The following is a 144,179-nucleotide window of genomic DNA, read 5'->3' as shown; positions in this document are numbered from 1 at the left end:
AAAAATGCCTTAATCATATAGATGGTCAGGTCTACCACTGCTGTCTGTGATTTGTATTAAGGCAATGTTTGAATGATCAGAATACAGGGATGCTAAGCACCTGCCATTCACTGGTTAGCAGGCCAGGTTGCCAAAGGAGTATGAACATTCAGGTAAAATCTTTGTTTTCTTTTGTGGACTGTACTAGGTAAATTAAGTTTATCTAATACAGCTGCCAGATAACATACAAGCCACCCCATTAATTTGAATTTCAGATAAGCACCAAATAATTGGTATAAGTATGCCCCAAATATTATATATTGGAAGTATACACCCTCCAAAATACTCTATATAATGAGTATGTAGACTTATAACTATAACAAAATCTTAGTTATGTAATGATAATTTATAATAAATATTTACATATGAAATATTTTACATTTTATATACAAAACAATGCTAGGGCCAGTGATTTAGCTCAGTGGTTCTGCCACCTGCCTTGCAAGCACAAGGTCCCGAGTTCGATCCCCAGTACCAAAGAAAAAGAAATGTATACTATATAGTAAGTCCCAAGTATTGCATAAAATATATTTATACTAAAAGATTATTATTTGAAGTTCAAAGTTAACTGAGCATTAAGGGTGTTGTTGTTGTTGTTGTTGTTAAATCTAGCAACTCTAAGAAGGAAAAAAGGATTCCCAGTAACTGAGCTACCTGTGAGCCTAGGACAAGTGCCCTTGGCTGGCCTCAGGACATCAGGCACAGACAATGTTCCTAGGCCACTAGCTAACAAAGCAAAGCGAAAGAGTGGAGGTAACAGATCTTCTCCCTCAAGTCTGCAGCAGATGGATCTAAATTTTCAGCCTTGGCTTCTCCACAAAGACGCCTTCTCCCACATGCAGGCTGGCCCAGGGCCTCTTGACTCGTCAACCATGTATAAACGGAGAAAGTGAGTCTAGTGAGAACCAGCCTCCTTTGGGTCTGAACCCTCACACTTACAAACCTTACCAACAAATCTCCACCACTAGGTTCTGCAGTCCCACAAATGACCTTAGACACGGCTCATGGATATTAACGTCCTTCTTCCACAGTGTGGAACTGACAGCTTCCGCTGAAGCACAGGACAGCAGAGTCTTTCATTATGATGAACTGCAGGTTGACAAGAACTTTATAGAACACAGTATAGTATTTTTATTTTTTACTTTTGCAGTGAATGCATATGGCATCTGAACCACAAAAGAAGTAAGGTCAAGTTCTTACTTTTCCTGTGTTCAATCTGGCACTTGCAGTTGATCACATCTGCTGAATTGTTATCTGGCTGAGCCTCAGAGATGCTTCTGCCTCTGAGTTTTATTTCTTCATGATTATACTTGTAAAGGGCTTCTGCTCTTTTAATAATGTTCACGCTACTATGTACATGGCAGTTGCTTCCACATTTGCACTCAGGCTTTCCAATTCCGCTGGTCTTGGGTGAACCTTGAGGATTTGTGCTTGGAATATGAATCCAACTGACACTCCTGCTGGTCCAGAGACCACAGTTTGAGAATCTCTGAGCTCTAGTCATCCTTATTGCAGCTAAATGTGTCCTTTTACAGACAGAGGACACCAGTGTCCTATTAAAGTGATCATTAGAGACACTCAAGTCAGTTTTAGAAGACATACATACCCGGGTGTGCACTTGTACATATACTATTATATATCAATTATTTTGAAAGAGAGTTAAACTGTACCTAGCTAGTGTTACATTAAATATGGATCACTGTGATCTTCACAGATCTTTGTTCTTGGCTGAACATAGAAATTACTTTCAATACCTGAGAATACATTTTCCTTCCAAACCTCAGGCCACCATATATATATATTAATGCTTAAAGAAATAGAACACTTGAAAATAAATTAACTTATAAACTGATAATTTAAAAATAGAAGTGTTATCCTTATGTAAATAAGTAATGCATCTCTTAATAGAAAATTTAAAATAAAGATTAAAATTTAAAAATCATGAAGAAAAATGTTCAACATAAAATACAAAAGTTATCACTAATCCCACTGCCTGAACAACTTCTAAGAATGTTCTATTATATATTTTTCCCATCCTTTTTTCTTTCCTTTTTATGTTGTTTATGAAATTGGAACCACAGTGTACATACTGTTGTGTATTTTTTTTAACTAAATGATAAATTGTGGGCATTTCTCTATGCCATTAAATATGCTTCGACAATATGATTTCTAATGACTAGAAAGTATTCTTTCAGAAAGATATGTCATAATTTATTTTGCTTATCTTCTACTGTTGGGCATTTAAAATATTTTCTTTTTTGCTAATATAAATAATACCATAAGAGAGTTCCAAGTTAAAATGCCACCCTGGCTGGTTGCCACAATTTCATTTAATTTCCAACTAAAACAGCTATAAAGACCAGAATACAATGAAATCTCACAGAAATTCCAAAATATTTGATTTATGAAGAACTTAATGTTAGACTCTGGAAGGACTAACTACTAACTAAAAAGGAATAAAACGGAGCAAAAAATATTTAAATTTACCTCATAAAGGCTCAGTCATCACCATCTGTGAAATAGAAACTGTCAGAACCTGAAAAATAAAAGGAAAATAAGAAGATTCTGTATGTACTCCAAATGACTGTCCCCTGCTCAGGATTCTAGTTGTTACTAAGCAGAAAGTTAAAAGCTGTTCTTTGCTCTACAACTGTGATTTTTTAAAGAGTGGCACTCTTTCTTTTCAATACCTCTTTCCTGTACAACTCCACAGAAACATCTATACTCAGAGTATAACTGATAAACCAAATGCAGTGCTGCTGATAATAACTCCCATCCTCGTAGATGCAGCCCCATAAATCTGTATGTCGGAGCAGAGATTGGCAGAATGCTGGGAAGTATGTGTCAAAAAGCACCATGCTCCAGGTACTCTACCCGTTCACAGATTCACAGGAGAGGCTATCTCAATAAAGCAGAAGAGCAATAGAGAAATGTCTCCTAGAAGTACTAAACTTGGAATGAACCTATCAGTCTACCTTTTAATGTTGTGATGAATAAAGAATTTTAGCATCATACAAGTGGATAGAAGCAAAGGAAGCTACACATCTTGTTTACTGGCATATTTCAAGGTTATTCTACAGATGAAAAGAAAACATAAGTGAGCCTATGTGAAAATAATGCCAATCTGGAAAGGAGTGTAACTATAAAAATTACTAATTTTTATTTCAAAGAAAAAAATCATGATACTCTTTGGCATCTTCAGTTGATTCAAGGAAAACTTACTTTGATGAAGAAGAGCTGAAATGTGCATGACGAGAATAACCCAGGAGAAAACAATCAAGTTGATATAAAATAGCAATTATACAAACAGATGTGGATGAGATGTGGAAGTATTACAGATAAATTAAAATGTAACAGAATTTAAAATGATATTAGAGATCAATAATAAAGGAGCTGATGTAAAGCACTGTTTTAGTTTGGGTCCTACATGTTCCTCAAAGGCAATAAGCTAAAAGCTTGGTTACCAGCCTGTGGCACTATCGGAGGTAGTAGAATTTTCAAGGTGTGGGGTCTAGTGGAAAGAAGATACGTCACTGGGAACATGTCCTCAAAGGGTATATTGGGACCCTCATCCTCTTCCTCTCTCTTTGCTTCCCTGCAACCTTAATCGAAGAATCTTCTGCATGCACTTTTGCTGCCATGATGCACAGCACCACCACAGGCCCAAAGCAACCAGGCCACATAATCATGGACTGAACCTCCTGAAATCATGTGCCAACCTTTCCTCCTTATAAGACATTTATCTCAGGTATTTTGTCACAGTGACAGAAAACTAACTAAAATAAGTGCAAATTTGGAATCCTTTTTCAGATTAGATAGGAAAAGAACACAAATATTAAAATTACAAAAGAGAAAGGAGATAGAGACTAGAGAGAGCAGAAACATATAATTCACATTGTAGAATCATTGCAATTCATGAAAAATTCTAAAGGAATAAAATATCAAAGATGTTATTGGGAAAAAAATCCCAACTAAAGAAAGGTAAGGTTTTATGAGCTAACAATTTGCAGGGAAAAATTAGTGAAAGCATATCCACAGTTGGACTTATTCTGTGTGGTAGTTTTTAAAAAATGATCACAAATTTTTTATATTTCTCCTTCAAGAGATGGAGCTTAATTTTCCTTCTCTTGACTATGGGCCAGATTTGGTCACTGACTTCTGACGGAGTAAGGTGAAAATGATGTAGAACACAAAGAAGACTAGCACATAATGACTTAGACACTAGAATAGGAAACACACTACATTATAGCTTCAGAGAATATTTGTATTGATTATAATTCTGGAAGAATTTCCCCTTAAATTTTTTGAATTGAAATTTCTGTAATTTAAAATTCAACATTCATAGTTTTAATTGTGTATAAAATCAGCAAGGTCAAGAAGATGGGGAGGGAGATAAGAGGGAGGAGAAGAGGAAAGGGAGATAAGGGGGTAAAGGAACTGAAAATAATCAACATGTGTTATATGCATGTGCCAATTCCCCAGAACAAACATCACTACTCTGTATTACAAACATGCACTAATTTTTTAAAATCCAAGAAGAAACATGGGACAGAGTACTCACAACTATCATGTTTTATATAATAAAGAAAACCATCACTTAATAATAATATAAAGAATAACAGCATTCATGATTTACTGAACACTTGACATGTTAAGCATTTCGCATAATTACATTCTCTAATCAACATGACAACCCTATAGTGCGAAAATGATTGTTTACAATTTCAGATGAGGAAACTGAGACTTGGAAAAGTTAGGTAGCTCTCTTCAAATCCTACTCTATCAAGTCGTTGAGGCAGATTTGGACTCAAGTCTGTCTGATTCCCAGACAGTGATTGCAGGGAACTGAGCATCTGAAGTGAATACACTTTATGACTAACAAGGGGAAAACCCAATAGCTTTGTTGTCATTATTTGAAGTAATACAGGACTAGTTTATGTACTTTATCCAAGATGGCTCTAGAAGAAAATATTCAGCATTATAATTCACCCTTATATGAAGTGTTTAATAAGGAGTATAAGTTTTATGAATTAAGATAAATAATATTTATAGTACTCCCCATGATTTGCTAAGTACAAAAACTTAAACATACTTCCCTAAATTCTTTGTCTAGCATTTTTACCACCTGGTGGTACCACAGCTCCTGAGTATTTCGAGTTTTCACATGTGTAAGAATACGTTACAACGTTTGTGCAGTGTTCTTGCTAATCACCCTCCAACCCTCCTGTGCACACTTATCTTCCAGAAATAAACCTGAATAAAAGAGATCGATATTTTTCCCTTCTTTTTATGGTAAGCTGTTTTAGTACAAATATCTCACTTCAAACACATTGCCCAAAATAGATTTCCTCCCAGCTTCCCACTATCCACTAAATTGTGTCTCCATCAACTAGACTTTGCTAACAGGATAAAGTAAATGTCATTCTTGTGCTTTGAGTCCAAAGATACTAAATATGAGTCTCAATTCAGCATTCAGTAAGGAAGAATCTAAATCTTCTTGCATTTTTCTTGTAGTGCTTGAGAAGAGAAAGGAAAGTTTTAATATGCATGTATTAGGTGCAGTTGGTTCAGCTTTTTTACCAGGCTCACCTAAAATGACAGTGGCTTAAATGATATAAGAATTTGTCTTGTAGGGCCGGGGACTTAGCTCGGTGTTTTTGCTGCCTGCTGCATAAGTGCAAGGACCCGAGTTCGATCCCCGATACCAAAAAAAAAAAAGAATTTGTCTTGTTGTTTTAATAATCCGCACTGTCATGGCAGCTCTCTGTCATGAAATTGTCAGGGAATTTTTCAGGCTTGTGTTGCCTTCATTCATAGATATTTGCCCTTCAACAGCATGATCCATGGTTCACATTTCTTTCTACAGGGAGAAAAAGAGTGGTTGCTCTTTCTTTTCAATGGTACGCCCTAAAGGTTGTACAGATCATCTTTTCGCATCTATTAGCTGGACCTAGCAATAAAGAAGGCTGAGAATGTAGACTTATTTGGGTGGCCACCTGCCTCATTCAAAATTGTAGGAGTTACAAGATCCTTTTGCCATAAAAGAGAAGGAGAGAATGAATATTGGGAGAATTTACAAAAATATCTACCCGAGTAGTCTGATGATGAAAACTATCTCAGTTTAAGATGAAAAGAGTTCTACCAGTTGCTGCACAAACACCACTGAACTACACTTCAAAATGGTTAAAATGATAAATTTTAAGATCCTGTACATTTTACCACAATTAAAAGTTTTTGAAGAATACCATAGCAGGAGTTAGACATGTGTTCTAAGCTGTACCATAATTAACTGTGACCTTGAGTTACTTCAATTTTATTGAACCTAAGTTTACTCATCTGTATCATTTTAGGTATAATTTATTTAACTCTATTTTGGCTATCTTAAGTAAAAGTGATTTTGGGGGGAAAAATCATTGGGAAACTGGGTAACCAGGAGGGACAAGGCAGCTTAGGTGACCTGAGTAGCAGAAAGATCACTACATGTGCATACTGGTTCAGCATTGGCATTAAAATTCTAACCTCCTTGCTATTTACATTCAAAATTGAATATCATGGAGAACAGTGATCCCACCTAGATCTGTATTGTCTCAGGAGAGTCCTGGCCTCTTCGGTTTCACCTTAAAATACAGGAGATCGCTCTCAATAGCACTGCTCACAGTGGAGGCAAGATGCACCAAGAACTCGATGCTGGTGTTCAAAACATTATCCACTCTCACCATATGCTCCTAGTTTTTCTCTCACATCTCTAACATTCTTCGTGTTTTCAGGATTTCCTTTCTCTCCCTGAGTTCTTCAAAGCTCCTCTATCAGGCCTCATCTTTTCTGTATCAGTATATTCCAGATGCTTGCTCGATTTTTCAAGTCCTAGTTCTACAGATGGCCCTGGAATCTCTATCTACCTGACTTCTCTTGCAGTCCATATACATAGACATATAATTGCCTATAAAATCTATGAACACATCTTTCATGTTTGATTCCCAGAACCATATTATTCAGCTTTTCCTCACACTATACTCCTTTTAAAAGAAAAAAACCCTACTTTGGTAAGTGGAATTATATAATCTACTATGCCTCCAAAGCAAAATCAAGCAAAGCAAAACAGGAATTATCTTAAACTGATGTCTCTCCGTCATCCACATCCATCATATCACTATGTGTCTGATACATTTCCTAAACACTCGGTTGCTCTTTATTCATAATTGGAAAAGCCCTAGTTTCTTTAATAAGACATTTGCAACCATCACCTTACTTAGCTGTCTACCTTCAGACTAGAGAGAACAGACAGTTCTTCAGTCTGTCCTTCAGTCTGTCCTCTCTAATGTTGCTGGAATGATCTAAATACAAGTTGGTGCCTTCCTTCAGGCCTCTTCTATGATGGTGTGACACATCCAGTCTTCCATGAGCTAGACCCTCTTCCTGACAATCCCATTTGTCAGTCCATACACGTACACATGCCATACACATGACTGCAATCCCCCTCATTCACAATACTCTTTTACACCAATGAGTGCATCATTAAACTTCCTTTACCCTCCTGCCCCAGAGATGCTTTTCTCCCCTTTATCTTCCTGGTGAAATCTACTCACTACTCACAAATCTACTTTGCTGTCAACTCAAGCATTACCTTTTCAGCAAGATTTTTTTGGTGTTTTACCCCTTCAAGTGGAACTCCCTGAATTTGGCGTTAGCATATACCTATTATTGCATCTCATTGTGTTGCACTTGCTTATTTGTAGCTTTTCTATGTCCACCAGATTGTGAGATACTTTAGCATAAAGATCATCTTGTCATTATCTATGTTCATCATATAAAAGGAAAATACAAATATGGGAGAAATAACCACTTATTAAAAGCCTAGGCCCAGGAATGGCTCACATCACTTTTACACACTGTGCTGGCTAGGACTCGATCACATAGCCACACCAGACTACAAAGAAGCTTGCGTGCCCAGGAAGAAAAATGTCAACATTTTGAGGCACACAACTCTGGCCACATAGAATAAGAATATAATGTAGGCACCAAAAATATTTAGCACTTAATGCCACTTATCTTCCCTGTGGATCATGGCAGACATCACTAAATGTGATGAGCTTGTTCACAGTCCCGGAATCCCTCTCAGTGTCCCAGGGAGCTACCACCCAGAAATCCATGGTTATCTGAGTAGAAATCTGCTCTCCATCCCTTACAAAATCATTATTTGAAAATTAAGTCCTTACCCAGATATCAAAATGATGACTTGTTCCTCAACTTTCTTCATTATTGAAGTGACCACTTTTAGCACATGATCTACACAGATCATTCTGGTTGTCCTGGTCCTCTCAAAGATGGTGCAGTGGGAAAACATTAACTTAGGCTTAGAAGCTTTGGGTTCTAATTCTAGTCCTGTGGGTCTAAGTTCCTTATCTTCTCTAACCCTTTACTTTTTTCATCTATGAAATAACAGCTGTCTCATCTTTCTGGAGGTTCAATAATTAGGTGATGAACAATAAACTCTTGGGAGCCATACAACTGTACATCTTCAACCCAAAATCCATCAGAAGTTTTGAGGGAGCATGCTTCAAATTGCGGTACAATTAACAAGCAACTAGGGAGTTAGTGTTTTTAAATCAAACCAGAGAAATTGATAATTACTGCTGCTTATAAAATAATATATTCGGGAACTGTAATCACAATATAAGTTAAAGTGAAGGAAATTCACAATCAAGAATACAATTACTATACTGCATAGCCTTGCTTTAACTTTTTGAGTGTTTCTTTTAGCATGGTAACTTTAAAAACACAGAGCAAAAGTCATATTAGATGCCACGGTTACATTGATACATTGATTTAATCTGTGAATTAGCTCTGGAGTATTTGCATTTTAATATTGGAAATAGTCCAGCTGCTCTGATTGGGATTTCATAACTTATTTGAAAGTCTGATGTTTAAAGAGGCTTTTTGGAAAAGAATCTGACCAATATCATTGAAGTTTTTAACTGATGATGGCTACTCAATCATCAGTATTTCCGTTCCTTTATAGAATTTGTTTTAAAACTGTAAACATCAAAGGTCAGGTGTTTAAATCTAAAGTATATGTCTATAACTTAAATTCCTGTCATTTCAAGTGAAAAAAAAAAAGCACCAAGGTATTTTATTCCGTGTGCAGTTAAGAAGGAAGTCATTGTTCAGTAGAGATAGAAGACTAGGTTGTGAACAGGGAGTGCTTTCAATAAATACCCAAAGAAACACACCAGATGGCTTCCTCCCAGTTTCCCATCCCTTCCCACTTTCCCTTGTTACTTATGCAAGGCTCTTTGTATATACTAAGTGCATATTTTCCCCTCCAAGGGCTGATGCCTTTTAGTAAGTATAAAGGGATATTTTCTGACTTGGGATCCAGGTGGCAATTGGTGGAAACGACACTCACTCTCAAGCCACCACCAGTATCAGGTGGTATTTACTGATATTCATGGGAACAGTTACTTTGTGCCTAGTTGAGAAGGGAATATTTGGTTGAAGGCAGAATGTACAAAACATGAAGAGGAGATGAGTACTTCAAAAGAGGTACTGAACACCTGGCAAGTACGCAGCTTTGAGGGCTGGCTTTGGCTCTGTCTGGAGAGTGCCTGAGAACTAGGGACTTCTTTCACAAGGGACTTTGTTAAGCTCTAGGCAGAAGAAAATTGGCTGCAGCTTCTAGTTGTGCAGTGAGGGCAAGAGTCATTCTCCTTTCCTTTGTGAAATTTATCAGGATGTGACAAAGACTTGGGAGCATGGAAAGCAGACTTTTTTTCTCAGTGAGTGCCACTGGCAATGGAGGGAGCAAAATTTGAGAGTGGCTTTTTGAGAGACAGACTCTCCCATGCTTCTCCTGTGTAGGAGAGGGAACAGGAGCCAAGAGTGTCCACAGCACACAGACTAGTTCATCATCGTGTACCAGAAAATCAACACAGTGCTCAACAACATAATTACACAGTGAAATGCTATGACTGCCAGTTGGTATAGAAGTCCCACAGGCAGTCAGTGAGCACACTACTTAAAGTCAGACCTCTGGGGAGTCTCAGAAACATTCAGAGGAAATTTTCAAAGGGACGAGTGTTCTAGTCTGGGCAGACATGGATTGGAACAAGAGCTATGGATTCTTTTTTTTAAATTAATTTTATTGATACATTTAAGATATACAACACAATGACATTCATCACTGGGAATTTGAACCTTCACATAATTTCTCTTGGTTCTTATTTTTCCCTTCCCCTGCCCTCCCTTCAACCCCTCCATCCCTCCTTATTTACAAAGACTTTGCTTCCATTTTTTCATTTTCTCATATTAATTCCATTCCCTTCTTTCCTTTCCCCTACCCCTCCCACTTCTCCTTCCCCTTTGCCCCTTTTCTTCCTATTTCACATTATCTATTATACCTTTGAGTCCTTATTTACACTTTCAGTTTCTCACACTAGAGAAAGTATTCGGTATTTACACATGTGTGTCCTACTTATTTCACTTAAGTGTATTGCGTCATTGTGCATCCATTTAGCTATAAATGTCTCTAATTTCTCATGTTCATGGCTGAGTAGTACTCCATTTTATAGAAAAACCACATTTTCTTTATCCAGTCTCCAGTTGATGGGCATTTGGGCTGATTCCAAGTTTTATCTACTACAAACTGTGCTGCTATGAACATGGGCACACATATATCACTGTGGTTTGATTCTTTTAATTCTCTGGGGAAGATCCCCCGCAGTGGAATAATGGGGTCAAATGGGACTTCCAGTCCTAGTTCTTTGAGGTATCTCCATACTGATTTCCACAGTGCTTGCACCAGTCTACACTCCCACCAGCAGGGGAGCAGTGTTCCTCTTTCCCCACAGCCCTGCCAGCATTTGTTATTGGTTGATTTCTTGATAGCAGCCATTCTTTCTGGGGTGAGGTGGAATCTCAGTGTCATTTTCATTTGGATCTCTCAAATGACCAGTGATCTTGAACAGTTTTTCGTATGTTTATGTACTATTTCTACTTCTTTGGCTGAGAGGTGTCAGTTCATTTCAGATGTCCATTTTTGGATCGGATCTTTAAATTTGGAAGGTCTGTTTTTTCTTAAGTTCTTTATATATTCTAGATAGTAGACCTTTGTCTGAAGAACTGCTGATGAAAATTGTTTTCCACCCTGTGGGTTGTCTCTTAACACTATTGGTGGTTCCTCTTGATGTACAGAAGCTTTTTAATAGAAAAGATCTCACTTGTTGATTGTTTGTGCTAGTTCACAGGCAACTGAGGTTTTGTTCATAAAATCTTTTTCTAAGTCATTGTCTTCAACATTTCTACCTAAGCTGTCTTCCACCTGGTTTAGTGTTTCTGTTTTAATATTTAGATCTTTAATCCATTTCAATTTTAGTTTAGTGCATGGTGAGAGATATAGGTCTAGTTTTAATCTTTGGCAAGTTGAAACCCAGTGTTTCCAGCACCTTTTATTAAAGAGGCTATCTTTCCTCCAGTGAGCATGCTTGGCTCCTTTGTCAAAAATGAGGTGGCTGAATGTGTCCGGAGTTGTTTCTGCATCTTCTAATCTGTTCCACTAGTCCTCAGGTCTGTTTCTTTGCCAGTACCATGCTGTTTTTATCACAGTAGCTTTGTAGTATAGTTTCAAGTTGGGGGTTGTTATACCCCCTGCCATGTCTCTTTTGCCTAGAATTGCTTTGGCTATTCTAGGTCTCTTCTTGTTCCAAATGAATTTTTTGATTGTTTTCCCAAGGTCCATGAATTATGCTGCTAGAATTTTAATTGGGATGGCATTGAATCTATATAACAGTATTGGAAGTATGGCCATTTTCACTATGTTGGTTCTTCCTTCCCAGGAGCAAGGGATGTCTTTCCATTTTCTGATATCATCTTTGATCTCTTTTTTCAGAGTACTGTAATTTTCAGAGTAGAGGTCTTTGATTTCTTTTGTTAGGTTGATTCCTAAGTATTTCTATTTTTTGGATGCTATTGTAGAAGGAATTATTTGCCCTATTTCTCTCTCAGTGAGTCTGTTGTTCATGTAAAGGAAAGCTATTGATTTTTGTGTGTTGACCTTGTATCCAGCTACTTGATTGAATTTGGTTATTAAGTCTAGAAGACTTTTGGTGGAGTTCTTGGGATCTTCCATATAGAGTATCATGTTGTCTACAAATAATGACAATTTGACTTCTTCATTTCCTATCTTTATTCCTTTTATTTCTTTCTCTTATCTATTTGCCGTGGCTAATGTTTCCAAAACTATATTGAACAGGAGTGGTGATTGTGAACATCCTTGTCGTGTTCCTGATTTTAGTGTGAAGGATTTCAGTTTTTGACTATTTAGTATGATATTGGCTGTTGGTTTTTGATAGATGGCTTTTACCAGACTGAGGTAGAGACAGTCTATTCCAATTTTTTGTAGGGTTTTTATCATAAATGCATGTTGGATTTTATCAAATGCTTTTTCTGCATCTAGTGAGATGATCATATGGTTTTTATCCTTGGCTCTATTGATATAGTGTACTACCTTGATTGATTTGCATGTGTTGAACCATCCCTGCATTACTGGGATGAATCCCACTTGGTCAGGGTGTATGATCTTCTTGATGATCATCTGAATTCTAATTGCCAATATCTATTTTATTAAGGATTTTTGCATCTATGTTCATTAGTGAGATTGGCCTATAGTTCTCTTTTTTGGTTGGGTCTTTCTCTGCTTTGGGGCTCAAGGTAATCCTTGCTTCCAGGAATGAATTTGGGAGTATTGCTTCCCTTTCAATTTCATTGAAGAGTTTAAACAGTCGTGGCAGTAGTTCCTCTCTAAATGTCTCATAGAATTCAGTGGTGAAGCCACCAGGACCTGGGATTTTCTCAGTTGGTAAGTTTTTAGTTATGTTTTCAATTTCATTGATTGATATTGGGTTGCTTAGAATTTTTAGGTCTTCTTAGTTCAACTTTGGTAATTCATACGTATCTAGGAATCTATTTCTTCTGTGTTTTCCATCCTATTGGCATATAGGTTCTTGAAGTAGGTATTCTTGATTCTCTGGATTCCTGCTGGGGCTGTTGTAATTTCAACATTTTGCATTCCTAATTGCATGGATTTGGGCCCTTTCTTTCCTTTTTCTGATAAGATTGGCTAAGGGTTTGTCAATTTGGTTTATTCTTTCGAAGAACCAACTGTTAGCTTCATTGATTTTTTTATATCATTCTCTTAGTCTTCATTGCATTGATTTCTGCTTCTTATCTTTATAATTTTCTCCCTTGTATGAGCTTTAGGTTTGTCCTGCTCTTCTTTTTCTAGAAGCTTGAGGTTCAGCATCAGGTTAATTAATTGAGCTTGCTCTGTTTTCCTAATATGAGTATTCACTGCTATGAATTTCCCTCGTAAGACTGCTTTCAGTCTGTCCCATGGATTCCAATATGTTGTATTGGCATTGTCATTTAATAGTAGAAACTGTCTGATTTCTTCCTCAATTTTCTCTGTGACCCATTGGTTGTTCAGAAGTGTGTTGTTCAATTTCTGCGTGTTTATGAAACTCTTCGGGTTTCTTTTGCTATTGATCTCCAATTTCATCACACTATGGTCTGATAATATGCAGGGGATAACTTCAATTTCTTTGCGCTTACTTAAACATGTTCTGTGAGCTAGCATATGGTCTATTTTGGAGAACAAAGCATGTGAAGCTGGAAAGAATGTGTATTTTGATTTTGTGGTGTGGAAGACTATGTAAACATCTGTTAAGTTCATTTGTTCAAGAGTTTAATTGAGTTCTAGTATTTTGTTGTTTAGTTTTTGTCTAGTTGATCTATTTGGTTTTTTTTTTGTTTTTTTTTTGGTACCGGGGATCAAACTTGGGTCCTTGCACTTGAGCAGCAGGTGGCAAAACCACTGAGCTAAATCCCCAGCCCTAGTTCATCTATTTGTAACAGTGGGGTGTTGAGGTCCCCCACTACAGTTATATTAGTGCTTATTTCATTTTCCATGTCCATTAGTATTTGTTTTATATGGTTGGGTGCACTAGTGTTTGTTGCATATATGTTTATGATTGTCGTCTCTTCCTCTTGGATTGTTCCCTTTACAAGGATGTAGTGTCCTTCTTTGTATCTCTTAATAAGTGTTGGTTTGAAATCCACTTGATCTGCAAAGAGGACAGCTACTTCTGCTTTTTTGGGGATTCCTGTCACATTGAGTATTCAGTCTATGAGTTTCTTTTTGAATTAAGTGTGTTTCTTGTATGCAGCATATTGTTGGATCTTGCTTCTTGACCCATTCTGCCAATCTATTTCTTTTGATTGGTGAATTGAGACCATTAACATTGATGGTTATAAATGATATGTATTGACTTATCCTTGTCGTGACTTTTTTTTGTTGTTGGATTATCCCCCTTTGTGCTTAATTTCTTATTTGCCTGATGGATTCATTCTGCTGGGCTTCCTGGGATTGTGATCCTCATTGTCTTTTCCTAGGATATTGTCTAAAATTTTTTGGAAAGCTGGTTTGGTATTCATGAAGTTCCTAAAGTGCTCTTTGTCATGAAAGTATCTTATTTCTCCATCAATTTTGAAAGATAGTTTTGCAGGGTATGTCAATCTGGGCTGCAGATTGTTTTCTCTTAGGGCTTGAAATACATCACTCCAAACTCTTCTTCCCTTGAGGGTTTGTGCTGAGAAGTCTGCTCTGATCCTGATGGGTTTTCCTTTGTAAGTGATTTGTTCCTTTTCTCTAACTGCTTGTAAAATTTTGTTTTTCTGTTGGGTTTCTGAAATCTTAAGTATTATATACCTATGTGTAGATTTTTTATTTATCATGGCTAGCTGGAGTCCTTTATGTCTCGCTTATCTGTATGGCAAGTTCTCTTCCCCTACTTGGGAAGTTTTCTGCCATTATTTCTGTGAACAGTTTTTTTGTCATCTGCACTCTCTCCTGTTTCTTCATTGACTCTGATCAGTCTTATGTTACACTTCTTTGCATTGTCTGGCAGCTGCTGGATTGATTTCTCATGGTCCCTTATTATTTTTGAGAAATTTTTCTTTTCCTGGTCACTAATTGCAATCTTGTCTTCTTCTATATCTGAAATTCTGTCCTCACATTGGCTCATTCTGCTCTGTAAACTTTCAATGGAGTTTTTACTTTCCTAGGAATCTGTTTGCATCTGTTTTATGGATTCCATTTGTTTCCTATGTTGGGATTCCATCATGTTCCTCAGCTCCTCTATTTTTTTTAATGTATCTGCTCTAGAGTTATTAATCATATCTTTTACTATGGGCACAATCTCTGTTATTATCTTAGAAATTATTTCTGATTTCATTTTTTTTCCAGATCCTCTCTCATTGCCAGTTCAGGGAGTCTAGGTGATTGCATATCAGATTCTTCCATCTCATTTCCCTTTGGGGTTGCCTCAGGTGCTCTGGAAATCTGGTTCTGAGACTTGTTTTCGTGTCTTCTCATTTCAACAGTTGCAGACTGCTGTGCCTTTGTTGAGGCAACTTTTTGCTCACCTGGTGGTCTTCAGTTCTCAGCAACCCACTGATCAACCTTTTCTCTGGTGCTCACCAGTGTACCAATTTGTGCATTCAGAATGGTTGCCTTCCGGGTCCCTGAGCTGACCTGTTGTCTGGGCAGGGTTCTGGCTGGGGCCTGTGCACACTTGGGATGGTATCTAGGCATGTCTCTGACTAGGGTCCCCCTATGTAGCTGTTGTCCAGGAGGGCCTTTGGCTGGGAGCTGTTCACCCCAGACCCTGGTGTCTGAGCAGGCTTCTGGCTAGGGTCTCCATGCACTTACCAATGGTGTGGGGTGGGCCTCTGGCTGATCTTGTGCACCTGTGGTCGTTTCTGGGTGGCCTTTTGGCTTGTGCTTGTGCGGTCTAGGGTGGGGCCCTGGGTGGGGGGTGGGGGTGGGGCCCCGGGTGGAATCTGGGTGTAGCTGTGTGGCTTTGGTCCACACCACTGGTAGCTGGGATCTGCGCATACTTCAAGAGCTATGGATTCTTGGAAACTCGTCTCTATATACAAACCAATGAGGACCCAGTTACTTTAACACATAGATCAAGTCTGTCTGTTGGGTTGTTTATTTTTTCCAGTACTGAGAATCAAACTCAGGACCTTACACTTGCAAGGCAGGCACAGTGCCACTGAGCTACATCCCCAGCCCTCAAGTCTTAACATGAATGAGACAGATTCACCATCCTGGGGCTGAAGGAAAAGATACATTTTTCCCCCTTTAACAAAGAAAACAATGCTTATTTCATATATTTCAGAGAGCAGTGCTCTGACCAAAATATTACCAATGGAATGCTCCTTAAATAACAGTGGTATGTAAGCTAGTAGAATGTTTAATAAAGAATATTATGCACTACCCGAAATGTATTCTTATATAACATGAATTCCATCCACTACTGCTGGCTGGCTACTTCTGATACAGTTTCTCAGTAACAGTCTTTTGCTTTCCCAAGTGTAGGACTTGTTAACAATTTGCATGCATCTACCTTTATTCAGGCATTGATTTTGTTAATACCCTCACTCGGGCTCCCAGAGTCCAGGTGTCAATCAAGAGCCACGCCAAGGTTTGTCATCAGTCTTCACCTCATTTTTTTCTGAGGTCAAAGAGAATTTCCATTTGTACCACTGATATAACAGTATACTGCAATATAGATTATGTTCGTGGAATTTGCAATGGCCAGAATTTTAGCAGCAATCAACAGCGCAACCAACATATTCATTTTGGTAGATATCCTATTACTAGTCATTTAGTTATAAATGCTGGTCTGTAGTCTGTCACAAATTAGCTGTGTAGTGTTGAGTTTTAATTAATTTCCTTGGGTCCCAGTTTTCTGATAAAGAAATTGTTTCAAATAATGTTTTGTGAAGCACAAATTATGTGAAAACAAATTATATGAAATGTAACTTTTCAAAAGAGGCCTACAATCAAACAGGTTTGGAAAATATATGTCCTTTCAACTTCAGTTCATTAACTGTTATCACAAATCAGCTTATTTAATCATGGAATCTTTTTTTTTCTGGTTAATAACTATTAAAATCCACAAAACATGTCTTAAGAATTGCCCAGCACTTTTGAGGCTGAGGCAAGAATATTAAGAAGGTTAAGAGTTCGAGGCCAGCCTGGTCTACATAATAAGACCTTGTCTCAAAAAAAAAAAAAAGGACTTAGTAATGGATATATTATAAGATCTATATGATTATCTTCAGCTATAAAAATTTCTTACATGTAATGTTTTAAGAAAAAACAAAATAAAATTGTAAATAACCTAAGACTCCAATAAACTAAACAAATCTTTATTACAGGCCGATAATGAAGGAATGCACCAGATGATAAAATAATCCTGTTAAGATGATGGCATTAAAGCCTTATCTTTCAAAATAAACTTTTCTGTTAATATCTTGTTTTGATAATTAGAAATAAACTTTATATGGAAATAAAGCTTTTCTTTATATATCTGTCAAATAATATATTTTTTTAGACAGTATCTTGCTTTGTAGTTCAGGCTGGCTCTGAACTCACTATGTACCCCAGGCTGGCCTCAAACTCATGGTGATCGTCCTGCCTCAGCCTCCCAAGTACTGAGATTACAGGTGTGTGCCACCACACCTGGCTAAATAATATCATTTGATGACATAATGCCATGCTGATTTTTAGATCATTTCTTATCAAACTTCTGACTAAGTTTTGGTGGGGTGTAGATAACAAAAGTTAGTGGACATTTCAAAGTCTTAGTGACTGTTGTTCTAAGATGTAGACATTACAGTCTGTGAGCAAGAAACCATTACATACACACACACACACACACACACACGTGTGTGTATCTCTTGTTTGTCTCAACTCCCTTGATATGTTTGGTTAAACCATTCAACCACTGTGAGGCTTTGTCCACTGAGCTAGAAAAGAACACTACTGATTTTATCATCATGACCCATATTCATATTCTGTCCTCTCTGCCATGGCTGAATTGATTTTTGCACCCACATAGATTTGCTGATACAATCTGGTTTTCCTTTCCTTAGCAAACTTCAGACACAGAAATGGGTTTTAGACTGTACCTTCAAATATAATTTGTTGAAAATGAAGAGAGTGTATATCTGCTTAGTTTCTGTTTTAAATGACATCAAGATATTTCTTTGACTAAAATATTAGCTGTTAATGGGTTATCTTTTGGATGCGCTCTGATCTTTATGTTTAAAATAACTACATAAGTGGCATATGCCTATGATGCCAGCTACTTGGAAGGCTGAAATAGGAGGATCACAAGTTCAAGGCCAGCATGGACAACGTAGTGAGAACTTGTCTCAAAGTAAAATTTTAAAAGGGCTGGGGATATCAGTGGTAGAATATTTGTGCAGTACAAATGAGGCCCTGAGTTTGAACACCAGCACTGCCAAAAATCAGTAACAACCAAAACAAAAATCATTCTTTCTAGTGAACCAATCAGAGATTTTCCTCTCTGAAAGAATAATTCTTCATTCTTCCAGATAAAATTCATATTAAGATAGGAATTGGATTGCATACATTGGCCTCCAGAAGATTTCTTTCCCCTACGTTCTTCAACATCTTGAGAGCTTTACCTTCTGCTAGAGGTCCCCCTGCCAGGAGTCTGTCGGCATTTTTAGGCCAAGTTTAAGCATACTTGTGCTGACCTTTCATCACGGCAGATGCGTTCATCACATCTGACCCTAAAGAGTTCCAGTATTCTGTCAAATCACTTCTCATACTCCAGGATGTTCACTGCAGGATATTGATTTTGTTATTATCCCAAGATTAGTGTAACTACCTGCATCTTTATGGACTTTTGAGTTAAAATAATAATAATAAAGGGAAAGAAGGAGGGAAGGAAGGAAGGAAGGAACAAGGAAGGAAGGAGGGAAAGAAGGAAGGAAAGAAGGAAGGAAGGAAGAGGCCGGGAGGAAGGGGGAGGGAGGAAAGAAGAAGGAGGAGGAAGGAGGAAGGAAGGGAAAGGAAAGGAAAATAAGACAACTCTGGGCCATATCGATGGTAGAAGCTACAAGGGATGATCCAAAAATAGGAATGTTTACATTTTTTAAAACTTATTACAGAAAAAATTACATTGTCAAGAATAATGCACTGTGTTGAAAACAAAGGGGGTATTTTGAGGGGGATTAATGGCAATGTGTCATTTACTGTCATAAATTATTTTTAAATTTATAAATTCATCTTATTTTTCCACCACAATTTCTTTTCAGTCAACAATAATAAGATATAATTTACATAAATTAAGATGTACCTATTTTAAATGGAACAATTTTAATTAATTTTGACAAATTCCTACACATACATTCTATAGATTTACATTAATGAAGAGTGAAAACAAAAACTCTAAACAAGAGTACATATTAGTGTTCTGTTTACAGATTTTAAATACTACTAGCAACTCCTGACCTTTCATTTCTGGAAGGTATGATATGAACTAATTCAGTCAGTGATAAAATATTGGAGTTTAATACAAGTTCAGATGCTTTTAACATTTCTAGGTGTTGATGGTGGTGATTTTGGGCAAGTGAGGAGCCAGTTGGTGAAATAATGAAAATCTCACTTCACATGAATGAGGGATATTGACCTTTTCATCTCATTTGGAAACATTTGGTATTAAGTAAAAGTAAATGTAGCTTTTTAGAAGAGTTCCAAGAAGAGTCGTTCACAAATGACCCTGAAATTCCCCAAATGTTGATTTTGGTATTACAAATAAATTTCAGCAAGCAGGTAAATTAGCAAATACAGAATTGGTGAATAGTGAGGGTCAACTGTAAATGGAGCCATACAGAATGTAACCTTTTTGAGACTGGCTTTATTCAGTCAGCATAAGGCTTTTGTGATCATCTAATTTGTTTCACTTACCAAACTTTTTATTATTCAGCAGTAGTCTATGGTATGGACTTACTACATTGTGTTTGGAGCACATCTGGATTGTTTTCAGATTTTGACAACCATGAATACCGCTGCTACAAAAATTTGTGTACAGATCTTTGTGTGAACACAAATTTTCATTTTAGTAGGGTAGATATTCAGTATTGAGGTTATCAAATCATAAGGTATATATATCTTTAAACTTCTAAGAAACTGGCAACCAATTTTCCAGGAGAGCTGTATTGCTTTACATTTGCTCTAGCAGTGTATCAGAGTTCCAGGTGCTCCATGTTCTCTATAACATTTGTTATTTCTAGTATATTTTTATGTGGTATTCTGATGGGTGTGTTGCAATAATTCACTGGGGTCTTAATTAGCATTTACTTAATGGATAATGATGTTAAACATCCTTTCAACATTTTACTTTGCTCTTTGTTGAAATATGTTCAAATCTTGTTTTTAAACTTAGAGTTTGTTTTTTGGATTTTTTTTTTGAGAGTTCATAATCTGAAGACAAATCTCTTTTTGAATATGGGATTCACAAATATTTTCAGCAACTGTAGCTTGTCTTTTCTCAGCAATTTATTCTACAAAGCAAAAATTTCTAAATTTTATTATGCCAAATTTATTTACTTTTTCTTTTACGTCTTATAGTTTTTATGCCATGGTTAACATCTTATTGTAAAACCTGCCAGGCATGTGTGCACACCTGTAATTCCAGCACTCTGGTAAGCTAAGGCAAGAGGAAGTTTGAGCCAAGCCTGGACAATTTGACAACTTAAAAAGACCCTGGCTCAAAATGTAAACAAACAAGCAAACAAATAAATAATAAATAAATAAATAAATGTGGGAATATAGCTCTGTGCAAAGGCCCTAGGTTCAATTCCTAGTACAATTCCCCCCAAAATAACTTACTGCAAAACCCAAAATGACATGGATTTTCAGTTTCTTCTAAAATTTTTATAATTTTACATTTAGATCTGTATTCCACTTTGGGTTAACTTAGAGAAAGTGTGTGGTTTAGGTCAAGGCTATTTGTGTGTGTGTGTGCGTGTGTGTGTTTATTTGGGGTCTATTTTTGCTCTACGGATACCCAATTGTTGCAATACCATTTGTTGAAAAGATGATATTTTATTGAATTGCTTTTGTAATTTTATCAAAAATCACTTGGGCATATTTATGTGACTCTATGGACTTCTATGTTCTGGAACATTTTAAATCTAAGTGTCCATTCCTTTGTCAATATTGTAATGCCTTCATTACTAGAACTTCATAAGTGTGAAAATTGGATAGTATGATTCCACCAGCTTTATTCTTCTTTAGCTATTCCAGTTCCTTTTCATTCCATTTGATTTTAGAATCAAATACAATATATAAAAATAAAATATACAAAAATTCCGTTAGGATTTTGATTGGTATTGAATTCAATATACAGATCAATATGGAAAATTGCTATTTTACCACATTGTGTTTTCCAATCCATAGATGTATTTATGACTTTTTTCTTTCATTTGTGTTTTATAATTTTACTTGTATACATCTTGATAGATATACAAATAAGTATTTAATTTTTGAGCTATTACAAAGAACATCAGTTTCTTAATTTCAGTTTCCAATTTTACATTGCTTATTTGTAGAAATATGATTGTTGTTTTTGACCTTGATTCTTATGACCAGGCTAAATTCACGTTATTTCTAGAAATTTGACTCCTTGTAATTTGCTGCATAAAAAAGCACATTATTTACAAATAGGGAAAGTTTAATATATTCCCTTCCAAATTGCATGCCTTTTATTTCGTTTCCTGGACTATTATAAAAAATAAAGAGTGGTAAGAGGAAACATCCTTGCCTTTCACCTGGTAGGTTTTTTGAGTTTGGGATTTGTTTGTTTGGTTTAGTTATTTTTTGTTGATTATTTGTTTCATAGATAGCTTTTTTCCTTGTTGAAAAAGTGACATTTTATTTCAGTTCTGCCAAAGGTAGAATTTTAAAAAATATTTTTCTGAATTGATATCAGTATATAGAATTAGCAATCTTCTTTTGAATACTAATATGGTAGACTGCATTGATTGATTCCCAAACATTGAACCAGTGGTTCATTCTCTGTATAAATCCCAGTTGTCTGTAGTATGTTATTCTTTTTATATATTGCTGGATTCTATGTTCTCTTCCTTTTGAAGACTTTGTGTCTATGTTCTTCAGAGATATTAGCCCATAGTTTTCTTTTAATATCTCAGGTTTTGTAAGAGGAGAACACCAGTCTCATAAAGTAAGTTGAAAAGTGTTTCCTTCTCTGCCATTTTGTGGAAATGATTGCATAGGATTATTTTCCCTTAAATGTTTGGTAGAACTCACTGTGAAATCATCTGAGCCTGGAGATTCCTTAGAATTTTTAAAATATTGAATAAAGTTCTTTAACAATTATTGTTCATTAATTTTATCTCGGGTGAGTTTTGGTTGGTAGCTTGTGGATTTTGAGTAATTTGTCTACTTCATATTGTTGAATTTGTGGGTAGAGAGTTGAACATGGAACTCCTTTATTAACTATTTAATAATCTACTCGATTGGTAATGACAACCTCTTTTATGTCTTATATGTGTTATTTGAGTCCCTTTTCTTTATTATTCTTGTGAAAAATTTATGAATTGATTGGTATTTTCAAAGAATCAATTTTTGTTTTTATTTATTTTCTGTATTGTTTTTCTGTTTTTCTTTGTTTTTTCCTTCCACTAATTTGGATTTATTTTGCTCTTCTTTTCTTTAGTTTCTAACAATAGTAACTTAAGTTATTGCTTTGAGACTTCTTTTCTAATATAAGCATTTAATGTTATAAATTTACTGTAAGCACTGTTTTAGCTGCAGCATATTTTACTTTTTGTTCACTTCAAAATAGCATTAAAGTTCTTTGAGATTTCCTCATTTATTCATGGATTATTTATTAGTTGTTTAATTTATTTTTGAATATTTTCTATTACTTTTCTGTTACTGATTTCTAGTTGAATTCCGTTATGTCTCGAGATATACTTTGTATAATTTCATTATCTTAAATTTAGCCCTACTTAACTTTTTGATTTGTCAGCTAATCAGCATTCTCTACTCCAGTGAAGCAAGTGTTCTAAATGTGAAAATGTGTCATGGAATAGATTTAAACCAGGTCAATATGATGCCTAAGACCCAGTACGTTTGTAATGAAAGTTAATTTTTTGTATTTTTATATTCAATTGAAAAATTTGAAAGAAGACATTCAAATATCAGAAGCCTAGTGTTTGGGGAGTCTTATGGATGACTTTGGTTTGTGAATAGAATTTCCATTCCACCCCACATTCATCCTATTCATTTTAGACAACAGGAAAAGGACCTTCATGTTTTAAAAGATAATTCAACAACCTTGAAATAGTCTCAGGAATAAAGGCTTGGAGTGGGTGTCCTTGAAAGAGATTTTTTCTCTGTATTTTGGTAGCATTTTCCTCATTGCAGTTTTTTTTTTTTTTAACTCATGACTTGCCGTCAGTGTTAAGACATCCTGGTACGTTCTCCACATTGTCCCCAAATGCCTGGAGTTTTCAGGGAGAGTAGAATAGCATGAAGGACATAATGGTATATTTGGGTGGGATTTTAATTACTAAATTAGTAAACTCTTGTTGGTACTCTTCAAGGGGAAAAAACAACTCCTCCACTGTCCCCTATTTTTCCTACCTACAGAATCTTACTTCAGGCTAGGGCATCCCAATCCTTAACCCTTAAATTTCAGTATGAATTACTTTCCTGACATTTTGTTGATATAAAATTCACCCTCACAGATTTAGAAATCTGCATTTCTAAAAAGCACCAAGGATATTCCTCTCTGGGTCACACTATAAAAGCACGGTTTAATCAATGTGTGGGCCATTAATGCTCCCAGGTAAATGATTGTTTGGAATGTCTTCAGTTAGCCCATTCCAATTTAATCACATTTCTAATATTTCTTGCTACAGTTGGCAATTTTTTGTCAATAAACTTATATTAAGAGTAGCAACCACAGTACTATTTAACAAACCTAGAAGCATCTGTCTTCATCACTTTCTCGTCCCTGGGACACAATACCTGACACCCACAATTTAAGGGAGGAGAGGTTTATGCAGCTCACAGTTACAGCCCACTGTTGGCTGGCTGCAGGGCAGAAATGGCATGGCAGCAGGGCAGAGCAAAAGAAGGCTGCTTCCTTCCTGATCCTCTTTCAGTAATAATTCATGGCTATTCTCCTCCAAGAAATTATCGTCAATTTCACTGGTTTGTGGTTGTGTTTTTAATGAATGTTTTTTGGTGCTGACCTCATTCAAGATAAGATTCATGGTCAGAATTCTTTTAATAAGATTATAATATTGCACATACATTTTCTCTTCCTCCTGTATTAATAACCCTGCTCCTTCATGCTTTCTTTTATTCAGTTGATAAAATTTAGACTCTCCGCCAGTCATTGTCACAGTAATGCTTTGTAATATGCTAACCCAAAACTCAGGAGCTCTTGGGTATCAATAAATTCTCTCACAGCCATGAATCTGCAGTGTAAGTGTGCAGTCAGCTCATCTGGGATGGGATCGATGGAGTTCGGCTTCAATCTAGGTGTTCAGCTGAGCTTGGTTGCTCTCAATGAGTTGGATTAAGGTCCACTCCATGTTTATTTATTTGGAGGCTTTAGGTGACAAGAAATAGATATTTAAAGCTTCGTGTCTCAAGTCTGCCAACATTCCATTGGCTGAAGCAACTCACATGGCCAAGCCCAGAATCGAGGAGTAGGAGAATGTACTTGGCCAATGCAAGATGTAAACACTACCATATGGGTATCAGGGATTGTGACAAATACCTCAGTCTTCCACAAGGACCTGTTCTATTGAGATGATGCCTAATCTTGTTTAGTGGTTTTGAATATGTGATCCGGAAACCTGTGGAGTTCCTCAAGCCCTTTTACAGGTCTACAAAGTCAAAACTATGTTCACAAACTAGTGACATGTTATTTGACTTATTTAGTCTTATGCTCTCATGATGACAGTACAGTTTTCCAGAGTCTACAAAGTATAACACATGACAGCAGATTGAATACAGAATCAGATATGAAAACCCAGCTGTCTTCTGAGGAGGAAGACATTAAAGAGATATGTAGAATTTTAAAGAATACCATCATTCTTAGTAATTATTTTAAAATATATAGTAATTTCCATAAAATATGCCATTTATGTAAACAGGCAATGGCTTTATAATTATTATTTTAAATTTATGAATAAATATTTTTATATTTCTCACTTTGTCAATGTAGTAAATATCAATATATATATCCATGTAAACAAAAATTGCAGTCTTCAGTTATTTTTTCCTGTTCTTCACTGTGACAAAGAAAACATACAATTTACCATCTGAAACATTTTTAAGTATACAATTCAGTAGTATAAATTCATATGGTTGTGAAATATACTTCCAGAACTTTGCCATCTTATAAATTTGAAATTCTAGACAATAACTCCTTTTTCCTCCTTCCTTCAAGGCCCTGATGAACACCAACCTACTTTCTATTTCTATTAATTTGATTAGTTTAGTTACTTCATATAAGTGAAATCACATAGAATTTGCCCTTTTGTAACTGCATTATTTTGTTTACCACACTGTGGTCCAACTTCATCCATATTTGTAACATGTGACAGGATTTTCTTTCTTAAGAGAGATGAAAAAAGTTCCATTGGGTTTACAGACCACATTTAGTTTACCTATTCATCTACCCATGGACATTTTGATTGTTTCCACCTCTTGGCTAACTATAAATAGTGCTGGTGTGAACATAGATGTGCAAATACCTCTTTAAGACCCTGATTTCAATTCTGTTGGATATGTATCTAAAAGTTGAAATTATGGATCATGTGGTAGTTGTATTTTTAATTAAATAATTTATTTTTAACTAAACTTTTATTATGAGATAATTGTGGATTTGCATACAGAGACATACAGAGAGATCTATGTACCTTTACTCAGTTCTCTTCAAGGGAAACATTTTAAAAACTAGCACAATGTCACAAAGAGGACATTGAAATTAATAAAATCAAAATGTAGAATGTTTCCATTGCTGCAGGGAGCCCTCATGGTTCTCTTTTATAACCGGATTCCTTCCCTCGCTAACCCCTCCATAACTTCTGTGCAACAGTTTTTTACTTTGTGTACTTGAAAAATTTTCAAAGTGTTTATTCCTATATGTAAGGTGTTGTTGCTCTCTTGCAGTTTACAGATAATTTCCTAGACTATCCTTTTCAGAAGTTTGACTTGGCATGGATTTCTTCAGGTTTATCATGTTTGGGTTTTGCTCATTTTATGAAATCTGTAGTTTTATGATTTTTGCTAAATTTGAGAAGCTTTCAGCTATTATTTTAGCCTTGTCTTCTTTTTCCTCTTTCTAGTACTCACATGACAAGAATGGTAGATCTTGCAGATCTCTGAATATTTATTTGCTTGTTTGTTTGCTTAGCTTCTTTCTCTCTTTTGTTCAGATTCAGGTTCTATCTTGTTTTACACCTATTTTTTCTTCTGTCTCCTCTAGTCTGCTATTGAAACTGTCCACTCTGTTTTTTCACTTTTCAATTCTAAAATTTTCCTTTGGTTCTTTATAGCTTCTACTCCTTTGCTGAGACTCTTTTTACTTCTTCCAAGCATGTTTGTAATTGCTCATTTTGCCTGTTATGCACATGACCTGGGCTCCATCCACAGAACCACAAAAATAAGTTGGGTAATTCTAATGTGTCTGTAATCTCAATGTTTGTCTATATAACATTTTTTTAGTGCTTAGGGTGGTTTTTAAAATGGTCTTTTATACAGTAACACCCATAAATTCTTCTCCATTTCAATCCTTTTTCTAAAAGTGAGTAAAGCAAACATACCCTGTATTTGTAAAACTCCATTTTGGAATATAGCAATTGTGACAAGTCTACTTTTTTTAAACCCAGAAATTGTTCGTTACTTCTCATCATCATGAGAAACTTCAAAACTTTATTTGCTGGCAACTTATATCAACTCAAACTTAGTTGGGTTTAAAATATCTTTAGACTTTTAGAACAGTTCTGGGGTTCGTAACAAAGTTGAGTGGAAGGTACAGAGGGTTCCTCTCTACATCCTGACCTCCTTATTGCATGTGAACAGCCTCCTCAGCATCAACACCCCCACCAAAGTGGGGCACCTGTTACAGTTGGTGAACCCACATGGACACATTTTAATCTAGGCCCATCATTTGCGTTAGGATTCATGCTAGATGTGCTTTTTGTGACTTGGGACAAGTTTATAATGATACATATCTATCATTATTATATCATGCAGAGTAGTTTCATTGCACTAAGACTCTTCTGTGCTCAATCTATTCCTCCTTTGCTCTTCTCTATCCCTTAATGATTTATTTTTTTACACTGACTTTGAGATTTGGGTTTTTTTGTATAATTAGTTATTTTATTATGATTATGCATGATTATTATATCTGATTACTTTTATGGAACCCTGGATATTTTGGGATTTGAGAACTGTTGGTAAAATTCAAGGGTGTGTAGGGTTTGAATTTCATGAATGTGTAAAACAAAACAAAAACTTTCAGAGGTGGCCTCAGTAAGGTTCTAATTGAACCACATAAAGACAGTAGAAAACAAATGGTCATCTCATAGTTTATCACATCATTTTATAAAAGAAGTATTTTACTACAAAAAAAAATAAGCATCCAAAAAATCTCAACTAGCAATCCTTTCAATTGTACAAATTCAGCATCATAAAAACGTTTACCTCCATCATCTTTGTTATTTTTCTCACTTCTCTCTCGTCTAGTGGAAATTCACCTTCACTTAGGCATCTATGAACAGTCAAGCCTGTGGGAATTGCTGCTGTCCTTTACCAGTCTGGCCATGGTGATTGCATTACCTAGACCCACGTTCTGTAAGTCCAGGGCAGTGATACAGTGTGTGAGGGGGACTGCCATGGCAGACGGTTGTTGCAATTTTTAGGTGAAATTTTATCCTAAATGTTTCTGTGGTTTCCTTTTTCTTCTTTACCCAGAGGATATTGTAATAGGTATAATTTTAGCAATAAATAAATAAATAAATAAAATTCAAATATACACTGGGTGCAATCCAGACAGAATTAGGCTGTGCAGCTGCTTTCCCTTAGACACACTGGCAGTATTCCTCAGTCTGTGCAGGCTTCATGAGCCAGAGTTGAGAGAGGGGAGGGCAGGGCCATTGTCGGTCCTTGGTTCTCCAGCGGTCAGGAGAACATGTTTCCAGGGTATGGCACCCAACCACCGAGCTGAGTCTGCAGAAAAAAAAGCTGTTGTGTAATATAGTGGAGGGTCTCTGTAGAGGAAGGAATGGTTTAAATCCCTGGGGTCTTGGTTTACTTCAACAGAATTCTCTCTTGACTGAATTATTTCCCAAAGGGCCATCAAGCCAAGTGCAGTTTAATCCCGAATCCTCCAAGGAAAAGCTTGCCGTTGTCAGTGGTGCATCCTTCTCAGGATGGAAAGATCGCTCTAGCTTTCTGCTGGGCTGGGAAGCACTGATTGCAGGAGAGCAAATGCTATCACAGCCCTAATCAATCTCGCAGAGCAGATGGATATGGCAATTAGTGCAAAAATAATTTTGCCAAGAATATTAACACTTCTAGAGTTTATCAAGAAGGGGTGAAGTTTCTACTCAATAACTTTCTAAATTTATAGAATATTTACTGTTGAGCAACAGGGTGTAAGATCCCTGGTCTTATGCTCTGCTTTAGGCCAAGGTAATTAGTAGAAATGAGTGAATTAAGTTCTTTATACACATCAAGTGAAATGTAGACTTGAGGATGAAAGAGTTTTCTGGTTAATATATTTTCCAACTCTTTTGAAAAATATTATATAGAGAGAATTTATGTTGTTAAAATGCCAATTCTCCCCAAAATGATCTCTGGAATTCATCAAAATCCAGAGATTTTTTTGTAGAAATTGACAAGATAAATCTAAAATTAAGAAAGAAATGAAAATACTCAGAGACAGCTTTGAAGTAGCAATTTAGAAGACTTAGACTAGTTAACTTTAAAACATTGTAAAGCTATAGTAGTCAGGATAGCATGGTTTGTTGGAAAGGTAAAGTGAGCAACAAAACAAAATAGAGGACTCTGAAAACTCAATAATAAGAAAAAATCTAATAAAAATGGACAAAGCAACAGATACTTCACAGAAGAAGAAATATAGATAGCAAATCAACAAATGAAAATATATTCAATTAAAGAGATGCAATGTATGAGGGAAATGCAAATTAGAATCAGAATGCTATCACTACACACTTAGAAGAATGTTTCAAACAAACAAAAAAAAACCTGACCATATCAAATAAATGTGGTGCCTCAGTTCACGAATGCTTGTGTTTGGCAAAATTTTGTTTTTGTTTGTGAACTTGCCACAGAGTGACAAACATGACTGCAGTCATCTTTCCTGTATGAACACAAATGTGGCCATCTTTTCCAGAATGGTGGAATAAATTAAGTTCGTGAAGCAAGGTATAGCTGTATTGGCAAGATTGTGGAACAATGAGTACTCTCACAAACTGCTGGTGTCAGTGTAAAGCCACTCTGGAAAAGTTTGTCAGTTTCTTAAGAAGTTAAACATGTATCTATGATATCCACAGACAGTTATTTACTCCTAGGAATTTGCCCAAGAGAAATGTAAGCCTATTGTCCATTCAAAGGCATGCATATAAATCTTCATAGCTTTTTTATTTGTAATAGCCCCAGGCTAGAAAAAACTAAAATATCCATCAGGCACTTAATGGATAAACAAAGTGCAATAAATCCATAAATGGGAATATTCCTGTTATGGTTTAGATCTAGATGTCTCCCCAAAGCTCCATGTTATCATAGGTGGGGCTTTGGTGGGTTATGGGATTACGGGGCTATTACAGCTGGCTTGCTGCTTGAAGGTGGGATCTGGTTGGAAGAGACCGGTCACTGGAGGCAGTTTGGTAGGTGTATTCTCCTTTCTCTGCTCCTCTCTTCAGGCTCTGCTTCCCCACCACCATAACATGAGCAGCGTCTCCTCCATGACTCTGCCTTGGAGCCAGCCATCTATGGACTGAAATCTCCACAAAGTGTGTGCCAAAGTAAACCTTTCCTCCCTTAAGTTGGAGAGTGTTTAGTGTTGGTGTCTTTCCTAGGGACAAAGACAGTGGCCAAGACAATTCCTCAACAATAAACAGGAACGAACAAAGGTGAATATTATAATAATTATGCTGAGTGAAAAAAGCCTAAGAAAAGTAAGTACATTCTGAATGATTCTATTAATATACAATTCTACAATATGCAAACTAGAGTGAAAGAGCATAGATTAGCGGTTCTATAGGAATGGTGATAGATGAAGGGATGAAAGGGAGAAATTAGTACAACAGCACACAAGGAAACTACTACCAGGATGATAGATATGTTCCTTACACTTCCAATGCCTGTGTATATACAGATATGTCATATATTTTTGACATATATTTTAAAACATCAAATATACCTCAATAATTTTTTGCTGGTACATTTAATAAATTATATAATTTATTATATAATCTTGTATAGGATCTCATGATACGCATTTCTGTGTGTCAAGCTTACTTTTCAATGTACTATTTTCTATCCAATTTCCGAATTAATTTTTTATCCTATTTTATTTTAGTGTATATGAAAGTCTTAGCAAATTCTTTTTGTAATTAGATGTAGAACAATTTTTTTAACAGATATGATGCTTTAAAGACTACGAGAAACCTCTTCATATTTGTTAATTTAAAATGCACCACTAAGAGAATTGTCTATGGAATGTGGTTCTCATTCCACACTACTATGGCTAACATTTCTGCAAATTGTCAGAACTCATTCATTCACCATATTTCTGTGGCAAGATTTGAGTAATACATGATAGTGAATTTCCTTGAACTTACATGGTTATTATTTGTAGTTTAAGCATTACATGAAAAACTTTATAGACACTAGAAAGTCCTACTGATGATAAGTGTAGATTTTCATCTAACATTATTTTCTTCTTAGATCAGTAGGATAATTTTTTTCAGAATAATCCTGACACCTTCTGACACTTTAGTTTAATTTTATTTGATGTGTTATCCTTTAAAAAATAGGGTTGATGCCAAATGCCTCTGTTAACTTCACCATAGCAAAGGATTATTAATTAATTTCTTCATTTGAAAAATAAGCTTACTACTCTGTACTGGAGTATAAATTAATTTAATATAGTTTGAAATATATGAGTTACCAAACACAGCTAATTTTTATTATGTGATTTCTATTTCTTGAAGCACAAAACTCCATTTAAAAATGTTATTTTTCTCTCTAGGCAAAGATTTCAGCCCTTTTTAATTTAGTTTTCTTAGGCTTGTTGCAGATATTCTCCCTCACAGTGGTTTGCAGATCTAAAGTAGTCAAGCCAATTCTTCATTTTCTCTGCTTCTCACCTGTTTCTATTTATTTGTGTAGAAGATGTCAAAGGAAAATGAGAAGTAACACCTCGAAATACCACCTTGAAAAGGAAAATGCCAACAAATTCTTTTCTGCACCTGAAGCTTTTAATTCTTTAATCCACCATGGAATGTTGCTTAATTACATATTTTATTATGCATAAGTGAAAATTATGTACTTTAGTTTCAACAATGATATGAAAGCACGTATTGTTTATAAATAAAGAGAGCCCAGGCTGGTTTGTCTCTTTTTTATGTGACAAATATTTGTGGAATCCTCACAGGTTCTTCTTCTAAAACTTGGCTTTTCAAAAACTGTGTTCTGAGAAACAACTTCAAGTTTTAATGTTTTCTCTAGAAATCAGAAATCTCATGACTTTGCAAAAACATGATGACGTCATAATATTATTGTGGGCAAAAAGCACTGAACAGTTGAATATTTTTGTATTAGCTTCATCTTAATCTTAAGTTTTATACAGTGTTTATTAACTGAAAAATGTTACAGTTGTTACACTGGGGGATGAATCCATGGGAGTTCATTATCTCTACTTTTTCATGTCCGTTTGAAAATTTTCATAGTAGTTTGTTTTTAAAAAAATATTTGGTGTGTGTATACCTCATACCAGGACAGCAGAATTTTAGGATTAACATTTTATGATGAAGCTTGATTTGAATTACTTTGATAATCAACTTTCCCATATTAGCAAAATCCATTTTACATTTGTTATGGTATAGTTCTGAAAATTTTGAGTTACAATTAGTTCTTTCTGCACTTGAGAAACCTTTTACTAAGGAGAAAATAGAAATTTGAAGATAGGCTGGGTTTGAGAATAATGTGACCATGTAACAGCTGAACAATCAGTTAACCTATTTGAATTTTTCTTCGTCTTTGAAGAATTTCAGTGCCTGCCTTAAGTACCTCATAGTGCAAAGGGGAGCTTTAAACAAGGTAAAATGAAACACTCTACAGATGTTGCTATTATCATTTTAAACATGTTGAGGACAATGCTAGTAAAGGGGCCTCAGAAGACAGAACACCTTTGTACTAGATTGGGCACAACCGATACTGTACTTAGAAATTAAAACTGGAAACAAAGGTGGAATACGTGAAACCTGTTTCCACAGAGATGCTGTTCAACAGGTTTGCACTCTGGACAAATGCTCATTTGTGTCACATTGCTGAATATGTAATGAATTAATGGATATGTATAAATACTCGAACTTTCTCCAACCTTCTCATTAAGCAGATACTATTGGTTCTTTCATGAGTGGAAAATTAGAGCAGCATGTGGGACATCATTCTCTTTTCTGGTAGGTGTAAGGGCATGAATTAAAGACTCAGTCACTGTAATGAAAACTTGTTTGAATATTTTGATTCAACTAACAGTAAAGAAATAATATTCAAACTTTAACTTGGGGCAAAATATATCACTTTAGAGTTGCTCTGCAAATGTTTATTTTGCAAGGCAACAAATATACTGCTCTACTGCATTTCCTCATCAACCACGTCTTCAGCTGTTGTCAGGGAACAGCCCCAAGCCAAGTGCTTCTGATCATGGTTTATGTACATAAGTAGCTGAAAATAACTGATGGTAAAGGATGGCTTCTTAGACAATGTGGGTACAAAGCAAGGAGCTGCAACTGAATTTTGATAGTGTTCATTAGATAAAATTAAGTTTGGGATATATATATTTTTTTCATTCCAGATAAGTACAGTAATATAAGAAAGGCTTAAAAATGCTGATTATCTCTTAAGACATTAATTCCAAACTATTTTTATTTAACATATGGCATTGTTAAACAGGTAGAGTATTCTGAACATTCACCTTCCACATTTCTTTAATAAGGGTACTTTGTATTTTATCAAAATGTGCATAATAGATTGTAGTTCAGCTTTTGTGAAGACATGCAACTATTTAATATTTACATTAAAAGGATTGCCTCTGAACCCTCAATCCAATATTTCCCTTTAGAAAGTAAAAAAAAACACTGTAAGGTAGACTATATTATCAGTATTTTCTGATACTTTAGATGACTAATATCTTGGACTTCTGTTGCTTCCCGCACTGTCATGCACATTTCTGGTGCTGACAAAATAGGACAATAGTCCTATTTTTATCAGCTATCTTATATGGTGTACACATTTTAATTGCTCTCTTCGAAAATATCACCAGGCAGTTTAGAATATCTCATTTATTGAAAATATTATGACAATCAAGGACCTTAATATCAGCCAGATGTTAACAATAGGGAATAGGGCAGGATTTAATCATGGAATGTATGGGATTCTCAATTTTACTGAACCATTTAAATGTTTTCTACTCAAGCTATGTACTTTAGGTAAGCACAGTTAGATATAGTTATCACTACTTAGGGAAAAAAAACTCTTAAGCTCAGAATTCCTTAGGCCTAAATGCTAATCAATACACATCTTATATATAGTATGTACAGACTTTTTTATCAAGTGCCACACAACTAGGGCACGCATATTAGTTACCTTGGTTTCTCAAAGGTTATGTGTCAACTCTGCATATTGTGTGGCAAGAAGATACTATCAACATTATTTTTTGCATAATGTGCAAGTATTATATGGCCACAGAGTGTAATACAAATTAGTGGCAAAGTGCTGAGTGAAGGAATCCATGACAGATTCAGATGCACAAGGTTGAATATTACCCGTAAACTACCTGACTCTGCTAAGGTCTTAACAGCACGAAGCACTAGGTCATATGCCCAGCTTTTAAAAGTCACTGAAATACTTGGGACACAAGGAAGCTTGTTCAAGGAATTTCACCATAGCCACAGGCAACAAACAAGAGCAGGACTGGCAAAGGTGATAAAAGACATTGGGGGAAATGACATGATCACTTAGACAAATCTTTTCTAAGCCTTCCCTGAAAACAACCTTGCTCATTCTATCATGGCCATCATTGTTTATTAACATGTGCCTTACACTAACTAGCAAAACCATGCCAACTTTAAAATGTTAAAAAAAAAAAGTGAGAATTTTTTAAGCAAAACTTTTTAACATATATTCATTTCATTGAAAACATTTCAAAAAGAATTTAGGTTATCAAAAATGTAAAATTGTACTTGCAACCCTATTTCTTCTTCCAAAAATTTATTAAACTTCCTATTTGACGCCTTATGTTAAGTGTTGGACTGGTTTTAAAGAAGACGTCAATTCTCCCTGATGCTAATCTAAGCATTTTCTCTGGAATTTAGGGGAAAGAAGGAAGATAAATTTTTAACTTAATGGCATACTAGTTTCTGTTTTGTTTTAATACATGAAATTTAGTTACTATTTTAATTCTAATTCCTTTGGCTCAAATAATTACTCTTCTGAACTCTAGCAAACAGGAAAGTTTACAGAGTTCTTTTCTCATTTAATCAAAGTAGTTTGCCACAAATCAGCAGCCTTCAGAGTAGTGGAGCTGGGCTTCAAAAGTAAATGGAACTTTAAAGATTTATTGAGAGTTCTCAATGATCCCATTTAAACTGCCCAGTTGCCTACCAATGAGCTCACTGGGGCCTGTGGAGATGGTAGGCAAAAAAAGAAAGGGCAGTTGCAGAACCACATCTCCAGCAATCCAGATACCCCTAACATCTGCTGGGCTGTCAGAGGAGGAAGCAGAAGGTAAAGAGAAAAGAACAAACAAAAAAATACCAGTAACTACAACACTGGCCTGAATCCTTTCTGTGATCATATTTACTAAGGTTTCATGTTGCAGGAATTTTAAAGATTGTGATGAAATTCCAGGTATGTTATTTTCTTCATGTGGTTCTTACAGTTACGACATATGCAGTGAACCGAGCTGAGTTTTTCTCCATTTACAACTGAAAACAATGCTTACTGAAAGGTTTTTTAACACACAATTCCCATTTCCCCCCTATTTATTTATTTTATGAGCTTTAAAAATACACCTTAGCTTAAGGAGAAGTGTTGCCATACTTGAAGGGTTGTGAAATAAAAGCAGGTGAATCAAGTCTAAACTGCTAAGGACTAGATTTATGTTTTTGTTGGAATCTTTTCACTGTCCTGATTATTAAGCAAAATGTTATTACCCCAAAACAGGTTATCATCTTCACTATAAAATTCATACCTATTAAAAATGAGCATGTGTTTGTGATTTAAATTTACAGTGTTTCAAGTGACTTTTCAGTTGTCCTTTTTAAAAATCAGTAAAGTATCTTTAAGAAAGTATTAACATGCACCTAAATGAGGGCCATCCTTTGTTAGTTACTTCACATAAGCAGACAAACCCTACTATGTCATACCATACAAACAATTTTAATTGTGTAGTTACAGTCAATAACCACTCCTATTCAGAACATTTCTGCATAAAGAAAATTGTGATACACTTATAAAAACAGCCAGCTGTAACAAAATAGCTGTTTTCATAGCCATAAACTCATAAAAAAGAAATACACCTTTATACAGAAATTTTATACAGATGTAGCTTTAAAATTGATTGTAAACCAAAGGAAGACACATTGCAAACATCAATTATTTTCACATTAATTGCATAATTTTCTAAGGTGATCTATTAGTTTATTTACCTAAGCTTATTTGCATGATAGTAAAAATTGCATACAACAATAAGAGTGAAGCTTATAGTATGAATTGCTTGGATAACATAGAGCACTTTTTATAGGCAACTGTGTAAAGCACATTTTCTCTATTTAAAACTTTTAAGACACTTTGTTTTACTGCCCATCAAAATACATTTATAAATAGAAAAGAATCAGTATGGTAACAAGAGAAGCAATATTGCATTTAACGGAAACTTTCAAAAAATTAATTACAACATGACACTGCAGGATCTACAAATAAATAATGACTAAATTGTGTTTCACATTTTCTTTTCCTTTTTTTAAAAAAATTATGTAACAATGAGAATGAAAAAAAATTACAGTGAATTTTTATTCCCAAAATAAAAACAAATTTGAATTACGGCAGTGCCATATAATACAAGGCATTTGTTGGCATATGTCATCTTTAAACTGCATTCCACAGTCTATAGTTCTTTTGTAACATACAATAGAGTAACAAACTCTTTTTTCTTTTTTAAAATAAGGGGCGAGTTTTCAAAGATCAGTGTGAAGTGTTACAGAAATAACTGAAGAGGAAATCATAATCACAGAAGTTATAATGCTTGTCTGAGGCTCCAGAATAATAATAATTTTTAAAAAAATCTCTGGTATCATGCTTATGGGGTACACACCGTGGTGCACCCCTTGAACACAAACTTTAATACCAAACAATCCTCGATGCTTCACCTGGGACTGCCAAGCAGTTTATAGAACAGAGTAAAACATTTAGTGCAGTCTGTACTATGCTTTCCCAACTGTCCTGTTTGTGCAAGTTTCTGAAGATTCATTGGCCAAACAATGAACAACAAAGGTTTTCTGAGCAAATACAAGGTGGACTTTTATTTTGTTAGTAAATACCAGTGGCACTGTTGAATGAAAATAATACTTTTATCTCAGTCTTTCAAATCAGCATTAATGTCTGTGTTTCCTTCCACTGATAGCTCTTCTTCTAGTTTCACTGAAAAAAGGGTGTTAGCATTTTTATCTTGGACACTCTCTTCTAAATCCTTAAGCAACTCCTCTTCTTTATATTCTGCCACATCCACTTCCAGCCCCGAGTTGTCCTTCAGTTTGCCGTGGTGCTTGAGATAGTATCGCTGGTTCTGGAAGAACTTGATGATGGTGTACTTGGGGAGGTCAAGCTGGGCTGACAGAGTCTGGATGGCTTCCTCGTCTGGGTACAGGCCCACATCCTGTATGAAGCTCTGGAGGATGCCCAGGGCTTCCACTGAAATTTTGGTTCGTGGCCGGGTCTTCTGCCGGTTCTCCTCGTCGGACTCGGCGGGTGAGGCCCCGGTGGGCTGCCGTGGGGGGAGCCGAGGGCCTGCCTGCGCCTGGGGCTGGGGCTGAGGCTGCGGGGGGGCCGCTGGTGGCTGCTGCTGTTGCTGCTGTTGCTGCTGCTGAAAAGAAAAAAGCAATCAGAGCTCTGCTCTCCTGGCATCCCACACAAAGCCGCCTGGAATTAGAAAATATGTGCTTATGAGTTCCACATACACAGTAGCTTCTTTACCAGGAACAAAGATTCCGGGTGGAAAGTCAGGCTAGCTAAATGGCCCACAGCATTCAGGAAAAAAAAAAAATCAAAATGACATGAAGTAGGAAGATACAAATTGGTACACCTTTTAGGGCTACTGTGCTTGCTTATCAGAGATCAGGAGAGGAGAAACCTCAGCACTCTGGAAATGTGAGCCATAAACTTCACCATGAGATATACATCAAAGGCAAAGACAGCAGAGCAAACTCTGATGTAAATAATTGACAAAGATTTAAAATGAAGATTGAGAAGCAAGTATTTCAAAGACATTTTAGAAAGGTGAGCTACAGAACCATAGGGCAAGAAATTTGTATTTTGCCCCCTTTCATCAGATGTCTAAAATGCTGAGCAGGAACAGAAGAAAAGCATCTGCTCTTATTCAGCACTGTGTCTGACAAGTCCGAAGGACGGTTCAGAGTCTCATGTTTGTGGATTTTCTATCAGACAGTTCCAATTAAATACACACAATTCCTTTTCAAATTGCACTAGGCTGACTTTCATGTTTTTTCCTTAACCAAAAACAAAGGTTTAATCCAAACAACGGCTAGCAAATTGTTTTGTCTATAGTAAACTCAGATGCAATTAGGATTTAAATTTAGTGTATACACTTCCTCATAATTAGTATCTGTATATGTGCTGTGATTTCCATACATAATGATACATAACAAATGTGTGACACATACATCTACTATATACATGATACCCATAATTCTTATCAGCAAAGTAAATCAATCTGAATATATGACAAAATATTAATTTGTACTATGCCTAAGCATTCTTTTATCCCCATAAATTTTATTAAAAATAATTTACATTTCCAAACAAGTACTATTTTTATTACTTAACATATCTTTCTCTTCTTTGTTTTTTTGCTAAAACAGTAAAGTTTTCAGGGTTTCACGACTATTTTAGTGCTTGATATCCTCAGGGATTTTCTTTTCCAATTAGTTTTATCTTTAATACATACTCAAGGATATTTTTTTCTGGTACGTGGATATATATGTAGTGGGATATATATGTAGATATATATATATCTGTATGTAGGTACATAATTTATTTTCCACAGCAATAGCAAGAAATAATGTAGGTGATCAAACAAAGGGTAGAATTTTAAGGTCCCTGGGAGGAGAAAGCTAAATACATCCTTTTGATGGAAATAAGTTATACAGCTCACATTCAATTAGAACATGCTTTCTAAGCTACTGAGGCCACAGGAGTCCCACAAACTACCTGGCCCCAGAATCTGTTCTCAGGCGAGGTCCCTGAATGAATGGATGGAGACAAGCCATTGACAGGACACATAAGCACAAAGCTGGATCTGCCGGCACAGAGGTCTTTGGCCACAGCTGTGCTAACTATCTTTGCATGTCTGAAAATCCTGACCAAGGGAGCAGGTGTTTGTGTTAGGCCCGTCTCCCTTTCTTGCTGGCATAGGGAATGTGCCCGCTCACCTGAGGAGCAGCACCAAGCCATGGTGCAGGGGTCGGCAGGCCTGGTAAGAAAACGCCTCTAGATTCTCCTTTCCCAAGCATGGTGGGAGAGGGGCTCTAAAGGAAAGACAAACAGATGAGACTCACCCCGCACTGCACTCTGAGGGTGTAGGGAGACTGCTATAAGATCAAGGGAGAGCTGGAGTTTAAAGCAGAAGTCCAGTTAGGGTTCCCTCCCCTCTCTGGACAGAATCCAAGGTATAAAACTGTGATTCTACAAACTTCCTCTACAGAACAGCAATAATTCTTTTCCTCAGGGGCAGTGAGGTATTAATTAAAAAATAGGTGATATTTTAAATTCCAATTTTTTGGAAAACCAAAACATTTCTAAGCATTCACAGACAAATCCCAACACTGACAAACATACTTTCCAAACAAGAAGTCCAAGAAGGGGGTTCCTGCCACTTTGGGGTTGGGGAGAAGAACACAGTACCCAGGTTGGGAAAAGTATGTTAATTTTCCTTTTATCCCCCAGCAAGATGGCAGTATATTATTATCTCTCACTAAAAAGCCCATGTTTAGACTGGCTGGAAGAAGAGAATCGCTAATTTCCCTGCTAAGTTTAAAGCTTTATTTACTTAGTGCTATATTGAATTGGCCAAGGTAAACGAACCTGAATCTGCTCTGCTGGAACATGGATGATGTGGGGCGGCCTGTCTCCATGGTGATGTACAGCATTGCTTTCCTGTTCATAAATGGCATCGCGCTCTGGCTGAGGAAGACTGAGGAACCTCCGGATCATGGACAGGTTCTCCCACAGAGTCCTGTTTTCCGGAGAAGGATCTTCTTTCCAGCGTAACAGCTCACACAACCATCCCTTGGGACAAGGGAATAATAGGTCAGTCCATGTTTACAGGGCGGGGTTGGCATTTTGCATTAGGAGCTAAGAAGGAAAGACACTATACGTTAACTTTTCCATATGCTTACAACACTCCAATCTGGTTTAAAATTTTTTTCTTTTTGTTAGAGAGGACAGCTATGGCTATTGAGAAAGCAGGCTCTACATCTGAGCATTCAGATTTGTACCAAGAAGGACAAACTATTTTCACACTCCAAATACAGGAGAGTATTTATCATGGATGTTGCAACACATGAAATAGGAGAAAAGCAAAGACATGTATTTTCATTCTTGCCAAACCTGGTCTGACAGCGGCCACATAAGAACACTGAAGGTACTTAAGAAGGGGTAAAATAGATTCTAGGAATAAACTTTTCTAAAAGGCTTTTCTCATCATATACTTTCTGTAGTAGGAAGAAAAACTGTGAAAATCTGTGTGTGTGTCTGTGTGTGCGTATGTAAAAGAGGAGAAGAAACATATGCAACTGTGTGAGCAAAAACAATGTCCTGGTTAGGCATAATGATTAGAAGGGGCATTAGAAGAATGCCCATTTACCTGAATTACCTGAAAGAGTATCTGCTAAATTTAAAAATCATCTTCTCCAAGAAAGAGGTTTCAAAAGAACAGTCCTGCTTTTTTGGCCTGCTGCAAAATGAGCACATGATTTATGAGGTCAGAATTTTAATAGGTTTTCTGGGTTAAGAAAGAAAGAAATGTCCAGTGAATGCCAAAATCTGAACCTCTCTGAGACATCCTGAGATCCAGAATTTGATCCTAGGATTATTATGAACTGAGTGGTTAAAGGAAGCATTATTTTTCAGTCAGCCTCTCAAACCTTCATTCTGGTTGCCATGATAGATACAAAGTAACAGGGTAGAGAAGAAAAAGTTTTCCCATCCAGACATCCACTGGCCAGGGCAGCTATCCGTCAGCTGTTGTGCTGCCTGCTAACAGCTCTGAGCTCTTCTCTGCCTCGGAAAAATACTTTGGAGCCATCTCACCTACAGACACTACTAGGAAGGTTGCTCTACTTCCTCACTCATCCCCTCATCCCAGCATGGCCAGTAACTGGCTCTGTTGTCCAAAGTCCCCACCACCATCCCAAGGGAACTCACTCTGTCCTTTGAGTTACTCACTAGACAGCCATCCTTGCCATTCTAGGCCTAGTCTTTACCTGAGGCCATATTCTTATTGGACCCTCCTCTTCCCTATCCTTGCTCCCTCCCTCTGGGGCCCTCATTAAATCCTAAGTACCCAATTCCCTATCCAAGGCTCTGCTCTTAGGGAACCTGACCTAAGATAAAGGAGTTTATTGGACATTTTAGTAAATTAATTGGATGTGAATGGACAGAGCAGTGTCTTCAATTATGTGATTTTAAGATCTAACTAGGAAGGGTTTCATTTTGTTTTTTATATTACTGGGTGATGAGACAAAAAAATGGCATGACTTTTCTTCCCTCCTCAAATGGAACCATTAGACTATTCTTCTGAGTGAATAGACAGTGAAACGAATCTAAGTCTGTTCTCCCCAAAATGGGCAACTTGAGACATTGTAAAAGAAAACACGGAGAATGACACATTAGATTCCCACCAACTAGCCAGCTAACAGAGACTGCTGCTAAAACTTATGAGATCTACTAATTTTTCTGAGAGTGTCTGAGTCTCTAATTAACAAGTCTTTGAATTAGACAAATACATATATGAGGTTGGTCATGCAATCATACGCCCATTCAATGCCACTGAACATACAATTTAAGGTGAAGAGAGCAGGCAGTAAAATCAAGATTTTTCTGAAAGAGTATCAGCTAAATAAAAATTTTTTAAAAATCATCATTGTGATGACAGTGTCACTGAAAATGTTTCTCCTAACCAAAGCAATTCTATGCTTATTCTTAGAATACTGTAAATAAATTCAACTTATGTGAATACAGTATTAGCTACATAACAGTATTTGAAGTACCTGCATATGGTGCCCTGGAGACATTTATTTAGTTTTTATGGGTAAATATTTGCTATCTGGATTAAGCTATGAAAACAACATATATTTTCATATATCTAAGCTATTTTGTTAAACTTCTAAATTTTGTTACTGTGTAGGTTTTAGGTACATATCTTCATGTAAGCTTGAATATTAAGTATGGTGAAGAATACTTTCTATTTCCTCCTGTCTGCATCCTTTGGCTATGACAACTGACAGTACCCCTATATGCCTCAACACAGGAAATCATACAATTTTATTTACCTTTCAAGAGAAGTTAGAAGGTTCATCAAGAACAGACCAGAAAAGATTTTTAACTTAGCTAGTATTTTACTATTGCAATAAATGCTAAACACTGAGAGTCTACAAAATTTTTTTTTTAGAAATAAATGCTTGTAAGTAAAAATTACTACAAGTTAAATTAAGAATGATTCACATAAGAAAAGCTTCTTGGAGAGAACTGAAAAATTCCAATAATTTTTTCATATTCTTCAGAAACTTTTAAAAGTAACGTAGAGATCAGTTAACACTTGGATATATGTGAAAAAACATGTGGATCACAGATGTTCTTTGGAAAAGAAAATCATTAGTTCTTTTAAAATGGCTAACAATGACAAGCTAATTCCTAAACAATCATACTCATGCTGGTTTAACAAATATTTCAGAAAAAGAGCCCTGACTTATTCAACAAATATTTTGCTTATATTGTCACTTCTGCATCTCTATACTTACAAGATGGATCCTTATTTTTATTAATTGCCCAAGACTAACATAACATTTCCAGTAGTTTGCTATTAACCTCTGCCCTTAAATAATACTTCTAATTCCTTATCTAAAAATAATTTGATGAATTACAAGTTGATGCATGTCTCTGCTAGCCTTTCAAGAGACATGATGATTTTAAGAGACTGAAATCAGATGCTTCTTAGAAAAAATATTTAACAGTGCAGCTGGGAACTGTTAGTTCAACAAGGGTATTCCCAAAAAAAAGGGCAGGGGGGGGTGCTTTGCCTGATAGGCGTGTCCCTTAAGAAATAATGGAAAACAAATATTTTTGCACATTAGTTCTCTGTCAGCTTGGAATAAACTGGCTTGTTCCCAATTTGCACTGGCAAAAATTAGATTAATTCATTCTAATACTAAATACTACTTAAATATTCTGATTATTTCAAATCCCATCAATTGTGACTCTATTAATGATGACAAGTAATTAATCTCTGTTATGCAGAAAGTGACTAAAAAAGCCAAATGCTTTCTAATTCCCCAATTATCTTTTTAGGTCAGTTTTCTGTAAGAGATATTGTTAACGCAAATAAACTCAGATAATGCACAGGTGAGAACATTTGCAATATCTGACCAATAAAAATAACAATTCCTCAAAGTACTGTGCTGGTTTTGGAACGGAAACTGGGATAAGAGCTATAAGGAATGAAATGCAGTACTTTGCTGCAAAATGTGAACATCACTGTTTTTAAGAGAAGTAACTGGGACTTGGTGTACTTTAAAATCATAGGCAGGAGGAGTGGGGAACTACTCTCAAAATTAAATCAGATCACAGCTGTCTTGAACAGCAGAAAAAACAGGAGACTAACAACAGCCTTAAAATAACAAGACCCATCCATTCTCAGAAAACTAAAATGGTACAAGGAACAACCTTAACTTTAAACGTAGTAAATTTGCCAAGCAACATTACACTGCATATAAAGAGGGCAAAATATAAACAGTATCCACATGTAAATAAATTAGTAAAACTTTCAGGATGTTACTACTTTTCAAACTGACAAAGTTTAATTTGACACCTTCTGTTCCAAACCCTTTGTTTCTATTCAAAATCACGCCTTGAGCTGTTGCTATCAATCACTGCGCTCCCTCTATTACTTAAAAAAACTGGCATGGACCCTGAATAAGCTGAAAATGCCATGCAGATGAATTCTGAGATAATATGTTCAAACCTGTTATATACAACACAAATCCTGTAAAGTTATGTATTGTAAACCTACATTTATTGAGAACTAAAAGTCTTAAATCCATCTGCCACAAAGGAAATACTGTTATGTACTTTACAGTAACCAAGAACCATCTGCAAATGTCTTGCTACCGTAAGCAAGAAAGTGGTGCAAAAGATGCTAACCCTAAGACTGAAATAAATAACATTTTTTTTGACTGGTTGTGGTTAGGGCTCTATTAAGGAAATGTAAGATTTAAAAAAAAAAAAAGGAAAAGAGAAAATGCAGAATGACTGCCAAACCAGTACGCCAAAAAAGCAAAACAAACTCAATGACAACACAATGGCAATTTATTATGGTCCATGAAACACATGACTGTATGCTCATTTTAAAGGAAAAATTAGCAGTTCTAAACTCAATATTCTAATGATGTGCTTTACTGACAGAATCTTGTTGTACCACATTTAAATAAAAATTCTGGCACCTTCATCTCTCAGCTGTTAATTTCCAACCAAACTCAATCTTTGATTTCCACTCTACTCTTTTTACAACAGTTAATTCAAGTCAATTCGCTTCTAACATTTGAACAGATAAGGGGTGTACAATGATTTTACTTGAGTTAGGAAAGTAATGTCCTTTAACCAATTAATTTATTGTATCTATGAAGCCTCTCACATATAAAAAGAGAACTCTTACAAGGCCTGGTCTGTGACAGAGCTGTGAGTTAATAGTACAACTAGTTTTCCAGGGGAAAATAGACATTAGTATTCTCTGAGGGAAAAAAGTCATTTAATGTAATATACATATATGTATATATTATCATTATGTACATATACATTTTAAAACTAAGAGCCATAAAAAGAGAAAGAAAATGACAAATAATTCTTGCTGCAACTAAGAAGGAAAAATACATTTTAAAAAACAGAATGGTAATTTGAGTTCTAAAAAGCAAAACATTCTTTAGTCTGTATTTATTCCCCCTCACCTTCATCTTTTATGTGTTATTTGCAGGAGTATTTTGTTCTAATCTCTGGGGCATATAGTATAATAATATATGATATTAAAAGAAATCAATCTAAATAGGAAAGTATTTGATACAAACATTTTAGTGGAAAGCATGAATTATGTTTCTGCAAGTAGAAGAACAAGGATTAAGTACATAATCCATTAAATAGTACTTCTTAACAAAAAATTCAGTATTGTAGACTAAACTACACCAGGCATTTTGAATGAGTACATTTTCAACAACAACTAACCATAAAGCTAGCAATTTATCATTCAGCAAATAATTTTCTACTTTTAAAAGAATCTGTAAGTGTTACTTATGCTAATGAAGACAGTTTTTAATCTGCCCACAAACATGCTAATAGAGGGCAATTTTTTTTTTATTTACAAAGCTGTAGGCACTCAAGGGTAATTTCATATCAGTGTTCTATAAACCCAGAGAAAATGGGCTCTAATTGTCACAGTTACCGAATCCTTCACCTTTAGCATAAAGGCTTAACGATATCACAGAAGATGCAACGTGACTAACGATGTTTTAAACCACCCCTTTAACACTATAGGAAGGTTCCATTTTCCTATCTTTTATACTATATACATGCTGCGCTTCAAATGTAGTATTTAAACATATTATTTTGGAGGAGGCTTCATGCACACAGTCAAGACCTAAAGCAGGAACAACCCCACTTCTGGGTGTGAGGCCCGGATGTTGCACATGCTAACTTCCAGTTTTTTTTCATGAACAATCCTGACACTTAGAATGGTGAGAAACAAAACACCAGCAAAGCAATACTGAAAGCATTTTAAATTATTTACTAGGTTAAAAGGGTGAAATGATACTTTAAATACATCAAATTTCATCATCTAGGCCATTTTTTGGTAGCAAAGTGGTATTGATCTTTCCAAATGCTTAAAATTAACTATTTTCCAGAAGGTCATTATTTGATTAAAGGCATTAAAGATGAAGGCATGAAGCGATGTACTTTTTCTTCTTCCCCATTCAAATCATCATATAATTTAATAAAAATGATCCCATCATGTCCTGTAATAAAAACGCTTGTCTTAAGATATTGTTCTTTACCTAACATATTAACCTTTAAATGTTATGAAGTTCTTTAGAAGGAAAACCTTTGCTAAAGCAGATTATTCTATAACATGAGAGGCCCCAACCATTAACATTAATAAAGATACATGTTCTTCTCTATGGAATTAGTAGAAAATGCATTAATCTTTCTCCCCAGTTTAATAACATCTACTTTGTGTAAAGTGAAGGGAATCTCAGCAGGCACTGCAAGTAACTTTTCCTTCTAAGTTAACACTGGTCTTATTAAAGAAAACACGGAAAATGAATTTGAACAGAGACGTACCAGTAAATGCAATTTTCATTCTAAAAGTAGCCCTTACATTTAGTACTTTATTGAAAGATGGGTCTTAGAGAAATACAGTTTAAAAGGCATATGTGTGCGTATATGTGTCCACGTGTCTCCTAATATATTCCTTTCCAAGGTATGGTTTCTAATACTTATATCTGCTATAAAGAAAAAAACTAATAAAAATATTTTAAATTGGTTTTTTTTTCTTGGCAGCACTAGGAAGTGAACTCAGGGCCTTGCACATGCTAGAAGTACTTGACTACTGAGCTATATCCCCAGCCCAAATGGTTACTATTTTAAACTCCTACACTGACTGTTTTTAAACTCTCCTCAGATTCTTCAGTTTATTTAAAGAACTTGATGTTTAAGCCAAAAATCTGTGGGTTTCTATATTGGGGTAATAATAGGAAATGGCTTTCCAGAAATTTCTCACTGGAGTAAATTTTGCCACTTTGTCATTAAGAGGTTAAACAACTCTAGCAGAGTTTCTGGAGGTTTATTATTAGCATAAAAAAAGAATGTTTACACAACACAGGAAAGAGTTTCCATTAAAATTTAGTGAAGACTCACATTGGTAAATGATCTTTATTTTTCAATTTCACTTAAAATTTAATCAGATAAAAAATGAAAATCATTTGTTTTCTATAGCTTTTATGTTTTCCTCTTTCCTACCTCCTCCAAGCCACTGACTTTAGGGCACACATAAATATGGTAGTTTTTCTTTTGCTACAAATTGTTTGGCTCATAACAAGATTATCAAATGACAACCTGGCCAGAGGAGATATAAATGTGCTTACTCTAAAAGGCTGTCAGAAAAGGAAACCTCACATTTCAAAGAATATTCTCAGAAGGAAGAATTTCAGAAAAGGAAAAAAAGATGAATAAAGATAAAAATACGAAATTTTAGACAATCTATTAAACTAGCTAGCAGGAAGATAATCTCTTAATTTGATTAAACAGAATTTCCAAAGAAGGTCTCCATTTTATTTTCAAACACTAGATTTGCAAAATACCTAATTTATAAATTTCATTTTTACATATGCCTTTAAACTGTTAATTCTCATTTTCTCCTCATTCTTCAGAGATGGTGTCATTTAAGAGCAGAAGGTAACTCCAAAATTTCATGCTCCCACATTTTTTATCAATGTTACTGCTCCGTCAGTAAGAACTATCCACCTCTTTCTGCTCTGCCAACTGAACTGGAGCTTTTCTTCCTTGAATCACCCTCTTAAGCATCAAACACTCCTTTCCATTATTTCTCAACAAAAATTTGTGTTGATTTCTGAACAGAGACGCTTTTAAGCAGGCCTTCCTTTCCTCTCTTAACTTACAGGGAAAAGTACATCAATGATGAGAAGAGTTTTGCTGAATACAGAACTGGTGTTATCACAAGAGTTGATGTAATTACTGCAAAAAATAAATTAATCTGAAGCTTAATTTGGCCTGAGGAACTTGCTGATAGGTAAATATAAGAGTCACATTAAGCTTCTTTGAATTTTCTAAATGGGATCCCAGAACATAAATCATCGTGCTCACTGTCCACCTTCAAACTGCCCATCCCTGTTCTGCTGTTCAACTTGACTTTCAGTGGCTTCCCAACAAAGGGAAAAAGCTCGCTCTTTTTAGGGCTGCTCTTAAGGGTCCTCCCAATCACAGTTCCAATCTAATTAGCACCCCCCCCCATTTTGTTCACATGGCCTAATAGGAAAAGTCGTTCTCCTAAATGGAGAGGAAGACCTGATGGGGTAAGGTAGTCACAGAAGAACTCTTCACCGATGAAGAGTGAAACTGGCTTGACTCTGAAGAGTGGGCAATACTTAAAGAAGTTAGGAGAACGGGGAGAAAAGGATGAATTAGCAAACTGCTGGGAAGAGTAAGTGAGCCACTTTTTTGGACTGATTATGCCCCCTACCACTTTTTTGCTATAATTAACTCTTTACTGTACTTTCTTGACACAGCTACTGTAACCTTTTGTCTATCTACTATACTTCAAAGTTCTATTTAAATCATGGGTTTTAATTTTAATACCTACTCAACCACTAATTAGCTTTGTAACCTTGGGCAGGTAACTCAAATTGTCGAGACCTCAATTATCTCCTCCGTAAAATAGGGTCTAATTTTACCACCTAATTCACCGCACAGAGAAAACTGAGATCAACTATGGGAGAAGGTTCGCACTCAATACCAGTACCACGAATGTCAGCTATTATTGTTTCTATTATTTTTGGACTAGGACACTTGCTTCACCCCAAAGGGATCTGAATATCTAAGAAGTTAATGATAATAAATCAGTTACCACCTCCCAGTCTAGAGCTGGCATTTTCCTCCCACACCAGGTTTACCTCCTAGGTAGTTTAACCTCAAATAATATCCATCATTCACCTAGGCTGGAAATCTAGTTGAAGTATAAATTGGTATAATCTTTCTGAAGTGCAATGTAAAAATGCAGAATGTAGAAATATCTAGCAATAACCTTTAAAACACAAATGCCCTTTTTGATTCAATAATCCCACTTCTGAAAGATTATTCTAAGGAAATGATGAAAAGTATATACAAGTATTTAATCATAATAATGTTTACAATGGGTTTATTTGTGATAGTGAAAGTTGAACGTAACCTAAATATACCTCAATATGGAACTAATGATAAAGCACAGGAATAAATATAAGACATATATGCACACACTTACACAGTTTTGCATACACACACACAAAGCAAATTGTAGGCATATAAAGAGCCTAAATGAGGATATTTAAAGTAGCTATTTTTAGATTATTAGAATTACAGATAATTTTATCTTCTTCCTTATGCTTGTACTTTCTGATTTCTCTATAGTGACTATGTACGGCTTTTATAATAAATATATAGCAAATGTTTTAATTAAAAATCAAAATGTTGGGCCAGGGATTTAGCTCAGTGGTTATACCACCTGCCTCACAAGCGTAAGGACCCGAGTTTGAACCCCAGTACAAAAAAAAAAAAAATAAAAATGTTGTTTCACCCATAAATAATCACAATTCCTGTCAACTGTACCCCTCAGCATATCTCTTGGATTTGTTTTTTCCTTTCCATTCCTACTGCTCTGGTCCAGTCCTTCAGCATCATCCTCCATGGTCTGGGGGTGATAGTTTCTTTATTCTAGCCTACCCTCAACCCTCCCAATTGAGTTAGCATGGCATCACAAACAAATGTCAACATGAATAGCCCTAGGGTAGCAAAATCTTCCCTCTCCTCCACCAAGCTGGCCTGGAAACACCCTGAAACTCATATTTCAATGAGTGTAAAAACATAGTAGAAGATTCACCAAAGCAAACTGAAAGGGCAGTAAAACTGAGGAGATCGAAGAGGATATAAAAGTGGCATATTTCTGGGCCATTTAGTGGTAAGAAACTGTATTCATCTCTGTAATTCCCAGGGCTCAGTGCACTACAGTAACAAAAGTCCAACAGTGTAAACTCAAAATGAAGTTGCTACATTTTAGAGAAATACAATTCAAGCCAAGTGCAGCTTCCTAAGTTTAAGGAGCAGTGCCAAACCGACAAAGGTTTCTCTCAAAGGCAAATGCATGTGATCATTTTCAAAAGAAACTGAAGGGGTTAGCACTGTAGCTTAGCAATAGAGTTCCAGCCTAGCATACATGAGGCTTTGGGTTTGATCTTTACCAGTATTTTAAAAAAAAGTTAAGATAGTTAACTTCATTTTTTCCCAAATCCCTCAACTCAAATGAATATATGCCCCTGCAAAGTAAACTTATCATGTTGCTTCTTAAAGTTGCTGTTAAAAATGTGCAGTATTTATTTTCCTATTCAAAATTGTGAAGATCATTAAGGAAAAAATATGGCTGAATATTCGTGTATGCCAAGAGCAAAAAAATTATAAAAATAAGAACTCATAAAATGAATAATTTTTAGGTGATGATTTACCTGATTTGTTTGCTTACAAAAATAATTACTGCTACCGTAGGTTGTTTTAAACAAATATTTCTACACTGCATGTTTAATTGATTTATATACAACTTTTCAACACTGCAGATACCTCCTAAAATGAGCGATACTCCCCATTATGCATATTTAGGGGATGGGAATTAAAAATTTAAATCTTCCCTCTACGATGTTCTAGGAGCGATAACAAAGAATCTTTAAAGCCAGGAGAAGGAAATCTGGGATTGTAAAAGTTATGGGAATCATATCCTAAGAGGAACAATCAAGCAGGGTCATTACGTGCTCTCAACGTGCTTACGATTTTGCTGATAAAGTAACACCCATTTTGTGGCCCAAAACCACATCATTTTATCCATTATGCAAACCTGCTAATCAGAAGTTGGCTTAATTTGGGAGACCCAAATCTTGTAATTCACAAGTAGGCATTAAAAACAGAAAGCATAACTATTTCTGGAAGCATCATGTGGGTCCTGCTGACAATAGCTGGGTTATAAATGTACCAATAAAGGAGCCAAGGGAGGCTGGGGCTCTGCACAGGCAGTCTCCGCCACTCTTCTCCACCACTGATCCATCTGCACCGCAGCAGAGCCAGCACGCAGAGATGCCCCAGGGGATGCACGGCAGGAGCAGGGTCTGACCCTCCTCTGTACCCCCAGTCCCCTCCAGCTCCTTCTCCCATGGTCTGACACAGACCCAAAGAAATTATGCCGGCTTTTGTGAGGGCAAAACCGTGAGAAGATGAAATATGTTTTGAATCACCCCCTCCTTCCACTAGAGTGCTGTCTATGTGCCAGCTACTATTTGGGCAAGGGGATGTGGGAACATATATAATGGGGATTCATTCTGCCAGTGGTTCATTCTTACTAGTGAGGTAAAAACTGCCTAAGTGTCAAACTGAAGTTGATATAAAGGTGTAGTTTAATTGGTCACAAATCTGTAGTCTAAGGGCAGGGGCATTCTCCCATGAAATCTACTATTACATGTAGATATCTGAATGCTGAAGAAAATGTCAGTAAAGTTTCTGTTTTAAATGGTAATTCAATGACCATAATCCCTGCTTTATGTGATTGGGAGTGAAGGGCAACTGAAAAATAAGCACACCAAAAAGCAATAAACAAGCTTAAAAATGTTTCCGGGGTAAATTCAGGAATTCTTTGGCTATTATGTTAAAAAATATAATTTTTTTCCTCTGCACAGTTTAATCACTGTCATCTCTTTTGTGCCATGAACCCTTCTGGCAGTATGGTGAAGCCCAGGATGCCTCTTCAGAGCAATGCTTTTATGGGCCTGAAATAAAATACGTAAGATTACAAAGAAAAACAATTATACTGAAATATATAATTGGTTTATATATAACTTGGATAGCAGGGTTGGGAGTGGGAATAAACCAATCTATCAAAAATCTGTGATGTAGTAATAGATGTGCTTCTTTATTAACACAGTAAATAACAAGACTGAGCAACAGAACTAATAATTGCTCTAATTCTTAGTGATGAGCAAAACTGATATTTCAAAGTATCTGCCACAACCTAACGTGAGATGGAAATACTTGTAATTTTATTGTTGCCTATGTTGATAATTGAATAAAATGTTAACTCTTCAAGTTAAGAGGTTACAGAGGATAACGATGCATTTTCCTTTTTTTTCCATCCAAGTTCATGGTCCCCTTGGGGAAAGTAGGACACAGGTTAAGAACTCCTGAATGGGGGAGGCCTCTCCTTCCCCGTGTGTCTATGCAAACACATCACTTCTCCAGAACATCTCTAAGCATCTAGGTTAGACAGAGAACCCTGGTATTAACAGATCTGTCAAACAATTTTCCACATTTTGGGGGGGGGGCCCTTTTAGAGCTAAGTCAGGGGCAAACAGTTAATCCCTGGCAGAGCTGTTCCCAGCTGCGTCCCGAGGAGCCCAGCTTCTGTCGAGGCATTGCAGCAGTGCCCTGGCTGTGTATATGGAGGATGGAGGTTGTCAGGAGAGATCCCCAACCCAACCAATCCTCAGGTCAACCAAAATGAGAAAGAACTTTTATCTGATTTATGTTTCAGTTCTGGATGAGATTTCATTCATAAAACAATAATTTTATACCTTTAAAATGCTGAATGACAACTGTACTAACACGTATGTATATACCATACGCTTTTTCTGGTTAACAAACTCAAAGAATGGTTTTATAAGCACCAGCATTTTAACTGGGTTAACTTCACACCATGTAAGTAACTCTAAAGGTAAAGAATGTCTGCCAGAAGAGTAACACTAACAAGTGTTTTCAAAGACAAATGGGTTTCCTATATAGGAGGGGACAAGGGGGAGGGCAGACACAGGATACAGACAGAGGAACAGAACAGCGGCACATGGGTGCCAGGTATGTGGGTGGGAGGGGTGCAGTGGGAAGGAGGTGACTACGCAAATGCTAGAAAACCAGTGGCTACGTACGAATTACTGGTCCTTGCTCTGCATACTTTTCAGAAAGCAAGTGACTAGAAAGTATTTGCCTTTTAGATGGGAGGACAAGGCACAAGGGAGCTAGTGAAATGGAAGATGAAAGAAGGAAAACAAAACAAATAGGAAAGATGTTAAGGGGGCAATAGGCAGGTAGAAAACGATGATGCACATAACTATCTTGTAAGTTTATATCCTAATACAGATCAGTGCTAAATTTACCCAGAAATATAGACACAAACTTCTGTCTAGAAATTATGCTTGATGGCTAAGGCTTGTGTCCTTATGGTTATGCAGGGTCCCAGTTATTTACTCTTTAATCAAAATACTAAAACAAAATCATTACCCATTAGACTATTACCTTTCCCCCAATTTCCAAACATACAAGTAAAAATTAATTGCAAGCCAAGAAAAAAGAAGGCCATTTAGACAGTAACAGCTTGGCACGGACTGAGTTGCATTTCCTAATAATGTCGGTTTGTGAATGTATATTTTACTTACAGCCTTCACTTCCTTGACCTTATTGGAAGTAATTTTTTTTTATCTAATCTGCATTTCATTTAAACCACCAAATACTTCTTCACTGAGCCAGGAGCAACCATGACAAGTAGCACTTGTGTTGGTACCATGGAGTAAAACAGTTAGAGGTTTAAAGAGACATTCGGGATGGACACTGTTCAGCAGCTCTTAAATGCAACAGGTACCAGTTAATGAACTTGCAAATCAGGGTTTCAAAATCTGTTCTCAAATAAGCTGTCACTCTGTTTCTTTTTTCTGTTTACTCCCTCTTTATTAACCTGTTCAAAACCTTTGATCTCTCCATCAACTTGGGATTCTCATTCTAACCATTTTTTCCTCTTTAATGTGCTATCCTTCCTAGAAAAATGTCCATCAAAAAACAAAACAAGGACCCGGGATTTAGCTCAGTGGCACTGTGCCTGCCTTGCAATCACAAGGTCCTGAGTCTGATCCCTGGTACCAAAAAAACAAAACAAAACACAACACACAAGCAGTTGAGAGTGGGCATTCCGACTGGCTGAAAAACAAAACTGACATATTTAAAGAGGCTCTTCAGCAACTTTCAAATCATTCCATGCTAGCAATACCTACCCTACCACATGTTAAGCCAGATCCATTCCCCAACTGCATTCAGCTCATCTCATTCTCTATATTGCCCTGACTCTGCTAAATCCCTACATAATAAAAAAGAGATCTTCCAATCATCTATTAGCAAGTCTCAGATGAACATGACATCAGTCCTGAGTTCATCTTATACTACGAAATATGGAGTTCAGATACTGGATTCCAACCATTCTGCTCACTAAGTGCCACCCATACATAAATAACCCTTCTTGGCTACAGACCCAAAACAGCATGAACCCTCTCCCAAAGCTAAACTTCTATTATTCAATCCCTTACATCTCCTTTGTGATTCATTCCCAGACTCAAACACCTGTCAGCAGTATTTTCAATCAAAATAGCATCCTCTTTCACTTGTGTACACCTGTCTCAGTCACATACTCACAAAACCTAGCACTCTGAGGGACATTACATATAATGTGACTGCACTTATTCTGCCTTCCTGAAGGAGAAGTTTAGTTAAGCAATCTGCTTGCAGCTACACAGCATTTTAGCAGTGAAATTGGGACCACCACTCTGCAAGCCTCAAAGTTTTCTCTGAAAGATGAAGTTCACATACAAGTTACTACATAAATCATCTTGTGGGTTTGCAAATTAACCACCAATATTCTAATTCTATTTGGTGTAGAACAAGGAGGAGCTATGCCCTCTAATTCCTTTCAGCTCAGAACACAAGTGTGAGCTGTACTATAAATGATATTGATGCCTTCAACAAAGATGATTTAAAAAGTGAAGATGGTGGGTCCAGAAAACAACAGCAAAGACAGTAAAAGGTACCAGTTTCCCTTCCTGCACATTTTCAGAAGAATCTGAGAAACTGGGAAGAACGGCTGAGGGTAGTGGGCTAAGGTGAGGCAGGATAAAGTTCTTTAATGACATTTCCATCAACTCTTCATTATGATTTGTTAACACAAAAACTATGGCGTTATTAGGAACCTAGCGGGGTCCATATGGAAAATTAAAATCTTTTCTTTGAAAAGCGAGATTCTATGGAAAGATGTGCTCTTCCCTTATACTCAGAATACCGAATATTCTCAAATTCCATAAATGCTACAACATCCCTAAACAGCAACTCTGCGGTTTTTCCTGTTCCCTTTTGTATCAATAGGAGGAGCAAAGAAATTCAAATAGAAAAAAACTAGAATTTGCAAACATTAAAAACTGGGGAATGATTTTTAACATTATGGGTGAAATCTTTGAACTGCAAAGAAATAATTCAAGGCTTCATTTAATTGTGACCTCTGCCAGTGATGATGAAATGTGATTCCACTTATCCCTATCCCTAAAGTATCTTGAAGTAGCTATGCAAAAACTTCAGGTTTATTAAATAAAGGCAGTTGTAATGAAGTCGTAATTTTATTTACTACTTATTTCCTGGATTCATCCACCACACAACTATGCTATGAATAGCAAATTCTTCTTGGGAATCCGAAAATACAAGTGACTAGCAGAGATGTCTTTCTTACTAACTAGTAATAGATGCCTTCACTCCGGTGCTAAGGCCTCTGAGATGATAACTGTACTCAGCAGGAAAATGCTGTGATAGATGGGCGATGAGGGGATTGAAGGAAATCTTTCAATCTTTGAATTTTGCAAAAAGCAACAAAGGTAGAGGAAGATGGTCAAAAACTAAATGCCCTAATGACTTGGCAAAGGTATATTAAGACTGTACAAGGAAAAAGAGAGGGAGAAAGAAATAACTACATTAACTATGTGAACTTGTTAGCAATGTAGGTAGAAGGGTTCCAACTAAAAGGAAAATACTTCATGTTTCCTTTAAAACAATATTCAGGCCAAGAAGAGAGCATGAATAGGCAGAAAATGTCAGATTTCAAAGTTGGAAGGGAGCATGGAGTAAACACAAAACACACAGAAAGCAACCCGATTAGGACAGAAAAATGTTTCAGTGAAAAACTAGGAAATAAAGATTTAAAAAAAGAAGAATTTGAGAAAACTAAGGAAGAGGGAAAGTGAAAATAAGAACAAAGTCAGAGAGCCACTATTCTGTGAGAAATGGCTCTTATCAGTCAGATAGTAAGAACCATCACAGAAAGCTTCTTAGCTAGGTACATAACTGAAGTAGTAAAACAAAAATAAAGATAAAAAGAAAAAGTGTATTTTATTTGACATTAAAAGACATTTAACTATGCAATAGCTCTGCTTTAAATGTTCTCTAAAGTGGATTGTTGTGAATCTTCTCTAGAGGTATGATTCTAAATCACCACTGATCTTATTTCCCTCTCCTCTCTTTGCTTTAGTTTTTCACCAGCTTATTTGCCTTCTTATGGCTGTGATACTTTAAGATTTTTTTTTATGGTTGGATTCTTCTGAGACTGGTGATAACTTCAGCTTTTTATAGTTACCTACTGTTGCCTGCACCTTCTGTCAGGTATCTACAGCATTCTACAAGAACAGAATTTCATTCAACTTTGTCTCCCAAAGTAATTCTATAATCAACAAATATCTCTATGAAGTAAACTTCCCAATTAGAGCCATTTTTGTTTTGGGACTGTCTGGTATTTGACCATAAAGACTTAAGTCGTAACTTTTTATTTTAAAAAAACCACAAAACAAAATAAGGAAAATTCTTCTTCGAAAATTACATATGTCTAATCTTAGAAATCCTTTGAAAATTTATATTCAATTGAAAGATTTAACTGAAAAAAGGCATAGGTCAAAGAGCTATTATACTCCCCACTGAAAACCTTACCAGAAAAAAAAAAAAGACCAATGGAGAATACAATCTTTTTTCCCATTTGAGTTTGGGTAAAAGTATAAAAATTGGGGCTGGGGATTTAGCTCAGTGGCGCTGCACCTGTCTGGTAAGCGCAAGGTCCTGAGTCCGATCCCCGGTACCAAAAAAAAAAAAAGTATAAAAATTGAATTTGAGGAAGGTTTTGATAAAAGAACCTGGAAAAAACTAGGCAACTTCTCCATTTTTCTAGACACTTAACTTCTTTTGATTGCATTTTATTTTTATTTAAGCACATCTCACACACATACATACCCCAACCCTTACAAAAAAAATTTTTTTTAAAGGGCCTGAAATTTTAGTTACACCACATGTGGTTTTCATTTGTGAAAAATGAACAAGCTGTTTGTGGTTAAACTGTCTAATCGCCTGTGATCAATCTAGTGCTGCATTCAAGATTTACAGGATACATCAGCTTCTGTGCCACATTAGCTGTAAGGGTGGGGGGAGGAAAGAGGAGGAGGAGAGAGTTTATCCTGAGGAATAATATTTCCAATGCAGCCACACTCGCACTACATCTGGTTGTGCTGGTAGCGGCAGTTAAATTGAAATATTTCACAGCGTGTGTCAGAAACATGCAGAATGGTAATTATGACAGATCTGATTAAGCCGGAGTGCCACAAGCTCCCTGGCCAGCGCCGGTTGTGCAGGTGTGACCTTGTGCGTGCCTGCGTGTGTAAATAAAATTAATTACAAGCGAGAGGGTGAAGGCTTCAGTGACATCACAAAGCGGAGAAACTCCCAAGGGGGAGACCTAATGGAATATTTTCCCTCAGTCTAATAATACAGTTCATATTGACTTGAGGTAATTAGTGGGATCATTAAAGCAGTTTTCCCGGCGTATTTGGCTGCCTGATCAGATTAGTGAAAATGTTCTTCAGAACAAGCCCTGTGTGGTCTGCCAGAGAGGAGGAAATAAAAAGCAACAAAGCATATTTTGGAATGATAAGCAGCTCTGGACTTTTACTCTAGCAAAAAAATCTCTACTTCTCTCTGGAGTCTACAGATCTAACTGTCCTGTCCATTTTAATTCTTCTATCAACTTGTGTATTCTTAGACGTATTCTGAACGATTTCATTTCCCCTTTCCCTCTGTTAAATCAGACTGCTTTATTACTAAAAGCCATCCCCAACTCCCCAACAAATCTCTTCTAAACAAGGCAATTTTAAAAGTGGGCAAAAGTATCTTAAACAACTGCTTTACTACTAACTGACAATATGGGACATTAGGGAGAAGATACAAAGACAACAAACAAACAAAAAACAGGAAGAAAAGAATGCCACTTAAAATTCACCTGCTAAACAAAAGATCCCCTCTTATGCAACACATAACAGATTTAAATAGTTATTTGCATATGAACCTCAAAATGGGCTTAGCATAGGACAAAGTTGGGTCATACATTCATCCAGTTGCACAGGACACAGAGCCCTCGTCAAGAAAAGAGCCATTTCTTTGAAAATACTCTATTGAGCATGCTCTACCTTGCCACTGGAATATGCCAAGCGCTGTCACAGATGGCAGGCTCTGACAGTTCCCATCCGTAGCATCAATACTCGACAGTTCAGCACAAGATCAGTGACATTCTGTCTCATTAGAACCACGCTAATTATCACAGCTAGTTTCAGGGGAAACCATGTGTTGCAATGGTCAATTTGAAGGAGTCTGTGCATCAACAAACTGGTAATAAGGATCAGACACCTTATTATATGACAGCATGCTGCCTATGATCTGATTTACGGAATCAGAGGCACTGGGGCGGCCGAGGAGGCTGGCAGTTTATGAAACAGTGTGTTTAAACCCAATTCTTGAAACATACCGGATCAAAAGGGAATTGCTGAAAAAAAGAATACACAAAGGCAACTGGAAATGTTGAATCAAGAAATCAAAAGAGAATGGGTTTTCTATTAACATACAACAGAAGATTAAGACTTAGAGGAAAGAAACAACTTCATCATTTTGACAACTGTATATCAACAACAAAAATGGTTTGGAGAATTAAGGTATTTAGGGATAAAAAAATAGTTGTATTTCTAATCTCTAAAATACAGACATTTTTAAAAAGGTGGTCTGATTAGTTGTGTCATTTTGCTAAGTAAAAGAACTGCACGTGTAAAAGTATAACAAGTATCCTTAGAAAAATGAATCCTCTCTTACTTTTTCAGATACCTAAGGGTACTCTTCATAGGGAGGAAAAAAATTTTACATTAGATTCTTTTTACTGTACTTAATGTAAGTTCTTCCATCCCTCTCTTAGCACTTTTCATTGATGTGAAATTTTAATAGTACAGCTTCTTTGAGAAGCAATTTTTCTACTGTCATTTTACATAAATGCATTTTCACAGCTCATTCATTTCACAGTGCCTTTATTTTCATTTCTCATGTAAGAAAAAAAAAGATAAGTTAAAATAAAACTCACCTTTCATTATAAAAAATATAAAAGACAACCATTGAGACTTCTTAGAAAATACTTTTTTAATTTGGTAGTTTAAGGGATTTTTATCAGTGCTACAGCTGTGTTCTATTTAACTGAATGACGTGAAGCTTTGAGGTTAATTCTCATCAGGAGGTAAACCCCTCTGGTTTGTTCTTTTCCCTACTTCAGTTTTTCCAGGTCCCAAATCCTGTCCTGAGGAACTGACTCTTCAGCTCTCAATGCTGAACACAGTAGAGCTTCAAAAAGGAGAAGCCTCCATAGAATATTCTTCGTCCACACTTTTCAGCTTATGCTACCCTTTACTGCACAAGTGGCCTATGACTAAAGCAGTTCCTACGAATACATAACTAGTGGGCCCGTTTCAAAATCCGCACACGGCACTACTGCAAAGTGCTCCTGCAGTAACCTGCCTGGTCCTTCTCACAAGATGACCCTCTTTAAAGAGTTGCCCCAATATGTATACATTGACTTTCTTCAAATCCTGCCTGAAATTTTTCTTGTGATATTTCTAAAAAATGGAGAAACCTAGCTCCGTGACTTAAGACTGTATTTTGTAACAGTTAAATTTCTTAAGTAGGTTGAAGAAGAAAATCTATTTGTGGCTTTCAGTTTAATCAATTTTAAATTTAGAGATGAAAAAAGGAAAAGAAATTATTTGAAAGTAGCAAGAAGATAGCCAAAGGTCTTTTCGCCAATTTGTTAAGGTTTATCCCCAATGTCCAGGAGATAAAACACTTTTTAGCCAAAATTATAACAGATAAGTGCTCTCTATAATAATTCTGGACCTCCTTAATAAAACCCTAGACTTCCTAACACATATACTGATTTTTAGAACACAGAAATCTCAAAATTAACCAGCTCTTTTAAAAAATCATTTTACATCATATTCCTTCAGAGTATCAGAAAACTGCAATATTTCAAGCCATTACACTGTTTGGCATTCAAATAGAAATATAAAAATCAGTTATGGAAAACCGAAACCAATATGGATTTCCACCATTTAGATTCCCACACAAAAAATTGTTAGTGTGATGATTACTCACACAGAACACCTTAAACAGACCAAAGAACTCCACCTTCCCGATTCATGAGCTCAGCAGAGGTAGGTCCAAAAATCTGTGTTAGACTTGACATGGGCAGATGGCTGAGGTGTGAGATGCAGGGGATACGCTCCTGCAGGCTTTCTCCTCTCCTTGTTTTCCCCACAAATGATCCCTTGCCCTTTCCTCTTTCAGGCAAACAAATGAAGAAACATAACCTGTGTCTGCCCAGGGTCTCCTCTACCCACTTTAAAAGACAAAGGCCCAGATGGGGAACTGGAGAAAGTGTGTGGAGGGACCTGGTCTCTCTTCTGACTGTGGCTGAAGGAAATGTCACATCCCCAAGAGAAGGAGCTCCGAGAACACAACCTAAACACCTTCTCACAGACTGAGATGAAAGGAAGTGGCACGGGAGAGAACAGAAACTCTAACTCTCCAGTCTGCAGGGTCTGCTACGTGCCCAACAGAGACCACTCACTACACAGGTGAAATCCAGGGGCAGCAGTCTATTACACATTCATTCCAAAAGAAGGGACCAACACACAGCTCCAAACTGTGGCTTTTATGAAATGTAATTTAACCCTAACAAAATAAAAAGTGCCTCTGTAGTATGCTAAAAAACAGAATACAGTGTCACTGGAGATTTCATTCCTGGATTCTGTTGTTACAGATTCTAATTTCCAGCAACTAAAATTATATTTTTAGGCCTATTCTAGCCTACTGGTTTGTGAGGCACGTCTTACTTGTATTTAAGACACTCCACTCACCATCTAAGAATTTCCAAATCTAAAAGTCAGGATGATGCTCTTTTTTTTAACTTACAAACCCAAGGAACACCGAAGTATTCTTTCTCCCTACCATTCTCAATCACCCTGAATTTCAAAGACAGAAGTGCATGAAAAGTAGATGGAAGAAATAAAAAGGTTTTATGTTACTTGGTCTCTTCTACCAGTCACCAGTTGTTCTGTTTTTGCAAAGACAGAATTTTTTTTTATTGCTTAAAAACCACACCTGTCAATCCAGCCAAAGTTGAAGTGACTGGAGTCCTATAATGCACAACATTACAAAAGATTAAATTGAAGGCATGTTCAAATAAAATCTTCACATCTAGTTGTTTTACCTAAAAAAAAAATACCCTGTTTAATAAAGCACGAGAGAGGAATCACTTTGTAAGTACAGGTCGTAATGCAGTGCAGCTCTGTGAAAGCCCTGGACTCTTACTGCACTGATGTATCTGCAAACTCCACCCCTGAAAACACGAAAATCAATGTAACAATCCAGTGTACAAGGCAAGGCCTACGGTGCCACTAATGTCCCTTTGCTGGACACACACCTTAAGTCTCAGAGCTCTCAAGGGGTTTGCTGTGAAGTAAAATTAGATTCCAACATCTGCCACTATTAAGGAAAAAATTCCATTTCCATCTCCCATATGAAAACACTATAGCCAATGAACAGTAACTGAACCTTGATACCGTTAACGGTTATTACCCAAATCAACTATTTTTTTAAAACAGTAAAATTAGCAAATTCTGCTCTCATAATTATTTGAATGCTATCAGACTAAATGTTTGATAAAATTCCAATATGATTCACACTTGGAAAAACTGCTGCTTCTTTGAATACCCAGAATATAAAGTGTATTCATTTGTAGCTATTCACATTATGTTTAAAGCACATCATCTATTTAAAGTTTGCATTAGCCTGCTTTCCCAACCAAGCAAAAAAGTAGCCTACCTTCAGTTTTCAGTTGCATATTTTATTCAGACGGTTCTATTAGAGTTAAAAACAATCTCATTTCTATTATTCATTGAAGACAAGAGAATAAAATACGTGTGAAATGGTGGAATCTATACAAGTTGGTTTCTTTTACTGAAAATACTTTGTGCATTAGTCATTACAGAGCACTCTAACTTTTAAAACAGAAGGTATTAGAAATAAATACATGATAAATAAATTACTTTTATCAGTGTGGAGGACTGAATTTCTTACGTAGCACATTATAAAATATAATCCTGTGTATAGTGTTATATAATTTAAAAATGCTTCTGCATACATCACAGAATGTGACTTCCTCCCGTGTTAAAAGAATCTTGGGCTCAACATGTTTAAATAATTTCTCAATATTGTTGAGCCAGAGGCATAGCTGGCATATCCTTTGGCCCTCCCACCATGTATGGCCACTTCTACCAGGCATGAAAATACTTGGATTCTAAGGGCCCTGTGTTGTTATGAACCTGTATTCCACAAACAAGTCAATGAAGAAAAAAAAGTCCTTGCTGTTTCTACTGTCAACTGCTCCAATATCCTTAAATTCCTCTTCCCTGGAGCGGGTGTAACTTTAGTATTGATGCCGCCTTGAACCCTGAAGAGATTACTAATATAGTTAGAGGGATGCAATTCAGAGTTGGCTCTATTATTTATTAGCTGAGTGACCCTGATGTGCAAACTAGGAAATTAACAGGGTTAAAGTTAAATGCAGTTAATACATACTGTATGACAGGATCTAGCAGGAAAGAGGCGGTAGCTGTTAAGGCAACCTAGATAACCAGGGTGGGACATAGAAGCAGATACAGGTGGAAGTGCTCTGCTTCTCACTTTACACAGACTTGATGTGGGGGAAGCGCTGTTCATTCTGACAGGCTCTGGCACATAAAGTCTCGAGGCACAGGTAACTATTTTAGAAATTATAAATCTTTTTTTTTTTTTTTCGATCCCTGGTACCAAAAAAGAAAAGAAATTATAAATCTTGACCATGAGAAATTAAATGAGAAAGGTCAGTCTGACTTGAAGACTCTATTTTTGTTGGTTTGTTAGTTTTCATTTCCTTCACAAGACATCACAGTGGAATATAACCTAAGTAAATGGCCACCTTTCCTTCTTAAGATTTCCTGTTAGCAATATACAGTTTTTACCTGTCTTATTTTGAAGTAATCATCAGTCTTTGTACATATTTTCATAAAGAGGATAGTGCTTAACATTTAAACTGAACAGGTAAGAGAAAACTATAAAAATGCTCTGGTAGGAAGTTAGAGTACATCAGCAATCAGGAATGACTACTCAGGAGGATGGAAGCAGTATGCGGAACCCCACAGCTTGTAGTTAGCCCCTTAGATTTTCACTCAACCAGTAAAGAGGAGATTAAAGTTTAGGGGGTCTTAGGAAACACACTATCCCGTGTTAGAAGACGCCCACTGACGTTGCTGAAACAGGGACTCAGGAGATCAGTGAATCACACCGTACAAGTGGCAAGGATGTTTATAAACTCCCAGAACACCACACATGACAGTTTCAGACAACTGCTGTTACTTTCTGAACAGTTACAAAATCAGTAAATCAGCCCAGGGGTGGAAAATCCAGGGTATCATTTAAAAGAATCAAATCAAAGGTAGCAAAGGGATTGTTGGGCATAGGGAGCGGTATCAAAAAGGAAACTGGGGGAGGGGGACTAAATTAAATGAAAGTGACAGGTAACTGATGGTACTTACTGAAAAGCTTTACTATTAATTTTTGTTTGTTTTGTTTCTAAGGCTGACCTGATTATAATAATGCATGGCTAGTTTTTCCATTCTAGAGATTTGGGGAAAGTGCTTGGCCCTTGTAGGAATGCAGTCTGTTATTCTTGGTAATTGAGACAGGTCAGGAAAAAAAGATGTAGGATCAGAGAGAAGGGCAAGATAATATATATTTAAATAAGAGATCCTCATCATAATTAGACTAAATAGTCAAAACAAGAATGTTCAGGGTGGGTGGGTAAAGTGAGAACAGGACATTTCTCCTTAATGCATAGTCTTGGCATGTAAATGAAGACATCTGAAGAAGCACACAGGTTTGAAGCGGCTGTAACATTCTATCATAATTAGAAACATTTCAAGAGCCCTGTAATTTCCAATCAAAATTACAGTAATTTCCGATATACAAGCCATGATTCATGACAGAATTTTACATTCCATGAGAGATTACGGTGGCCTGATGTATGGCACGCTGAGTACAGCACTAACATAAACAATTCAGTTTAATGTTTAAACAGCACTTGATGTTTAGAATCTCACAATAAAAGAAACATATTATTGTAGAAATTATCACTTTGACAGTGATTGAAGGGTAGGCAGGCATGTGGCCTATAAAGCTATAATTTTTACAGTCCACAGCTTGAGTTTAATCATTTTTATGTAACATTTCCAAGATATCCCTTAAGTATTTCATCTAGCCTATAACTTAAACAAGAACAACATTTTTCTAAAGCAAACTTCCATTAAGTACCACTATTAATTTTGATCAAGTAAAATTTTTAAAAAGCTAAAAAGGCCGTGTTATAAATACTCCCAGAATTATATATTTTATCACAAATTGACAACAGCCAGGATGTTATGTAAAAGAGGGTTCATTAATGATAATGAAAATATACTTGTGTACAATTTCAAGTTGTTCAAATCTCACCTGGAGCCCTTGATTGCCTCTAAATCTCACCTTGATAGTTATCAAATCCTTTGCCAGGGGAAGAAAATTTAGTATTCTTCTGATCCTTTAAAAAGTATTCTTGGAGAAGGGTTTATAGGCATTTGGGAGTTTGTTCTAACAGATGATTCTACTTCTGATGAACAAAAAATATCAACACATGACAATTACACTGACAAAGGCTACAGTAACTTAACCATCCTTTGCTTTTCTCTTGTTTTGTAGAGATTTGCAACTTTTCCAATTCAAGCCTACCAGTAATTCATCAGAACTGGACAAGTTTTCTAACGGTAATTCAATTTGTATATCTTGTGTATATATACATATATAAACTATCATTAATATACAAAAATACATGTGTGAAGTTTGTTGTAATAAAGTATACCTAAGAGGTTTGAACAAAACAGAAGAAACTGTATGTTTCTTATATTTTAGAATGAAAACTATGGTCTAAGTAATAATGAAACAAGAGTAATTTTTTCTATGAAACTTTCTCTACATTATGTTATTCTTCTGAAAGCAACTATTAACTGTCAGATAAATCCTTGATTGAGGAGTGGCTATTGAAGAGAGACAAAATCAAGTATCAATAACCTGAATGTGAACACTGTTTCATCTGAGAAGTTACACATATTCCTAGAGATTATATACACTTCTCAGTGATGCAAGTTCATATTCAAGACAAATACCTCTGTTAATGAAAATTCCACAGGCATCACAGGTAAATACTTTCAATGCCTAATAGAGGCTCTTACCTGGCTTTTGGTTGCGGCAACCTTTGCAAACAGTGCTTGGGACACTTTAGCACGCTTCATTTCCTGCTGAATCTCATCATAAATGGAAGCATTAATGTTCATGGCATTGTTCTCTGGTTTCCCATTCCTCTCAGAGGCAATTGTAGCTGTTTTCACCTACAAAACATTTTGAATATGGCTGTCATTTTTCATTGGCCAAATTGTTTTGAAGCTTCTCAGGCTCAGCATCCAAACTGGACACTGTTGCTCCTTTTATGATCAAGGTGATCAGCAGTGCAGTCATTCAACATTAGTTATTGTCCTGAGATCAGACTGCTTAAGTTAAGGAAGTCACATTGTCACAGGTGATTGGATCTGTAATGTAACAGCAACTGCCACCTGACAACCAGGAATTATAATGCCATAAAGTAAGTTTTCTGGAAAACAGAACAGTTTCAAAGACTTGAAAACCCTAAACTAATTGTCTCCCAATTACCTTCCATTGCAATCCTAACAACGGAAATTCACAATTAAAATCATAATGTACAATGCTGATCTTCACTGGGTGCCCGGTGCCTAACAGACAATTGCATCACTAATAGCTATTATATACTATGGCCTTTTTAATTTTAGACTCTTTTTTATGCCTTTTCCTCTTATGCTTCATTTTTAAAATCTTCCATAACAAAGCCATTTGCAGAACTGCATATTTAAATCTTCTATCCATCCATGAAACAGGTAGAGTGCCTTGCTTAATTATCATAAAGGCTGGTTGCATTTTACACGTGCATGTCCAAGCTGTTCTGTATAATTATTTCATCTTTTCCTGGCACCCTTGTATATAACGATTTCCTTTTGACTTGTGGAACCAGACAATAAGAAAATGTTTCACAACATTTAATAGAACATGATTGTAACACAAAATATATCATCAGTGACTTCACAAATATACTCAAAATGTATAATCCCAAGCAAAAGATTAGTACCAATGCTTTGCATAATAATGAAAAACATATAGGCAGGAAAATGCCACCAATTTTAGGGAGAAAATGAAATCACCTTAAAATTTATTGATACTACTAGTGTTTTTTAACTCCAACTTTAATTTTTATTATGCAGTTATATGAACCAGCCTTGAACATTTACATATGATCTATGTAGATCATTATTTTTAACTGAGAAATTCATGAAAATGCAAGTGAAAAATTGCTACAGATGCAGAGCCATGCTTCTCCCAGCAAAATGACTAAGGACTTCACTTCTTAGTGTCATTTACAGGTTTCTGTATTTTAGAATCTTACCATCCTGCATGAATTCTAACATAAACTATGAACAAAAGAAAATGAAGTGCACTTTAGGACACAAGAATGATTTTTTGGGCATTAAATGACACCTCTCTAGTCAAACTACAAATCTTCCATGGTTTTATTTCACTCTGTCCTCAAAATATTGGGCAACAGTACAGAGGTTATCTCAGAAAATTCAATTCTAGGGAGTAAATGGGAGTCCCTTTGTAATGTACCTTCTGAATTTCTCTAATGTCTAATTAGAAAAATAATTCACCTCCTGTTCATCTTGAAGCGTCTTCTAACATGACATCATCCCTCTAGGCAGGGAAAGGTGAGGCAATGAGGTTGGTGGTTGGACCACAGGCCTGAAGACTACACAGCAGGTAATGAAGGTCTCACTGCCTCCTTAAACTATCACCTGGAGAGGTTGGCAAGAGTCTATAGGTTTCCTTTCTAGAGTCCTCTTTTCAGCTCTGGAGTCTAATACTTCAGGGCACTCACTATTAATGACTGGAGGCCACTAAGAAGTGGGTTTTGAAGCAATAATCTGCTAAATACCACTTTAGGAGCCAGAAGAGTTAAGGCATTACCATAAATTGCCTACAACTGCTTTGGTGAGATTTGAAATCTTGCTCTGGGGTGGTCTTGCTTTGAGGCAGAGGGATAGATTTGATCACCTCATGGGGTCTCTTTCAATACCTATTTTTCTCACTGCTGAAATGAAAGAAAAAAGAAAAGCCATTTCAATTGCTTTGAAAATTGAATGTTATGTTAATTGAGGAACAAGGTCCACAGCCTTGGAAGAAACAGTTCCTTAGTAGCAATCTACATAGTAAGAACAGATTTGGAAACTCAGTGTTTTGGTCTGTTTTTAAAACAATTTTCATTCTTCTGTAAAAATTACATTGGAAAATGTATCATTGAGGTGGGCTACAATCATCTGTTTCAACCCTGTGATTCTGTTTCTAAAAATTTCTTTGGTTAATTTTTTTAATAAACTTGAACCAACGAGCAAGAACTTTAGATCATAAAAAAAAAAAAAATCAAATATGCATTTCCTAGTGGCCAATAGAAGCCAAAATGGAAAATACACATATGAAATGTTAGAAAAAAGAAAAAAAGGAAGTGAGGGAAAAACTTTAAAAATGAAAAGTCAGAAAGTATCTGTCTGGATTACTCATTTTAAAAAATATTTAGAGAAGCTTCTTTATCATCTTGTTGGACCAGATATGCATCTTATCATAGATAAGCTATTAGGATTCTGGAATCATTCCCCCCGCCCCCCAAACACAAGCTATTGCCTAAGGGTAACTGACTTGGACAGCTTTTCAAAATATGAAAGCTCAATTTTTCCCTAGGTAAAAATGGAAACAAAAATCTTTTATACCTCACTCTACTAAGTACTATTTTAGCTTAGTATAAAAAAATCTTTAATCCTGGTTTAGCTTTTAATATTATATCACACATTAAAATTCACAAAGTAGTTCATTCCAGGCAAAACAAACTACTCTTCAGCTCTTCTCCGCAAATAGCACAGGAGGTAAAATAAATGCAGTTGCTTTCTGAATAGCTTTTATCAAGGTAAGGTGAACTACTCCGTTATTACCTAGGCGCCAGGGAAGTAGTTAAGATTGGGAGCTTCTGTGATTTACCCTGTCATATGGGGATAGGGTGCAGCATCAGGGTCTGCTTTTTATTTCACTAAAATTGTGCAGTAGAACGCAAATTCCTCATAAAAATTATATTTTGCTTCTTCATGGACTGCTAAATTCATCAAATCAAATTTTCAGGTTGTACAAAACAAACTCTCCTTTGGTCTTGATTGGTGAATGTGCTACTCTTTGATGCAGGAAGAACTGCCTGCAAGAACACAGCTCTCATGTACACAAAATTAAATTGTTATGTACTTTTAATAATTATGATAACAAACTTATTAGTTGGTTATTATGTGTTGGGCATTCTGTAAATGTATATTAACTTCTTCACCTACATAATAGCCCAGAGTAGGTATTATTTTAAAATTGAAAACAAAAATTGTTACAACAAAGAGGTTAAGTAATTTGTTCATGGCTCAAGGTTGAAATTGTTAAGTTTGTCTGATGCTAGTTCTTAGAGATCACAGTTATATGGAGTTCATGTCGTTATAAGAGCCTTTTTAGAAACATTTTTATGAAGAAATATTGACCTTTTTGGTGGCTCTTTGCTAAATGTAGTTAGCAATTTTATAATTGATACTACAAATCTCACTTGAATTTATTTTCCAATGTATAGAACCCATAAACTTGTTTCGTTTTGCTTTGTGAGACAGGATTTATGTCATTTGGAGTAGTCTTGGACTCATTAGATAGCCCAACCTAACTTGCAGTGACCCTGTGGCCTCAGCCTCCCAAGTGCTGGTATTACAGGTGTGTGCACCACCCATGGCTACAAATGTTTTCTTACTCCCGTTGTTTAAGAAATATGCTATCCTATAGAATGTTTACTGCTGATAAAAATAGTCCCTGCTCTGCAATATTTATATATTTGTCTTTGGTACCATGGTTTGATCTTTTCAGACATTTCTTTATTCTATAGGAACATCTTCCAAATCTAGACTTTAAAGGTCTTTTAACTTTTAAGAGATGACTATTAATGAGAAGCATTTTATAAACACGATCTTAATGTTTTTCATGACAAACATTTCATCGGGGTTAAGTTCATGCTTGTAACTGAAGCTGAAATCAAATGAGTCTGCAGTATATTGTAGAGGGATTTGCTGTAAAGAGATATGATAGTGCAGTTACCAGATTAATTGTATATTTTTATATGAACTTTGAACGTTTTCTAAGCATTGTTATAAAATATCAAACCTTACTTTAGAAGCAATTAAAGAATCATATATAGAGATGTAAAAAATGAATTATATAATTCATGTAAAAGTTACAACTTGATAATTATATGCTTTCAAACAGTCTTTATGAAAACTGAAATTATAAAATTAATTTAACTCCAAAGTCACATGTATAAAAATACACAAATAAAAACCAGAATAAGCATAGACTTAAGGTAGAAATCCTTAAAACTGATCTGTTCTGTGGAACAAATTATTAGAAGAAAAAAATCACAATTATTAATAAAATTCTTGTAGTAAACTCATGAGGCAAATTTGCAAAGCATGGAGAGAAAAGAAACCTTTAAGGCAGGCAAATTTGAGGGGACTAGATTCTCTTAGATATCTCCATATTATCACAGTATGGAAGGGAGATTTTCTCCACAACATCAGAAAGGCCACTATTCAAATGCGTTCCACGTGGACCACGTGTCAAGCATTTCATTTATTCCACCAGGTCAATGTTTTCCCCTATGTTCCTTTTTCTTATCCAACAATACAACTTCCTATCTTGTATGACAAACAGAAAAAGTCCTCAGGCTTCCTTTGTTCCCTTGCAAAATGAAGTTGTTTGTATTTTTGCTGAGGTGGTCTGAGGTAAAGGAAAGACTGACAGACTTACTAGGGATTTGACAACTTGAATTCAACGTCACACTTGGGTTTCTCATTTTTCTCTTACCAAAAGGTTGGTATGAGAATTCAATGAATTAATGTAGGTTAAGGTGCTTAGAAAACTGTGAATCACTGTCAAGTGAGGGCATTCCTATTTCTTGAATTAGAGCACTTAGGTTGTGAAAACAGGTCTGGCCCCAGGCGGAGCACAAAGCCCAGCCTAAGAAATGGACGGCCCCAAATGGAGGCTAAGGGGCAGGTATGCGCAGGAGGCCCCAAGCTTTGCTGGGCCAACCAAGATTTCTGCTATTTCCTGAGGCTGGTCTAAGTCTCCCAAGTGAGGTATCTTTAAGAATTCTACCTGAAGCTCCCCTAGCTAGGGAAGTTCTTGGAGTTAAAGTACTTCTGGAATTCAAATGGCTCAACAGTTCAGTTGCTTGAACTCAACTAGTTCAGTGATAGTTGCTTGCTAGTTCAGGGCTTAGGCCCCAGGCACATTCTAAATTCATCCTATGTATGACCTACACCCTATAAGGAGCTGGAAGAGAATCCAGTCTCAGGAGTAAAGGTGGCCTAGGTCTTCTGTAAGCCACTAACCTGTACTTCTTTAGAATTACTTGTAGTTCTTTAACCTGAAGTTCTTTAGAAAGAAATGAGGGTTTAGGTCCAAATGGAGCCCAAAATTTGAGTCAAAATAAGTTTAAAATCTCTTCATTTTTGGGGAAATGAAATTCAGTGACTTCACACAGACTCTTCTCTGGAAAAACATAAAATTAAAAAAGACCAAAATTTGCAGTATTTTTTTATATCTGTGATTTTCTCCATTTTAGCCATTTATAATAAGCCTATTAAAACCTTGTTATGTATAGAGTTCAATTTCAGCTGCTGCAAAACACTAGAAAGTCAACTGCCCTATAGCATGTTTGTTCCAAATCTAAAGTACTCATTTTGTAATAATTACTTTAATATATCAAGAATTTCTTAAAATTTAACTGAATCACTAATAATGAATAAAGTGCGAACAGTTTGGTAGTGAACTTTAATATTAAAGTAATGTAGTGATTCTTTGGGAGGCAAGTAAGGTAACTTAAAGATGTGTATTATAGCTATAAAATAAAATTACACATACATGTATCAGATGATCATTTCAGAATTCGGTTAAATGGCCAGTAATAGTGCATTAATAGAAGTATTTCCTTTGAAAGAAGTTCACTAAAAATCTGCAGTATTTCTATAATACACTCATCACTGGCACAATACCATAGCTAAGGGCTTAGTCTCGAGTCTTTTTATTACTTTAGCAGTACTAGGGACTGAACCCAGAAGCTTCTGCATGCTAAACAATTGCTCTCCCACCGGGCAACATCCTCAGCCTTCAAACTTTCTTTAGAGCAAACAAATACATTGTGCGACTAACAGTGGCTTAACCACGTAATCAATAACTTAGGCCCAAATACATGTTTTCTACCCCCACTTACCACAGCAGATAGTGCCTTCATACATATACACAAGAAAGCTACCCAACTGTATTTTAAGAGTACATGAAAACAAACATCACTAAGAATTAAAAGAGTAATTTTCACTAAAGAAAATGAATAAGGGTAGCATAATCACACTTGGGGAAAAAAAACTCTCAAAATCCATGAAGAAAAAAGAAGCTATATTAAGAAATCACCAGGTCAGATATTTGGACACATTTTTTTTTTTTTTTTTGGTACCGGGGATTGAACTCGGGTCCTTCCGCTTGCGAGGCAGGCGGTGGAACCACTGAGCTTAATCCCCGGCCCCTGGACAAATTTTTTAAGAAAGGGGATGCTCAGTGTGGAAATTCATATTGGTTTTAAGTAAGCCATTTCTTTCATTAGCATTGCAGATCAAGCGATAAGCAAAATACCTCTGCCAGACCAGTAAGTGATGACTATAGGAGCAATGTGAACTAATTATGGTGAGCATTAACTCTAAACATGCAAAACAATTGTTAAACCAAGGCCAAAAGTATTTTTATTTAATCATTCTGACAAAAGTCATATATATCTGTGTATGTTTACCTATAGAAAGTTCTTATCTTAGAAAATATTTTACATAAGGGTTTACTACAGATCAAACTCAATAATTGTGTACATATAGGCAGGTGGATATATAATAGTGGCCATTCTTCTTCTTTCCAATAGATTCAGGACTTCTTATTCACAATTTCGCAATGACTTCCTATAGTCTGCCCCTACAGGCACTAAGACCAGATAAAACAGTTCATGACCCTCAACAAGGGCCTGCATATTATGCCTATTTCTCATTTATGGAGTGTCTGTGGCAGTTTCATCTGTACTGTTCAATAGGCTTTTTCTAGATTTCTATACACAGCAGTGCACGCTTTTTGCTTTTTTACTATTGATGGAAAAAATAAACTTCAACACAATTTCATTTTGACATTATATATTATATGAATTTTGTGTTCCATATTCAACTTTTATTCATTTTAGTCTATCTTATTTTTAAGAGATGTGCAAGCCACAGATTACACATGTAAAAAATACACCTGTATGTGGATTTTGTCCAATTTTTTTATCTAATAGTTTGTACTAAAAATTTCTTGAATTCTTATAATGATTATAAGGCTACTATAAAATTTGATTTAAAAAATAATACAATAGGAAGCAAGGAGATAAATCTTTTGCAAGTAAGGGGTAGAGATGGAAGGAAAATAGAGAGAGAAGAGACGGGGACATAAAAAGAATTCAGATGTGTTATATACACACCCCAACTCCCCAGAATGTAAGTAATCATTATGTAAACATGCATTAATAAAAATTAAAATTAAAAAGTAACAATACAGATGGACCACCACAAAGTTACCTGGAGGGAAATGTTTTGCCCTCCTAAAAAAGTGACCAAAAACTTGGAGAAACAGAAAATGTGCCCATTTCTGGGAATTATCAGCCCCATTTTTAAAGCTGCCTTCAAGGACTGTATCAAACTTAATTATGAAAGATTACAAACGAGATGATGTGTAATTGGTACCAGCTGCAGTTCATATTGGAAAGCATAACTACAAATGGAATTACTTATTTTTATTTATTTAATATTCAAATGGCACTTCTAAAACTGGTAGGGATAAAACTGACCTTATTCTTCTTTTTCTTACTGAGTTTAAAATTCTTTTTAATTTAATATTAGTAGTAGAGGTAAATATCCCACTTAAAGACTCCTTTCACCCCTAAAAAACTCGAATGGAGCAACACAAAACAATTTTTTTCTGCTTTCTAATTAGTAGCTTAGCTTATTGCTTTCATATCAGAATTGGTAATTTGGGATGAAATTTTCCTAAAACAACTGTATGAATTTTTAAAAAACTATATCTATCTAGCTTCTTGCTGAAATTCTTTTTAAAAATTTTTAAGAGAAAGAAAGATAAAAGGTGGTCATGGAAAAGGAGACCGCACCTGGGGAGGACGGCTGGGCGGTGTGCTTATCAGGGGGGCAGGACCCATAGCCGAGGCTGCGTTCAAGCTCCTTTCCCTTTCATCCTGGTATATTCGGTCTCTTTCGGCTTCTGGTAATTGCAAGAAATTCTGCATAGCCCGAAGGTTTACCAGCAAAGACTGGGATGCAGTCTTGGGATCCTCTTCCTTCCGGAGGATTTCGGAAAGCAAGCCCTGTAGGGAATGAAAGTCACAGGGTGAGGTTGCTCCCAGGCTCTGGCCAGGGAGAGGTGATCCTTCCCCCTTTCTTCTACTCTGTTTAGAAAGTGAAGTCAGAGACATTAATTCTGTATAGGAATAGTGTATTAGTGACAATTGGAGTGTTGAAGAAGAGAGCCTCAACTGTATTAATTTTATTAAGCATCTGCTTTACACACAACAAACTGAAACTGCCTAAAGAGTCTCCTGCCTTTCAGTAGCTTAACTTGCCATAAAATCTTTTACAGAGAGACGATGGAGGGAAGAATAAATGAAATCCTCATAATACAACAGCATCAGACTGTATGGTTCTCATCCTGCCTCGACAAAGGCAGTGGAATGACAGTAGCTTAGTATGTAAAGATATAAAGCCATTTCTAAAGCAGTAAGTAGAACTTTTCATGAAAATACCAGAAAATGAACTGCAACATGTCAGGAAAAAAAAATGAGTATTACTGTTTCATCAACTAAGAATCATGCTGTATTTTCACAGGCAATATTTTAAGTTGCTCCTTAATCTTCCAGCTATCAAAGCAAATGACACCAGGTGGTCCTTTCAATTTGTCATTTAAAGGAACCACTGACCATCCCAAACTATTTTAAATACTGTACAACCTTGCTATACTATACCACTTGGTAACAAGTTAAAATTGTGAACTCTGATCAAATCTGAAACACATAATCACTTTTTCATATTGCAAAAACATATCACAGTATTCCCTGGAAAAAAATATCATCAAATTCAGTAATTATCAAATTTCTTAAGAAATAAAAAGCATTATTAGTAATAGAAGAAATTTATATCACTGGAAATTCCTTTAAGGGGTCTTTCTTTCCCCGAATTACAGGATAGTACTGTTTAACTAACTTTTTAACTTTTGGAAGAACTCTTAAAGATAAGCTTTATTCCCAATGTGTATAAGGGATAACATGAAACAAAAATACTCAAAACCTTTTCTAATAACTTTTATAAGGACTGAGCAGCCTGTGTGTCTCTTTGATCTTATACATGGAACAGTGCTTGAAGCATACTCTTTACTTGCCCAGAGTATCGCAATATAGCTCAGAATAAAACCTCATCAAAATTTATGTATAATTTGCAAATCCACTTTCCAATAACCCTCCTGAATGAGGGATGGTAAGATGTCAAAACAATGGAGAAATACAAACCTGGGTTTGTGTCCAATTCCTCAAGATAATGTACCACACTGCTTAAATATAATGGGTACAGATAGTGTAAAAGCACTGTCCACTTTTTAAATGATTTATAAACTGGTATGAAAGAACTTCAGACAGTCTCTGGGGGCTTTAAAGGATCAATTTTAAAGAAAGCTCTCAGTTGATATACAGTAATCACCGCCTGGAAACTGGACCTGAACTTTCAGTTTCACCCTAAGAGATGTGACAGAAAAATGAGGGGCACATGTTCTTTTATTCACGCTACCAGTGAGTAATGCTGTAATTGTGTCTACACAGGAACAAAACGACTCTAGTCAATTTAACTAAAATTCACTCAAACAGGCAGTCAATCATCCAGCTATTTAATTTGCACAATGCCAACTAATTAGATTGAAGTATTTCTGATGTGTCATACTGAAACCAAAACACAAGCTACACACACACACACACACACACACATACACAGGAAAATTCTGAAAATAGGTATAATAAAATAGCCCTTCCTCCCCAGCCCCCCCCCAAATATTATGTATTTTTAAACATCCTTGATAAAGCAATATATCTCAACTACACAAAAACAGAGATGCAAACATTCGGTATCCATAAATACAATGTTATAGATTCCTTGAATATAATATTTAGTTTTGTCATCCCAGCACAATGCCTACCATATAAGTGTCTGATAAATATTTACTCAACTGATTAATTATGTTTATACAGATCACAAAAAGAAATAAATTGCAAATAGGTGATAAAAACATGAACAAAAACCCATGGGTAAATTCTAATGGTAATTACTCTTACTAAGGGTGGACCTGTACTGAAAAGTCATGCAGCACTCTGAGATGTTATTTACACAATTGTTTGGTAATTTAAAAAAAAAAAATAGGTTAGGGCAAAAGATAGCCTATAGATATTTAGAAGAAATAGCTGAAGTTAGACATTTAAAAATCTTAAATAACAAAGTAATATATCACATATTTCTACCAAAAATGTTTCCTGAAGCAGCGGAGAACTACAGAGAAAAATGAAACGCATGAAAAAATACATAATAATCATCTCTCGAGTCTTGCTAATGTGAGCCTAAGACATCTTGTTATGGCTTAGGGTAAAAGATAACATGTCCTCTGCCTGTATTTTTGAAGTTGGTATGCCTTCCCAGTTAAGCACACAACTGTTACAGGGGCAAAGCATTTTATTCCCACTTAAATTAATTATCCTCCTGGAACAAAAGCAGTTTTTCTGCCTGGAATATGCTGATAGTCTGATGCAATGTTTCAAACCTATGAACACTCAACAAGCTCTAAAGCAGCCAGTGTAGACAATCTCCTGTGTTTAGAAACCTTTTTCTTTTTTGGCCCAGAGCTTTCAATGAGGGGAGTGCCCCCTGGTGGAAATGCCTGAAAATATTGTTAGAAAACGTTTGATTAGTGTTAATTACAAAAAAAAAAAAAGTCATGTCACTTTAGAATAATCGTGGATGCAAAATGATCATCAGAATCAAGATACAGGAATGCATGTTTTGTTCCCATTCAGATCTTTGTTGTTTAAACAGCTGGCTCTGTGGACTCAAGTAGTTTGTGACCCTCATCCCCCATTTTCCATAGTTTCAAATGCGGTACAGACTTGCCTGGTTAGGTCAAGGTCCTATGTGATAACTGCCCATGGTTGACTGATAAAGAGCTCTCTTACCAGAAATCCTTGTTCATACTAAAAGAGAAGTATAACAAGGCCCTCATAGTCCTCATTTGTTATATCACAGAATATGCTGTGATACTAGGATTAAAACATCAGTATCATGCACCATAGGTGCTAAATTTGTTGAGCTAAATTAAACAAAATCATTCATCATTTTTGATTTTTAAAAAGAACCTGAAAACTTGCACATCATATAGGAAGTTACCAGCAATTAATTTTATTGGAAATGAGTAGCTCTCGTTCATTGGGATATCACATCTTAAAAATAACTAGATGTGTGTTGCATTTATGAAAAGATAAAATTATTCTGCATTGTTGTTACATAGTAGTTAAGACAGCAATTCTTTTCAATTAAAGAATAAATTTACTGATAAATTACTCCTTTTCTTACATTCCAACAAGAGTTTATAAGTTATCACAAGTAAAATTCATAAAGAAAAAAATCCTTCAATAAATATTATCAGTACTTCCAAAAGCTAATCATGAATTCTTCAAAATGGCAGTTAAGTGAAAGAAACTGCCAATTTGAAAAAAAAGCCTATCTGGCCTCCCGTTTGTCTCCCCTTTAAACATAATCACTCATTCAAACAGATTTTATCAGCTTCATGGAACTTCAAAGCCCTCAGAAAGAAAATATGATTCGAAGAAACCTCCCTCATAAAAAGAAAATTCATAGAATATTCTTCAAGGCTACCTGCCTCTGTTGTTTAGTGAATTTTTAATCACATGTCCAGGTAAAGGACTATTTTCAAATTACCTACTCCTTGGACTCATGCCAAGTAAGTTATAAGTAGATGCATTTATCTCTGTCCTTTGGTAGGTTAATAGAGAGCTGTCATGTTGGGGTAATAGCACCTTTTTACCTGTTATTCAATAGTGATATGGATAGTGGACTTTTCTTAAATTACACTGTGAAGAATTATAAGAACACAGTAGCAATTTCTGTTATACTTAAGCAGGCAAATTTCTCTCCACCACATAATTTACAGAACTCTAATTCAATAAAACATTACATGATGGTCCATTACTGTTATCAGTTTTGAATAATCCATCTTCATTTTTTATTTTACTGGAAAATAAAGTGTGCCAAGGACAAGAGGAGGAGGGAGAAAGAGAAAAAAGGCATAGAGTGGTATCAGAGTTAAAACACTTGTGTTTTATTTGCGGGGAGGGGGCATTAAAGAATATACTTTCCTGTATCACAAACTTTAAATAGCAATATTACAGAGAGGTGAATCGGAAAGCATAAATCTAGCTCTGGCAATTACTTTTAGCCATAGGTTTCCATTAAAAAGACATCAAGTAGGCATAACTGAATGAATGACATATGCTAAAAGCTGGAATCTTCAATAGCTATTAAAGAACATATGCCCATCAATTCAGAAAGGGGAAAATTCCTTAAAACAAGTAATTATATAAATTTCATCATAAATTTTCAGAAAAGGTAGACTTAAAATAATAGTCATACGTGAAAATCTAAGAGGATTATGCTTTAATTTAGGAAGCCCTATTAAGATGAGAAAATTCTCAAGAGTTGAAACATGAAATTCAGAATTTTAAAGTTATTCCAAGCTGTCAATGACTAAAACAATTCTTAGTTCAAAACTACACTATTATATTAATGTTAGCACACTATTCATAGGGTATAACGTCTTTATCCAACTGAATCATTAACTTTGTGTTGTGTACATACTTTACGTTAATGTTTTTAAAACTTGGAGTTGGAATTGCACATTGTAAGAAGTGCACACAAACGTGTGATGTGCAATTTAACTCTGCAGAGCTTGTCTATACAATGCATTAGCATGTGTATTTTCGTACTCCACACTCACACCATGCTTTCACTCTGCACCTGCTTTTATTGAAATGCACACTTTGAAATAAACACACTACATGCATTCATATGAATGTATAATCATTAAGTGCAGCTGTGTGTGCATGATTTTTAAGTATGACCGCTGAAAATACATACATGCTTGCGTGTGCAAAAGCTAGTCGTCAACCAATGAACATTTAAATATACATATAAAATCACTCCTATTTAAACCAAACAGCTTCAAATATACCCCAGCATCATCTTCTACTGAGAAACGCCAAATATCAATATAAAGATTTACAATCAAATGGCTTTATTGCGTAGGCCCCCAAGTAAGTTTTTAGTAATAATATTTTCCTAAATTTGGCTATTAAAAAAGAGGTACCTGTATGAAGGAAGAAGCTATACCAGGTTTGCATGTCATCCTCAAGAAAATAGTTATTTTTAATGTCAACTACAAAGATACCTATCTTTTGAAGGAGATCAACTTGGAATAAAAAGAGAAAATTCTACCTTTCTTCCAGAATAAATCCTATAGATATCTGTAGCATTTTTCAGTGTAAAAACCAAAAGTAGAAATAACGGTCGCTAGTAAGAGCTGTGGCATCAGAACCCGGGAAAACTCCAAGGATAGGTGGTGATTCGCCTTCCTCGCCTTCAGCTCAGCTCTTGAGACACTCATCACAACATAAAATGCAGTTTCCACAGTGCTTTAAGATTAACTGCTCATTTTAAAAACACTTATCAGGGCTGGGGATTTAGCTCAGTGGTTCTGGTGCCTGCCTTGCAAGCACAAGGTCCTGAGTTTGATCCCTGGTACCAAAAAAAAAAACAAACAAAAAAAAACCACTTATCAATAAATCTATGTCTATAATTTATATCTATGGCAATGTTGTCTTAGTCTGTGGGCTTCTAATTGAATTCAACAAGCATTATTATACTTTTAGGTAGAGTCCTGTTTTGCCCAGTACTGAGAATTACTAGTACTGTGTTTACAAAAATATAGAATGCTACCAGAAACAGGAATATCTAGAGGGCTGATTTTGGATTTGTTTATTTTTTAACGATTACCCACAACTAAAATTAAATGTCATATTAAAATTACTAGCTGATAATAAACAGAGTTTTTAAGCTGTAAAAATATGGAACTAAGTAAAAACTCAGGGCCATAAAAGCTCTACCACATTGGCTTGAGACACAAATATACATACGTATATATACATATGTATACACATATACATACATGCAGACACACACATATATGAAAAGACTAAAAACAAACACTTTTTTCTGGTCTCTTAACTCTCAATCTAGCTAAGACAACCAAAAATAATTCATGGCTGGGGTTCTAAGTATGGAAACTCTACCAATAAGGAATTAATACTAGCTTGTTTTTGTATCAGAATTTTATTCTTATAATCATGTAATAACTTAAATATGCAAGAAAAAGTCAGGCCAAAAAACAAAAATAATTTGACGAAAGAAGGAACAGTGGTAAAACAAGAAAGGTGAAAAGACGTATCTTCAATCTCATCAAAGTTACATGCTCTTCTCATTTTTCAGTGTGCCTTGGCCGAAAATAAACATATGTATCATAATAGTTTCTAAACAAAGAAAAAAAATCTTTTCATTCACAGTTTAATAGAATCAATTTGTTCAGGGCCTCTCAAAACTCTTTTACCTTAAGCCGGGCATGGTGGCGCATGCCTGTAATCCCAGCACTGGAGAGGCTAGAGCAGAAGGATCGCTGCGATTTTGAGGCCTAGGCTACATAGTGTGTTCAAGGCCAGCCTGAACAACACAGCGAGACCCCGTCTCAAAAAACAAAATAAAACAAAACAAAAATCTTTTATCTTACGATTTGTCAGATCATATATCATCCTTCCTCTATGTCCCTCTACCACTCATGGTGACACATAGTATCTTCATTGGAATATGCCTAGGAGGACAAAGGTATAAACATTAGGGACTCACCCAGATCTCAATGAGAAGTCTAAAAATGGATGTGCAAACTAAGGCTTGCAGACCAAACCTACCTCATGGCCTTTTTGTAGACAGACTGCCCATTTGTTTATTGCTTATGGCTGCTCATCACTATAATGCAATAGAGCTTTTATGGCCCTCAAAGCCTAAAATATTTACTATCTATCCGCTTACAGAAAAAACTGTGCTGATCTCTGGCCTAAAGAATGATTTTGGAAGAACATTAATAATGCTATGACAGAAAAGATAAAGCTAAGCAACATTTTATGTTAATAAGCCCTATTAAAGTTTTTAAATGGCTGCTTACAATTAAATATCAGTAATTGCTATTGCGTTCTCAAGTGCCAAAAATATTTATAGAAAAAACTTCAAAAAAGCACATTTACATACTTAAGTCTGATATCTGTGGAAACGTGGAAAATACGCTAAACATGAAGCCTAGAATCCTACCCAAGGCCTTGACCAACTCATGATACTTTTCTTAACCTTCTATTACTAACAGTTTATGATTCTGTCATAAAGAACATGGGCAATGTCAGCGTGAAATGTTTTTATATTTAACTTATTCTTGCAAGGCCTCCGACTTGGGATCAATCTGTACATAGCTGTCCCTTGAGAGAGGAGCTATATTGCAGGGAGAGGAGTTAAAAATCTTAGTTCCCACCAGAACAAGCATTATGATCATGTGAAGAGAAAGGTGAAATGTTAGTACCAAGTCAAAGAATAAACATTAGCAAACACGGGGCTGAAGAACAAGAGGGGAAAGGAAGAGAGAGCAAAAATGTGCACAAACAGATCAAAACTGACCTGAGTTCTGTTAAAAGCCACGCGTGCAAATACTGCCTGGGAGATTCCTGCTCGTTTTAGCTCATCGCGTACCCACTGGTAGATCTCGGAAGACACCTCTGTGTTGGTTGAAACCTGCTGCTCCAAAGGCTTATTCATAGATCTACTGACGGGGGGAGGATGGTTCAAGTATTGTTGGTTTAAGGACTGCTGGGCTAAGAGTCTGTTCACTGCATACTGCTGGTTCAGCAGCTGAGCCATCACTAGCTGCTGGTTGACCAACTGAGGACTGATAGGCGTGGATACAAGCCCAGGATGCAGGTTCGGAAGAGGGGTCCGGACAGAGGGCTGGCTGCCGTGGGAGAGCTGCGCAGGGGAGGGAGGCTGCTCGGCTGTGTTCCCGGGGACTGGCTGCTGGCCAAAGTTGACATGGTTGGCACCTTGCTGGGATAGTTCAGAGAGACTATCCATTTCAACTAAGGGGACAGAAAGGGAAATCATGTTCAGTCAATGGCAGTGGGCACTGACAGGGATTTTGGACCACTTCATAAATAATAAAAGACAGTAGGCACAGGGCATGCTGAAGACCCAAAGAAATCAAGAAAATTTCAAGATGGAACTAACCAGACTGCAGTTTTGTTTTCCTCTTCTGAAGAACTCCACAATCTTTCAAAGTAGGGCCACACTCCTGATCTCATTTTTTAAAATGTGGCTTAGATTTAAGGGATAAAATTTACTATATCCAAATTCTTTGTGTGACTAGCTATAGCATCAAACTGTTACTCATTTTCACTTATTGCCTCAAGTAGGTTTATATAAGTAGAAATTTACTTTGAAATGGCTTGTAGAAAAATATCTCTTGCTTAAAGGCTTATCATGAACTAAGAAGTACATGATAACAAGCAACTAAGGAAAAGAAATGTACAAACATTTTATCGTGATATATTAGCTTTAAGAAAAAAGAATGAAAGAAAAAAGATGACATAAAATATAACTATATTCAATTTTATATAGCAGTAAATACAAAGACATAGTTTGTATAATGAAGATATAGTAAAAATGGGCATTAAAAACTGAGTGTTGTAATTGAACATCAAGCTGAATATCTTACATGGCTTAATTTAAATTTAACCATAATGGACAATGGGTATATCTGCAAATACTTCTTGGAAGAAGCAAGTGATTTACTGTATAATAAGGCAGTACACCCTGTGTTGTTAAGACCTGGTTGTATTTTTTCAAGAAGCTATTGCTTCTTACTGGGCATGGTGGTGCACACTTACAATCCAAGGACTTGGGAGGCTGAGGCAGGAGGATCACTATGAGCTCCAGGCCAGCCAGGGCTACATAGTGAATTCAGACAATTAAACACAATCTTGCAAGGAAAGGGCAGGGAGTAATTTTGGTATAACAGTGATACTGTTACTATTCTGCAATGTATTTCCAAAAACCTGGGATGAATGCTTCTTCCTTGGCTAGATCCCTCATATGGACTGGCTACCAGTCAGGTCTAAGTGTGTCAAATACTTGCCATTACACAGAAGGAGACTGGTTTGATGTTCTTGACTAAAAAGGCTGAGTATAGAGCTCTGTGAATAGGTAAATCTTTCCAAATTTATACCATACGTCCCACATATTAAACTCTATTTTGACTTTAATTATCATTCCTCTTGTCATTAAATATGCAGGTTTTATATTTAGAGGAACTTACCATATTGCTATAGTCACTGACATATGCAAAATATAACTAAGAATTGGGGGAGAAACCTTTAATTTCTACCAGTGATATCAGCCCAAGTGGGCCATTCACAGAGAATAGTAATTCAAGCAATTATTCCAAAAATGATGCATTGTCTTCATTACAGCTCTAAGCTATAAAAGGCAAAGAATCTGTTTTTGTAGATGGATGGCTTTTCTTCAAATATTAAAAGCTAAAACATGCTCAAAATGCGAGTTCCCTTGTCTCTCAAAATCTTTAGGAAAAGTTATAGTTGTTACTATTAAATGAATGTAATAGAAATAAAAAACAGATTTAAAACAAAGCATAATGTTACACATATTAAACATCCCACTCCTATATTATTTCAAAATATACACTCAGTACAACTATGTGAAAGAAATCATTAATAGAAATTAGCACATTAACCTTAATCACAGCGTTTGCTTTTGTGATTATAAAATCACAAAATTCAAAAATCACTTACAAATTCAGTATGGAGAAAATGCCATGATCTAAATGCTTAGATACAGCACTCAACCTTTATCTGTTATTTTACACTGCAGATAATTTTCCCGTATTTCTTGCACAACAAATACTGACTTAACGTTGCATGTTAAGATATGATGTGATGTTGAAAAGTTTAGAAATTATGCAATGGTAAACCAGTATGCTCATCAAAGTGTCTACCTATGAGAGTGTGCGGGCTGGGACCACAGGATCGTGATTGTGGAAACTATAAATATAGTTTAATAAGGTCAATAGTTTAGTTTCCTTAAAAATCAGGTATAAAAACAGATCCTGTTTTTTTCAAATAAAAAGCAAAACCCTAACAGCATGATTTACCTCTGAAAGTAATCACAGCTAATATTAGTCATTCAAGGCCTGGTTAGGTCTTCACTGAGATGTTAAAAAATGACAGCTCCCCTCCTCGCGCCTCGATTTCCTGCATGTCTGACAACCAAGTCAGTTTGGTTGATTTAAACACAAACATTTATTGAATTTAATTATCTCATTATACTCATACCCACTCCCCACCCTCAAAGAAACATTCTAAATTGATCGCTAATTGGGCAATCAAAAGACCTGGCTTAAGATGTGACTTTGATAAACCCCCAAATGACAAGTAATGGTATGTAGCTACCACTGCAACGATTTTTTTGCTTACCCATCATATCTTTTGTCTTCTTGAAATGTTTGTACCACCTTCCAAATTCTTGACATTTTGCTGCTGAGACATTTGCATAGTAAGTGCTGTTCACAATGGAAGAAATCATACTCTGCATGAAGAGAGGGAGAACATTTGAAACACACAGCATTACAAGATGGAACACAGAAATGATTTCAGTGATGCAAACTTTTTTAATCAACTGATGACATTTTTGTTTTATACTTTAGCTTAACATTTCAACTTCCTAAAATTCATTAATATACTACCAAATGTTTATTTAGCAAGCAAAAGACCACCGAGATCAGTATAAAGCTATCAAACCCAGACTTTTACCTTAGCATTACTTATCCAATCTCCAACAATGTCAACTATTCCTAGCCTGACATACATTCACAGATCCCAAGAAATCCAAATGCATGAAGACAGCATTATGACTACAATTTGTAAAGAGATTTAGTGCCTGGGCTGTACATCCTTGCTACTCTAAATATGGTCTGGGGACCAACAATATGGACATCTCCAAGGAGCTTGCTAAAAATGCAGGTTTTGGGGCCTGACCTAACAATTAGCACCTTCATTTTACCAAGATCCCAAGGGATCCGATTCACATGTATATTAAAATTTGAGAAACATCACTTGTACTTTTGTGCTTTCCTTCTATTATTTGGATTTCAACTGGCGAAGCACCAACACTATTCAAAGTTTAACTGATCACATTTGAGAAGAAACAAAATATTCACACAGATCCTCTATCAGTGAAGTCTGAGTTCTGAATTTTCAACTGACTACAAAAAAATGTTTTAATATTTACATTTCATACTTACTCAATTTCTTAAGGATATCACAAAAAAGAAAATGACCTATTTTGTCACTTTAATTTATCTGGCTTTAAATAAAAACCTGAAAATAGTAAAGCATTTAAGACAATGACTTAATGTATTACTAAAAGGAAGTTAAAAATAAAAACTTTCAATAACAAAAAATGTTCTCTTCCCAGAAAAAGTTTGGTTATGGTAATTTCAGTGACTTAATTCTTGGTTCTTTAAAACCATAATACCCATATTCTCTAGTAAGAACTAAATTAATTTCCTATTGAGTCTTAGGAATGAGACTTTGCATCGCCGATCTATCCCTTGCCCTCATGAGGAGAAATATGAGAAGATACATTTCAGACTTCAGTTGTTCTATGGGGAAATAGTTTACAGAAGGCAGCATTGTTCAGGAGGCAGTGAACAACCAGAAAAGCCAGTTTGGGGACAAAGGCATTTTTATATCATTATCTTCGTCAAGCCACTTCTAATGGAAAGCTCTTTGGTTATTATTAACTCTCCTGACATCCATTATCAGTGTTAATTTTGTAGCATGCACACATTTGTGTAATGTGTAAATGTGGAAGATATCTAAAGAATTTGGAGTGATGGATAAGCTAGAGTTGCATTATTTATGTAAAATACAGCTATCTCAGCTAAGAGGCACTGTGATGCTATCTTTCTCTTTTTTGACACTTTCTACTTTATAGTCATTTTCACATTTTATTTCTCTAAAAAGACATCCTTAATGTGCTGGTGATACTCTGTCATTAATCCAATAATTTGCAATTTCACTAAGAGCCTCCCACAGTCCACAGTGCAAAAAGACACTTAGCAAGGTTGCCAAAACCAGAGCCAGAAGATTACCTGATCCAGTTAGCAATCAGTCAGCTTCAATCTCACTTACTCTATTGTAATGATGGATCAATAAAGTCAGACACTAATAAAAATACTGAGATCACTGATGGATAACAGTGATTCTGAAAATGGGTGACAGGTGATGTTCTTGCACTCTGGTCCAATTTTTAAAAACTTATTACTCTTTACCTAGACATCCTGACAGTTTCTTACATATTAACGTAATAGTACATACATGTTTTAGACATTTATGTCTCACTTTTTAGAAATGTATGGGATGTCTTAATTTTGCTGAGGTTTTTGACAAACATCCAGTCTACTTCAGTTTGCCAGAAGTTCTATATTATAAAATTTACTCTTTGATGCAGACCTATTATGTGCATGGCTAATATTTAGGATATAAAGTTGTGTAAGACAAAGCCTTGGCCTACCATAAGCTTACCATTTATTAGGAGGACAGATAATGGAAACAGACCAACTTGATGTGATTCAACGTATCAACGGTGGAGATGTATGAGAGGAAAAAAGGAAGAATCTATAGTGTATGTGAAAAAAATTCTGGAATACTTTTATAATCCTAAAGCCCATATGTAACAATGCTTTGTAGTTCATTATTATCCATATGTGGAAAATAATAACCATATGTGCATCAGTGTCAAAGCTTCCCCTTGCCCTTGCTTACTCCTAAACTCCTAGGCTGTTTCTGGTAAGTGGGTTTTCTGGATGCTTTCTACTCTGTCAAGTGGTATGGGCTTGGGAGACTCCTAATATAAATATTAGCCCAAGCAAAACATGAATTAAAAGGCTAATTAATCCTCAGGTTATGTAACACTCACCAAAGAAAACTTCTGGAATCTCTGCTAGTCTACACTGTTGTAGGACTGGGAACAATTCCATAATTTAGATAATTTGGGACCACCTTTATTTTACTGGAGCAATATGTATAATTAAACTGTTCATACACCCACTTCACGAAACTTTCTTTTTCTTGTGGTAAAGTCCCTATTGCAGACTTAGGTACTGCATAAAGTAGACTAGTGAGTTTCAGTGGCAGGAGAAGAGAGATTACAAAATCTCATAGAACACATGGCCTTTGAAATATCATAATACTGTAATCTTCAATTTGAAAAAATCAGAAACACCTACTGTTCTGATGATAAAAGTAACAGAAAATCAAGACTGGAGGGATTTTTCTAGGTGGTAGGAGTATACACAAAGTAGACCAAATTCCATGTCTTAAGCAAAGACTTGGAATTCTTTTCTCTTTTTTTGGGGGGGGGGGGTACCAGGGATAGAACTTGGGACCTTGCGCTTGCGAGGCAGGCAGTGGCACCACTGAGCTAAATCCCTTTTTTATTTTATTTATTTATTTAAAGACTTGGAATTCTTACATCAATCAAAAGGCAGCACTGGTTTTAAAAGACTGCACAAATTATACACTCATGTAGGACTGAGACTCCGTGTTATTTTCCAGCCACATGCCTGGCATTTATTAAACACACACTGAATGTGCACCTGATGAAATGGAAGAGAAATAAACCTAAATTCAAATGCAAGGTGTGTCAAACACTAGAAATGTGACCTTGAGTCAATTAACTGACAATCCTACCACAATCTTCCATATTAAATAGGAATAATAGTAGCATTCACCTTAGGGGTTGTTTTAAAAATTCATTCATTCAGGCACCCACCCCCACCTTCACTCCACATGTATTTACTGAACTCCTACTATGTGCCAAGCATGGGTCAAGTCACTAGGAAAATAATAGCTTAAGGAGACAGAAAAGAATAATAGAAGTGACACAATTAGCACACAGAGCCTAGAAGATAGCTATTAAGCATGAATTTATAGGATGTTAATTACTATCACAACCTTTATGCCTACTCCTTCTCATTTATTATATGACCACATAGATCAGTCAACTATACTTTAAGTAACAGAAGGGTTATCAAATAAAATTTTCAAAATGATATATTTTAAGTCAAATAAATTTTCTTAGGAAGGGTGAATGTACTAAATTACATTACTAAGTATAGAGTCCAGTCAAAGGATAACAAGGGGAAGTATTTCCATCTGTGTCAACATTCCAATTTGGTGATATTTTCTTAAGCTGGCCTGAATCTGGTAGCTGACATCAAGGAAACACACACTATACCTGAAGTGGAGTCATATGCCCTCTGCTATCTCTGGCTAGCATCCTTTACAGATGCTATAATGGCTGGATGAACACCCAGCTGTTCATCCTTTAGCATACAGTTCAAGTGCCTGCTTTTGTGGGGCTTGCCTGACTTACCAGACAGCCTATGCACAGTGTCACCGTATCACTTATCAGACTGTTTATTTCCCACCACAACCTGAGCCTTAGGTCTTATCTTGGTACAGCCTGGACTCATCACAGGGCTGGGTGCCATCAGGTGATCGACAAAGGGTCGGTGAAATAACTCATTACTGCAAGCCACCAGCACATCTCTTGTTTTCCTTCTTTCAAGGTAGAAGACAATGGCAGGTTAATCGTTACATAAACCTTTAAGATCCATCACTTTTAGCTGTCACAGAAGGAATCATAGTTTCAAAAACCTTTGTTCACTAATTTGCAAGAGATCCCCTCCCAGGTTTTTCAAAATACATCCAAACAGATGTCTTGGAAGTTGCAGTGCTCAGTGGTTATGTCATTCCAGTTCTCTCTTGGTGTCTATTTATATGAGCTCTCCAAATCACTTTGAAAAAGATACAACTTGTATGGCAAGTTTCTTGCTCAGTAGCCAGTATGTATAAAAACACCAGTGTTCTGGGAATAAAAGAATTCAACTGACAAAACTCAGGCAGTAGAAATCCCAAGTTCAAATGCTACCCAGTACACCAATGAATAAACAGGCCACAGCTTCCAGTGTTGGGAAATACAAGGTGGAAGTCGGCAGAAATTGGCTGTGGGTCTCATAACCTCAGTGTGACACAATATTCTCATCCTAGGAGCCAAGTTGTAAGCTTTTCTAAGATCCATAAAGCACATGTCTACTCCCTATGAGGAGCTTCAGTTCTTTCTGTGAGTCTGCTGAAGTTCCGATCTGAAAGAATGCCATCTTCACAGAAACCCCAGTCCTCTAGAATGATACCATCTGCCACAGGCTGAGCTTCCTTTTCAGCCAAATACATTATTTATAACCTTTCTAATTGTGAAAAGGTAACGGTGGAATTTTTCTAAAGGCTGACTTACATATAGTTAGAACATTCAGAACCTTTGCTCTAAAATCTGCAGGTCTTTCAATTTGAAAAACAAAAAAAAACCACAAGGAATTCGTGGAGGTTACATAATTTTTCCAAATGTTACATTCTTTCAAACCTCTGCTAGGATATCATAGACTCCATAGCTAGATATGTCTAGCACAAAATGAAAGGAAGCAGATTTATTATTCTCTACATGGTCACCTTAGTAGCTATTGGATCGGCTCTGGGGAAGTGAGGGCTTCTCAAAAAGATTCATCACTGGGGAAAGGCAGTGATCTGATTACTCTTAAAATTGCTTTGTTGTGCCTTTAACAACAACCAAAAAGACCCACCCCAAAACAATGCTAATCAGGTTATTCAATCATTTAAACCAAAACTGTTCATGCTTTTCTGCCAAATCAACCAACCACAGCAAAATCTGTTATCTCTGATTGCTCAGCTTCCAGTCAAAAAACAGTTAACCCCCACTATACCAAAAGTTATCCAAAATACCCTCAAAACACTGCATGTTCATAGAGAATAAAGAGAAAATCATGCCATCTTTAAAGGGTAATAGGAGTGCTGTACCATATTAGCATATTACAATATACTCTAATAAACTAAACAGCCTGTATCGGAAGCCAGCAGCTCCCTGGCATTTCATGTGATCTCCATACTGGCTTTTTGTGCACGTTTTGTGGTTTTTTGTTTGTTTTTTTTTTCTTTAAGCAGGATTGTGATATCAGGATCCAAACTTACTAAGGACTTGCAGATGGGTTAACTGAGGTAGGAGGAGGTAGAAACAGCATTTACAAAATGGTGGTTCACTCATGTTTAAAGCTTTCGGGTTCCCTCAGCAGAGGGCAAGGGCTACAACATCTTATTTACACAATTATCTAAATACGATTAAACAGCTGATGGACAAATATTAAACTGGAAAATGTATAGTCATTTCAGCTTAATGTAATCCTCTTTCTGTAAACACCCAAGATGATTTTTTTTCAACCAGAACAGTCCTGACATCTCATAAGCCTAAGGGTGAATAGCAAGAGATTGTTTTTGATAGTTATAAATATTCAAAAGACATGCAGACCATCTGCTTTCATAATACAGGTAAAGCAAGACTGAAATGGTGACTGCTGTATAAAAATGATTCTTTTAACAAAGTCTTCCTCTCCTCGAAAACTATAAAGACAGATGTCAAAAACTGTTTACACAGAGCAATCAGGAGCGTGCAAAATGTAATATTCCTTTTACACACAGTGCTTGCTAAAGAGATTTTTTTTTTCTTTTTCTTCCCATCTGTGTGTTGCAACACATTTCTACAAGTTAAAAACATTTTTTTCAAACAGAGATCTCATGAATACCCAAAAACATGCTATCTGGTTTCTGAATGCTAATTAATTTCAACTAAGGAATCTGAATATCTTTTTCTGTAGGAGGGAAGGTATATTTTGAATTGGAACACTCCAGAGAAGCAGCAAGGGGAATAATCTTGCACAGGTTTAATTCTATAAGGCAAATTTCATGGCTCTACCTTGTCCATAATATATATGTTATGCCTGTATTTGGATCAAAGCACATCATCGCTAATGTCTTTGGTGTAAAGTTTAAAGTAATTGTTTTCTGAATAAATGCCCGTACATGCAGAATGTATATTTTAAAAAACCTGTGAACTTCTCAGTCTACTCAAAGTGATGTACAAAGCCCTACAGTTAATTTTCTGGGCTAGAACAGTAATCTTGACAGTAACCATTTTAAGTATTGTATTAATGGTATAGAGCCAGTAAGTACCTTTTAATAATTTTCAATAAAACAAGCATTTACTGAACAATCTGTAAAACTACCGGCTTTTCATTATTTCATATTTTTTGGTAAGTACAACTTCATAGGGTCTTGATCTCCCTCTTCTTTGTATTCTCCTGTCCTGTTTTTCTATGGCCTGAATTTTCACAGCAGGTTTCTTATGTCTGAGAAGTCAAACTTTAACTTCAACTCTATATTCAAACACAATTGAATCAACTGAACATTCAAATACAGTTTTAATAGTGATCCTCTTTAAGTGGAGTTTTCTTTTCATCCAAAAAGATATCAAATACTACCAATCTCTAAAAAAGGCATCACATGAGATACTGACATGGAATCAATTTGTTGAAAATTAACAGGTAGTCTCCATCTGGTATTTGTGGGTGGGAAGGAAAGGAAATGGGCTTCAATTTGTGAAAGCGAATGGCAGGATTTCTAAGTATAATATTTTGTTTGTGCTTGTTAGCTTATGTTCCCCAAATCTTTCCCTCTGGGTCCTCTGTTGCTTTCTAAGCTATTCTCTTGGGAGACACAACTGGGGTCTATTTGAAATCTCAATTTGTTGAAAAGAGACTAATCACTTCTAAATTTTACTTAAACTTCGACTGTCAGAGTCATGACTCCTGCCATCTTGCTTGGGCTCAGTGCCCGAAAATGGCTTTTTCACACGGAGTAACCCGGACGCACCACTAAAAACGGAAACTCAGTATAAAGCTCCAAAGAAATAAAGAGGAAGCACAGACAGAACATATCCAATTCCGTTTTAATTTTCCTAATACATTTCCTAAAGATGAAAATGTGATCATTTCAAAGCAGGGAAATTTTATTTAATTATTTAAAAACCCAATTCATAACTTTTAAAGAAAATGTTGGTTCACAGTTCATGTGGTGGCTCTTTCATATAATTAAAATAATTTTATATAATTCCCACATATCTTTAGACCAGATTCTCTATTTCACCCTTGTGTATAAGCACCTATCTAGATCTTCCTAACTATACTGAAACCTTCTTACTCAAAATGAATGTTAGTAAATAGAACTTAAATATTTTCTAAAAGGTGTGTTATTACTAAGGGTACATGATATTTCAAGTTAACTACACACAGGCTATAACAGAGAATTTAACTAGATAATCTTCTATATTCCTTCTAACAGCATTATGAGTCTGTGAAGTGCTTATGTCTTCTCATACAGAGTGACTACAGAAAACGTGATTGTATAAACATCATTCACTCTCAAGCACTCACTGTGCAAACGTTTCCAACTAGTTTTATTTTTAGGAAGGTTAAAACCCTTTGGCATTGTATTTCTGATTACTGAAATTGTAAATATTATAAAAATATAATCATCATTAAGCATTGTGCTAATCTAAATATAATTTTCACATTTTTTCCTTATTTGAATCCATCAAATTTTATTTGATTTTTTTAATGGTAGAAGTTATTTTCTGAGATTCTGAATCTTAGGTGCTCTGCACCAACTTACACATTTGGGGAATGCTTGCTTATTCCTTCTCTTATGCCCTTGTGTGGACAAATCTCTCACAGTCTACATAGATTAAAATTTCTAGTATCTATGCTTAGAAACAGAGGGAAAAAAGATACCAAATTTATGTTACATTTCAGAGGTCCTAATATAGTATTCTGAAAAAGTGCAGAGTGGAAACAAGAACTCGAATATTCTGAACAATTAATTTTTCCAAAAGTGAATACTATAATTAGGCTTGGTAACTCTTCCCAAGAGACTTCATATTCCCTCTTTGCATTCCTTCATTATTTGAACACTATTAGATTTTAAACCATTATGTCTAAAAATGGGAGGGGGCACAGTCCCAGCTTTTAGCTACACCACAGGGAATCTCATGAAACCTGTGCAGCTATCCTTCTACATAATTCCCCAAATAGTGGCTTAATACTTCAGGGTCTGCATAAACCATCAGAAGTCCCTCACGGGGAGAATGGACTTCACTCAGATCTGATCTAAAACTTCACAAGAGACTAAAGACTAAACCACAACCTTGATTTCTGTATTTTATTCAACACCATTGGCTTTTAGGCATAATTTCCCATGTCTACTAGGTAAATATAAACCAATGTCTCCGGATTAGGACATAAAGAAAAAAATCACATTAATCTGGCTTTATCTTTATCAATATTATGAAAATCCTTCACATTTCAGGAAAATGCCATCTTCTCTCTGGTAATCATCTGTTCAAGAGTTACAGTGAAAATGGTAGAAATGTATTGGGATGGGTTGCACACTATGAAATAAAGTGCTCCATCCATCACTGGATCAGCTGGTGCTAACACAGATGGGCAGACACCCCAAGTCCCCTATTCCCCTTCTGGAATGGCTGAACAGTTATCCATATTTGCAGGTCTCTCTAAATTCAGGTGATTCTGGACCTTTATACCCTGACTCTAAAACACTACATGTTTACAACCCTAAATGGAGTATCCACTGCCAATTATGGACTTTAGAACATCAGTAGAAGAATGGACACTCTGAGCAAACATGGGGTGATGCCAACTCCTAACATTTCCATGTTGGCCGTACCATCTTTGTAGATATATCAATCATGTGGCTCTGTCAAGTGACATTATCCCTCTTTTTCTCTTGAATATAAGAAGAAAATGGACAAAGTAACAGTTTAAAAGTGTGTGTCACAGACATAACACAATTGAGACAATGAAAATTATTAGCTAAGCTGAAATATATGTTCAGTTGTGACTGAAGTATAAAACGTTTATAGAAATGCTAAAAATATATTATCAACACATGTGCTTAACTGTGAGATATAATTAGGGGTTTTCGTAAAAACCTTTTCTTCAGATCTGAGACCAATTTACCTTCAAGACTACAGTTCTGCTTATAAACATGTAACTTTTGTACATATACTGAAGAACACTAAAATATGCAAAAACATGACAACTTGGAATATCAGTAGGTCTTCTTAAAAGAAATTCAGAAGTTACTTGCTTTTGCTTTGGTAAAATGTAAGTCCACAATTAAATATGATAAAAAAAGTGATGGGCACATAAAGAGAGGACAGAGCACTGGGTGCTGATAAAGGAAAAGTCAAACTCATATCCTGAGGACAGTCTAATGAGGCATCTTTTACCCTCTGATCTTGTCTACTCTAAGGATTACATTTGCTTAATTTGAAAATGAACTTATTTCTAAATACAAGGCTGAATCTCCTCTCATTTCCATTAAAAATATGTCCTAACTTTATAAAGATTGTAAGAGTGTTTGTAAAAATATTCATTAAAGGTCAGAATGAATTATATAATAAGGTCCTTTTTTAACACATGAAAGAATTCTGGTTGTTTCCACTAAAACAGAAGCCTGTATCAAAATCTAAGGAGCAAACAAGTTTCTTAAACCACATGGCATGCACAAGTATAATTTCAATTTCTCAATGGCCACGTTTTAGAAAAACAACTAAAGTGTTGAGAAGTATTTTAAATGTTTTAAAAGTATCAGCTCATTTAATTCTGATAGCAATATTAAAAAGTTGGTACAGTTCTCTTCTTTCTTTACAGACGGAAACTGCAACAAAGAGAGTCCTGTTGCCCGAGCTGGTATAGCTAGCTGGTCATGACAAAGCTCAATTCCTAACGGCTATGGTGATACCAACTCACTAAGAACATTGGTGATAAATAGCAATGAAAAAGATACATGTAAAAAGTAACAGAATGAAGTTATTAAAGAAATGCACTGCTTCAAGAAATAACTGTTGTATGCTAAAATAACTTGGGAAATTCCCACTCCGATGTTTCCCTAAGTTTGTAATTTCAGTTTAGCTCCACATTTTCGATTGCTTTGGAATAGCTGATTGACAGAAAAACGGTATAAGTCTCTGACAGTCAGCAGTACCCAATAATGAAGGACCGGGTCTTATTATCTGGGTGAGAATACAATCTCAAATGATAAAAACAATTAAAGCTTTAATCTTTCTTTCCTTCCAAGGTATCATCTGGTTTACATCTTTAGCCCCTCTGAGTAAGCTAAATTAGATTAGCATTTCTATGGGAAAATATCACAATACAAAATAATCAATATTTTTCAAAGAAAAGAGATGATTAAAGAGAATAAACTTTTAAAGAATTACAGAAAGAAAAACAGACTATCAACAGAAGTCAGCCACCTTCTCCACAATGAGGAATTCCGCAACCTTATGAACTGTCCAGGGCCAAACTCTAGCACCCCATAATAAAACAGCAAATGAGAACACAATACAATCTTATATTTCTGTAGTGCCCTTCACACAAGCATCCCAGGGTGCTTTACAATCATTATGAGTTAAAATTAAAACTGAAGCACAGACAATTCCTAATAGAATCATTTTAAAAATGCTAAACAAAACAAATAACTTTTAAGTCTAGATTTAAAAGTCCCAACAGTCAGAGCGCTCCTTCCTTCAATTGGCAATGAGCTGCAGAGCCAGGGCTGCCACCCTCTCCTGTTATGTTAAAGGCTCTCTTATGTTTTTATACTCACAGCACGTTATCATCAAGCAGTTTCTAGCGAAAAGAAGGAAAAATTGGGTGTATCCATTTGTTTTGATTATCTTGAACTTTGGGGTGTTTTTCGCTTTGTTTGTTATGAGTCTGTTTGGAGCCCAAACCTGGCACTGAAACGAAGCAAATTTAAAAAGCAAATCCAGATACAGCCCAACTTGAAATTTCAGTAGTTAATTGAGGGGCAAGAAAATGCTCGAGATGCACTCTGAAACTAGTTCTGTTTAACAAGAAAATTAGTTTGATTAGCATGATTCAGTTAAGTTTTTTTTTTAAAAAATTAGAAAATAACACTTAATAGGCTTTCTCTCAGACCATGTCTACTCCTAAGCCTTGGGAATATTTATTACTCTATGCATCATGGGAAAAAAAGAGGATGAACATTCTCAGGAAATGATAATTTTCCTTGTGTTAGTGATTCTGAGGTCAAAGGAAACCTGTTCAGATCTAAAACAAAGCATAGGTAAAAACCTATTAAGTGACAATGAAGTACTTGCACACTGTTAAGCACTCTAAATTACATGGTTTAAACTCATCATGTTTTACTGTTATGAAAAGATAGTGGCTATAAAATATTTGAGATCTATTTTAAGTCAGATGTTTCACGTTTGACTGTTTTGATTAATATGTGTGAAAGGTTAGAGAGAGCTAGCATCAAGCTACTGTGAAATACTTATCTATCTAAACCAGCTTAAAATGAGCTTGATATACTGTATTCAAAAAGGAAAATTTGCAGTTTGGAGGATACTTTTTGGTAGATTAGATATACTATAATATTAACATGGAGCAGACATTTCAGAAAGCTGAAAGAAGACCTGGAATGATGTCATGACTCATTCAGAAAAGGAAGCAAAAAAATTGTTTGCCATAACTTCTGAAATTCACACAGCTACTCATGTAAGATTGATCTGCCATTTCTTTTATGGATCTTACCACTTATACAATTTCTGAAAGTGGTAATAATATCCAGTTAGTTATTATCTAGTACTTTAGTACCTGACAAAAGCAAGTATTTATCCCAGATTCCCATGCTCAGGTAAGGACTGAGGAAATGTTTTGTAATTTTAAAAAGGGAAGTGGATCTATGAAGCTTTCCCTCAAGACATATGATGCTTAACCACAAAACTTATAATTTTAAGCTGGGAAATGGCAAGTACAAAATCCTCACTTTGTATTTTTAAATGGAACTGCCAGGTATATCCTTTGCCCATAAGATCAGGCCAATTTGATGACAAAAGTCTGTACTTTTAAAGAGACCTGAGAAATTTATTTTCAGTATTCTCAATTTAACAAAAAAGCTTAAAATTACCTTGAGTTTCAAACGAAGGGCTATTAGCTCACTTATGCCTACTGATCTTGAGAACGTAAGAGGATGTAAGGGGACAAGAAGTGATAGCAGTACTGCACACTAGAACCAAATGGCAGATTATCCAGCAGATAGGGTCTAAAACACCCAACATGTCTTAAAAAGAGGGAATGAAATGATGGCACTTTTAAAACAAGTCAATATATGAACAGGAAAACCAGAAAGAAAAGCAAAACACGTATGTGAAAGAAAATCATCCACAGTAAAAATAAATACAACTGGAAATCGAAGTGCACTTATTATGAAACACATCAGGTTAATATAAGATTTCTTTCTTTTTTAAACTTCCTTTATCTGTATATGTGACCAAGAAGGACACTAGGTTAGGCTCCCTGGCTGTAGCTCGAAGTTTGCCCTCTATTTCACCAGCCACATAGCCAGGGACACTGACATACTCCGCAGGTTTCTCATTTGAACATGGAATATAAAACTGTCTACTACTACTTAAGGAGACAGAAGCATAAGACACATCAAAAGCACTAAATGAAGTTAATCATGTATTATTTCAGCTATTAAGATGTGTTATCTTGGGCCGGGGATTTAGCTCAGTGCTTCCACTGCCTGCCTCGCAAGTGCAAGGACCTGAGTTTGATCCCCGCTACCAAAAAAAAAAAAAGATGTGTTATCTTTATTATGACCCAGGAAACAGGATGCCTGGGACAAAGCAGACCATCAATACATTTTTTTAAATTATTGTTTCAATATATATTTTTGAGTGAATAAATATATGAATATTTGAATACATTTCACAGATTAGTGATTAGTGTCTCATGTGAAATGCAACATATAAATACTGATGCTAGATATTCTCTTGAAAGAAAGTGATTATTAATGTTTATTTAAAAATTTAAGAAACGTGTCATTTCAGTCAAAAAATTAAGGGGGGAAAAACCCACAATGCAGCTTTTTTTCTTTTGTAGAAAATCACTACTATACAATAGATTTTTAAATTTTTATTCTAGTGTTACATGTAATACATACTGAAAATTAGCTGAACTTAAGTTTATTAAAATGCCCATTGAAATGACTGTCAAATTTCAGAGCATCAATCTCCTTAAATGCTAAGCCTCAGAAAGGCAGTGAAGTTTCTCTGATTATCTGTTTTGTTAGTAACTAATAAAAACTGTAGCATACATTAGATCTTCAGATGGCATCAGAAAAAGGAAAATTTAACAGTCACCTGTCTTCACATTATTTCTAAATAAGATGTTTAAATCTATTTATCTTAATATATTTTACTAGCTGAAAATAAAAATGGCAATTCTCACTCACTTTATATTGGACTTGACTTGGAGATATCTTTTCCCCAGCTGAGAAATGAAATGGAAAATGATTCAATGCCTTAAAAATGTGAAAGTTCTTGGTGTATGTGTGTGTTTGCGTATTCACATAAGCACACATGTACAGTGAAGGCAGAGGGGCAAAAACGCAAACAGCAAATTAAAATCTTTCAGAAATATTTGACCCTAACACTTTTACAAAGAAAGCATTAGGCTGGTGGAAATAACTGACCTTTTACTTAAGGTACCTTTAACAAAATCATCTGTCCCTGTATCAGAATGTATGTATTTATCCAATGTTTAAATTCAATTTCTAAAACTCCAGGGGAAAATAGAATCAAGATTTAATGTTTCATTCTAAATCAAATGTTGAGTTTTAATTCCCAATTTACTTCTTAAATTCATACCTTCAGAAGTTTCAAGACTACAAGCTTTCCTATCCCTGAATCAGACTTTATTTTCTCCTACTTAGCTGCAGCTCAGAATGCAACATCCAACTTATCTAACCACATCCACTAAAAAAAACAAAAGCAACGAAACATCCAACCTCAGATCTATAATGAGCTAAGCATTTTTTATGTCTTAGAACATTTTACAAAAATAAACACGTGATACACAGAACTTAATAAACACACATCAATCTACTTGGGCAGATTTATGATAGGAAAGTAATAACAAATAAAAGTATGAGTTGTAAATCAAACCACATACCCACTTATGGAATTTTTGCAGCTGGAGAAAACCTTGCAAATATTATCAAAGAAAACATTATTGCACAAAAACCTAAGTATCCATTCTAATATCAACACTTTTAAGATTTACCAATGGGCAAGGACACAGGAAAATCAGGACTTTTGGGTTAGTGGTTACCTGGCACCTTGACTTTTTTTTTTTTTTGGTACCGGGGATCTAACTCGGGACCTTGCTCTTGCTAGTCAGGCTGCAGAACCACTGAGCTAAATCCCCAGCTTGGCACCTTGACTTTAATCTGTAGGGACACTAGCTCCTTCATTTGTCAAAAGAGGAGCCAGGGAAGGATGATCCCTTCTAATTCTAAGAATCTAAGTACAATTAGATATTTGCTTAGCACACATTAGACAACCCTGCTAAGAGTTATGGATGCAGGGCTTGTCAAAAGCTCCAGGCGAATTCCTAATGGTTTGCCATTCCTACTCCCTCTTACCCTCTACAGAGGGACTCTATTTGCCCACAGGGTAGATTTTCTGCTAAACACACTATTTAGGGAGCCTGTAATCATTCTTGCTACTGGAGTACTGTATCACACTAAACAAAAGGAAACCCTTAATATACAGTAAAATGCATATATTGAAAAATATGTCAAAAGTTCTCACACAAACGAAACAAAAATTTCATGAGAGAAGTACAGCCTCAATAAAGAATTTCTTGGAATTAAATTTCCATTCTGGGTAAGAATAAGGCAGTATTTATTCGCTACGCATTTTTCACAACAATGTCTACATCACCAAATCTCAAACACAGAAGAAAGACAAACATATAATGTGGGCTTAGGCCTTAGAAAGCCCTCTCCATCTTTAGAGAGAAAAAATGACAGGAAAATAAGTGGAAAACTTCTTAATAAAATCATTCTGATTTATAGATTCACTCTAGAGAAAGAAACAGAAAATGATAGAGCAAAATATAAAGTTGCTCCCTCGCTTAGAGGTTATTTTTTCAAAATACTAATTAAATTTAAAATATTTGTTGTCTCTGCTAAGATATGCATATTATTTTCAAAAAGGTATTTTTTGGAGAGAGGAAGATTATCACTATAACACACGCTAAAATCCCAGCCTAGTTCCATCACTGAATTATTATGGCGGGGTCTCCAGCAACACAAGGTAATGCGTTCTTCTAAAGCCCTCCATGCCAGAAATTCACCTACCGATGACTCCACCCAGTTCCAAATTTCACTTTATCATTTTAATGTTGTAATTTTCAGCATTTATTTTAATAACATTAAGTAAATTCACAATTATATTTATAAGCTACAATGTGGTAGAGTTTATTAGCTGAATGTTGATACCATTTAATAATAGTTCTCACTGACTGTTATCAAAGAATATTTGTAGTAGCATATATTTTTCCAGATCATAGTAAAATGCCTTATGTCTTTAAACGTACTTCCAAAAATCAAAGGGACACATTCAGTAACATGAAGATACATAAGATTCCTATACTGGGTGTTTATATGGTTTTAACTCTAAATTTTAAAAACATTCAATTCTAGGTCATTCCAAATTTCCAAATGCTAAAAATCATGCAACCTGTTACCTGGAGTTGTTTGCAAAACACAAAGTCTCACAAGTAAAAATCATCTTTTCCATTATGTGATCCTATTGCTGTACCTGTGTTTAATTAATTTAAATTATTTTTGATAGTTATAATTTTACATCTTCTTTATTCTAAGAGTGCGAGAAGCAGGATAGAGATCAGCTGCACAGATAAGTGAAATGAGAAAAAAGTTTGCCCTATATTGTAAGAATGGGTACTTAACAATACAGAAAATACTAAATTTGAGGCTACAGCTTAATTTAGAATTTGCTCTATTCCTAAAATTGCTAATATAAAAGCAAAGCTATAGGACTGTAATGTAGCAACCTGGCATGCAAAAAGTTCTTCATGAAAAGTAGAATGAAAGCCCACAAGCTTCCTTCCAAAGGTACCCATAATCTTCATGAGCCTAACAGTAAATACACACCTTGAGAATATCTCTCACTCAGAATATAATAGAAATACACTATGAGAATCTCTCAATTACAGAAATGCTTACAGAAGAGTCATATGATTGAAATTTAGATGGGTGACATTACTATTTGAATTACTGTTCTAAACCTGAAAAGAAAACTTTAAAAATTTAACAAACATCTAATTAGACCTGCACCTCAATTATAGTACATCCCAGGTTTGAGTAATAAGGGCCAGCATTACAATGCATTACATGGTGACCACACAAGCAGACAACTAACAGTGGGTTCACAGCATCCTTTTTCTTTTTTTGAAATTAGCTGAGTATTTTAAAAAATGATGTGCGGTTTTTAAATCTGGAAACCTAAAGCTTTAGTTGTTCTCCATCAAAATTCCTCCCAAAGAATGAAGTACAATAATAAATCTCACTTCAAAAACCCCTAATAGTACTACAGGCATCTCAGAGGGAAAAAGAAGATTCCACTTAAAAACAAACCAACCCCCCAAAAACGAATGCCACAAAACAGGTTACAGAATCCTAACGAAGAACAACTATTCAACCTTTGATCTGGACAAGTGATTTCTGTTCTTATTTTTATTTTTACCAAACACACACACCCAGTAATGAACAAAGTAGTCAGTAACTGTATTCTTATTTTATTCAGACAGCTTCCCACATTAATGCTAACACTGCTATTCCCATGTGCCAAACCTCTGAGCGAGTCATACTACCCTGACTCTTCCTTCAAGAAGTCACTAAGGAGACTGTAGCTACCATGCTCAGAGAGCACCAAGAACAATCTAAAGACTCGCCAGTGTAGTCATCCACTTAACCGTTTTTTTCCTGTAAACAGTCCTTAACACTTTGCCCCACTGGAGAAAAGTGCAAAGGCTCTGTTCAGAGTGAACCAGGCATATTTTAAAAGGTCAGCAGTGGCCAAGTCATTTTGCAGTTTTGGCAAATGCTTGCTTCAGATACCAGTTGCTTTAAACTCCGGAGCCCCCTCAGACCTCAAGCCCAAGTTGCCCATGATATCTTATTTATTACATGCTATGCTTAGTACCTGTGAAAGGGGGCACTCCTTGGCCAACGAACTCTGATTCATATCTTTGAGTAAGTCCTTCAGAGCATTCCTTACTGTGGTGTGCGACCATTGTTCAGGAGGCAAGTCTTCTAGTTTGGGGCAACTATTTGAGACATAGATTAGAAAGGGGATTATTACAAGATTGCATCCCGCTGCAGAACATTCCTTTAAGACAGACAGATTTCATTTTGCGCATCAAACAGATGCATCTGGAGATTGCTCTCGGTCTCCTGATTGTTCCGATTAGTTAATTACTTTATACAACACATCTGCTGTATCGATGCATGAATTATACATCAGCTGCCTGTGGTGGCTATTTTTTCATGTTACTTCTACCTTCCTGCTCTGATGCGCTTGGGAAGACAATTTAAGGTGTACTGCTTTCTCAGGAGCCATCGTGAAAAGCATTAACGTATTAACTGATTTCCTTTCATTACTCTGTTCATATGAAATAAAATGGTAAAAAAAAAAATAAGATCATGGCAATAGCGGATAAGGCATTCTTTCACAAAATGTACACAGATGGCACTGTTCATGATATGCAAAAATATTTTTTTCTTAAGTAAACTTTATGTAATATGCCTTCTTGTAATGCATCATTTGACTAAATATAAAAAGTCTTGTCTTTTGATAACCTATAAAAATCTACAAATTTGGGGGGAGTCCTTTTAAATTATACACTGAAGTTAGGGGAATAGAGCAGAAGGGGTTAGGTAACAAAATAAATTTGGATTAACCTTTCTGAAACACAGGCCTGGAAAACAGGAATTGAATGTTGAGGTGAGATGTATTATTTCAGAGTACTAGGCAAGGAGAATGTTTCATCCTAGAACTGCTGCCCTGACTCACCTGTGTAACTGAATTTTCAACGTGACCACATGATACACATCTTGAAGCATATCTGCTACCGTAGCATCAGGGGCATCTGTCACGTAAGACAGAGGAACTGGATTCCACTTTCCAACCTGGATTAGCCCTATTCCAGAGAAAGAGAGTATGTCACTGATTATTTTACTCTCAGATGATATATCTAGGAGAAAGCTTTTTTTTTCCTGTTGCCCCCACCACAAGCAATATTATTATTTCTGTTTGAATGATTCCCTTCCCTCTAAAAGGCAGGTCAATGAAAATATTCACAGCTTAGCTTTCTAAATTGTGAAATTATGTAAATGACTATAGGGTTGTTTATTATTTTGGAAATAACACCTCATCAATAAAACCTATGCATAAGGCCACATTTTCCTAACTTACAGAAAGTTCTAATAAGACATAGCAGAACCAGTTCTAAATGGCTTTACGATTTAGATAAGATTCTCTATTGCAGTGGGAATCAGCATTGAAAAATACTTTACAGCCCATAAAACCATCAGAAACAGAATAAAAGAAACAGAACTAGATATTCAGTCATAAATGCAAATTGACTCTCAACAGTCCATCTGCTCAAATACGCTCCTCACTTCCTTGTGGGTCCTCAGTGGAGCAGATTATTAAGGTCAATAAGCATACTAATGATTCAGCTGAAGTAATTTAAAAAAAAAAATCTACCTCAACATTCCACATGAGCAAAATGTGTGTTAACTAAACCAAACTGAATTAAGCCAATTTTTTAAAGCCACAGTCTATAAGGAACCAATATAAAACACTGGCTACAGCTCTTTAAATAAAAATATTCACTGCTTTCTCTACGAGGTAAACAAAAGATTCCAAGCAATTTTTCCCACCCAACATATGCATTATTTACCTTTGGCCTGGGCAGCAGAGCTATGTGAATAACCTAGAGACAGCAATGCCATTTCTATCAGCTGGTTGAAAAGCATATCCTTTCTCACCAACACAAATTCCGCATGCTCCTCCTTGCAATCATATTCAATGGCGTTTTCATAATGTTCCACCACGCAGAAAACTGGTAACATGGTTCCTATCAAACAGACAGAGAAAAAAGACAGGAAAACAACAATCCTCAGAAATACAGTTGGAGGGGTAGGAAAAACTAAGCTATAAAAATAAATCTTTACAACAGTGAAAGAGAGACTGTTTCCAAGGCAGACTGGGTACAGGGATGCAAACATTCACACACAAATAGATGAATATATGCAACCTTTTAATTTTTAAAGTTGTAAGAGAAATATTTAAACAGAATATGAAGTTGGTCTTAAGATAACTTGAGCTCTGCTCTAATTTTAATGGTGCATTTTCCAAAAGCAATAAATGTAGAATTACTTTTTGATCAAATAATAATGCTGACAAGAGAGAAGTGTGTCTTATTTGATTTGCTGTGAGTACTATACAGTATACACACAGAATGCACTGCAGTGGTCTTCAGAACCCACCTTCCCACTGCCTTTACGCTTCTGTTAATAACAAACTTCTCGTTTGTGTCTAAACAATTATCCTTGGTCAAAAAACTTATCATTTTCTTTCTCTTTGAGATATTTACTCTAGTTCCATTCAAGAAACACAAAACCACACTGATGTTCATAACACACAATTTCAATGTACATAATGTAGAAATAAGTAACATTTATTTTTATGACTACTCATTTAATCTACCTAACTAAAAAAGATATCACAATGGCCACAGTCTTTAAAATGAACAAATTCCATTTTATCACATGATAAAAATGAGAGAGAAAAGGGAAGTGGCCTCTTCAGGATATATTAGAATCAAGGAATTTACATGGATTTGATGTGCTCTCTCTTGGTTTACTGTAATCCAAGGTAATAACTCAGTAGCCAGATGATTAATAAGCACAGGTCACACCACTGTTAGAAAAAGAGCCTTGGTCTAGAAACTAAAATCACAGACTGCTACTGCACTCAAGGTGTTTACGCAGTATACTGCCACACTTGCAGTAATAACGGAAAAGGGTTAAAAACAGATGTAACTGAACTGTACCATGGCAAACTGCCAAGAGGGTATCATCTTTAGCATAAATGATGACAAGGGTTACTTTAACAGGGCACCCAGGACCCCAATTAGCCCTACAACGTTCATGCCTGTGTAAGCTGTCCTTCGGACTCAAGAATCCTACCAACTTCTAAAGATGTCTAGTGCGTATCAAAGAGCCCCTTTATAAATTCTCTATTTCCCTGTTTCTGCTGAACAAAAGCCACAATAAAACAGCACATTTTTCCACATGTGTGTCTTCACCGAAGCTTTAGTGAACTGTTCACAAGAGATTCTAATTCACAAATAAACCCCTTTAGGTTCAGAGAAGCCCACAAACTCATTCGGAAGTACCAACAGGCTAGGCATGAAAAACAAGCAGCACAGCTTGCCAATATTCTTGTCATTCATTCAGCTGTTATATACCAGAGAGAGAACCCATTAGGGATTAGAAGACGACTTGGGGAGACCACAGCAAAAACAGCAATATGCAAACTGGTGATTTCTTCCTTGGCTTGAAGGTATTTTGGCAAAATCTCCTAAACAAATAAAAACATTCAACTCCCTTTTTTTACTAGGGCTTTCTTAGCTCAGCCACAATTTTAATCTAGCACCTGTCAAACAAAAAACATACTGATAAAAAATAAGATGAGGGGGACAAAACACTGAAAGGCTTTAGTGAGTATGTAATTTGATTAAACAGAGACCTTTCTACATAAACATTTTAAAATAAGCCATCATAAATAAAATACTTCAAAATAAAAAAAAAAAAGGATTTGAGCAAGAAGTGAAATTACTGTACTTTGGTTCTTCCTCCCCTTGCACTGATGTCTTCAAAGAATTGGGTTATTACAACAAATACATATACACTGATTTTTCCTCTTATGGGATGAAACAGATGTGTTCTATTATATGCTGCTTCTCAGGCCTAGGAAATAAGTTCTCAGATCTATGAAACAATGTTGCTTTTTAAACTACTGAAATATACTGAATTTACTTTGCATTTTACTGATCAAATTTAGAGATGCCTTATAGCTAAAAGAGGTAGCTATAGATAAAATAACAATAGTATCATCTAATTGTAAATCCAGCTGCTAAATCTTCTAGAAAACTGTCAGGGTTGCCCTGCTGTTACTGGGAATAATGCTAAGCAGGAGCCTTCTCTGAACCTCTGATTATTCGTCCTAGTGTTTGGCAAGACTTTCAACTACAGCAACTTCACAACCTTCCAGCATTAAACGGGGAGAGCACTGGTCACTGCTGAATGCTAAAAATACCACATGATTTAAACCTGAAGGCAGTCTTAGAAGCTTTTGCTGAAGGTTTATGAGCCTGTGTAAACAGCACGCCTGCCATAAGGAGCAGTGAAGTCTGTAGAATCCTTGTCTAAAACTGTCCTGGCATTAAAGTTTGCTGTGCAAATATCACATAATACCAGAGACAGCTGAAATCTCCTATTTAGGAATTTATGGAACTTATATGTTTGCAGGCGTCAGAAAGTCTTTTTTATAGAGCCCCAGTGCTTCACAGTACAATATTAATGCACTCTGTTTGAAAAGCCATAATAAATTATATTTTTAATGCTCTTACCCTGGCTTTCTTAAGATGCATACATTCTTGGCAAACAATCAATAAATAGGGTAATCATGAGTAGAGGCCAAAGAATTTGCTGAAGTGCTGTTTTTCCATTTTTAATAGATAAAGATCTAACAATACGGACTGCTGTGTCTGTTCATTTCAGGATCAATATATTCTTTGTTTTCGCCAAACCAAGGAAAAAATAAATGATTGTATGATAAATGTTATGCATCAAACACAACGAAATTCCTCTGCCTTCTAACTTTATCTACTTAATATTCTTGGTTGCTAAAAGATAGCATTTTTATCCTCTGCTTAGCAAATGCAAGGAAAATCTGATTTCTATACATGTTATTCAGAAACAAAATAAAGACTCTTATGAGGCACACATATTATATCCAGGGTAGGCACTATTTTATGTCAAACACACTCAAAGTTGTTAAACTTCATCAAGTTTCATATTGCTAAAGAGCAGTTATGTATATTTTTTCTTCATAAAGTCACCTACATCTACCTTTCCTTTACCCAAATATAGCAAAACTTAAAACACTGGAATCATCTGGTTTTTCACTGCTAAATAATGAGTATGCTCTTCAGGAAAAAAAAAAAAAAAACGCACAAAAAGGGTACTACCAAACTTTTTTTGTATCATCTTATGAAAGATTTTCATGATCTCTGAATCTGCCTTACAACTAATACTCATTAAAAAAAAAAAAAAAGCTACGGTGATTTCCAAACAACCTAAATGTCTTATTCTTAATAAGGATTAGTTTAACCAGTCAGCTTCTATTCTTTACTACAACACCACCTTCTGAATTGACCCTGGCATAAACTAAGACCATTCTACTTCATCTTTTTCATCCAGAAAGCCCAATGATTCCACTCTGCATTAGAATAGATGTTCCGCTCAAGAACACAGCCTACACTTTGAAGCCATGATACTACAACCCAGAACGTAACTAATTTCACAGCAGAAGGAGAATCCAGGAAAAGCATATACAAAGCATGTCCTGCCCCTCCACCCCCACACACGGGGCGGTTGGGTACACATGCACTTGCAGCTCTGCAGGATGTGGCTCAAAAGTATTTACCTTTCCTAAGGTTGGTTTTCATCAGATGGCCCGAGTGTTTTAAAGGCACTCCCTGCATTTTTGCACCTGTACTCCCAAGCCTTCCTCTTCCTAGCGGGCTCCCATTCTGCTCCAGGCGGGCAATCTTGGCTGGTGGACCCTTCGGATCACTCACATTGTTAGACATTTCTGAATGTTCTTTCCCCTGAGTTGTCTCGTTCAGATGATCCATACTCAGTCACTCTCTAAAGATCACCTGCCAGGATTTAAAGAGAAAACATGTTATAATTGGGTGAGGGTCTATAGCTCTACGTGTCCCACATAAACATTTACTAGACTTTTCTCTCCACCAATATACTTCTGAAGCTACATATCTATAATATAGACATTATATTTCTAGACAACAGCACCACATTTCTATTCAAATTAAGAATTTGTGGCAACTGTACCAAATGTCAGTGAAAAGGTTAATTTGTCACTTACAAACAAAACTAACAAAAGTGGGCTTACTTTTAGAACAAGAATTACCACAAGCTAAAAAGAAAAATAACAAATTGTATTTACGTAGTAATAATTTTTAAAAACTACAAACTCATTACAGACTACAACAGCAACATTTTAATAAAGGATGGAAGAATTATCACAGCCTAAAATATTAAATTTAATTGTTTTAATTCTATTTCACATGTGTTTTGAGAAAAACACATATAGCATCTCAGAAGAAGGTACAAAGATCTAAGTGCTATTTAGACTCCCTACTGGCTTTCCACGCTAATGCAGACAAGTTTTCTACTATCAAAGCTTGAAGAGACAGGGTGCCCTGTTAAAGATCTAGTCAAGCCTTGGGTCAAACATGTGACTGAGTCATTTCATCCCTGAACAAACAGCAAGAAGTGGAGGGTTGCTTCAAATATCCTAGGTACTGAAGAATTACAACTTCAACTTGTCTTTTACAAGTAACATTTAGGTGTGTATTAGCAATAAAATGTGGTTATCCATTTAAATAGCAAAACCTGAAAAGACTTTAGTTATATACACAACAGGGGGACGTGCCAATTTCACTCTATAACCAAAAAAAACCCTTGATATTGGTAAAATGTCATCTCCAGTATTCAAAAGCAACCTCATAATTATGTTGTTTTATTGTAGATTTTACACTCCTAATAAGGTAATATTAGTTCAATATGAAAGTCACTTCTAAAATACAGTTTTAACTAGAATTTGTAAGAGCAGGTGAGTAAATTTTGAACTTTCATCATTATTTCCATAAAGTATTGGGCATATCAACACTAAGGAAAACATATTTAGGAAAAGGAGAATATGATAATTACCAATTTTTCCTAGGTATTAATTTGACATATCTTGTATTTTTAAAAAATTATACCTAAGTCAGTTTGTATGAGTATGGCTTTCTGTAAACATTTTTTTCTTGTTTTAAGTACAGACTACTTCATCCTATATAATCAAGAAAGAAGACAGCGATGTTAATCTGGAGGTTTAAAAGCAACCTTAAGCATGCCAACTGAAGAACTATAAAGTTTGAGAAATAATAATAGCTATTTATCTTTGTACTCCAGGGTGGCACACTGAGAACTAAAGGTTTACCATTGATCGGGGTCCCATCTGTTTTTGGTTATGAGGTTCATTAACAATAAATGCGCCTTTTTAAACCACTTTTTACCAAGATTACTCTTTTCCATTATATTAAACTGCAGTCTAAAGCCAATATTAGAGAGTGATGATTACTAACTTATTCAAAACACTCTTTATAATGTTTCATGTGGATTATAATGCAGAACTGCTTTCTCTAAAATTGGTTGCCTTAACAGAGAGAAGCTGAATTTTAAAACATATGATTTCAAAAGAGAAATCTTTAACCCTTGAGGAAACTCAAGAGAAAAAAAGAAGAAAAAAGTAGACAACAGCATCAAAGTTAACACCACAAAACATATTAAGTAATCATGAGGCTTAACAGCATTATAAACTGTACAGCAATGAAAGTGATAGATTATAATTTAGTTAATGTATTGACAATCAAAACATCACATAGGTCATGCAGAACTGTCCTCTGAATACCCACCTAGAAGCATCTATTAACTCTAAGTCATCCCATAAAAAGCTTTACATTATAAAGCAAAATTACATGCACATAAAACACCCAATTTACTCCTTTAAACTATGCCCAAGGCTAAAGTTCACCAAACCTCAGTTTGGAATTGAAAAAGAGCAACCTCCAACAGGCCTGGCACGGTCTGACAGCAGCGGGAACTAACTATGGTCTCAACAGATGCCAGGCTGAAGAGTTTCTTTTGAGTTACACATTTTAAAACCCATTTTAGTGTAACGTCTGTTTGGCACACACAATGTAGGCTATTTTGTCAAAATCCCATTTCCCTGTCCATAAACTAAGACCATATATGATAATTACTGAATAAAACAGTGAACTCAGCCTCAGCAATTATTTCCTTAAAAGAAAGAAAAACACGAAATTCCTCTTTCAAGAACCTAGTTTTTGCATTGTGGGATCCTTTTCAATGAGTTCCTTACTGGATCGCTTCTCTCCTCCCCACTGAACCCCATAATCACAAATTAAGAGACTGTGCCCTTATCCATTCCATATGGCCGGCACGATCCAGGCCAAGCTTTCACTGTGACCTTTTAAAGAGACAAAGAAGCAAAGTACTATCTAGAAACAGAAACACTGCAGTTTTACTGAGTGAAATTAGCAAAACCGACCTGAAACTCACCACTTCAAAACTTGACAGCATATAAATAACAAAAACAAAGGAGATTTCCTTTGCAGCCCGGGGTTCTTGAAGTGAAGTTCAAGACTGATGTTTTCTATATCCCTTCTTTTTAATTAAAAAAAAAAAAAAAAAGCAGCAGACCTGAAGGCGACTTCCCCTGAAATTGTATTATTTTCTCTTCCCCTACTCCCGCCCCCCTAAGCGGGGGAAGGGCAGAAATAAAGGTCTACCGGAGTAGCCATGGGAGAGGGGTTTAAAAAAAAAATCACAATTCAGAAAACAACATATATATGGTTTGTAAAATGTCTAACCTCAGAGAACAGGGTTTTCGATGGGGAGGAGGGGAGAGTGGGAGGTAGGGAGGAGAAGATAAAATTGATCTGACAAGTGATTCGTGGGGGGGGGGGGTCGTAAAAACAAAGCAAAACCCGTTAGGAGCTGTACACTGTGGTGGTGCTGGGGAGGCGAGGTGGTGACTGAAGGTTCTCTTAAAAAGAAAAAATAAATAAATCACTGCGGACAAGGTCTCCAGAAAAAGAGAGCGAGAGAGAGAAAAAAGGGGTTCTTTCTCCCTCCCGCTCCCTCGGGTTCTTCGGAGCGAGCACAGAAAGTCTACTTCTGGCTGTCACTTGCGTTATTATTCCCCGGGAACCCGAGAACGCGGAGAAGGACAGGCCACCTCGCCACCCTCCCTCCCTCCCTCCCAGGCGCCCCCACCCCGCCCCACAACTGCGACTAAGATTAACAAACCTTAAACTTTTCCCACAGCCCCGCACCCCCAACGAGGGCATCTACCAGGGGACTGGAAAGTGAGGGACACGGGGTGGCCGGAAAAGCCCCGGAAAGGCACTAAAATGCCACTTTTGATCCCGCCCTCGCTGACAACAGCCCGGAGGACCCTGTCCCTGCCCATGGACGCGGGGCTGCGCGCGTCTCGGGCGCCCGGGGAGGGGGAGCAGAGGGCTGGGGCGGGTGAGGAAGATGGGGCGCACCCAGCCCCCGCCGCGGCCGGCGGCGACGCGCTCCCCGCCCCCTCCCCCCAAAAGTCGCCCAGCTTCCCCTCAGCCCGAGTCCGAGGTAAACAACGAGCACCACAATGGCACTAGGACCGGGGCAGAAAGGAGCCCCGAAACCCCACCAAACTGCTCAGGAGTTTCCCGAGAGGAGAGGGGGAGGCGGACAGCGTCCTCTGGAGCGGCCCAGCCCCACGCGCGGCCCCGGGCGGGCGGGGGGCGGCTGTTGCTGCTGTTGTTGTTGTGACGAGGCCGGTCGTTGCCGGGTGGCACAGGGAGAGGTGTGTGTGTGTGCGCTCGTGTGTGCGTGCGTGTGAGCGCGAGTCCCGGAGGGCGGGCGCGCGGGGCCGCCTCGCTCCTCGCTCTGGCCGCCGTCGCTGCCCCCATTAAACGCGGAGTTGACTCATCCCGGCCGCTGTCGCCGCCGCCGCCGCCGTGCCCCGCTCGGCTCCGCGCGTCCACCCGGGCTGCAGCCCCATCCGCCGCTGCGCCTGCTCCTGCTGCTCCCGCCGCCGCCGCTGTGGCTGCCTCTTCTTCCTCCTCCTCATTTTAATACAAAATCACCCCGCTCGCAGCCCCAGCCCGAGCACGGAGCCTCTTCCCGGCCGCCCGCCCGCCGCCGCCGCCCGGAGCTTCCCCAGCGGGGCCGGCTGCTCCGCCGCGTCCGGGGAGCGGGAGCGAGCGGCGGCGGAGGGGGAGGAGGAGGAGGAAGGGGCGCGAGCGGCGGGGACGGCGGCGGCGGGGGGCAGGGTGCACGGCGCGGCGAGGGATGGGGATTAAAACCCGGGCTGGAGGGCCGGGACTGGGGAGGGGCGGGGGCGGCGAGTTGGAGCCTCGCTGAGTAACTCGTGAATGAGTGCGCGTGGGGGTGGGGAGCGCACGGTTTCCGGCCCGGGGCGCGCACGAATTTGTAATGAGCTTGATTGGAGTGAGGCGGCCCGACATTTATTACACACAATACCCAGAATAACAGGGCGCCGCGCGAGGGTTTGCGCCGGCCGCCGCCAGCGCGCCGGGGAGAGCGAGGAGGGGAGGAGGCGAGGGTCTTCCCTGGCAGCGGCCGCGGCGCTGCGCCGCGCGGAGCGGAGCGGAGCGAGAGGAGGGGACGCGGGGAGGGGAGGGGAAGGAGGGAGGGCGGCGAAGGCGGGGCGCGCGGGCGGAGGGCGGGAGGGCAGGTGTGCGCGGGGGCGGGAGCGGGGGCGGCGCCGCGCGGGGGCGGGAGCGAAAGTGACGGGAGGAGGGGGCGAGGGCCGGGGGAACTACCCAGCCACCCGCACGCCACAAAGCCGTCGAGAGGAACGCGCCGGGAGCGTCGCTGGCGGCCACGCGGGGGACTGGCGGGGTGGGGTGCACGGCCCGCGGGAGAGGGGCCAGGACGCCAGGTGACCGGCGCTGGCTTGGAGGTGGGGAGACTCCAGGAAGTGGCCGCCGGGGACAGTCGGGAGGCGATCGCTCCGGAGACGCAAAGAGTGCAGAAACGTTTGCAGGGCAATAAAGGCCAGGAGCCTGGAAACGCTCTCCCAAGTATTTATTCTCAGAAGAGGGTGGTCCCTAAACTGTTGAAGAGTGAACCTTAAAAACAACGGTGGAGTAAGAGCCTGTTGTCCAAGTCAGAGGCACAGAATACTTTGGAAAAAGAAATACGACGCCCATAGTTGTCGAATCAAACAAAATGTGGGTCACTTGAAAAAGACATCTGATTTGCTATTAGAAAGGAAAGGTGTCATCTTTTAAAAAATAATTTATACCGGGTGAAAGACAAGTGTAGGTTGGTAAATACATCTGTCTAGCAATAAATACTTATGCAGTAATACAGGATAAATTCCCCAGTTAAATCAATACTCATTATCACATAAGTGTGATCTTCTTATTTAGATAATCTATTAAATACAGTTCATATAAAAATGATGAACAGTACAATCTCAGCTAAAGTAGAAACGTATCATTTATAGCTTAGGTTTTAATACCACCATTTTAGCACCCTAACGGCAGTTAATCATTAAACAAGAACAAAACTGTTCAAAGAATTATTTTGGAGAATACACTGATAGGGAAAAGAGAAAAATCAGTCAGATAAACATTTTGTTACACATAAAAAAAGCAACAAGTTAGCACAAGTAGTGAGATAAGAGGGAAATATGCAAATTAAGCTCTTTAAAGCTACCAATACACTCTTAGACACACTGTTTACACAAGAAATCTAAGAAAAGCAGAAGGTAAAGTAGAAATAAAAGTATAGGAAATTATGGCCTCCTGGGGGAGGACAAGTTTAGGAGAAACACAATGAAAATATAAAACTAATAACACCCAAGTTTCACCCACAAACCGGAAAGGTTAAGTCAAAATAGAGGAAGGTAACCTTGAGTCTTGGCACACATATATCTAAGCCTTGAGCAAAATGAAGAGTATATGATGATCAAATACAAAACAGCATCCAAAACAGAAAAGAAATTTAAGGCAATCTTCTTTAAAAACCTAAATAATATTACAAGTTTTAAAAGCTGAAATGTGTGGAAATATGGAGGAGACTATTTTAAGCTATGAAAAATATATCAATATCAGAAAAACAAATATGGTAAAATGTGCCACTTGTGTGAGAGATACTTAAACGTATAAAAACATCTGATATTAAAAAGAAAACCACCCAGGCATGGTGGTGCACAGCGGCAATCCCAGCACTCAGGAGGCTGAAGCAGGAGGCTATCTGTGAGTTTAAGGCCAGCTTGGGCTAGGAAGTGAAGTCAAAGCTGGTCTTGTCTAAAAAAAAAACCTCTATAAAGGCATTTAAAAAATATAATAGGTTAAATTTTAAATTTCTGATATGGATATTTTAGTAGTTGATTCATATTGGTAATGCCACACATGCTTCCCTGAAACCTGACTTGTCAGTAGGGACAGTGGATTCTAATACCATGTTGGACAAATTAACAAACAATGGCAAAAAACTGGCTACAAAAGAATATTACCTGCCCATGTAACTTAACCTCAAGTTAAATACTTTCAAAAAGAAAGAGATGAAAAGGAAGCTGTTGGGCAAAACAAAATTTGAGCTAAGAGAAAAGAACACTTTAAAAAGGTTACTAAAAATATCAATATTAAGACAATTAGACTAAAATACTGTAAATATGTTTATCCCATCATTTTACACAAATAAATAAGACAAAATGCCTCTTGATTGCCTTAAGTCTCCTAAAGACCTGATCAATGCTAAGGTAATATGGGAATTAAAATAGTAGTCTTTAAATTTGAATAGCACCTTTTATCTGGGAATCATAAACCTATTCATAAACATAAAAGATAAAGGTAATAAGGACTTCATTGCCTTGGAAAATGATAAACTGAATAAATGAGCATAAAGGCAATTAATAATGACTTTATTATAAAAAGTAACAATATAGTAGCATTGTGGACCTATGTATATATTAATTTTCCCTAAAGCACATTCTTTATTCTGAACTATATGACTGTAAGAAGCCAAATGGCATATGAGGGTTATACCCTAGTGATGCACATTGATGAACTTAATATACATCATCTACTACTTCAGAATATTTTATTATAACCACTGATTATTGGCCAGTATAAACCCTGATCAAAATAAAAAAGAAAATAGAGGGCCGGGGATTTGCTCAGTGGTTCCTGCGCCTGCCTTATAAACTCAAGGTCCCAAGTTCAATCCCCAGTATCAAAAAAAAAAAAAAAAAAGAAGAAAACAGAAAGATAATGAGAAAAATCCTACCTTCCTAGGCATATGTGAGAAAAGTTATGATGGTATGGGGCCATCAACTGATTCTACACAGGCATCTTTCATCTGGCCAGAGAGGCAACACAGTAATCAAAAAAGTTAAAATAAACTACAAATTTCCCATCAAAATAGGAAACTTCAGAAACATGAAATATTTCAACTCAAATACATTAACTATTTAACATGTGGACATATACTTAAAATGAAGTGCATCAATTTCTCTCAGCAAAGGGGCATTCAAACTGGCTACACAAAGGAAGCAAAGACAAACTGTTGTAACAGATATACAAGATTTTTTAAAAACTTAATGAAAGGACCACTGCATGTTTCAGATGGCAACATATTAAGATAAACATGCGGGCAGATATTTGAAAGCATTAAAACACATTCAGAGTTCTGAATAGCACACACATTTGTAACAGTGAAAGCATTTAGAATTCAAATGCTTTTAAGATATAGCAACTCCTCCAGTGACTTAGTAAAGCAATGCTTACCACCATAACACTTTCTAAGGACATTTTTTCATCTTTTTAAATTCAAATACAGTTGGCTATCTCTATACTCTTAAAGACAGCACAATTTATATAGCATATTGCTCTTTTTGTCATGTCAACTCTGTTTTTTGGCTTTAGCTGCAGGTGGTGTTTTCCATATATGAATTCTGGGAATATGGTTTGTTCTGGCCATATAAGGACGTCTATTTAAGGCATATGCTTTGCTGTCATGTGTCTCATTTTGTCTGTCTGGGTTGTCAGTACTCATTTCCACTTGTTTTTCCCCCCACTCCTGGGGACTGAACCTAGAGCTCTGCGCTGCTAGGCAAGTGCTCTAACACTGAGCTACATTCCCACCCTCCACATTATTTCTTGAATGGACCAAATACCAGTTTGTAAGAGCACAGAGGAATGATGGCTGGGGCTGCAGCCCTAACAACTTTGTCAAAATATATATTGGAGAGGAAATGCAATATCCTGTAAACATTTACAGCCTCTTATCACATATTATCTATGACCCACATCATTACAGCTGCATACAGTTTAGGAAAGAATTTACTTGCTCAAGTTCAGAAGTCTGCAGTATGTGTGTGCATGTAGCTTCAGCATACAAATCAGTGCCCAGGGCATGGCACAGGGTAGCTGCCTTACAGTAAGTAACCCAGCCCTAAACTTGGAGAGGGAGGCTGCCTCATGCTTTTCTCTGACTAAACTCTGATTAATCCTACAAGAAGTTTTGGCCTCCATTATATACTCTCATAGTATCTCGTATTTCTCCTTTGTAACAGTCTTAATTAACAATTTGGATAATTATTGGCTTAATAAATATCTCCCTTATTAGACTATAAGCCCTATGAGAGAAGTCTCTGCTCACTGCCATTTTACCAAGAACTTAATGCAGTATCCTAATAATATTTACATTATGAATATACAGAAATGAAAAGTTCATAGCACCACTTGCAACCAATTTCCATTATTAATTGTATTAACAATACTTCTCAAAGATTGCAGAACTGAGGAAACAGTGTAGAAGGTGGTTATGTCATTTAAATTTGAATTAAAATTAAATAACATTTGTAAGTTAGTTCCTCCAACATATTTTAAGTGCTCAATAGCCTGATATGGCTAGTTGTTATCCTAAAGGGCAGTAGAGATTATAGAACCTCTCCCCTCTGCAGAAAATGCTATTGAACAGTGCTTACCTAAAACAGTTGTATAAAAAACAAAGTGAATCTAGGACCAGGTCAGGAGGAGTCTTAGAGATGCTGAATGGCTTTCAGACACTCTAATGATGTCTGAACCAAGATCATTTTCCATTTTAGAATGTGTTCAAGGATCTGTACACAGCTGCATGGAATGAGACTTGTGGGCTGCCGAACACCAATTCAAGACAACTTTCTGGACATGTCTGTACTTGGAAGGGTCCTGTAATACATTTGGAATAATATGCTGTTACTCCAAATGTTGCTTTGCATGAGCATTTAAATATCTCCTCCGTGAAGGTAAAAACCAGTCATTCCTACCCTTACCTCCAGCCCTCACATTGAGTAAGCATAGCTGCCCTTAGAACTGGCTCCTTGGAAGGTTTAATTGTAGATACTGAACCTACTCAAACTGGGAGGGCATCCAGATACCGAACAAATAATGGTATACTGCAGAAAATAATGACAAAAGCCTGGAGAATGTTGCTGGAAAGATAAAAGAGTAATGATAATGAACTTTAAATATAGGGCTTAAAGAGTTTTGTTTTTGTTTTGCCCCAAATAAGTTGGGTTTCAGTTATAGCCTGACTGACAGTGATCAAAAGTTGTTTCCTAATTACTTTGGGGTGGATGTAAAAACCCACTGGTAATTTATGATCTAGTTTTAATAGACAAAGGTCATTATTATAGCAGAGCAAAGAAAGGTCAATGTTTATACTAGTTTAAGAGATCTAGATAACAATGGCCATTGTAGTTGACTCCTAGAAACTGAGAAGACATTTGGTCCTTTTATTCAGAAATATTATTTTTATTAGCAAAATTTTATTAGATAATTTTTTAAAGCTACCTTTCCTCCTATAGATTTTGGAATGAATCATTTCTCTAAGATAGCACAATGGTAAAAATTCCACCGAAACTGGTGTTTCGATCTAGACCTAGATTCAAAATTAAATAGTGAGTAGGAAAGATTTCTGACGGTGTGGCTGAGTTCACCACTGTGGAGAAAGATCACCACCAAAGTGCTTAACAACTAGTTTCAAAATGCCTCCTTTGGTTCCTTGGCTCTGGGAGTGCCTTCCTGTGCTCTCTCATGAGGACCTTCCTTCTGCTATCTTCTTTGATATGCAGTTGTTTTTGGTCTTTGTCCAAAGCCTGTTCCAGCTGTTGGTATTCCCTTTGATACTCCATCACACTGCCTGTCCTGCTTGCACTGTGGCATTCCGTATTTATGTCGGAACCTCCAAACTGCAAAGCAATAAGCATCCTGAGGCTTCTTAAATATACATATACTCCTGGAGTCTCTCACTGTGCCTGCCACCACTGGGAAGAAATTCAAGAACTGTTTTTATGCAGGAGTGCTTCTAAGAATGCTGCTTAACTACCTTAGGATGTAAAGCCAGGTGCAGGGATCACAATCAGGATGTCCAGGCTGCACCCCACTGCAATTAAAACAGAGTAACTGAGGAGAAAAGCCAGGCTGCTTTTTAAAACTCCCTGGTGATTCTGAGGTTGAGCCAGGTTCTGCATCCACTGTTTTGGGTCCTGTGTTAGAGACAGGGAATTAAATATGCCTGCTAGAACACCGGTGAGGTAAGATTTTTAAACCAATCCTGGGGTCAGGGTCAGCTGGAAAAGATAAGTATGTTCTAGGAACCGTCCATGACCAAAAATTTAAGAAATGTATATGGAGGCAAGCCACTTGTTCAAACAAAAAATCATAAAAAGGGTAAAAAAAGGGGGGGGACAAGCCATTAGATCACTGATTTGGCGAATAAAGGTATGCTATTTGAGGAACCATGATAAATTAGCATTTGGGCACTTGCTTGAGATTTACTGGGGTGCCAGAAATCCTGTGCAGGTATGTGATTTATCATCATAGACATAAGCGACTAACCACAAAATTACACATGGAAGTACAATTCTAAACCCAGTCTATTATTTACTGGAGCCGGAACCATCCGAGTTTCCTCTAATTCTTTTTTCAACACAGTTGAATGTGACCCTCTCCTCACCAATCTGGAGTGGGCTTCTCCTTAAATGTCTGAAAACTTCAATTTACTTTCAGACTAAGTCATTGCATTTGAGCAAAACCAAAGCATTCACAATGTACTTGCCCTGGAGCCAACTGCAGGGCATCTCAATCCTAGCTGATACACCTTCAACACTGGCAAGAAACTCAGGGGATTTTAATTCCAACAAAGTCAAAACAGCAACCTTTCCCAATCAACGTTTAGCCAAAACACATCAACCTTAGAAATAAGAACATTACTGTAATTTTTCTGTTACAGTTGTAGATAGGAAGAATTTGAGGTTACAATGAGCGTAAATCCTAGACCAGGTCATTTTTGTGAGACCATCAGCCAAAGGCAATATGTCTTTGTACTGCTCTCTGTGTCCAATAGGACAAGACACTAGACCAGGGACTGTCCATTTGAAAGGAAAGCCAACACTGTGAACAAATGTGTTACATCTGAACAAACACCACTATAATGCTTGACATTTGCTGAAGTGAAAGGCAAGTTAAATTCAAACTAAAGCACATTCTATTTGACTTGATGGAAAAGAGTTAAAAACAGCTGTGGTAATAGTGGTATAACACTGTGAATATAATATCACTGTACACTTAAAAATCATGAAAATGGCGTATTTTGTTATATATTTTACCAAGATTTTTTAAAAAAGCAAAACAATCTTTCATCTAATCCCAAATTTGACAAAAAATATATTATCATGAAAATATCATGCCAAACTTGAGAGACAACAAGCTACAATAAACAATCTCCTCCCCCCTCCAACTTTTCATTGTTTGTCCTTACCTGTTAACAGCCACAGTCCAGTCTATGCTAGATAATTAATACTATGACAAATACCTGACCCAAAAATAATTAACATGGACTGGCAATTAGAGACCAAGGTCTCACCCAATTTGAGGGTCCTCCAGTGCAAGATGGTTTTATTCAATATACCTTGATAAAGACAGGAAGCAAAAAAAAGTATATTGCATCCAAAAATTTTAAGATGTTTTTCAAAGCAGTAAAAATTAACTACATTCATGCAATATTACACCTTCCCACTTAAATGGTACTTAAAATGTCACATACTTATATGCAGCACAACTGCATTTATAACACATGTATAAATGTAGTCTAATAATTTATAAATTGCTTACATATGAAGGCTTTAAAAATAGATTCTATTTTCAAATAAAATAACATTTCTAAAAGGCCTGTACATTTAATTTTGTCTGTTACTTTTAAGTGATAGTAATAAGTGTTAAAGTATATTTATTTCTTATTCAACAATTAGAAATATTTTGTCCTGTCATATGCTATATATTGTTCTATATCATCTATTTCTTTTGCTTTTTATATCAAGGTCTTTTGTATTAAATGATGGAGATTATTTGACACTTAACACCTTTGTACATGCATTTTATTCTTATATGCACCACTAAGCAATATTAATACACTGCAAAGCCAAATTAAAGACATTTATGTGTAAAAGTATTAACTAAAATGCAAAAAAATAGTTTCACAGTATAGCTAAAGCATACCTATTTACCTATCTGTTCCTCCTCCTCAAATTTAATTCACTAGAAAATTAACATGGACTGTAAACATGCATGCAAATTTCCAGCTAATATGAAGGAAAAAGTTTATAAATAATGCTACAATATAACTTTTATAAAAGAACTGGAGAGCCTTGATTCTGTTTTTTAATCATTTATTTTTATTTATTTTGTAACAAGTACTTTCATTTGTGTATATATACATGTAGGAGAGAAACAAAAAACATATTTACAAAAAATTTTGATGGGGACCAGCTTATAACTGTTTTGAGACTGCATTGTTTTAAAGATGATCAATAGCTACTCTTTTCTATTTCTTCTGCAATTGAACAAACTCTACATAGTCATGTTATATTTAATGAAAAATTGAGCTTCTTATCTCTCCTTGGAGGTAATAAGACCCTCAAAAGTAACTTTTTAATTCACTTTGCACAAATGGTATTTGTCACTAGAAATTTACCACACTGCAAGCTAAGTGCATTTCCCAAACTAGCATATGCCACAATTCAGGTTACAAAACCAAATCTTGTGGCATTCTTAATAGATGTGAGAAATCCAGTTGTTTGGCCAGGATCCAAGTATAAATAAATGTGTACATAATATGTATATCATAAAATAAATGTACACAGATAACATTTGCATGTCGTGGAAGGGAATGTTACATAATTTGCAACTAGTCTACCACTGTTTCAATGAGAAATCCTTTAAAACCCAGTTAATGTACCACCTCTATTACTAAGCAACTCCCACAACAGAAAAGATAAATGACATGCGGGGAAAGTGGTGGAGAAAAGACAAGAAAACTAAATTTGTGTCTTGCTTCTTACTCCACTAGCTAGCTGAGTGATCCTTCATTAGTTAAGCAGGATCAGGTTCCATATCTATAAAATGAGGGGACAGAATCTGATAATCTTTAAGACCTGATGGAAAAATTCTCTGACTTGACTTAAGAAATTAACTTCACTCTAAAGAGAAAATAAAGGCAGAAGGAAATTTCTCACATGCTACGCTAGATGTTTATCTATATATAAGAGACAGGTGTCAAACAAACAAATAAAAAAAAAAACCACTAAGGCAAAGAGAAACTTTAACTCACCAGATTCCATCTGTTACATTTGAATTCATGCATAATTGATTATCCATGACTGGTAAGTTCTTTTCTCACTAGCCGACCACAGTTTTCTAAACATTATGTATTAAATCACTACTAAAGTAGACTGCATTTCAGAAACAGCAAGGCAGAATAAGAATATTTTAAATGAAAAATTACATGCCGGTTAATAATAATACAGCTGACCTATGTTTAAGGGAGAGAAATTTTAATCATGTGCATATTAAATATTAATAACCTATTCTGTTACTGTTATAATAAGGTTAAGTAGGCTTCTCCATGCTTAAGAGAGAGAAGTAGGATTGCATAATGGTGCAAAAAGATACAGAGATGAGAGACAGACATAAGGAAAATGTGTCAACAATAAACGAGGAAATGAGAAAGAAGGAAAAGATGAAGGTGGAAACTAATCTCTATGTGTCATTATGACTGCCAGAGTACTGGCAAAGAAGCAGCATCCTTTTATTTCAATTTTAATCATTTCTGAATTTTAATACCCGGCTCCTTTTGTAATTCTCCTGGCATTCCCCATATGCCTCCATCCCAGCCAAAACACCAGTGTAAATTAAATGGCAGGCAACCACACCACTGATGGAGCCTCCCCAAAGAAACTACCAGGTGACCAAAAGCAAAAAAGGTATTCCAGGTACTTTACATCCCTGCAGACCTCTAGTCAATTAGCTGGCTGAACGTTTTCCACTTTCTTTAATTTTGAAAAGAAGGAGAATAGTTAGGCAAGCTACAGACAGAGAATCATTAAAAAAAATAAAGCAAGCCAGTAGTAATACAATAATCAGTGACCATCAGGGCCTGGAAAAATGAGTTTGCTCTCACTGGCACTAAGGAGCATCACATGATTATTTAATTACAGCTCTAATTTTTGTCTCGCGGATGGCAACATATCAACAATTAATAGGGCAAATAGAGGAGACTGTTTTTAAAGAGACAGAATGTGCATGACAATGTAATAGGTCATCCAGCAGTGCACCACCTAAAGAATACTTTCTTTTGTGTGACTAAACAAGAATGTCTTACAAATAGCCCCACACGTTTTAAAAATAAAATAAAATTCAGAAGGAAGTATCTTTTTTAGGTAACTTTCATAGAATGCCAGGAACTTTTTGGAATGTCTTACATGTAGTAATTCAACCCTATGGCAACTCCAATATTAGTTTTAAGGAATGCAGTGAAATCTTCATTAACATAAGCACCCTGAATCTTAGAATATTTTTTAAACAATGTCCATATAGCTACAGTTTTTTATGCAATAATCAGAAATGATATGTATTCAATGGGATCCTGAAAAAAAATCATTACTAGGAAAAGACAGCAAAGATTGAACTTGGGCCACTAGTCCAAAGTGGTACAGGGGTCCTAGAATATCAGAAAGACCCCTGATGGTGGCCTAACTGCAAAGACCTCAGGGGAGAGTTCTCAGTTGACTCTGGTATTTGTTACCACAACCAAACACCAAAGGACCATGAACCTGAACAGAGACAGTTAATCTAATCCTGGAGGTCAGACAATGAGGATAAAACAGAAACTCTGGTGTTACTGTTAAAAAAAAAAGAAAAGAAAAGAAAAAAGAAAAACAGAGAGACAACAGCACGTAAAGAAAAGCATCCAATTATCCAGAAAACTGAGGCATGCATAGATTAAGTGTTTAGATGACCTCTGTATAAACAGAAAATGAGAAGGAAAAGTCTCTTTTTTTCCAATAAATCTTTATCAGCATGAGTTACATTCAGTATTTATTCTATGATTACTTCAGCACTTCTTTAATGAATTTTCACTATGTACAAGCCACGAGGTACAGAATGCTGTGAATGAAGTCCTACTATTTTATATAGCACAGACACATAAATGTAATTTCTCTTTGTAGCTTAGTACCTTGTTGAAATAATAGCAAGATCTATGAACTTGATAAAGTAGGAATACTAGGGCATTTTTAAGTGCCATCTTACAAAGTTACAAGGCATACAAATTCAAGTTAAACAGGAGATTTCAACTAGTTAACAAATTTGGCAGAATGGTATAGGTAAGGGTAAATCCAGCCTTAAACTCCTGTAGTTCCAGTCATCTGTTGTTTTTCCACATCAGAAAGCATAGCTAAAACTCAGATTTGAGATTTAGACAATGAAATAATCCCAATGTAATCAGCTGCTCAAATATTTTTTAAATATTATGTTATATGGAATTTTAAGAAAATATTTGATTAAAAAACAGCGACTAAAATGATTTCACAAAAGTATTATCAAGAGGGACTACATCAACTCAATAAGTTTTTAGCAGCTTATGTTCACCAAAGTCATAAAAACATAGGAAAATGTGGACATCTCAAAATACAATATGGGAAAGCTAAAACTGCTGAGGGGCAACAATTTTGGCACTAGCAAAAGCTATCAGGCCAATAAGTAATCACAAAAAACGAAAGAAAGAAAGAGAAAGAAAGGAAGGAAGGAAGGAAGGAAGAAAGAAAGAAAGAAAGAAAGAAAAGAAAAACAAGAAGAAATTTTTATTAACCTAGCAAAAAGTTTTAAAATTAAATTGCTTTAGAAAAAAATCTTTGATGATTCTGAACCAAAAATTTGACTCCATACATTCTGAAAGAATTTTTTTCCAAGAGTCTAGCAAGCAGCAGCTTGTGTGCAAGAGTATACATCATTCTTTTTTAACATGATTGTTAATATACAGTTAACATGTCTCAGAAAAGGCTGTAATTAACTGTCTACTGCTCTAATAACACTGATAAGCATACAGTATTATTAAAATACAATGACTCCATACAAACTAAGGCTGTCATTTTTAAACTTTTAACATAATGTTCTAAATTATTTTTAGTCCTTTAAACCACCCAAAAAAGAAGCCCACCTTTAAGATTTTTTTTTTAAAAGCATACTTATTAAAATATTGTTCTTTCTTCCCACAGTTTTGAGACTCTGTCTACCACTGAATAGAACATGTATCATTTCAGCTAGTGAAAATACAAAGGTAAACACTTCGATCATTTAAGAAATTGCAGATTATTTTAAATTTTAAAACTGTAAACATTTTGATTTAGTACTTCATTCACTGATAAAATATTTTCTGAGGAAAGGGAAGCTTGCCATATATCAAGATTCACATAGCCCTGTTGTTAATCCCCAGTGATTCCCATTGTCTGGTTCACTGGAACAGGAAAACTCAATTGCATTCAACATCAAACAGCTAATTATGGATATACTATATTCAAGACTACCTTCACTTTACAAGATATCTGCATACACTAGCTTCTATCTTATTTATACAGTAATTATTACAATAACATATTTGTAACATAAGACCTCTTTTACTTTAAAGTCCATAACACTATAAATATTAAAAGACCAGATTATCATTTACATGCTAACAGCATATCAGAAACCATGGAGTAAACTATAGAGGAATCTCTAGCAATCTACTTATTACATGCCTGTTTTCTAGGAAAATTCCACCTAAAGAATTCCCCATCATATAGATTACTAACTTTTCTTTAAATATCTCAAGAAAAGAAGGTCTCATAATTTCCTCTGGGAGACTGACTACTACCATATCTCATCATTCCAAAAAGAATGCCCATTGAAGAATTTTTCTTGGTACCTGGTTCCAAATCATCTATAGATGCGAAAAAGCAAATCCCAACATATAGACCTTCCCCGGACACTAAATGCCTGCCTCTCATTATGGCTGTATCCCTGACTGTCCATATGGAACTGACTGTAGGAACTTTTCTGGCACTTACCCTCTAAATATCAGAGGCTTTTGTCCGAATCTAGCCCTACAGAAGAGATGTGAAAAAGTAGTCTTTGATGAGGTGACAATAAGGAAGTTCTCTCTGGCACTGCTAGCAACACAGAAGCATCCCCAAATGAGTTGGTTACCAGTTGCCTGTGAAGCAGCTGGACCATTACTGCAGCTCTGAGGGTGCGCCACAAATCAGGTCATAGCTCTGGGTAGAGTCCACCCACTTCACTGGATACAACGCCCTCTACTTCCTGCACACCTGGGGGGGGGGTTAGGGCCGTAAAGGAGGGGGGCCAGCTCCCCTCCACGGACATTCTAGTAAAGATACAACCAGGTGCAGCCTGACATCTGCCTCTTTTGCATGAATTTTAACCTCATGGGGGACCTATACCCCTAGGTGCTCCAAAAATACATTCAACAATAAGCAGGCTCTAAAGTAAATGATACCCTGTAATAAAATATTGCATAGTTAAATGTTTTTATCCAGCAAGATCTTTCTTCCACTGGAAACTGAACCAACTCTTAATTTTTGATTATAAGAAACTTCTCTACCAAATGTCAGATAACTGGACTGAACTGATTTCAGCAGAAACCAGGCACATAAATCCTGGGAACCAGTTCACTAATTTTGATCTCTCTTAACTAAACTAGATCACTGTATAAACTGAACTACATCCTTGAAAGTCCATTGAAAGAGGTGATTAGAATTTCTGTTACAAACCTTCAGACAGCAACAACTGTGGAAGTGATACAGAATAACTTGAAAGAATAAAAATAGGCCAATATGCTGGAGAAACGCTACACTACTAAATCTCACCCTGAATATATATACACACAAGCTGTATCTATTTACTCTGAAATAAAATATCTGATCCTAAAAAAGACTTAAAAAAAAATAAACAGCAAAAGGTACCATTGGCATAAGTTCAAGAGTACGAAATACTGTGTGTTAATGTGTTGATCACACTCTATGAAGACATCAAGTTTAAATAGACTTACCATTGAGAATAGCAGTTAGAAATGATATATAAATTACCACAGTAGACACTTTTTCTTTGGTATAATGAAGCAAAAGAAGCTTGTGTAACAGATTTGATTTATATGCTATATTAAGACCATATTCTGTTCTGATGTCAGTGTATATATGATTTGAGATTGACAACTGTGTGCTGACAATGAGTGTAAGAGCTTCTTAAATAATTTAAGTGAAATAAGCAGTTTCCTCAAGTTAATTATGAGTTTAGGAATTCAACTTTAACAGGATTTAGATGTTTCAAGGGGGCTGTGGAAGAGAAGGGACCTCTAAAAGAAAACAACAAATATATTCGGTATCCAAAAAAGTAGGAATCTCACTTATTTGAAGGATGGAGATTAACAAAAAGACAAAGGAGGGAGGCAGGAATATTTTCAGAGGGAAGCTAAGAGACTCAATCAACCACTTTGTACTCATATTTACAGAATATTAAAAACTGAAGCACTGCACCTGAGACTTGGAAGGGAAGGCTCTTTATCACAGTTATTATCTATGGAATCAAATAGTTTAATCTATTTGGAACTTTGCAGAAAGTTAATTTAGCAAACACACACTTGAATGTGTTTGAACATATCTGTCCTGAGGTTGCTTTAAGATGACTATTTTAAGTGGCATGCAGATTCTTTTGGAGTTTTGATGTTACAGTTAAGGTATGCAAAGTAAAAGTGCATAACATTTCTTTCAACTGGTTCTTACACGACAGAAATGAAATGAAATTACTTTTCTTTAAAGTTTTGCCACTGAGAAATGGTAAGAAAAACTCCTCTCAACCCCTACTCCCAACCAGGAAGAGTCAGAAGCCCCGGGTTATAGCACAGGTAGATATTAAAACGGAGACAGAGCCGTTATTTAGTGGTGACAGGAATATAAATACATGCACTAACCTATAAACTGGTATTTACTTCAGGAAGGTAAGTAATATTTTTCCTCTGATTGCTGAGCTGTCAGTTTAATGCAGCGTAAATAAACAGTAGGTGCCTGCTAGCTCAAAGTAGGAAGTATTCATTCCACACGAGGAACAGATTACTGAAGCCTGATGCTCATCATGCTGAAACATAACTTTCATTTTACCAGAAAATATACCCTACCGTGATGATTTTTTTCGTGCCTGATCTATTAATTAACTTAACTCTGATCTGTCAAAATGTAAACCAATTTGTTAAAATCATTGCAGAGTTTGGGAGTTTGAAAACCAAATCAATTTGAAAAGCAAGAGTAATGGCTGTTGTGTAATCTGATCACAAATGCTAAAAATGAACACAATATAATAAGCATAAACTATTTAAAAACAATGACAAAGAATATACTTAAATAACATAGAATTTAATAATCTGAATTATCTAATTTACTCAAAATCTTCCTCTGCCAACTAGCACCTTTAATATTTTGTAACCTGTGCTAGTTTGGTCTTTTTCATATGTATGCTTATTTTGTTCTCTGAAATACCTAAAAGTAAACCATTCATAAAAATCAAGCCATACTTCCCTAATTCCAGTAGGAAGAATTCTGAATGCTCCTGAGAGAAGCACCAAGTTTGAAGATCAGAAGATGTGCTTCCTAATGGCATTCACATGAGGATTTTCTTCCTATTTTGTAAATCCCACAAAGCTATTATGATATATAGCAACTAATTTTCCCCTTATGTGTGAAAAGCAAAACATTTTGTGGCATCATTTAAAATGGGGCACATCTAAAAAGTATAAAACGCAAGTATAAAAGGTTTCCATTTAGCACACCAACAGTATTCTGATAAATGATCAACAGATTCTAAAGGGAAAGGGGTTTTGAAAAGGAATGTTTTTCAATTCAACTACACATAACCTGAAGATTGATTTAGTCATATACACTTGTGTATTTCACTAATTCCAAGTACTAATATAACATTAACTGCAGTCATCTCCAACAACATGTATGGAAGAAATGATATATGTGCATAAAGGGCATATCGATGTATGGCCCTTTTGGAAATTTACAGAGCAGATGAAAAACCACTAGAGTGCTTTATAGAGTCCCTACTGTATATCCATGTTGTGTTTAGCTTAATAGTGTTTGTAACCAAAGATTTTTACAATAATGAGGAACAGGTGCTTGTCACTTGACCTTTTAGGCCTAATTTACAATCCACAACCTGTCTCACATACACACATACACAAAACTGAAATTCTCCTTCAGATATCTCATTTGTTTCTAATTTAATGTAGTACTTCTTAACCATCATTCAGTATATTATGTCTTATTCAATCACAGGTTCATACAGCTAATATAGCTAGCAACAGACCTCTTTGCTGAAATAAACAAATTTTTTTGTTGTTGTTCTTATTTAAGATGCTGGAAGACAAAAGAACTACTTCTGTAGATTATCAACCAGAAAATATATTAATTTATTACAACAACTGAACAAAAGACATTCCTTTTGAATACTTTTATAGACAAAGAACTATTATTTATTACATATTTCAGCTTGTGGGAAAATGAGGAATGCACTGATACTGATAATAACTATTCAGACTTTTTGGAAGTTTTTTAGGTCTTCTTTATCCCTCCCTACATACACACATTTTAAGGAGCCAGTACTTTAGGAGGGAAATCCCTATTTGTTCTTTTTTTTCCATCCATCATTTGTATTCATTATTCAGAACTGAATACAAAATTGAGGAGTGATTTTATTTCTCTTGCATAATCTTGTTACATGTAGTCATATTCAAATTCAACAATGCTTTGTACTTTATAGCTACTGTTTACCTATTATATATTACATATGACTGAAGAACTCTACATTTAAAATAGTTTCTATTAGAAAAATATGAAGTAATAAGTGTCAAATGGAAATGAAGAATAAACATATTTGGTATATTTATAAAATGCAGTCATTTAAAACGTGCACAAATAGGATACATATTTTGCTGCAGCTACATGTTACGTTGTACGCATACTGTCTAAAGCATATTTAATAATGTGCTTAACCAAGTTAATTAAAGTATTTATGACTAGTGATTGTGTTAAACACTTGGAGAGGTAGTGAAAGACACAGCCAGTTACTTCTGCTAACTAAAGTTGAAATTATGCACTTATTATAACCTTTTCTAACAATGTGAGAAAAACAGAGTAAATATATTAAATTTGTTTCACAACAGATGCTTAGGTTGTTAATATTTAAGATGCCTATTCATGCTATTCCTGTCTGCACATTTGTCAAAAATGTAAGCTTGAATGCTAATGTTTGCCAGCAGACTGGAGCAGCCAGTATATGAATGTACTACTGTTCTAGTAAAATAATATTCGACAGAAATAAAGGACTGCTGCTAAATCATAGCACTAGTACCACATAGGAGATTAGTAAAGGTTTTTAGAGCAAACACCTCAGTGTTGACTTTCTTCAGACTTAAAGTACGAGATTATTTATGTTTTTATCGCAGCAGTATTTGGTAGAATAAATCTCACATTCTCAGAAAAACCACTTCAGATGGGGGTAAATTTCAATAAAGTTTTGAAGGGTGACTTACTCTGTCTGTAGCCCACTGTAAATTTCAGGGGCAGCTTAGGACAAAACCTGACACCGAGCATTTTACTCATCCTTGAGCCCCTCCTCTATCCTCTTGGGAAAGACAGGTCCTCAGGCCTCCAAGGATGTAAACCTGCAACCCCAGTCAGTTGGGCAGAAAGGATCTCTCCAGGGAACCGGGCGTCTTTCTGTTTTCCCTCTTTCACAACCGTGTGGAGCCCAAGTCTTACACCATGCGCCTAGAAATCCAGAATGCAGCCGAGAAAGTTCTCTGAGGAAGGACGTAGAGGTCAAAGTTGCCAGCCAGGGCACTCTGCGAGATGACCCTGTGGTTGACACTTTGTAAGTACAATGTGGCCCTAGTGGAGGCCAGAGCCCAAACCTCCCAGGAGGCTCCACACAGTTCTACCCTCTCGGTCTTCAGGGTCATCCCCAGAGAGGGTCCCGCTCAGTGCCTTTCCCCAGTAGGCACGTGTCCCTCTCCTGACCTGCCACTAGCCTGCTTCGTTCCCTCGTAGTAGTTGCCCCAAACCCGGTTCAGCGGCCCGGGGGAGGGGGGGATCGGCGGCGGAGAAGCTCCCGAGAAGCTCGAGGTCCGAACCGAGGAGGGGGGGCGCCGGCAGACCCCGAAGCGGCACCTGCGAGGTCCCGGCCCCGAGACCAGCACTTTCTCCTCCTCCAGCCCAAGTCCACACCCGCGTCCAGGCCAGCAGCCCGTCCACGACCGATCTCGCAACAGCCGGCGAGGGCCCAAACGCAAAGTGCTTCAGCCTCAAACTCCAGGCTCCAACTTGAGCGCCCGAGTGGCTCCAGGGATGGAGAAGTTGTCACAAACTTCCCGGGCCCCTCTCCGCCGCCGCTCACCACCAGCCGCGCGGGCAGGGCTCGGAGGAAGGCGGAGATGAGCAGGGAAAGGATGCTGAGCGACTCGCGGCCGGGCGGGGGACGCTTCCACTCCCCCAGGCCACTCCTCTGGGCACCTCGCGCCCGCCCGGCTCGGGGCGCACACAGACCCCCCCCTTTGCCCATCCGCTTTCTTAGGCCCCTTCCACTCCCCTTTATCGTCTAAGAGGGACCACACCGATGACCCAAAGGAGTTTGTTCGGCCAGGATCTGTCCGGCAGGTGTGCCGGGGCGTCCCACCCCGAGAAGCGAAGGGCATCCTCACGCTGCGTCCGGGCCGCTGTCCCTCACCTCGGCCCACCCTTCCGCGCTCCGGGTGCGCGCGTGAGGCGGCTCGGAGACCTGCGCCCGGCGCCCAGAGGTGAGGGGAGCCGCTCCAGCCAGGGGCGCCGCGGGTGGGTGCTACAGAGAAGTTTGGATTAATTGAGGGAAGAGAAAGGGAGGCACACGCAGGGCTAGAAGAGCACGAGCAGCACGGGAAAGGCAGGCGACGGAGCGGAACTCACTCAGGCATGAGCGCTGGGGGCAGCGGTGGTGGTGGAGCGCGGGCCGGAGACCAGGATCGGCTCCCGAGCTGGCGCGCCGGCGTCGGACTTCCGAGGCGGCGGCTACAGCCTCGTCTGCCGCCGCCGCCGCCAAGCTGCGGCTGCCGCGGAAGTTAATTGCAACTTGACTGCAAGTTGTCTTCTTTCCCCATCCGAAGTGGGCGTTTAAAGGGAGAGCAAGGCGAGGAGCTAGCGAGCGAGCGAGCGCGCGGGGCCGAGGGAAGGAAGAGGCGAGGGGAGGGAGGAGATGTTAAGGGGGGAGGGGGACGGGGAGGGGGCGGGGGCGGGCGCGGGAGGGGGAAGGGGCCGGCGAGCGCTGTTCTCGGCTGGGCGGTCGCGGCGCCCGCAGTCTGGAGGCGCACCGCAGCGGCCGGGGCGCCCCCCGCGGGAGCCCGCAGCCGCCGGGGCGCACATGCAGACCCGGCGCCTCGGCCCGGGCACGCTGCGCCCTGGGATCCGCGGACCCCGCGCCGCCGCCGCCGCCGCCGCTCCCGGCTAGTGCGGCGAGGACTGGCCGGCGGGGCGGCCCGGGCCCGGCCCGCCTCCTCAGCGCCCTTCCCGGCTTCTCCCCCTGGCGGTGAGAGCCTCGGCGGCCGCCGGCTACAACGAGCGCACTGGAGCCCGAGCCGAGCCGAGCCCGAGCCGCCGCCGCCGCCGCCGCTCCGGGGCTCCCTGTGAGAGCGCCCGGGTGTGGGGTCGGCGGGCTCGGGGCGCGCCCCGGGTCGGGCCGAAGACCGGACCGTCCGCCGCAGGGTAAGTGTGGCGCGTGGGAGTGCGCTGGGGGCGCGCGGCGGAGCGGTGGGGAGCTGAGCAGAGCGCGACGCCCGCTCACCCTGCCCCCTCACCTCGCGGGCCCCACCGCGCGCACCCCTCCTCTTGCTGCTTGCGGCTTCCTCTTCGTTGTTTGGCTTGCCTTTGGGGGGGCGACAGTGGGGAGTCTGTCGGGCGTGCCAGCGGAGGAGGAAGTCAGGTGAGAGGCCTCGAAGCACCCCGCACACCCTAGCCTGCGTGGGGTGTATCACTCTCCACTAAGGACAAGTGGGCCAAATTTTTTTTTTCTGTCTTCAGTGTTCCAGTGGAGAAGATCTTTTCCTAAAGGGCCTTGCCTCGTTCCCTTCACCCTGGACTGTTTCCCCTTCATCCCATCAGCGTCCCTTCCAGCCCCTTACTCAGGAGTTCTGCACCCCAGCTGAGCTGCACGTGGGGGAAGAACGAGGGGTCCGCCTTTGCAGACCCCTAATCTGTGCCCGAGCCTATTTGTTTCAATATTTTTCCTCTTGTCAGCAGCTGTACGTCTCAGCCCACTGGAACGAGATGCCTACGCTGATGTCCAGTTTTTCCCCAAAAAAGCTGGGGGCAAAGAGGGCAAGAAATGCGGATTTCATTACAGGGGACTCCGGAGAGAAAGGCCTAGGGAACCTTAGTAAAGGGGGGAACTCCAGAGACCTCTGACAGATCAGGACCCCAGGCTAAGGAAAAACTGGGACTGGATCAATTTTAACCCTCTCTTCTCACCTCTCTCCCCAACTCCCCAGCTCAGAGGAAGCTAACAGGTCTTTTCTTTTGTGTGTGTCGCTTTTGGAAATTTTGCATTGGTTATGACAACAGAAAATTACTGCTGTTCACTGGAAGTTGGGATCGCAGGAAGAGAGAACAATTTTTACGTTTCCTCTTTGTACGTGTTTGGCCAGGAGTGAAGTTGTTAGGTTCATGGAATGAACTGCAAAAGGTCCGTTTAGGACAATAAAGACTGCAGAGCTGCCTGGATGTATTTTTAGAAACTGCACTTTCACGAGTTCCTTTCACACAAGGCTTGGTCTCTCATTAAGTCCCATAATTAACTGTATTTCGAGAGAAGGAAATATGGAAGCAGGAGAGGGATTGCTAAGATTGCCATCCCACCAGGGCAGAGCATGGTTTGCAGGGGGTTCCTGGAAAGTAAGTGTGGGCTGAGAATTCAGTTTTCCTAAAAGCTCTGTTGGGACCTCTTCTGTCTGATGTCTATGAATAAAGCACACTGGGAAAATCCTGATATCCCTTAAGTCTTATTTTATCTTTTACACGGTGGTTGATTCACGTTCCAAGTCCTCAAACAAACATCAACTGTGCTGTGTTTTTGTGTGGCTTTTCTAAATAAAGGAGAAGAGCTTGTGTGTTTATGCTGCTTTCTGACATGCGCCCCCTTCACCCGTGGATATTGAAGTCACTGAAATTTACCCATTTCCTGGTTGATAATTTGTACAGACAATTCCAAAAATACAAAAATATGAAAAAATTATGAATTAGTGTTCCTTTAGGAAACTAACCCCCTCCCCCAAGACACAAGTGCGCACCTCAACTCCTGGTTCTATAAAGGAAAGTAAAAGCATAAATGATTGCAATGGGCAGAACTAAGTCAGACACCAGTGTTCCTCTCTGATCCACTTTCTACCCCTGCAGGAGGATCCCAGGAGCCATCACGTTCTCCTGCCTTAATTTACTAAGATGCTGAATTGCCTAACCTACACCAGTGTCTCCATCTGAGAAAGACATCAGGTTTAGTATGGAAAAAATACATTCTCAGTCTTTAATTACTGCTTATTATTATTATCTTGTAGTAGGCAGCAATTCTCCAATTCTGAACGCCTAAAATGGTGCTTAACAGAAATTTGAAATTCAGAAAAATTTCTTGCTTTTTCCTTTACAAACGTATATATTTATTTCCCCAGATTCTCAACCAAATCCCCATAATTTAATGGATGATACTCCCCTGGGTCAAACCAAGACAACCTTGTATTCCAAACCTTTTGAACAGCCCCCCCCCCCAGCCCACGTGCAAATGGTCTTGCAGAGAGCTCCTAGCAATGCATTAAGTAATACAGTTTGATAAATTTCTGTGTAATTTCTGCACGTAGTAGGGATTCATTAAGTACTTACAGAATGAAGATGTTAGTGAAATATTGTAGGTGCCCACAAATTCAATAACAAATAAGGTCTTTTTTTAGGCAAAAAGGGTGTCTCAGATGAAAGTTACTAGGTTAATTATTATGGTCTGAATGTTGATGTCTCCACAGAATTCAGTATGATAGTAGTAAGAGGCTAGTAGAGCCCTTATAAAAGAGGCCACAGCTAGCTATGTTATCCTATCCAGGATATAAAGACACAATATGGTGCCATCTGTGAAGCAGAGAACAGCCTTCACGAGACACCAAACCTATAGGCATCTTGAACTTTCCAGCCTGTAGAAATGTGACCAGTAAGTTTCTAATGCTTATAAATTACCCAGTCTAAGGTATTTTGTTATAGCGGTGCCAATGGACTAAGTAATACATTTGTGCTAAAGACAACTAAATCTGAAATACATTGAATGGTCAGTAATAGTGGCTAGTATCAAAAGCTACAGTGATTAGTTTTCCTAAGAGAACACAAAAAATATCGCCTACTAAATAATATAAGAAGGATGCATAGGATGGGATGAAACAGTATTGACCTTTAGAGGAGCTTATTTGGTAGGAAAATGACCCTGAAATGTGGAAAAAATAGCTCAATTTGTCAATATAGGGTTTAAATTGACAAAACAGATTTTTTTCTTTTTAGAGCAGGAATAAATAGAGGTACTGAAGCCCTAGGTTGGAAGATATATTAGTGAGTGCTTACTGATTTAATGTAAGATATACAGATACATAAGAATTTACACAATTGGCTTACAGTGGCCACCCACAGTCAGGTGTGGAAGAGACCCAAAGGGCCACCTGCGTACTGGGGCTCCTAGGGATCTAATTGAAGGTCTGGAGCTCACTACAGTGTCCCATGTGAGTCCCTTTCAAGAGGGACTGCTGAAGGGTCTGCCCTAGCAGCCAGGAGATGGTGAAGTCCAAGGTGAAGGCGAAGACTTGAGTTCCTCCAAAGAAACAGAAGTGAGCCTTCCTTCTCCTTCGTTTCCCTTTTATCACATTCGGGCTAAGATCCTATTGGTTGGTGCCACTCACACCCAGGGTGGGTCTTCTGTCTTCAGTAAATTCCTTCAGCCACCAAGAACTATGCTGATCCAATTGAGTTGGATCAGTTCACTATCAATCAGTTCACTATCATAGAAGGTATTTTTAAAAGTTATTTTGTGCCAGTCAAACCTTTAGGGCCAGTCAATATAGACATCTCAGTGAAGGAACACTCACCACTTAGCTCCATTATAGCAGACATTTTATTTACAGAGTCTTTATCAGTATGTGTTATGTGAATGAGTGAATAATTTCCAAAGTAGTTCATTCCATCTTTGTGTACTTTATTACATTTTTTCTTACTATCACACAGAATCAGTCTTCCTGAAATTCCTAATAATTAGTCCTAGTTCTGACATTTGCAACAAAACAATAAATATGCTGTATCAATAAGGATAGGCTTTGTTATGCTGGAATAACAAACAAATTCCAATTTTTAGTGGCTGGTAACAGCAAAGTTGTTTTCTTGGTCGTGCTATGAGTCCACTATGTCAGCAGGTCAGTTCTGTATCTTCTCATTCCAAGCCTCAGGCTAGTGGAACAGTCACCATCTTGAATCTTTCATGTGCTGTTGCAAAAACAAAGGTCAGTCTGGAAGGTTTCTTGTTGGCATTTAAGTACTGAGGCTGAGCAGTGACATGCATCATTTGAGCTCACAACTAATAACAAGTTGTATGGAACCTCTAATCATCATGAGATAGTGCAGCTTACCTTGTGCCGAAGTATAGGTTTACAGGTAGTAACCCTTGTCCTGTGATAGCTTGCCAGAGAAACTGTTCTATTCTGCCACTCCGTGGCCCAAGTCTTCCATTTTCCAGAGTAAACACTGCCAGAGGGGCCCCCAGCCTACAGAAAGACATAATGTGACTTCTTTCATCATCTACCATGTTTGAATATAGCACTACAACTCTCACATCCCACAAATGTTTGGCACCTAGTTGATCTTAATCACTCTTATATTTACTAATATTATATACATTTTATTTTTTTTGACACTTGTTTTCTTGAAAAGGATAAAATAAACAGGAACTTTTAACTGTTATCTGAAGATGTTATGATCATTATCCAAATTTGAAAGTTGATCTTCTGTGGTTATTTCCCTGATTGTAAACATCAAAAGCTTCATATAGGGCTGGGGAAACTCATTTCATACCTAGTAGATGCCAGGCACTCTGTAAAGGACTGGGCATATGGAGATTATTCAGAGTTTTCTATAAGAAACAAATTTTGGGGGCATACAGACATAAAAAGTTATTACAATGCTAGTAGAGACACAGTGTCATGGGAACACTTAGAAAGAAGCAGATAGCTAGCTGGCAGGATTTAGAAAAGTTCCATAGAGGAATTGACAGTAAGTCTTCAGGGTAAGTGAGATTTCTCTAGGCAGAAAGGAAAAGGAGCCAGCACAGACAGAGGCACTGAGAATGACCAAGTGTCTTGTTTAAGGGACTGTAAGGAATTCAGTGAGAGTGGATCAAGGGGTCTCTGTAAAGGCTCAAACCAAACCAAACTCCAAATTGAGAAGGATCTTGGAGATACGCTGTATAATTCAGACATTATCCCATACACTAGGAATTGCAAACTCTTACAGTCTACCTCGGCCCAAACATGGATGTAAGTGAGCAAAGCAGTCCAAGACCCTAAGCAATGCTAGGGACTGTAACAATATGAAGAATGTATTCTCTGTCAAAATGGAAAAGTGCCAATAATGCCAAATGTCAGATCTTCCAGTTTCTAAATAAAAGATGAAATTTGGTGTTTATAAGAAAAATTGAAGTTATATTTTGACAATTTGCCCACATTTTAAGTATCCTGATAGTCTCTAAGCTTATTTGGACCTGTGGGCATGTTTTGTGTAGCTTATGTATATATATTTGTACTGAAGGCCAAACTACTAAAACTATCAATAGTATGTATTAGCTCAGTCTGTATCATAGCCATGTCCTTAGACTATATTGGAGTTATTGTTACTGTTTTTTTAAAAATTGAGTCCAGGGTAATTCTTACAACAGGGCCAGGGATTTAGCTCTGTGGTTCCGCCGCCTGCCTCACAAGCGCGAGTTCCCAAGTTCGATCCCCGGTACCAAAAAAAAAAAATCATCCAGGGCCAGGGATTTAGCTCGGTGGTACCACACCTGCCTGGCAAATGCAAGATTCTGAGTTTGATCCCTGGTACCAAAAAAAAAAAAAAAAATCATCCATTTTATGTGTTCCATGAGTTTTGAATACAAAGGGGCAGTATGAGGAAGTTACGTTTGAAGTGAACTTTGAAATAAGTATATGTGGCCAAAACAGCTTTAGGTGTCCCAACTGCCTGGATTGGGATCCTAGTTCAACTGGTTACTACCTCCATGACCTAGAGTAACTCTCCTTATTTCTTCATGCCTCAGTTTCTTCACTCACATGGCTGGGACAATAATAGTACCCATCTCCAGAAGTTAGTAGATAATACAATGTTTGCACATGGAGTTGGTACTCAGTAAAGACTAACAGTTACTTCTTTCGTTATTAATGTTATGTTTGTCATTATTATTCTAATAGAAAAGAATTGTAGGATATAAACAAGAGTAGAAAAATTAATGTGATACAAGTTAGGTAGAAGTAAGTGCTACCTGGATGAGTTGAGGGTGTGCTGGTGTACACAAGCCAAATAGTAATGATGGCCTTTATTTCTGGAAAAAAATTTTTTTTTGGTACTGGGGATCGAACTCGGGACCTTGTGCTTTTGAGGCAGGTGGTGGAACCACGGAGCTAAATCCCTGGCCCAGGAATATTTACTTTTTACTTAAAAATTTTACAAGAGATTATTTTTCTATTAAAACACATGTAATGAAATTTAGTGCAACATTTTACATGAATTTTTAACAAAAACAAGTGTCTTTAAAGACCTTTTGGCTGCTTGAAATGGGAGGTGGGTGGGTATTACATTGACTTCCTTCTGCTACTTTCCCATTTTAAACCAAAATTTTTTGCAGTAAGGAAGAAAACTAATAGAGAGTGAATTTAGAGACATCAAGTCACCATGAAGAAAGGAGCTAAACCAAATAGTCTTCGTAGCTGGATTGTCTTGTCCATGGGGGCAGAGATTTTTATTCTTTCCACTGATCATGCTCACACACTTAGAATAAATAGGTGATGTTAAGTGATCTTGCGAAAGATACTTAGTCTTTATAAGTTTCAGTTTGCTCAGCCATAAAATGAACAGGTTAGATCATATCTCAAATTTAAGTGCATATAGTATTTAAACAGACTGCTTGTTGAAAATGCAGATTCCTTGCTCCCTACTCAGAAATTCAGATTTAGTAGAACCAGATGGGATCCACCAATCCAAATGGACTTGGAAGGCAGGTTGTAAGGGGGAAGAAATCCAACTTAAAAAAGAAAGTTTTATTTACTGTTTTATTTTTTGTTCCTTCTTCCCTCTCCCCACATAAATTGGAAAATACTATGTAAAGACCAGTGAAGGCATACTTGGATCTCTCTGTTCAAACAGTGTCACTAATCATTTCTTGGTTCTTTCTTCTGTGCTGACTTCTGTTTTAACTTTATTCCTAGTCTGGGTTCTTTGAGAACTTCATTCTTAAGAGCTCCATTCTTAGTCTGACTTTTTTCCCAGCTTCTATTCTTCTGACATGGAAATACCAGCATGCAAGCGTTTCTTTGTCTTTCCAACTAAAGAACTACACCTGATTGTGCTTGCATCGGATTGTGTCATGTACGCACACCTGCACTCATCACCATGGTCAGCAGCTGTGATTCTATAACTCAGCAGCCTTGAGTCAGATGCCCACCCTTGCATGTAGGAGTACGGGTTCCTACCCAAAACATGTAAGCTGAGTGTGAGGGAGAGGCAGTTTTTTAGGGAAAAAATGGGGTAAATTTTTTCAGAAACTGGCAAATGAATGCTTGTTAACCAAGACTATAATAGTCTCCATTTTGGGGGCCAGGGATTTAGCTCAGTGGTTTCAGTGCCTCCCTCACAAGCACAAGGTCCCAAGTTTGATACCTGGTGCCAAAAATAATACTAATAATAATCATCATCATCTCCATTTTCCATTGAGAAATACTTAAATGAGAATGGGCCAAAATGCAGTTACAAAAGTCTAACAGCTCTACCAACATACTGAGATTTTAAGTCATCAAGGGGACCAGGCAGGGTCTTGGCAGTTCCTAAGATGGTCATAGTCCCTGAGCCAATTGTTTCACCTGTTTACCACAATGTTTAGGGGAAAATATTAAGCATTTTGTATGTATCATGAAGGTGAATTGTATGCAGGTGATCTGTGATTTGTGCTTTGCCAGCCAATGGATTTTGAGGATTATTCTTACTTTGAGGTCATCTCAAACATACCATAATATTATTGTTCTAGAATCTTCATGAAATACCCAGCAATTGAGAAGACAACAGAAGCTCCAGTTATGGTACAAAGAAGTGAGACAAACAAACAAACTTGATCATTGATTTGGTTTTATTTCATAACCTTGGCTAAATATGGTCTGTTACAGCTAATGGATACAGCCCCAGCCTATGTTCCCTTCAATGACTGAAGCATAAATGGATACACATTATGCAGACAATAGAAGGGGATAAGCAGACCACAGTGTAGAACCAAAGACTGATTAGCTATCAGATATGTTTTAGGCACATTACAAGTGAATTTATGGAAAAAGTGAATTCTAATGAGTGAATTATTAACCCATTGTTTTGTTATGTGAAGCTGCTATCCCTTTCTTCAACTCATTAAGATAAATCTCTTTCTTCAATGTAAGTCATTGGTTTAACTTCAAATGGCTTCTGCACACCTCCTTCCTCACCCTATTTTCACCTTCACCACAGCAACCCAATGTGCAAAAGAAAGTGCTCTCATCAGATTATGTGGAATAAGTAGATATCCATGGAGGGGGTCCTTGATTCCCTACCTTACATCCTACCTACAAAAAAATTCATTAGTCGTGGATTATAAAATCAGACCTAGAAGCTAAAACCATATAGCTTTTAGAGGAGAATGCAGTGTAACTTGGAGATACTTAGCCAAAGAAAATATAGAAAACTTGGAGATACTTAGCCATAGAAAACAATAACCATAAAAGAAACAAATGGGCAAATTACCTGTTAAAATTAAAAAGTTCTCTAAAGGTAAGCAGTGTAAGAGGTGAAGCCTGGAAATCTCTGATTAAATTGTTGTTCCTACCAGAAAGATTTGCTTTAAGTTATTTGATTGTTAAGCATTGGAAACTGAGCTTAAGCAAAAGGGAAGAAGCACATTGGGGCTTTTCAATCCAGTATCAAGGATTCAACAAAACTTCAGGAATAGAAGTATCGGATTACTGTGGGGACTCAATCAGTCCTTTCCATATCTCATCTTTGTCTTTATTCTTCATAATGGTCCAGCCCCCTCTTGGTTGACATAGTGAATCATGGTTGCCAGCTGTTCTTAAGCCTGGATGTACCATTCCGGCCAGATAAAGGACCATTTTTTTGTCTTTCATAATTCTTAGGGAAGAGTCTGATTGACCACTTTGGTCCAGTGTCCACTCCTACTTGAACAAACTGTGACCAGAGGCAGGACAGTATTTAAAGAAACATAGTAGTTCCTTTCATGCATGAGGAGGTAGAATGAAGAGAGGTTACATTCCACTCTATATTTCCATTAGATAGGAGACAGAGTTGATGAAAATCTTGTACTCGGTCACAGTTTCTAATGGATACTGTTTCTGGTGTTGACAGACTACCTCTTTGATGACCTAATATCAGCATCTCTTTTTGCATATTCACATATTGACTGACATCTACTAAGAGCCATAAACATGAATGGCTCATTTTACAAGCTGGTACATTTATTTGTAAATTATTAGCCAAGATCTATACAAATGCAGACATGCTTTGTTTTAGTCTGTATATACAATAAAATTAATTTAAATAACTTTAATCAACTTCAAAAACCAGCAAATTCCAAGACAATTAGGTTAACTTTAAAAACTCATATTTATTGAGTTAACAGATGGTAAATTAAAAAACAATGAAGCTAATTTTTAAAATCATTCATTGAATTAAAAAAACAGACTTACTTGACAAAACTCTTTTTAATCTGGCTTTTCATCCCCAGTGAGCATATTTTAAGATTCCAATTTGGAGAACTTCTGAAAGATACCAAATGAAGTGCAGCTTATGAACATTTTTACACTGAATTACTTTTTTAAAAGCTTTAGAACTATCTGAAAATTAATTTTTATGTATTGACAACAAAAAATATATGAACTAAGCATAATGCAGTTTTTGGAAGCAGTGAAGATTTCTGTTTGCTGCCCAACGTGCTCCTGTGATCTTCTGTGTTGTGGACCCTGACATGCTTTGGAAATTTCCTGCTTTGGCAGAAGAAAAGTTGCTGCTGGCCAGCCTGTATTTCTGCATTTAATCATCAGATAGAAAGGCTTTCCTCTGATTCCTTCTTTAGAGTTGTGCATCAATAGCTTGAAATGTTAGCACCACAGAAATCTTCTTTGATCTTTTCTGTTTTCTCCTTAGCTCTCTAGTTCTAAATTACAAGATGATCAGGCATACAGGAAGTACACTGAGAGCATGGAGAGCTTGTCCTCCTGGGCTCACATTGGGTTGGACCTCCTTGCAGCTTTTGGACTTAAAGCAATTAATATTTCCCAATACATGAAGTGGACTGCAAAATGTAGTTGCTTCCTTAAGAGAATTCATTCACTTTAGAGATGGAATTAGAGATAACACTATAGGTATATTAAGATAAATCATTTGCATTGTACTTGCTAGTAATAGTTTTAATATGATGGGATGTTTAGAACTAGAACTATTTGTGTTGAAATAGACAGATAATGTTAGGATAGATTTGTTGGAATGGCTGCTTGCTCAATTAGTATTATAGTCTTTACTGTGGACAGATGGAAACTATAGTATAATTTACTTTATGGGCCTAGAAATTCCTTATCTAAGAACTGCTCTTGCTTTATATTGTATTACATTATTTAATCAGTAATGTTTAAGACTAATTTACTGGTTTTGATAGATAAATTTACTTGTAATTTGAATTAAAAGCGTTTAGAAATATAAAACACATTTATCTTTGAGACTACTATAGTGAAAAAAAAAATCTTATTATTGTGCATTTGAAGCTCTTTAGTCCCTAACCCCTTTCCCTCTTAAAAATAATTGTTTTTATAGTAACTTCTGATAATTTGACCTTTCTTAGGAATTTGATGATAACAACATACCAGGAGAGACTTTTATTATTTTTAATTAAACAAGAACAGGTAAAAATAATAGATCATGACAGGATGGAAAAATATAGCAGGTAAAGTTTCTGTTTTGCAGAAATAAAGAGATACAGAGGGAAAAAAATGTATGTAAGGAACACCTAAGGGAATAACCAAAAACGATAAAAGATAAAGTGAATAGGCAAATTATAGGTATTCCAGCTTAGAATGTAAACTCCTGAAGGATAATAGCTTATTTTTATAATCCTCCTAACTGAAGGCTTCACATAGTATATATACTATTAGTAGTAAATGAATGTATCTTAAATTTATGAGTAAAATAATATGCTCCCCTAAAAGCCAGCAGATGGATCTGAAGAAAAAGTCAAAATTAGAACAGAAGGAAACTGTCTGTATGGAAAAACTGCATCAAAATTGTAAGATTTCTGTAGATCAAAATTAAGAAACAAATAAATACCTGTCATAAGCTAGTAAGTTTTCAAATTTTTAGGCAAAAAAATTTTTGCATGTATATGTGAAGAAAAACATACATGCTTTTGTCATCTGCCCTCATATTTCCTATGAAGAACAAGAACAAGACTTCAGGTTAAATTTCCACATAATTTTAAGAGAAACTGGTTCGATTCTACATATTGTATGCTTAGTTATTGGTTGATTTGTAAAGGCAACAGAATAAAACTTTAAATATTCCAAGTATCAGAAAACATAACAACCCAGAGTCTTTTCTGCAAAAGCTGCAGAAAGATATTGTCCAGATCACTGGTGTGTGTGTGTGTGTGTGTGTGTGTGTGTGTGTGTGTATAAAAACTCAAAAATGGGAATTTTAACAAAATAGATAAGCATTGAAGGTGAAGGCTGGGCTGGGGATTTAGCTTGGTGGTTCCGCTGTCTGCCTTGCAAACACAAGGACCCAAGTTCGATCCCCAGTACCAAAAAAAAAGGTGAAGGCTAATAAATGAGTAAATTATCCAAAATCAAAGTGAATAAAGAATTGATGTTAGGCCAATCCACTTTCCGGTCCCCCTTCTGTCTCTCTTAGAAGCTTGCTTTCTCTCAGTAAATTTTTCCTACTCCTAAAAAAACCCAAAAAAAACCAAAGAATTGATGCTTGTGGCTGGGTAGTTTTTACTAAGAAAGCAGTGTTTTCAATATAATAAAAATTTTAACAATCTGTAATCACAATTTGGAAAGAGGAGAGGAAGAAAACAAAAGCTTTAGTTGTTGCTTTAGATAGAAGGTATTTTAGAGTAGTTGAGGACAATTTCATGCAGATACTCATTGAACTGGATGTAGGATATCTGTTTTCTTAATAATTGTAGAAGATAAAAAAAAAAACTAAACATAGTCCATATGAAAGATAAGATAAAGAAGACACCGAAGAACTATTGAAAAAATTATAAGTCTAATCGAGCTTTAAAATTATGACAAGTATAAATGGATTAAATTTTCCTATTCAAATGTGAAGGTCCTTGGACTAGATTAAAATGAAAGCCTAATGATTTAGTGTTGCTTAAAAGAGTCAGAATAACACAGAAACACTTTTTAATAGCAGAGGTTCTTTTTCAGCCTAACATTTTCACATCCAAATCACATATGGCAATATGAATATCAAGTAAAGCAGAATTTTTGTCGGAACATAGTAAACAAAAGGGACGATTGTATAATCATTAATAGTTTTAAGACCAATGAAGGAATAGTGACACAAAATGATCACTTGATCCATACCTTTAAACAAATAATAATTTATTCTATTTATTTAATATAAATAGAACTTACCACATAAAAAGAGTATGTATCCAAGCCAATATAGAAGTTTACAAAATTAGCAATATTAAGTTTCTTTTTCTTTTTCCTTTCCTTTCCTTTCCTTCTCTTCTCCTCTTCTCCCCGCCCCCTTTCTCTCATACTGAGGAGTCAAACCAGAGCATTCACCCTGCGCTACATACCCAGCTGCTTTTTAATTTTTTTTGGAAACAGGGTGTTGAAAAGTCATTAAATTGCCCAGGCTGGGTTCAAATTTGCTCTCTTCCTGCCTCGGCCTCCTGGGTGCTGAGACTACAGGCATTCACCACTTGTAATACATGAAATAGTTAATAGTAGTAGATGAATGAAGAAAATGAAATAATTCAATAGATTTTAAAAGCATTAAGTAAAAATTTAATACCTGTTCCTGATAAAATGGTAAATATAGGAAAAACAAAATATTTCCTCAACATGATGATAAATATTTTATACTAGTTATCAACATTATAATGTAAAATTTTTAGAAACGTTCATGTTTAAAATTGGTGAAGTTGCTCTCAT

The 144,179-nt window shown here is 36.9% G+C and overlaps 1 protein-coding gene and 1 long non-coding RNA gene across 17 annotated transcripts in view; one reads left to right on the top strand and one right to left on the bottom strand.

Annotated features, from left to right (window-relative positions):
- Nucleotides 1-35,638: 35,638 nt before the first annotated feature.
- Satb1 (SATB homeobox 1) lies at nt 35,639-130,880 on the bottom strand. Of its 15 annotated transcripts, none has more exons than XM_013065360.3 (12): nt 109,779-110,465; nt 108,363-108,486; nt 107,053-107,287; nt 103,238-103,414; nt 102,346-102,472; nt 101,476-101,599; nt 83,856-83,967; nt 80,992-81,446; nt 73,272-73,484; nt 65,083-65,238; nt 39,599-39,802; nt 35,639-37,361 (listed from the first exon to the last, which is right to left on the bottom strand). In XM_013065360.3, the coding sequence occupies exons 3-12, from the start codon at nt 107,261-107,263 to the stop codon at nt 36,855-36,857; spliced, it is 2,286 nt and encodes a 761-aa protein (XP_012920814.1). In that variant the 5' UTR covers nt 107,264-107,287; nt 108,363-108,486; nt 109,779-110,465; the 3' UTR covers nt 35,639-36,854. The 15 variants fall into 15 exon arrangements, with proteins under 15 accessions (XP_012920814.1, XP_012920815.1, XP_012920817.1 ...); XM_013065361.3 differs by having other exon boundaries at nt 108,416-108,486; XM_087182244.1 differs by lacking the exon at nt 35,639-37,361 and adding an exon at nt 37,403-39,042.
- A 2,326-nt stretch (nt 130,881-133,206) lies between these two features.
- LOC101726612 (uncharacterized) overlaps nt 133,207-144,179 on the top strand; it is a 21,436-nt gene continuing 10,463 nt past the window's right edge. For both annotated transcript variants that reach the window (XR_002389132.2, XR_206066.3), the window contains exon 1: nt 133,207-144,179. This exon is cut by the window's right edge and continues 3,977 nt beyond it. This is a non-coding gene — a long non-coding RNA (uncharacterized LOC101726612).

This window comes from Heterocephalus glaber, unplaced genomic scaffold (genome assembly GCF_053883595.1).
Source record: "Heterocephalus glaber isolate CG9 unplaced genomic scaffold, H.glaber_assembly_v1.0 deba00001472, whole genome shotgun sequence".
Classification (NCBI taxonomy): Eukaryota; Metazoa; Chordata; class Mammalia; order Rodentia; family Bathyergidae; genus Heterocephalus; species Heterocephalus glaber.
The sequence above is the reverse complement of the archived record's forward strand: the minus strand, read 5'-3'. Positions and strand labels throughout refer to the sequence as shown.

Bases quoted from the DNA above. Each gene is read 5' to 3' on its own strand.
- Satb1 (XM_013065363.3), bottom strand. From the start codon at position 107,263: ATGGATCATCTGAACGAGACAACTCAGGGGAAAGAACATTCAGAAATG. The intron at 83,968-101,475 runs GTACTAAGCATA...CTCTTCATGCAG, and splicing joins AGGAGTGCCCCCTTTCACAG to AGTATGATTTCTTCCATTGT. The intron at 73,485-80,991 runs GTCAGTTTTGAT...CATTCCCTACAG, and splicing joins TGGCTTTTAACAGAACTCAG to GGCTTGCTTTCCGAAATCCT.